The sequence below is a fragment of the Rhinolophus sinicus genome, chromosome 18 (genome assembly GCF_057876585.1).
Source record: "Rhinolophus sinicus isolate RSI-liver-muscle chromosome 18, RSI-T2T, whole genome shotgun sequence".
Lineage (NCBI taxonomy): Eukaryota > Metazoa > Chordata > Mammalia > Chiroptera > Rhinolophidae > Rhinolophus > Rhinolophus sinicus.
The window spans coordinates 37,160,237-37,304,415 of NC_142518.1; the positions used below are offsets into that span (position 1 = coordinate 37,160,237).

Consider the following 144,179-nt stretch of genomic DNA (forward strand, 5'->3'; position numbering starts at 1 on the left):
TTGGTCCATGCCATTGAGTCAGCTCCAACTCGTGGCAACCCTATGAATGAGCGATGTCCACAATGTCCTGTCCTCAAAAGCCTTGCTCAGCTCCTGTGTTTATGGATATTATAGATGAGTAGTATTCTACGGTATGGATGCATCACAGTGCATTTAGTCATTCACCTATTGAGGGACATTTAGGTTGTTTCCAACTTTTGGCTATTACAAACAAGGCTGCTATGAACAATAGTGTACAGGTTTTTGTATGGATTTAAGTTTTCATGTCTCTAGGGTAAATGTCCAGGAGTGTAGTGGTTGGGTTGCATGGTAAGAATATGTTTAATGTCTTTAAGAAACTGTCAAACTATTTTCTAAAGTGGCTGGACCATTTTACATTCCCATCAGCACTGTAGGAGAGATCCAATATCTCCTCATGCTCACTAGCGTTTGGTATTGTCACTCTTTTATTTCAGCTGTTCTAATAGATGTGTAGTGGTATCTCATTGTGGTCTTACTTTGCATTTCCCTAATGGCTGGTGATGTGAAACAAATTTTTATGTGCTTATTTGCCCTTATTTACATTCTCTTTGGTTAAATGCCTCTTCATGTCCTTTGCTCATTAATATGTTTAAATGTAATCATACAATATGTAACCTTTTGGAATTGACTATTTCACTCAGCATAAGCCCCTGGAGGTTCATCCAAGTTGTTGTGTATATCAGTAGTTCAGTCCTCTTTATTGCTGAGTGGTATTCCGTGGTATGGATGACCACGGTTTAACTATTCACCTGTTGAAGGACATCTGCGCTGATTCCGGTTTTGGGTTATGACAAAGTTACTATGAGCATCAGTGGACAGGTTTTTGTGTGGACATAAATTTTCATGTCTCTGGAATAAACTCCCAAGAGTGCAATTGCTGTATCCATGTTCAATTTTACAAGAAACTGCTGAACTGTTTTCCAGAGTGGCTCTACTATTTTACAGTCCCACCAGCAATGTATGAGTGACGGTTTCTCTGCATCATTAACATTTGGTGTTTTCACTATTTAGAAAGTTTTAGCCATTCTGATAGGTGTGTAGTGATATCACATCCTGGCCTTAGTTTGCATTCCCTGATAGCTGATGATGTGGAATGTCTTGTCGTGTGCTTCTGTCATCCATGTATCATCTTTGGTGAGTTGTCTTTTCACACCCTTTGCTCATTTTCTAATTGGATTGTTTTTTTAAAAACTTGCGTTTTGAGAGTGCTTTGTATACTCTAGATACAAGTCCTTTGTCATATATGTGTTTTGTAAATATTTTCTCCCAGTCTGTCTTTTTATCCTCTTAACGGGGTCTTTTGTAGAGGAAAAGGTTTTAATTTTGAAGTCCACTTTGTTATTTTTCTTTTTTGGATCATGCTTTTGATCTCATATCTTCAAAAGCCCTAGCTCCCAAAGATTTTCTCCTACTTTTTATTCTAAAAGTTTTGTAGTTTTGTGTTTTAAATTTAAATTTATGATGTTTTCAAAAACAGCTTTATTGAGATATAATTCACATGCCATAAAACGCACACATTTGAAGTGTACAACTTAATGTTTTTTTAGTATACTCATAGCATTGTGCAAACATCACCACAATCTAATTTTAGAATATTTTCATCACCCCAAATCAAACACATGTGCCCACTCCTTAGTTGACTCCAGCCCGAAGCAACCACAGACTTATTTTCTGTCTTTATAGATATGTATATTCTGGACATTTCATATAAATGAAACTATACAATATGTGACCTTTTGTGTCTGGCTTCTTTCACTTAGCATAATACATATATATATACATATATATATGTATGCATGTATATATATGTATATATATGTATTTTTTTAAAAGGAGGACGCAGCTCACCGTGGCCCATGCGGGGATTGAACCGGCAACCTTGGTGTTATGAGCACCACGCTCTAACCAACTGAGCTAACCAGCCACCCCAGCATAATATTTTTAATGTTCATCCATCCACGTTGTAACATTTATCAGTATTTTATTCCTTTTTATGGCTGAACAATATTCCATTGTGTGTATATAACACATTTTATTTTTCCATTTTGCCAGTAGAATAAAATGCAAAGTCCTTACCTTCCTTTAAGTCCCTTTATCCTCTTCCTTTTATAAAATTAAATATTAACTATTTCTTCTACATACATTGAAAACCACATCAAACAATGTTATAATTTTTACTTCAACTGTGAAACACAATTTAGAAAACTTAAGAGGAGATGTCAAATCTATTTTATTTACCCTGATTTTTACTCCTTCAGGTGCTCTGTCTTCCTTTTGTGCACAGTCTTCCAGACCACTGAGGATAAATAGGATCTCATCAAGATCTTTCCCGTCTCCTTCATTCCCTGGATCTCCCTGTTAAATTTATGACTGACTTGTTGATTTATTGCTTGCCCCAATCAATATTGAGATGCTAGTGATGTTGGCATTTCCTGACTGTTACCCACTGAAATCACTATTGTTTTTGATAATGCCGTTGGGCATGGGATTTTCCTCACTTTGCTCTAAATAAAATCAGCCCCCTTTTGCAGTAAAGCTACTTTGGGTCTGCTCATTCCTGGTGAAACTTCTGTTTCTCAGAGCTGGAGGGGATAGGAAAAGCTCCAGGTTAGAACAAAACAGACTCCCATGGTTCTTACAGAGATTCAGAGGATTTTCTCGAATAAGTACTTCTCAATTTGTTGTATGACTTTGGTCAATTTCCAGAGTCTTTAATTGGTTGTTTTGACAATTTTTCCACTTTTGTAATTGCTTTTTGGGGAGGGGATTTGCCAAGCTCCTCACTTAGCCATTCCAGAAGTCTCTTCCTTCCTGAAACTAGATTTTTGATACTAACATTTAAAAATGTTAGTATGCTTAGTGACATTCATGCCAGTATAAATTAACAGTTTAGATACAAACGACTTATGCGTTTTGTGACTTAGACTCTTGATTTGTTCCAAAAATAGTCACCATGCAGTGTCTGTTTTTTTATATGTGCATTTATATATATGTGATGATTGTAATGCATAAGAGTGAAATGATATTGCATTATTCCCAACAGTGGAAGATAATAGTTTGAAGCTTCAATAAATGAATATCTTACTACTCTCCCTTATTAATGGTGCCTTTACTTCAAGGACTAGTTTCTTTGTCTTTTTTTTTTCACGTTACTTTTGTTTGACATCCTTTCCTCGCTTCTAGGAAAAAAATGTGTTTCTCCTTTAATATCCCTCATAGCAGATGAAATACTGCCTCCTTGCCATGGACAACTGTAGTTACTACATTGACATACTCAATCAGATGATGTTTAAAATATAATCATATTTACATAAAGAAACTAGACATCATAGGGATCTACTGTTTATCAATTTGGTAGCATAACCACAGAGAAAAGAATTCTTTTAAGTGCGTAAAATTTTACTGTACATCCCAGTTAGAGTATATTCTAAACAAACAAACAAACAAACAAACAAAAACCCTGCAAAAATTTAAACTATTTCTAGTAATTGTATTTGTGGCAGTAGTGTTGGTATTGTTATTTTGAGACTGCCCCGTGTATTTTGGCGTACCACTATTCAATCTACTACACAGATATAAGATTGATAAGAATGTGAAAAATATTGACCTAAATTTGAATTAGAAGTATCAACGTGACTCATGATGTCTTTTATGGTTAAAAAATACTTATTTTCCTAGCTCTGTCCACTAAAAAGACTTAGAAATAGTGCAGTGGCAATGACCATTCCTATTGGGTGGGAGTCTATCCATACCATTACCCACTGAAAGCAATTAGGCCTCCTTTGCAAAATGACTGACTTTAGGACTGTAGAAGGAAGGGTATAAAATGATATTGGCACATCTGGTCATTCCAGCTAGCAAGGAAGCTTTCAAAGACTGCTATAGCCATGTTAAAATAACTCAGAAACCAATTGAAGAAGTTTCCACTGATGAAAGATGGGACACTTTGAGCATCAGCAGGGATAACTGCAATGGATTGAAGTGCATGAAATATGTTTAAATTTAGGAGTTCACAGTGATCCAAAAACAATTCATAGGTCACATTTGGAGGTGCTAGTAAACCACTTTGTTAATTTGAAATCTGCTTAAATAAAGGGAAAGAATCAAACATTTTTTTCTGCCTGCTTTATATTACCTTTGACTCAGGATAACCAAATTCTTGATGAAAGGTTTTCTTTATAGAAATGATCTTCTAATAAATGAAGAAGAGGGCATGATAGAATTAGAATATCATTTTTTTGCAAAGCATTTTGAGTGAAAGTACGCAATAACCACCAATTATTGTTAAAATCACACAAAAAAGACAATTTGACATCCCAACCTAATGGAAGCACATTAGTCACACCACCTATGAAGTATTTTTGACAAAACTTTGGATTGGAATCTTATTAATAGATCTAACCACCAATTTACCAGAAATATAGTGAACAGAGGAACATCTAAAATAACACCATGGGGTGCATTTAGAAATTCATTCCAAATACATTAATTTGCAACTTCTTCAAGACTATCTCTTTTCACCAACAAATACATGCAAGGAGGGATAAAAGAGGTGGATGAGAAGCATATAGATTAAGAAATTTAAGAACTATATCAACCAATTTTAATGTATGAGCCTTATGTGCTTCCTGATTCAAGCAAACAATTCAGTAAAAAGTGTATGAGACAACTGGGGAAATTTGAACACTGGATATTTGTGGATAATCTGGAACTGTAACATTTTTAGGTGTGGTAATGATGTTATAGTAATTATTTTCAAAGGTTTTTTTTAATGCATACACATTAAATTTTTTTTTTTTTATTGGGGAATAGTGTGTTTCTCCAGGACCCATCAGCTCCAAGTCGTTGTCCTTCAATCTAGTTGTGGAGGGTGCAGCTCAGCTCAGCTCTAAGTCCAGTCGCCATTTTCAGCCATCCCATGTGGGAATTTTATGCCTCAAACCTTTGGAATGTTGTGGGGACAGAGCCCCACAGAGCAGTTTCCAGAAAGGTGCTGGCTCAGGTAGTAAATGGCCATCAACTGTGAATGGATGGCCGTCAGCTGTGGCTAGTTGGCCGTCAGCTGTAATTAGTGAGCCATTGGCCACTAATATAACTGCCGTAGCTACGCTAGCAAAAAATGGGGGCTAGCAAGAAGATGGTGGCTGAGCTAGCAAGCGGTGGAGTGTGGATTGCAGATTGCAGAGAGGCAGATGCCGCCAGCGAGAGTATAATAATATGACTCCCCTATCTATGGCTCCATGGGTGTTCCTTTTTGGCCTCACAATATCCTGTGTTCTTATGTGGGGAGCGGGAGCTGAGACCCCACAGGTCGCCCTGCACAACATGCATACACATTAAAAGTTTATTTTTATTGGGGAATAGTGTGTTTCTCCAGGGCCCATCAGCTCCAAGTCGTTGTCTTTCAATCTAGTTGTGGAGGGTGCAGCTCAGCTCTAAGTCCAGTCGCCATTTTCAGCCATCCCATGTGGGAATTGAACCAGCAACCTTGTTGTTGAGAGCTCGTGCTCTAACCAACTGAGCCATCCAGCCACCCCATCAAAGGTGTTTTTATTTGGAGGAGTACATTAAATATATTTAAGTGGAAATGATAGGATGCCTGGGAATTGTTTCAAAATAATCCAGGGGGAGAAATATTGGGGTATAGAAGCAGGTTCACACCTTGTATTTGGCTATTATGTCTCGAGTCATAATAGTTGTCACGTGGGGCGTCATGCAGGGTCCTAGTTCCGCTCCCCACATAAGAATGCAGGATATGACGAGGCCATAAAGAACACCCATGGAGCCATAGATACAGGAGTCATACCACTATATTCTCACTGGCAGCTGGGTTGGAGACACAGGAAGCAGGATCCACACGATCTGCAATCCACCGTGCTAACTGCAATCCGCGCTTGCTAGCTCAGCCACCATCTTCATGCTAGCCCTCATTTTTCTGCTAGCATAGCCACGGCAGTTATATTAGTGGCCAATGGCTCACTGGTTACAGCTGACGGTGAACTAGCCACAGCTGATGGCCATCCAATCACAGTTGATGGCCATTTACCACCTGAGCCAGCACCTTTCCACGTGAGGGTGAGAGCCTGGAAACTGCACTCCTGGATCTGTCCCCAAAACAGTCCCCTGACTTTTTCTTTTATTTTACTTTTTAATTAAATTTATTAGGGTGACATTGGTTGATAAAATTATATAGGTTTCAAGTGTACATTTCTACACTACACCATCTATATGTTGCATTGTGTGTTCACCACCCAGAGTCAGGTGTACTATCACCATATATTTGACCCTCTTTACTCTCTTCTACCACTCCCTGCCCCCTTACCCTCTGGTAACCACTAAACTGTTGTCTGTGTCTATGAGTTTTTGTTTCTTTGTTTGTCTTGTTCGTTTGTTGCTTTCAGTTTTATATTCCACATGTGAGTGAAATCATAGTTCTTGACTTTTTCTCTCTGACTTATTTTGTTTAGCATAATAACCTCAAAACATTAGAAAGAACTAGAATGTCATGATCTTGCAAAATATCAGGAGAGATTTCCGATTTTTGTTTAACTCCAATTTACCTAACCAGGAAGTTCTGGATTCAAGTAGTTTTGGCCCTCTCCATCTGCAGAGCAAGCCAGGTCTCAATTTATAGGGCTCAGTTAAATGGTTATTTATCTTTCTGCTCAGAAAGTAATTATGTCTCTTACCTGGCTCAGAATCAGTCCTGCCTCTCAATACAAATACTCTTCGATATGTACAGCCTGCTTCATTTTTCCAACAGAACTTAACACCAAATGATATATAATTTATTAGTTTAATTTCTGCCTTCCACCCATAAAATGTAAGTTCCCCATATGAGCTATGGTTTGTGATTGTTTACTGATGATTCCTCAGTGCCTTTATGTAGCAAGTTCTGATTAAATAGCTGAATGGTTTACTAAATGAATGAGCCAGAGGTAAGGGCCTGAACCCAGGCATTGGTGCCTGAAGCACAGTTGTCCTGCCAGCAGGAGGCGCTCCAGGATATCTGAATGGATTGGAACCGGTTGTTTGCTTTAATACTTTGCGGTGTATCGCAGAGTTCTAGCCCAGTGCTTCTCCAATTTAACCATGCACCCGAAACACCTGGGGATCTCGTTTAGGATAATGCTCATTTTTATTCAGGAGGTCTGGGTTGGGGCTCAAGAGTCTTCATTTCTAACACGTTCCCAGGTCATGCTTCTGGTCTACACACCACACATGAATTAGCAAGATTGTATGACCACCTCCTAGGTATGTTAAGGAAAACATCATCCCCAATAATTCTAACATTTTAAGTTTCTTTCTATAGAAATGTAGTAGTTAGGAGAGTTTAGGCTTTGGACACACACACAGCTGCATTCAAATCCTGACTCTGCCACTTGCCCACTGGGCAAGTTAATAACCATGTCTATCTTAGGTTAATAATCATCTCTGTGCCTAAGTTTCCTCAGCTATTAAATGGTAGGAATAATGTGTACTTGGCAGAATTATTATGAGTTAAATGGGCAAATGCAGGTAAAGTTCTCAGATAATCTCCAGCAAATGGTATTTAAAAATTAATATGAATATAATAGAGCACTTTCCATTTTAAAAGGCTTTCCCATGTGTAGCCTGGTCCACTGCCATTAGCCATGATTTAGGTCACATTATTATTGGTTGATGATTGGTGATGAAACGACTCCAGATTTCACTGGATCAAAGGGGAATGAGGTTGACCTGACTAGCTCTAATCTCAAGCTGTAACTATTCCTCTCTTCCTCATGGATAGCGAGGCCCAGTCTTCTTTTTCTGATGCTGGGTGATACATGACTACCCTGAATTCTTACAACAGCAGCGTGTGAATGTGTAGGGAGAGAGGAGAAGCTCAAAATTAGTGTATGTGGCAGGATCCAGGCTGGTGTCTGAAATGTGGGAAGTCTGGATTCTCTTGGCTCCACTGTCTCAGCCTGCCTGTCTTCTGAAAGAGACACAGGGGAGGAAATAATGGCTTCTGTGTGGATGATAAATTTGTCACAGGTGAGTAGGAATTTGATACTTCTCCAAAAGGTATACATTTTCCCTTTGCCTGGCTAGGAGTTTCCTAAAACAGACTGCAGCAGTCACTACCTGGATTCCTGATCGTGTTTTGTCATGTTTTGGGCTGCTTGTGGGTAGGGAGGCACTATACGGAAATACTCCCAGGCAACCCCTCACCCAGGCTGACTGGCCTCCTCTAGGCATCATGTTCTAGTGCTGTGGTCGACACTACAGAAGGAGATAAAAATGTCTGTTTCAAAAAAATAAATTTTCTTACTGGGGAAATAATTTTTTCAGTTATTCGGTGTTTCACCCATGCCTGCATTGTTTTGGGGACTGTGCTCAATGTTGGAAAAAGAGAAATAAGTCTGGAAGAACTCAGAGTTTAGTATTGGAAATATATGCTAAGGCATGTGTTAGAGGTGCTATTAGAGTTGAGACTGGATATGGTAAGTTGCCTTGGGAATGAGTGTGGACACTGAGCCTTAGAGTAGAAGACCCATCTAAATGTCCTCTGAATCAGATCAGGTCTCCACACCACAAGGCTATCACCTCATTCTCCCTCCTATGAACTTTAGAGGAGATGGCATCTCACGGAGGCAGAATCAGTGTGATTTTACTGGAATCAGTAGCCTTCCGGTACGATATACGGCTAAAACTTCCCCTGGGAAGGAGTAGGGCCTGTTGGATCTCTCAGAGGATCTCATGCAGAGATGTGACACTGAAGAACTACAGCAATCTGGTGACCGTATGCACAAATAGCATCATTCCTTAACTTAGTCATTTATGGGGCAAGTATTTCTTAAGCACCTATTGTGTTCTGGAATGTGGGCTGGGGACTGGTAAAACACCAGTATATGAGTGTTGCGAGCAAAGTCAAGGGGACATTAACCCCTCAGCAGGGCCCTATGTCCCTGTGTGGTATTCATGATGTGAGTGGGGAACAAAGTCCCGGCACACAGGTTCAGATAGAGTGAGCAACACAGCTTTATTTGGGAGCCAATGTCCCTCCAGAGGCACAGAAGTTTATACAGGATATAATAGAATTTAGTAACGAAACAAGTCCCAGAGTCAATCGGGACAGAGAAGGTTTCTGATCCGGGAAAAACGAGTGGGCCCACGACGGGTCTGAGGCAAGCTGGTCTTGCAAGGAAGAACTTCGGAGAGTCCCAGAGTATGGTGGCTTGCACCTTGCAGAGGACTCTGTCAGATCGCCCAGTCAGACTTCTCACAGCATTGTTCTGGAGTTCTGCTTTTATCCTCTTTTCCTTGGACTTGTTTACTTCTTAGGTGATAACCAGTTGTTTGCCAGGAGTTTTTTTACCTCTTAGATGATAACCAGAAGTTGTTTGGTAAATGTGTTTATCAATCAATTTTGTTATGCTCAGTTTCACACAAAAACATGCTTTTTACTTCACTCTTATTAGTCTCACACATGTGCAGCCATAGTTCTGTCCCTACTAGTAAACAACTTATTTTGCAAACCTCAATCCAACATATATAATACATTTTATATGCTCTATACAATGAGACAGAAATGATCCTTAGCATCATGGGGCTTGTCTAACGACTTTACTATGAAAATGAAGACCTGTATGTTTAACTGGTTTTTTGTTTATTGTTGAAAGGTTTATGGTTCCTTAAATGTATATCTAGGGGCGGCCGGATGGCTCAGTTGTTAGAGCGTGAGCTCTTAACAACAAGGTTGCTGATTCAATTCCCACATGGGCCAGTGAACGGTGCCCTCCACAACTAGATTGAAAACAACAACTTGAGCTTGGAGCTGAGCCATGGGTGGGTGGCCAGTTTGCTCAGTGGTTGGAGCGCAGTGCTCATAACACCAAGGTCGCTTGTTTAATTCCCACATGGTCCAGTGAGAAGCAATGTCTCGAGCTTGGAGCTGAGCCACCAGTGGGTGGCTGGTTGGCTCATTGGTTAGAGGGCGGTGCTCATAACACCAAGGTCGCCAGTTTGTGTCCCATATAGGCCAGTGAGCTGCGCCCTCCACAACTAGATTGAAAAAATCAATGACTTGATTTGGAGTTGAGCTGAGCCCCCCACAACTAGATTTAAAAAAAACCAAAAACCAAAAAACAACAACAACTTGACATCCTGGAAAAACACATTGTTCTCCAATAGTCCCCAATAATAAAAATAAATGTGTATCTAAGCTTGGGCATGAGTTTCAGATATTAGAGATCCTCAGTATATTGGGGGTACAGAATGGGTATTTGAGTTTGGGACCCTTTTGAAAGACTTATTGGATTGGTGAGAACTTTAGTAAGCTCATTTGATGCTCTTACAGTCATATTTGTCTGTTTTTAGAACTGCTGAAGGTGAAAATGTTGGCAGCTGTTTCCTGGGAAGTCTTACCATCCTCTGCACAATCGTCCCACATCATGTACTCTTCCCCATGAGCAGGACATGAACCATGAAAACCCAGTGTAATCTCAGAGGAGGACCTATTGATCATGTAAATGTAACATTTTCATATGGACTCAATTTTTCCCCACTGGGGATTTCTGATAATAACTTCTTTTTGTCAACATCAGTTTCAATTGTCATAGAATTATTGTTAGTAAATTTTCTAAAATGTCTACACTTTATCCCTGTAGTTGCCACTGTGCCCATATAACCAAGGTTCTCAAAGTCTGTCTTTGCTCCTAACTGCATTTTACCCCCAATTTAGGGTCTGTACTTTGATTTGGAAGAAAACTATATTGGCCATACTGACTTCTTTTGGTACATTATATCCGCATGATTTATTTATTTTATAAGTGGAAGTTTGTACATTTTGATACCCACGTTGACTTTTTAAACCTTTATTCTGGCATTTCTTACTCCACATTTTTAATATTTGTCAAGTGTGCTCCAGATTAGGGGTTTACTTAAACACCCACGGTCACCCTCTCAGCAGGTCGTATTTGGGGAACAGCTGTGCAATGACCTGAGTTTGGTAAAATTCACAAGGGATGATTCTTTGTCCTTTACATTAAGAGAATATTGGAAAGGCTCTGAATTACAAAAGCCACGTGTGGTAGACTTAAAAATGGCCTCCAAAGATATCCAGGTCCTAATCTTTGGAGCCTGTGAAGGTTCACTTATATGGTGAAAAAGGACTTCGCAGATGTGATTAAGTTAAGGAATTTGAGATGGGGAGATATGCTGGATTATCCAGATGGACCCTAAATGTAATTACAAGTAAGCTTATAAGGGGAAAGCCGAAGGAGATTTGACTGCTGAAGGGGAGAAAGTGATGTGATGGCAGAAGCAGCCTTTGAAGATGGAGGAAGGGCGCACAGCTGCTGCTGCCCACGCAGCCGGGAGGGCTCGGCTTGAGGGGGAAAGGCGAGGAGATCGAGAAAAAGACACAGAGACAGGAAGGCTGGGATCGGGAGGTCCACCGTCCACGGATGGCGGAGCAGTGGTGCAGTCTTTATTTCACACACAGTTTACATACAGTGTTAGAACAGTTGTCTATACAAACAAGTATTAGCAGAACAAGCAGGTATCAGTAGAACATTCTGTTTTGTGTATTGGCAAGTTTGTATGTCTGTGGCTGCATTAGTATTATCTTGTTCTTCCTGGGAAGATGCTGAGGCGAGGCTTCCCATGGGAATGACCTTGCAGGCTGCAAGGCCCTTGTTAGCTTACAGCCCGCTCCCTACACACAGCCAAGGAATACAAGGCATCTACTATAAGCTGAAAAGGTAAGGAAACAGATTCTCCCTTCAGAGCCTCCAGAAAGAACCAGCCCTGCCAACACCTTGACTTTAGCCTAGTGAAACTTATTTCAGACTCCAACCTCCAGAACTTTAAGATAAAACAAAAATTTGTGTTGTTTTAAGCCACTAAATTTGTGGTAACTTGTTAAAGAGGCAACAGGAAACTAATATACCATCTAAGAACTGGGAAAGTCAGGGGTGGCTGGATGGCTCACTTGGTTAGAGCATGAGCCCTGAACAACAGGGTTGCCGGTTCGATTCCCACATGGCCAGTGAGCTGTGCCCTCCACAACTAGAATGAAGGACAATGACTTGGAGCTGATGGGCCCTGGAGAAACACACAGTTCCACAATAAAAAATTAAAAAAACAAAAGAACTGGGAAAGTCATTTAGGTAAGTGGAATTCACTTAGGAGAAAACAGTGTTTCAGAAAAGATACTATGAATATTAAAATAGCTCAAAACATGTCCCCCCACCACTGGGAATTTATATATAAATATTCCCATTAATATATTTCCATTAATTTGAATCAGATATTGAGTGTTTATAAAGCAATTCAGCATTAAAAATTACCAGAAAATCTCTGCATGAAAATAATGAGTATGATAGAGCCCTATGGCAGAAGAATCACCCTTTCAACTTGAAAAAAAACCAAAAATGTAAGGCACAAACCATAGACATGCCCAGAAAAATCATTAAAGAATATAATATCCATCAGACATATAAGGAGAGAATTCCTATGAAGGTAGTGAATAGAAGAATTTATCCAGTCATCACTCATCTCTTCATCAACAGGGGAGGCTGTATACTGGAGAGAAACCCAAAGAATGTAATATTTCTTTTGAAGTTTTCAGCATGAAGGCTAACCTTACTCAGCACAGGAGAATACACACCAGGGTGAAGGCCTACGAATACAATAACTTTGGGAAAGTCTTCAGGGATCTCCCTTGTCTTAGGAATCATGTGATAACTCACACTGGAGGAAATCCTTTGGATGTATTTAATGTGGCGAGACCTTTAGTGTAAGCCTATCCATTAAGGCATACATGAGAATTCACAGTAGAGCAAAATGTTATGAATGAAATCAGTGTGGAAAAGATTCCAGCACAAGCTCTTACCTTAACAAGCAGAAGAGAATATGTAATGGGGGAGAAACTCTATGAAATGTTAGGCTGAAAATGCTGCTAGTCCCGTATCCCTTAGAAGTCATATGAAGATTTGCACTGGAGAAAAACCTTGTGAGTATAATCAACGTGGAAAAAGTACTTCACTCTGAAGGCTCAGAATAATACATTCTGAGGAGAAACCCTATGAATGCAAGGTTTGTGGGAAAGCCTTTGGTGATTCCTGGTCCCTTAAGAAATATGAGAGAATTTATGCTAGAGGGAAACTATGGATGTTTTCACTTACTGTGCACAAGGGAAGTTAAAATGGGAGTGAGATCTTATAAATGTTATAAATATGTAATAGCCTTTGTCAGTGTCTCATGTTCAGAGTGGATCACTGACTATTTTCTAATGGGTTTGATATGGCATGTGAGAGAAAAAAAGAAGTCAAGAATGACACAAAAGAAGGGGCCAAGTGTTTCTGACATAATCACAATATTTTTGTCCATTCTTTTTATTGTGGTAAAATATACATAGCATAAAATTTACCATTTTGACCATGTTTACTTTTTCCATTTTTTTTTCCATTTAATCTTTCTGGGAACTTAGGTTTTTGTTGTGTGTTTTTTTATAAGCAGGTGTATATTTATTTTATTCTATGGGTTATAATCCAACACAATCCTTGTTTATTTTGTTGCTCAAATTTCCAAGAGGAGATCCTCCAGGTTGGCTCCTGTAATCCCTTCTACCTCCTCCTGCCTCATATCCAGGCAACCACTGACTTGCTTTCTGTCCTATGAATTAGTTTGCATTTTATTGAAGTGTCTATAAGTGGAATCCTATAGTATGTAGCCTTTTAAGTCTGACTTGTTTTATTTAGCATATTTTAAGGTTCATCAATATTCTGTATATCAATAATCCATTCCTTTTTATTGCTGAGTAGCATTTGATTATATGGATATATTACAACTTGTTTATCTGTTCACGGGTTGATAGGCATTTGGATTGTTTTCAGTTTTGGGCTATTCCAAATAAAGCTGCTCTGAAATTTGTGTACATTTCTTTGTATGGATATATTTCCTTTGCTCTTGAGTGAATACCTAGGAGTAGAATGGCTAGATGATGTGGTAGGTCTATGTTAAACATTTTAAAAAATTGCCAAACTGTTTTCCAAAGTGTTTGTGCCATTTCGCATTCCCATCAGCAGTGTAGGAGAGTTCTCGTTCCTGTACATCCTTGCCAAACTTGGTGTAGTTGGTCTTTTCAATTTGAGCCATTTGAATAGGTATGCAGAGTTATCTCATTGTGGTTTTAATTTTCATTTCCCTAATGACTAATGATGTTGAGCATCTTTTCATGTGCTTATTTGCCATCTGTATATTTTCTTTGGTGAAATATGTGTTCAAATATTCTACCCATATTTAAGTTGGCGTCACTTCCTGAGAATTGTTGCTTCTATTCCCAGCTCATATCGCCATACATAGGTGTCATGCTTCTTAATCTAGCTATCTGACTCCCTCTACCAGAGGAGGGAGAAGATCACGATCATTTAACTTGAACCAAAGAATTTTTCATGCTTCACTCTGATCTCCTTGAAACTACTCTCCAAGACCCAGACTTAAAATTTTTTGTACATGGGTCATATCTAAGACTGAACAAGAATGTTTTCAAGCTGAGTTTGCTTTCACTACTTTCTAAGATCTTATCAAATCCAATTCTTTTCCTGAAGTCAAGTCAGCAAAACTAATCAAACTTATAGGCATGGCTTAAACCTAGCAGCTTGCTTAAGTCTAAGGGACAAAAGAATTAAGATATATAGACTGCAAATATAGCTATGGTGTGGTCCAAAATTTCCACATGGTATGGACACAACTGAATTTCCTAACTGCTGCTGGTACATTAAGCACAGTGAGTAAATTTGAGCTTTACTAGGTGTCCTGCTCCTCTCCACGGCATTTCTCTCACCCCAAATACAATTAGTACAACAAATTAAAGATAATTTGGTTATTCCAGATCACTTCTGTGAAATCTTGTGCAAACTGAAGTCACAAGCACCAGGTTCTGAACATATTGGGAGAAAGCTGGATGTACTCTTCAGTCAGGTGTGTTGTGAAGACTCCTAGACAGATGCTTGTTTCTCCAAACTCTTTGAAATGGAATTTGGTGAAAAAAGTTTTCACACTATGATTCATCACAGCAAAGAAAACTTAAATTATTCTGAGACAATATTGGTGGAGAAATTTTAATCAGGTAGTAGAGGAGGTTTCCAGTGAATGTTTCACCTGCTAGACTCACAGCCCTAGAAAAGCTATAAAGATGGGACATGGCCAGGAACTATACTCTCAGGGACCCTTAGAACATTTACAAATGGACTTTATATAACTCACAGGTGTTTGAATATATATTTATTGTTTTCTGCCTTTTCTTTGAATGGTCAAAAGTTTCCCCTTGTTGGAAAGCAGTGGCTTTTACTGTGGCTAAGAACAGTAGATTTTTATCTTTGCTACTTGGGAATTCTCTAGTTACCTTTCTACTGACAGAGGTACTCAATTTACTGGGACCGTAATTAAGGAACTTTGTAACGTGTTGCCTGTTAGCCAAAAATCAGTCCCTATCATCCTCAATCCTCAGAAAAAAAATAGAAACAGGTACTTTAAAAATTAAAACTGGGGCCAGCCCGGTGGCTCAGGCGGTTGGAGCTCCATGCTCCTAACTCCGAAGGCTGCCGGTTCGATTCCCACATGGGCCAGTGGGCTCTCAACCACAAGGTTGCCTGTTGGATTCCTCGAGTCCCGCAAGGGATGGTGGGCAGCGCCCCCTGTAACTAAGATTGAACACGGCACCTTGAGCTGAGCTTCTGCTGAGCTCCGAGATGGCTCAGTTGGTAGGAGCGCGTCCTCTCAACCACAAGGTTGCCGGTTCGACTCCCGCAACTAGCAACGGCAACTGGACCTGGAGCTGAGCTGCGCCCTCCACAACTAAGACTGAAAGGACAACTTGAAGCTGAATGGTACCCCCCACAACTAAGATTGAAAGGACAACTTGATTTGGAAAAAAAAATTCCTGGAAGTACACACTGTACCCCAATAAAGTCCTGTTCCCGTTCCCCAATTAAAAAAAATTAAAACTTGCTAAACTTTCTTAAGACTTACAATGAGCTTGGCCTAAGGTTCTCCAATTGGCGCTAATGGCCATCTGGTCTTCTCTGGCAAACAGATTTCCATCTTGTGAATTTGTTACAGCCAGGTTATTTATTTTAGATTCCACTTTGTTGCAAGCAGATGTGGCTTAGTACTGTAAAGGATCAATGGCATATATACTAGGAGTCATCACCAACAGATTAAGCTGCCTTTTCAAAGGAATCACTTTCTGAGCCTCTACATGACTTACAACCAGGAAACCTAGTCTACTAGAAGAAACACCAATGAAAAACAACCCTGGAGTCCCACTGGAAGGGCCTCTACTAGGTTTTCTTGCAATAGCCAAGTTACAAGGAACAGATCATTGGGTCCATGTTTCCTAGACAAAGAGACATTGACCTCTGAATGAACTTCTACTTTAACCAGAAGCCAAGAGTTTCTTCAAACTCTTCTCATGTAGATGATGGCATGAAGGAGACAGCTTTCCCAAAAACATTGGAACAAGCGGACAACCCTGAGTAGTGGACAGCTTCTGCCCAAGATGTGGAAACATGACCCTTGTCTAATCTTTCTTATCTACCATTTCTTCTAAGCCTTGTTTTTTCATTCTTTACATTCTACTTTCTGAATTTGTGCATGTCTATAGAATTATGTCCAAGTGCTGAGCATTGTTATTCCTTCTAGCCTCACTCTGTTCTTTCTATCCCCTTTTCCTATTCTTCTCTTTTTGCCACCTTTCTCCCCTCTCCTTTCCTCCATACCCAAAGTCCTTGGAATTTTTTTGTTTAGACTTATAATTATGAAGTTAATGTAACCCATGATTGTTGCTTTTGCTCACTTTTTCCTGTCAGTTCCATTGCTCCTTTATGAACACTCATTCCCTACCCTGAGAGAAATCTCTCCACCATTACTGCTGCCATTTGGGGCATGGTCTCACCAAAACTGGGTCTCTGACAAAGTCTAAGTTTAACAAACTCTACTCTGAAGAGGTGGGACTTGTTTTTCTTGAAAGGCTGAAGTGGGTAGATAGCATTAGTCCAGCCTCAATGTCAGCTTCACCCAGGAAAGCTACAATGACAAACGTATGACTGTTTTTTCCTGCTGTAGAGCCATGAAGTGAGTCATATTTTGTTTTAGGGCCCAGTGATTATTGATTTTTGCCAGGTAGTTAGACAGAGTCATGCTGTTTTGCCCATCTTGTTCTCCTTTCTGACTATACAATTGGACTGATTTTGAACAATATATTACCTTTTTAGATCAGGACTTAAGTCCTAGTTCCAAACCAGAAGCACCACCCCCTTTGCAAAATGCCCATTCTTAGCAAATGATGAAAAGGGATTGCATGAAGACACTAAAAGACCTGAAATCAATCTGAATGTGACCTACACTGCCAGGGAAGGGTTTTAGGCTCCCAGAATCCCTTGGGTGATTGAAGTTCTGTGGACTATTGAAGTTCTATATAATGTTTGAGTTTTCCATACTTTCATTTGTGAAGTCACCCAAGCCACCTATGATGTCCTAAAAATATCGACATACTTACTCAAGAAATGCAGGAACTCCAGAAGGCTGGTGCTCATAACTGACTGGCATTAGACAGCATCCTGTGCAGTTGTCAATGATGATTGGTATACGTGGATTCCCTAAAACCTTTCTGATGTCTTTTTGGTGAATCAACACATCTGTAAAGCCAACCAAAACATTTATTGAGTAAGAAACATAGTTTTGACTTCTGGGACCTATGAGTTGTCATTAGATTGCTGGGTTGGGATATCTTTTTGCGAATATTAAGAACAGGTATAGGGGCTGGCCCGGTGGCTCAGGCGGTTAGAGCTCTGTGCTCCTAACTCCGAAGGCTGCCGGTTCATTCCCACATGGGCCAGTGGGCTCTCAACCACAAGGTTGCCAGTTCAATTCCTTGAGTCCCGCAAGGGATGGTGGGCAGCGCCCCCTGCAACTAAAATTGAACATGGCACCTTGAGCTGAGCTGCCGCTGAGCTCCCAGATGGCTCAGTTGGTTGGAGCACATCCTCTCAACCACAAGGTTGCTGGTTCGACTCCCGCAAGGGATGGTGGGCTGTGCCCCCTGCAACTAGCAACGGCAACTTGACCTGGAGCTGAGCTGCACCCTCCACAACTAAGACTGAAAGAACAACAACTTGAAGCTGAACAGAACCCTCCACAACTAAGATTGAAAGGACAACAACTTGACTTGGGGAAAAAAAAAAAAAGTCCTGGAAGTACACACTGTTCCCCAATAAAGTCCTGTTCCCCTTAAAACAAAACAAAAAAAGAACAGGTATACCATTCTGAAGATATACTTTTCTTCCAAATGATAGGGAGCTTTTAATTTTTTTCCTGATAGAAGTATCCTTAATCAAATGCATTCTATAATGTCTCATTAAGACCAGAAGTACTGTTCTGTTGAAACAGATGATCCAAGCATGATTAAGGAACAAAATCTCAAACAACAAACTGTCCCTCCAGCTCACTATGGGGGCCTTCTTAACTTGATTTTCAAACCTTATTCATCCATGTACTTTTCTTTTCTCTCTCAATATATTTGGTTAATAAAGAAAGGTGTCCATCTGAGCGAAGAGAAAGGGTTATAAAATAATTAAAACAGACTCTAGTTTTTCTTGTTTCAAGTTTTGCATCCTTTCCCTTTTTTCTTCTCCCTCTGCCTTTTTTACAATCTCCTTTCCTGAACCTTGAAAAACCTTAAGAATTATAAAAACAGCTATCAAAGGACTATTCTGAAAGCTGTAGGCATGAGATTGCACTAATGATCCTGAGAAAATGGCATGAAAAATTGAAATAGTCTCTCAACAGTTCCAACCACAGGTTTTCAGCAGTTACAGATAAGGAAAATTGCAATCTGGGACAGACCACAGTCACATACCGCTTTTCTTGCCCTAAGTAAACTAATCCTGCTTCAGCACAGGGAGTTTATTGTTCTTAAGTTTCTAACTGATGCACATCAGTTGAATAAAATCTTTAAATACTATTTGAGTCACATTTTTTTTTTCTCTTGACAAGGTCATTTTATAATAATAAAGGGGTCAATTCATCAGAATGACATGACAATCTTGAATGTTTAGGGATCTAATAACAGAGCTTAAATAAATGTCAAGAAAAACCTGATAGAATTGCAAGGAGAAATAGATGAATTCACAATTACAATAGAATATTTCAACACCCCTCTTTCAATAATCACTAGAATTAGTAGGCAGAAGTAAGGATATAGAAGACTTAGATAACACTATCAACCAACTTGCCCTCATTGATATTTATAGAACATTCCAATCATCAGCAGAATACATTTCCTTTACAAAGGCACATGTAACCCATTTACCCAGATAGACCATACTCAGGGCCATGAAACCAATCAAATAAATTTAAAAGTATTCACAAAGTATCCTCTGTGACCACAACTGAATTAAATTAGACATCAATAACAGAAAGATCTCTGGAAAATCCCCAAATGTTTTAAAACTAAATTACATACTTCTAAATAATGTCTAGATAAGAAAGAAATAAAAATTGGAATTAGAAGGTATTTTGACCTAAATGACAATGTCAGCAAAACATATAAAAAATTTTGTAGTGCAGTTAAGAAAGTACTTAGAGGTAAATTTATAATACAAAACACGTATTAGAAAATAAGAATGCTCTTAAAGCAATGACATCAGTTTTGTTTTTAAGAAACTAAAGCCATAAGAGCATATTAAACCTAATATAATCACAAGAAAGAAACTAATAAAGATCAGAGCAGAAATCAATGAAATAGAAACAAGAAAACCAATAGAGGAAATCAATGAAACCAGAGGCTGGTTCTTTGAGATCAATAAAAGTACGAAACCTCTAGCCAGAGGGAGTGGAATCAAATATTCAAACTATTGAAAGATAATTTATGAGTCAGGAATAATATATCCAACAAATACATCCTTTAGATATGAAGGGGGAATAAAGACCTTTCCAGACATACAGAAACTGAGGGAATTTTCTAATACACGTATGGCATTACAGGAAATACTGAAGGAGGCTATTTGATCTGAAACAAAAAAATCAAAAGAATACAAAACCATGAGTAGTGTTATGAACAGATAGACAGAAGCAGGCAATGGCAACCCCTACACAAAATAGGACACTATACACTTAAACATAATATAAAGGTGTCATGCGGGAGACCCTGCTTGCTGCGCCATTTATCGTGCAGGGCGGCCTGTGGGGTCTCTGCTCCCGCTCCCCACATAACGCAGGATATGGTGAGGCCAAAAAGGAACACCCACGGAGCCATAGGCAGGGGAGTCATACCACTATATTCTCTCTGGCGGCACTATACTCTCACTGGAGGCTGGATCCACACTGTCCGCAAACCACCATCCACACTTGCCAGCCCAGCCGCCATCTTCTTGCTAGCCCCCATTCTTCCTCTCTCTCCTTCTCTCTGCTAGCGTAGCCACAGCAGTTATATTAGTGGCCAATGGCTCACTGGTTACAGCTGACGGCCAACTAGCCACAGCTGATGGCCATCCAATCACAGTTGTTGGCCATTTACTACCTGAGCCAGCACCTGTCTATGTGAGGCCGAGAGCCTGGAAACTACTTTCTGGGGCTCTGCCCCCACAAAAGGGTAAAGAAGAAAAATCATTTAAAAAAAAGGATAAAAGAAGAAAAAGACAACTTGCTACTGCAATTCAGAAATCAACTCACGGGAGACAACCAAAATGGCCCAGTAGGTAAATGCTGTGCTTACCTTCTCTCACAACCACACCAAAATTACAACTAATCTACAAAACAACCACTATTGAGAATCGCCTAAAACCAAGCTGAACTGAAGCCTTTCAACTAAGGCAGAAGAGGCCACCTGCAGACTGGTAGGAAGATCAGAGATGCGGAACAGGCTGGTCCCACACCCGTGTGACCATTAAACATCAGGAGGGCTATTTCGGCTGTGGGGGTCCCCCCATTCCCTAAAGGAGCAAGAGATCCCAGCCCCACGCCAGCCCAGGGTTCCAGTGCTAGGGAGAGTAGTCCCCATAATTTCTGGCTGAAAACCAGTGGAGATTGTGACTGACTGAGACTGAGTACAGCTGCACTCACAGGTGCTCCTCTTAAAGGGAACGCGTGCGGACTTACCCACCAGTGGAATCACTTGCTCTGAGCTCCAGTGCTGGGGCAGCAGCTGGAAAGGTGGCAGGGACATATGGGGAGGAACTGAGTTGTCTGGCTTGTGACAAGGGCTACAGACGTGGCTTTCTCCTGGACAGGGGAGCTAGCAGAGGCCACTGTTTCTTTGTTGAGCCCTCCCCCTTCCCGGTGTGTGAACACAGGTGGTCACCATTTCTGAGTCTCCACTGTTAGTTCGCCAAACCCTGGCGATTTGAGACCTGGCCCTGCCCAACTTTTGGGCACACCCAGATTGCTTTCAGTGGCTTTTTTGTGCAGACAGCATGCCTTGTCTCAAGCTGCAGACTTTCCTAGGGTCTCTGAAAGGTTTGTGGAACCCAGACAAGCAGCATCTGGCTTGAGTGTGTCCTGTACCTCTGGCTGAGCAGCCCTAAGCGCAGTATTAGTGGCCTTGGTTCATGGCTTGGCATCTCAAGACACTTCCAAGCACAGCACGGGGGACAGCCATTTGCGGATTTCTTTCTGCCTCCTGCTGAGTGGCCCTGGGTGGAACACTGGTTGTGGCTGAAGTATACCTACAGCAGACCCCCTCCAAGGTGGTCCTGGGGCTTGCACCCCCAGTGGCCAGCTTCAAAACAAGCTGGAGCATCACCCAGCTGCCTCTAAGGAAGACACACCCAAGGGGCGGATTGGGCAGGCACTGGAGACCTGCTGAGGCAGATCCTCCTCTGTAGGGTCAGCCCCTGCACAACAACTCTTCCACTGTGGTCAAGGCCAGTCCTCACAACCAGTGAGGCCAAGGATCAGTCCGTCACATTGATGTGCAATTATCAACCAAGGCTCAACTATAAGAGTAGGACTGTGGCGACAGAGCCCCAGGGAGCAGTTTCCAGGCTCTCGGCCTCACATGGAGGGGTGCTGGCTCCAGTGGTGAATGGTCATCAACTGTGATTGGATGGCCACCAGCTGTGGCTAGTTGACCATCAGCTGTAACCAGTGAGCCATTGGCCACTAATATAATAGGCTTGGCTACGCTAGTAGAAAATGGGGGCAAGAAGATGGTGGCTGAGCTAGCAAGCAGCGGAGTGAGGGTTGCGGATCATGTGGCTCCAGTTTCCTGTGTCTCAAACCCAGCCGCCAGTGAGAATATAGTGGTATGACTCCCCTATCTATTGCTCTGTGGGTGTTCCTTTTGGCCTAGCCACATCCTGCATTCTTATGTGGGGAGTGGGAGAAGAGACCCCGCAGGCCACCCCGTACAACAAGGACACACACAACCCACACAAGGGACACAACCAGAGCATGTAGTGCAGGTGAGCAGAAAACCTGTGCCACTGAACCCCACAGCACACCTACTACATAAGGCCACTCTACTAAGACCAGAAGACATAGCAGCCCTACTTAATACATAGCAACAAACACAGGGAGGCAGCCAAAATGGGGCGACAAAGAAACATGTCCCAAATAAAAGAGCAGAACAAAACTCTAGAAAAAGAACTAAGCGAAACAGAGATAAGCAAACTATCAGACGCAGAGTTCCAAACACTGGTTATAAGAATGCTCAATGATCTCAGGGAGAACTTCAACAGAGAGATAGGAAGCATAAAAATGGAGATGGAAACCATAAAAAACAACCAGTCAGAAGTAAAGGATACAATAATGGAAACAAAGAATATATTACAGGGAATCAACAGTAGATTAGATGAAGCAGAGGATCCAACCAGCGATGTAGAAGATAAGGTAGCAGAAAACACCTGACCAGAAAAACAAAAAGAAAAAGGAATCAAAAAAATTGAGGAGAGTTTAAGGGGTCTCCAGGACAATATCAAGCGTACCAACATTTGTATTATAGGGGTACCAGAAGGAGAAGAGAGAGAGCAAGGAATTGAAACCCTATTTGAAGAAATAATGACAGAAAACTTCCTTAACCTGGTGAAGGAAATGGACATACAGGCCCAGGAAGCACAGAGAGTCCCAAACAAGATAAACCCAAAGAGACCAACATCAAGACACATCATAATTAAAATGCCAAAGGTTAAATACAGAGAGAGAATCTTAAAAGCAGCAAGAGAAAAGCAGTTAGTTACCTACAAGGGAGCCCCCATAAGACTGTCAGCTGATTTTTCAAAAGAAACTTTGCAGGCAAGAAGGGAGTGGCAGGAAATATTCCAAGTGATGAAAAGTAACGACATACAACCAAGATTGCTGTACCGGAAAGGCTGTCATTTAGAATTAAAGGACAGATAAGTAGCTTCCCAAACAAGAAAGCACTGAAGGAACTTATCACCACCAAACCAGTATTACAAGGAATCTTAGAGGGACTTCTTTAAAATGGAAGGTGAGTTAAGGATGGGTGAAAGGAGAAGGGATAAAGAAGTACAAGTTGCTTGCTATACAGTAGTTATGGGGATGTAGGGTATAGCATAAAGAATATAGTCAATAATATTGTAATAACTAGGTATGTGCCAGATAGGTATTAGATCTATCAGGGTGATAGATGGGAATGGCGTTAGGGGCAGGGTGAAAAAGGTGAAGGCATTAAGAAATACAAATTGATAGTTAATACAGTATGGGGAAAATAATCAACAATGTTGTAAAGATCACGTAAGGTGCCAGATGGGCACTGGACTTATCAGGGGGATCACGTCATAGACTGTGTAGATGCATGCCCAATGCATTATACACCTGAAGAGCTGAAGTAGAATAATATTGAATGTCAACTATAACTAAATACATAGGTATATATAGTCACTGGAAGACTATACATAGGGAAGATAGTTGATGGTATTGTAACAGCTATATAAGATGTCAGAGGGGTAGTAGCTTGGGGGTGTGTTATCACTTTATGAGGAGTTTAAATGTCTAACTATTACGTTGCTTTGTACACCTGAAACTAATAAAAATTAATTAATTAAAAAAAGAAATCAGCTCACATCATAAGTAGGATAACTTGTGACTACAAAACATAAAAGGGGAGAGAGTAAAGGTCTGAACCTGCAAAGGCGAATGGAGATAAGAAGCATACTGAAGAAAAAGGACACCTGTATATATGAAATGTTATTTTACATAAACTTAATGGTAATCACTCAAAAAAAATAATCCAGAACTGAGATATATAAAATAAAAAATAAAAAAAAACAGAGGGAAAAATCATAGAATACCACCACACTGAAATAACAGACAGCAACAAAAAGGACAAAGAAACAATGGAGACAGAATCCTACCAGAAAACCAAAGATAGAGTGATAGGAAATCCTCATATATCAATAATCACCTTAAATGTAAATGGACTGAACTCGCCAACAAAAAGTCACAGAGTAGCAGAGTGGATCAAAAAACTAAACCCAACCATATGCTGTCAGCAAGAGAAGCATCTTAGCTACAAAGACAAATATAGACTCAAAGGGAAAGGGTGGACATTGATACCCCAAGGAAATGGTAGCCAGAGAAAAACAGCTGTAGCCATACTTATATCAGATGAAATAGACTTTAGGAAAAAAAGGTAACAGGAGACAAAGATGGATATTTCATAATGATAAAGGGGACAATACAACAAAAAGACATAACACTGATCAATATACGAGGTCTGACAATTAAGTTCACGAACTTGTAACGATGTTGGTAATCTTTTTTTTGACGCCAGAGGGTTTATTCATTATGAATTTGTACCAACTGGACGAGCAGTTAACCAAGTTTACTATTTGGAAGTGCTAAAAAGCCTGCGTGAAAAAGTTAGACAAAAATGTCCTGAACTTTTTGCCAACAATTCATGGCTCTGTATCATGACTATGGACCAGCTCACATGGCACTGTCTGTGAGGGAGTTTTTAGCCAGTAAACAAATAACGGCATTGGAACACCCTCCCTACTCACCTGATCTGGCTCCCAATGACTTCTTTCTTTACCTGAAGATAAAAGAAATATTGAAAGAAGACATTTTGATGACATTCAGGACATCAAGGGTAACAACACTACAGATCTGATGGCCATTCAAGAAAAAGAGTTCCAAAATGCTTTGAAGGATGGACTAGGCTCTAGTGTCAGTGCATAGCTTCCCAAGGGGACTACTTCAAAAGTGAACGTAGTGATATTCAGCAGTGAGGTAAGTATCTAGCACTTTTTCTAGGATGAGTTCGCAAACTTAATTGTCCGACATCAGAGAAGTATTTGACAAAAAAACACACACAAAAAAACATTTTACAAGATACAGCATCGATTTATGATTAAAACACTTAATAATATGTTCCCAATTGGGGAGCACCAAAACATACAAAGCAACTACTAACAGAACTACAGGGAGAAACTGACCAAAACACAATGATAGTAGGGAAACTAAATACCCCATTGACAGCTATGGATAGATCATCCAAACAGAAAACCAATAAGGAAATACCCGCCTGAAATGACACATTTGACCAAATGCACATAATTGACATTAGTAGAGCACTTCATCTTTGAACATCAGACTATACATTCTTTTCTAGTGTACATGGGACATTCTCAAAGATAGATCACATATTGGTACATAAAACTAGCCTCAGCAAATTTAAGAAGATTGATTCATCCCAAGCACATTCTCTGATCACAAGGCTTTGAAATTGGATATCAACTGCAAAAAGAAAGCAGGAAAAACCACAAATATGTGGAGATTAAACAACATACGTTTAAAGAACGACTGGGTCAAAGAAGAAATAAGAGGAGAGAGAAAAATTACATAGAAACAAATGAGAATGAAAATACATCGTATCAAAATTATTCGGATGCAGTGAAAGCAGTAATAAGAGGGAAATTCATATCATTACAGGCCTATTTCAAGAAACAAGAAAGGAGCAGCCAGTTGGTTCAGTTGGTTAGAAATCAACGCTCATAACACCAAGGTTGCTGGTTTGATTCCCACATGGGCCAGTGAGCTGCACCCTCCACAACTCCACAGCTAGATTGAAGGCAATGACTTGACTTGGAGCTGATGGGACCTGGAAAAACACACTGTTCCCTAATGAAATTTAAAAAAAAAGAAACAAGAAAAATTCCAGATAAACAACCTAATGTTACACCTTAAAGAACTAGAAAAAGAAGAACAAATGAAACCCAAAGTCAGCAGAATGAAGGAAATAATAAAAATCAGAGCAGAACTAAATGAAATAGAGAACAAAAAGACAATAGAAAAAAATTAGTGCAACAAAGAGCTGCTTCTTTAAAAAGAATAATAAAACTGACAAACCCTTGGCTAGACTCACTAAGATAAAAAGAAAAAAGACACAAATAAATAAAATCAGAAATGAAAGAGGAGAGGAGGTTACCATGGGTATCACAGAAATACAAAGGATCATCCAAGAATACTATGAAGGACTATATGAGACCAAATTCAATAATCTAGAAGACATGGACACGTTCTTAGAAATATATAGCATTCCCAGACTGAATCATGAAGAACTGGAAAATTTAGATAGACCGATCAACAGTAAGGAAATTGAATCAGTCGTCCAAAACCTTCCCAAAAGCAAAAGTCCAGGACCAAATGGCTTCACCAGTGAATTCTACCAAACATTCAAAGAAGATCTAACACCTGTCCTCCTCAAACTCTTCCAAAAAATTGAAGGAGAGGCAATACTTCCTAATTCATTTTATGAGGCCAACTTTACTCTGATACCAAAATCTGGGAAGGATAACACAGAAACCAGAAAATTACACACCAATATCTCTTGTGAATGGAGATGCAAAAATCCTAAATAAAATTCTAGCAAATCAAATGCAACAATGCATTAAAAAGGTCATATATCACGATCAAGTGGGATTCATCCCAGGGGCACAAGGATGGTTCAACATACGAAAACCGATCAATGTGATACACCACATAAACAAAATGAAAGATAAAAATCATATAATTATATCAATAGATGCAGAAAAAAACATTTGACAAGATACTACATCCATTTATGATTAAAACACTTAATAAAATTGGTATAGAAGGCAAATAACAGAATGAAGACCATATGTGACAAACCCTCAGCTAATATCGTAATTAACGGTGAAAAACTCAAGCCTTTTGCTCTACGTTCAGGAACAAGACAGGGTTGCCCCCTAGCACCACTGTTATACAACACAGTATTGAAAGTCCTAGCCAGAGCAATCAGGCAAGAGAAAGAAATAAAAGGCATCTGAATTGGGAATGAAGAAGTTAAATCGTCACATTTTGCAGATGACTTGATTCTTTATATAGAAAACCCTAAAGACTCCACCAAAAAGCTAATAGAAACAATAAATGAGTATAGTAAAGTTGCTGGCTACAAAATCAACATACAAAAACCCATTGTATTCCTATACACTAACAATGAAATTTCAGAAAAAGAAAAAAAAAATTCCTTTTGCAATTGCAACAAAAACAATAAAATACCTAGGAATAAACTTAACCAAGGATGTGAAAGACCTATATGCTGAAAACTATAAGACATTTTAAAAAGAAATTGAAGACACAAAGAAATGGAAAGACATTCTGTGCTCATGGATTGGAAGAAGAATCAACATAGTTAAAATGGCCATATTACCCAAAGCAATATACAGATTCAATGCAATCCCCATCCAAATCCCAATGGCATTTTTTAAAGAAATAGAACAAAGAATGATCATATTTGTTTGGAATCACAAAAGACGCCGAATAGCCAAAGCAATCCTAAGAAAAAAGGATAAGGCTGGAGGTATCACACTCCCTTATTTAGCTTGTACTACAGAGCAACCACAATCAAAACAGTATGGTGCCGGCAGAAAAACAGACACACAGACCAATGGCATAGAATTGAAAACCCAAAAATAAACCTACATAAATATACACAGATAGTTTTCAACAATGAGCCAAATACATACAATGGAGAGATGAAAGCCTCTTCAATAAACGGTGCTGGGAAAATTGAAAAGCCATATGCAAAAGAATCAAACTGGACTGCTATCTGTCACCATGTACCAAAATTAACTCAAAATGAATCAAAGACCTAAACATAAGACCTGAAACGATAAACTGCATTGAAGAAAGCATAGGTACTAAACTTATGGACCTTGGGTTCAAATAAGATTTTCTGAATTTGACCTCAAAGGCAAGGGAAGTAAAAGCAAAAATAAATAAATGGGCTTATATTAAACTAAAAAGCTTCTGCGCAGCAAACATACCATCAACAAAACAAAGAGGCAACAAACTGAATGGGAGAAGATATTTGCAAACAACACCTCTAATAAGGGGCTAATATTCAAAACATTATAAGGCACTCATACAACCCAACAACAAAAAGACAAAGAATCCAATTAAAAAATGGGTAGAGGGGCTGACCTGGTGGCTCAGGTGATTGGAGTGCCGTGCTCCTAACGCCAAAGGCTGCAGGTTTGATTCCCACATAGGCCAGTTCGCTGTGCCTTCTACAGCTAAGATTGTGAACAACATCTTTCCCTGGAGCTGGGCTGCCGTGAGCAGCCAGAGGTTGGCGTGAGCTGCCACGGGGTGCTGTGGGCTACTGTGTGCCACCATAAGCGGTTGTCGGCCAGCGTGAGTGGCCAGCAGCCAGCATGAGCTGCTGTGTGCTGTTGTGGGCTGCTGTGTGCTGCCAAAGGCTACCGTGTGCTGCCATGAGTGGCCGGTGGCCAGTGTGAGTGGCTGTCAGCAGGCGAGAGCTGCTGTGAGCTGCTATGAGTGGCCAATGGATGACTGGCAATCGACTGCCTGAGCGAGGGGGAGAGGGTGGAGAGCTCAAGGCTCATATTACCAGCATGGGCCAGGGAACTGTGCCCTACACAACTAGACTGAGAAAAAATTGCTTTTCCGGAGTGTGGGGGGGGGAGGTGGAACAAAGGGGGTAAAAATGGGCAGAGGATATGAACAGTCACTTCTCCCAGGAAGATATACACATGTATAATTTTCATATACACAGATATATGAAAAAATGCTCAACTTACTAGCTGTTAGGAAAATGCAAATTGAAACCATAATGAGATGTCACCTCACAGCTGTCAGAATGGCTATCATGAACAAGACAAATAATAACAAGCGTTGGAGAGTCTGTGGAGAAAAAGGAACACTCATACACTGTTGGTGGGAATGTAGATTGGTGCAGCCGCTAGGGAAGGCAGTGTGGAGGTTCCTCAAAAAATTAAGAATAGGGCCGGCCAGGTGGCTCAGGTGGTTGGAGCGCTGTGTTCCTAATGCCAAAGTTGCTGGTTCGATTCCCACATGGGCCAGTGAGCTGCACCCTCTATAGCTAAGATTGTGAACAACGGCTCTCCCTGGAGCTGGGGAGGTTACGGCGAGCTGTGGTGAGCTGCCATGGGCTACCGTAGGCTGTCACGGGCTGCTGTGATGACGTGTGCTGTGAGCAGCCGGTGGCCAGCATGAGTGGCCAGCAGCCATTGTGAGCAGCCGGCGAGAGATGCTGTGAGCTGTTGTAAGACCAGGTATTATACTATATCATATCATATCATATCATATCATATCATATCATATCATATCATATCACATTATATTATATAAGACCCCATCTTATATTATAGTAAAATAAGAGGGGGTCTTATATTAATTTTTGCTCCAAAAGACGCATTAGAGGTGATGGTCCAGCTATGTCTTATTTTCAGAGAAACAATGTAGCAAATAGGAGAGGTCCAAGATGGCAGATTAGGTAAACACAATACCTACTGCATCCCAGGATCACACCTAACCTTGTGAAGGAAATAGGCATACAAGGCCAGGAAGGGCAGAGATTACCAAACAAGATGAACACAAACAGGCACACACCAAGACACATCACAATTAAAATGACAAAGGCTAAAGACAAAGAGAGAATCCTAAGATCAGCAAGAGGAAGACAGCTAGTTACTTACAAGGGAGATCCCATAAGACTATCAGCGGATTTCTCAATAGAAACTTGCAGGCCAGAAGGGAGTGGCAGAAAATATTCAAAATCAGGAAAAATAAGGGCCTACAACCAAGACTATTTCACCAAGCACGACTATCACTTAAAACTGAAGGAGAGATAAAAAGCTTCCCAGACAAGAGCTAAACGAATTCATGATCACCAAGCCAGTATTACAATAAATGTTAAAAGGACTTCTTTAAACAGAAGAAAGGAGAAAACAAAGATAAAAGAACATGAATAAAAAATGGCAATAACTATGTACCTATCAATTATCACTTCATATATATATAAATTAAATGCTCCAATCAAAAGGCATGTGGTAGCTGAGTGGACAAGAAATCAATACCCATTCATATGCTGTGTACAAGAGACCCACTTCAAATCAAAAGGCACACACACACTGAAATTAAAGGAACAGAAAAAAATATTTCACGCAAATGGAATGAGAAAAAAGCTGGGGTAGCAATACTTAAATCAGACAAAATAGACTGTGATAAGAGACAAAGAAGAACATTACATGATAATAAACAAGAAGACATCAATAATCCCAACAAGAGGACATAACCCTAGTAAACATTTATGCACCTAACATAAATGCACCTAAATATATAAAGCAAATGTTGACCGACAGAACAATAGAAAATAACAGTAACACAATCATAGTAGGGAACTTTAACACTCCACTGATACCACTGGACAGATGTTCCAGACAGAAAATCTAGACAGAAACAGCAGCCTTTTAAATGACACACCATACCAGATGGATTTAATTGCATTTCACCCCAAAACAGAAGAATATACATTCTTTTCAAGTGCATGTGGATGATTTTCCAAGATAGACCATATGTTAGGCCACAAAACAAGTCCCAATAAATTGAAGAAGATTGAAGTCATGTCAAGCGTTTTCTCTGACCATAGTGGTATGAAACTAGAAATCAAATACAAGAAAATAACTAAAAAACACACAAGGAGGCTAAATAACATGCTGTTACATAGTGAATGGACAAAAAAGATCAAGGAAGAAGTCAAAAGATACCTTGAGATATACAAAAATAAAAACACATTAACCCAATATCTATGGCACACAGTGAAAGCAATCCTAAGAGAAAAATTCATAACAATGCAGGCCTACTTAAAGAAACAAAAACAATCTCAAACCAACTGTCTATCTTTATATCTAAGGTAACTGGAAAAAGAACAGCAATCAAAGCCCAAACTGCGTACAAAGAAGGAAATAATAAAGATCAGGTTGGAAATAAATAAAATAAAGACTAAAAGAACAATAAAAAAGACCAATGAAACCAACAGCTGGTTTCTTGAAAAGATAAAACAAAGTAGACAAACCTTTCACCACAGTCATCAAGAAAAAAAGAAAGAGGACTCAAATAAATAAAATCAGAAACGAAAGAGAAAAAGCAACAACAGATACCACAGAAATGCAAAAACATTTAAGAAAATATCATGAGTAACTATACGCCAACAAATTGGACAAGCTGGTAGAAATGGATAAATTCCTAGAAAAATACAATGTTCCAAAGCTGAATCAAGAAGAATCAGAAAATCTGAGCAGACTGTTTATGACCAATGAAATTGAATTGGGAATCAACAAGCTCCCAACAAACAAAAGTCCTGGACCACATGGCTTCACAGATTAATTTTACCAAACATTCAAAAAAGAATTAACACGTATTCTCCTCAAAGTATTCCAAAACATCCAAGGGAGGGGGGGAAGTCTCCCAAGCTTATTTTACTAGGCAACCATTACCCTGATTCCAAAGCCAGACAAAGACATTACAATGACAACAACAACAAAACTATAGGCTGCTATCCCTAATGAGCAAAGATGCAAAAATTCTCAACAAAACATTAGTAAACCGAATTCAGCAACCCATCAAGAAGCTCATACAACACGATCAAGTGGGGTTCATCCCTGGTATGCAAGGCTGGTTCAACACCTGCAAATCAACATGATACATCACATAAACTAAATGAAAAATAAAAATCATATGATTATATCAATAGATGCAGAAAAAGCATTTGACAAAATGCAGCATCCATTTCTGATAAAAACTCTCAGCAATGTGGGAATAGAGGGAACATATCTCAACATAATAAAGACTATATATGACAAACCCACAGCTAATATACTCAGTGGAGAAAAGCTAAAAGCATTCCCCTTAAGATCAGGAACAAGGCAAGGATGCCTACTTTCACCACTTTTATTCAACATAGTACTGGAAATTCTAGCCACAGCAATCAGACTAGTAAAAGAAACAAAAGGCATCCAAATGGGAAAGGAAGAAGTAAATTTGTCATTATGTGCAGATGACATGCTAGTATATAAAGAACCACAAAGATTCCACCAAAAAACTAATTCATTTAGAACTGATAAATGAAATTAGTAAAGGAGCAAAACAAAATTAATATTCAAAATTGGTTGCATTTTTACACTCCAATAATGAACTATAAGAAAGAGAAATTAAACAAACAATCCCATTAACAATTGTATTTAAAAAATACTTAGGAATAAATTGAACCAAGGAGTAAAAGACCTGTACTCAGAAAATTATAAGACATTGAAGAGAGAAATTAAAGAAGATAGGAATAAGCAGAAATATATACCGTGCTCATGGATAGGAAGAATTAATATAGATAAAACGTCCATACTACCCAGAGCAATCTGTAGATTCAATGCAATCCTTATCAAAATATCAATGGCATTTTTCACAGAACTAGAACAAATAACCCTAAAATTTATATGGAACCATAAAAGACCCCAAACAGTCATGGCAATTCTGAGACAGAAGAAGAAAGCTGGGGGTATCACACTACCTGATAATTTAACTATACTACAAGGCTATAGTAATCAAAACAGCATGGTATTGGCATAAAACCAGACACATAGATCAACGGAATAGAATAGAGATCCCAGAAATAAACTTACACCTATATGGTCATTTACTCTATGACCAAGGAAGCAAGAATTTACATTAGGGTACAGGCAGTCTATTTAATAAATGGTGCTGAGAAAACTGGACAGATATATGCAAAAAATGAAACTGGACCACCTTCTTATGCCATATACAAGAATAAACTCAAAATGGATTAAAGACTTAAAAATGTAAGATCCGAAAGCATAAAACTCCTAGAATAAAATATAGGAAGTAAACTTGCAGACATTATATTTAGTCATATTTTTACTGATATATGTCTTAAGGCACGAGTAACAAAAGAAAAAATAAACAAATGAAAAAGTATTTTTCACAGCAAAGGAAACCATCAACAAAACAAAGAAGACATCCTACTGAATAGAAGATATTTGCGAATGATACATCTGATAAGGGGTTAATATCCAAAATACGTTTTAAAAACTCATACAAATCAACACCAAAAAAGAAAATCCAATTAAAAAATGGGCAACGGACCTGAATAGACATTTTGCCAAAGAGGACATATAGATGGCCAATAGATATATGAAAAGATGCTCAACGTCACTAATCATCAGAGAAATGCGAATAAAAACCACAATGAGATACCACCTGACTGCTTTCAGAATGTCTATCATCAGTAAATCAATAAAAAGCAAGTGCTGTCGAGGATGTGGGGAAAAGGGAACCCTCGTGCACCGGTGGGTTGGCTGGTGGGATTTTGGTGCAGCTACTATGGAAAACAGTGCGGTGGTTCCTCAAAAAATTAAAAATAGAACTACCATATGACCCAGCAATTCCACTCCAGAGAAATCCAAAACACTAATTTGAAAAAATACCGGGGGTGCCAAAAATATGTATACAAGTGGACAGTTTGGTCAACGTTGTTCAAGCAGTAGTTCACAGAATCGGGTGTCTGGACACTGATTGTTACCACTTCGAGCACCTCTTGTAATTGCAGAAGTCAAATGTGACTTGTATTCATCTTTTGTTGTCAGTATATATTGAGTATTATTACAATTTTAATAGTTTTTTTCCTTTCTTAAAATGTGTATGCCTTTTTTTGGCACCCTCCGTATATGCACCTCTATGTTTATTGTAGTGCTATTCACAATAGCCAAGATATGGAAACAACCAAAATGCCCATCGATAGACAACTGGATAAAGAAACTGTGGTACATGTATACAATGGAGTATTACTCTATCATAAAAAAGAATGAAATCTTAGCATTTGCAACAACATGGATGGACCTAGAGGATTTTATGCTAAGTGAAATAAGTCAGACTGAGAAAGACAAACAGCGTATGATCTCACATGTGGAACATAAAGAGCAGAATACGCAAGCAAACAAAACAGAAATAGAGTCAGAGATACAGAGAACAAACTGATGGTTGGTAGATGGGAGGGGTTTGGGGGATGGATGATAAAGTGAATGGGATTAGGAGTTACAAATTGGTAGTCACAAAATAGTCATGGGGATGTGAAATACAGCATAGGGAACATAATTAATAATATTGTAAAGACTATGTGGGGTGTCAGATGGGTACTGGACTTATCAGCGGATTCCCTTCATAGATTATATAGATGCCTAACCAGTGCCCTGTACGCTGGAGAGTAATATAAAATAATATGGAATGTCAACTATGATTAAATACATATACAATTAAATATATTTTATGTGTAATACTAATATATTATATATACTATATATTACTAACATTAATACATAAATTATATATATATATATATATATATATATATATATATATATATATATAGTCAGGGGATGTGAAGTACAGCACAGGTAATATATATTCAATGGCCATCTGACACTAATAGCTATGTACAGTGTCAGATGGGCAGTAAACTTTGTGGAGTTATCACTTTGTGAGGGGTATAACTGTCTCACAATTATGTTGTTTTATACACCTGAAACTAATAAAAAAAAGAAAATGAAAGGACAAAAACATAAAATAATAGCAGATAGTAAAATAGTAATAACATGAAATTATTCAAAATAATTGGAAATGATAACGGGATCAATTTCCTGCCATATACAATAATGCAACGAGGGATCACTCCAATATGTAAAACAGTGAGGTGCTGGCATAACAACAGACAAGTGTTTCCACGTAGACGTGCATGCAGGCACGCACTTAATATATGTGGTTTCTGGGTAACCATGCACTTTGAACTTTGGCGAGGTCATAGCACCGCATGGGGTCTTGCGCATGTGCAAACGCAACAGATTCACGAAGGGGTTAAGACCGGGTTGATGCCGGAGACAAAGTAGTTCTAACAGCGTCGCCAACGCTTTACCACCAGGGTCTCCATAGTTTAGTGCCCGCTGGGCGCTGAGATATTTTTTTGAAGCGTTTTGACAAGAACTATTGGTGAGTGGGGTTTGGGGGTTAGTAATAGGGGTATTTGGAGTCAGTATGGGGATTTGTTCTCATTTGAATCATTCCTTCAGTAATTTCCGTCTTTCTTTTCTCGTAGTCTCACCTCAAAGTTCCATCTGAGACCACAATTGGGTATGCATTTAATTTCAGTTATTTTTCTTTTTATCAAAAGTTATTTAGAAGTGCCTTTCGATTTTCAAAAGTAAGCCTTTTATTAATTTCTAATGTAACTTATCCGCATCCTGTGTGATGCGTATCTATTGGAACGTGTTTAGACTTCCTTCAAGGCTAAGTCCAGGGTCAGATTTTGCATTTCTAGCTCGAAAATAGTATGAGTTTTCCAACTGATATTTCGTATTGAAAAATGTGTATATTCTTTTAGTGTGTGTGCTTGGTCTTTTCGGTACTCGGAGTAGAAATTTGCGTGTGTGCGCATACACACACACATTTTAAAAAATGTGTACATTTGTATATTTTACTTGGTGTTACTGGGTACCGGGAGGAATACGTTTCAGAATAAAGATTGTTAAACTAGGTTAGTGAGTTAGGACAGACGGCACGGCGTGCCATGTGCAAGTGTGGCAGCGGGACAGGGCTTGGCATCGCTCAACACGGGTTAGGTACGGCAGAACCGAGTAGGTGCTGGAATGGGGGAGGGGCATATGAGGTGATGCGAGTCTGGGAAGTGGGCAGGGCCTGGCATGGAGTGGGGCCGGGTATTCCCTGGTGCAGTGTACGGGAGCCACAGGGTTGGGAGCATAAGGCAAGACAGAATGTGTACCAGAGGGCAAGGTCAGGCAGGCAGGGCCCGGAGAGACTAGGCATGCAAGTGGGCAGAGCATGTCTGAGGGGCGGGGCCATGCGTGTTTGGGTGGGCTGGGCAGAGGTGGCTTGTATGGGACCCTGGTGCAGGGCCAGCAGGGTAGCAGGTGTGTTCTGGAGGGTGGGGCTGGGTAGGCTGAACCGAGCAAGTGAAACGGGGTGGAGTCTAGTTTTTCTGGGCAGAGAGGCAGGCCCTTATGCATTCAGGTGGGCAAAGTGGGGCCACATGGACCAGCCAGATGTCTGTGTCTGGATGTGGTGGGAAAGCAACGCCGGATAGTGCCAGTCATTCCCAAGCAGACAAGATCTAGTGGATCCAGGCAGGTGCAGTGGGCCCCTGCCACACTGGCCAGAAGCTGAGGCCACCAGTGTTAGAACAGGGTGAGCCTGTCCCCGTCTACTTAGTGCTGACCCACAGCCCTCCTCCCACCAGCGCAAGAACGCTACTTGTAATCCCCAGTCTCTGGTGAGTCCAGGACACAGGGTGGATGGGGGAGTGGAGCTTGTGTGAGGTTCTGCCCCTCAGCTCTTGCCTATAATACCCTCAGAGACTTTGCTAGGGTCCCACTGGCAAGCAACTGCCACTCAACCACAGCTGCCCCAACTGCAGAGTCCAAGCTCTGTGAGTCTGGGAAGGGGGCAGGGCCTGGCATGGGGTGGGGCTGGGTATGCCCTGGTGCAGTGTATGTGTGCCACAGTGCTGGGAATGTCAGGCAAGACAGAATGTATCCAAGAGGGCAAGGTCAGGCAGGCAGAGCCTGGGGAGACTAGGCATGCAAGCGGGCAGAGCATTTCTGAGGCATGCCCCCCAGCTGATGGCAGCGCCGCTGGCAATAAAGGAGGCACCTCAGACAATAGCCACACTCCAGCTGTTGTCTGAAAAGGACCTGCCTCAGGACTGAAACCTATACCAGGACAGGGGACGTTTTTTTTTCTTTTTAAGGAGGGTGCAGCTCACAGTGGCCCATGCAGAAATCAAACCGGCAACCTTGGTGTTATCAGCACCACGCTTGAACCAACTGAGCTAACCGGCCACCCCCCTCCCCCCGCACCCCTTCCACCCCCGCATAGGGGACTTTTCATAATCAAAGGCTAATGAGTGTATGGCAGGGACCCTGGGTGGAAGGATGGGGACAGTGAAGACAGAGAGGGTCAGCAATGAGGAGAGAGGAGGCAGGGAATGTCCAAAGACCACGTAAGAAACAAGTTGGAAAGACCTGTCAGCATTTTCCTGGCCTGCAGCCCATGATGAGTGACACTGAAGAGTTCCTGCCCCTGGATCCTGCACTGAAGAAGCAGGCAGTGAATGTGAAGAAAATGGAACATATGAAGAAAAAAGTGGAGCAGAAGGTGACAAATGGTGGAATGGGGGGCATGGAGGCAGAGGCCAGGAGCGGAATGCAGGGCAGGGGTACAGGGTTAGGGGGCTAACATCGACTCCCCTACCCATGCCCTGACCACTCTTGTCCCACAGAAGAAGAAACAGCAGAAGCAGAAACTCATGGCAAAACGGAAACAGCCAGAACAGATGGCTGCCAAGGACCGAGCCCCGCTGCAGCAGTGCTTGGGACCTGGCTGCGTGTATCCCACCCGGCCAGGCTCCAAATACTGCTCAGACAACTGTGGCATGAAGCTGGCAGCTGAGTGAGTGCACCTGGAGGTTAAACAACAGGGTATACAGTACGGCACGATCTATGCCATCTGTTAGTCCATCCACCCCTTAACCATTCATCCACCATTCATCTACCCACCCAGTGAACCAACGAACCACATTCCATGGACCAACCCACAACTCATCCGCCCTTACAATCATTTACCCACCCAGCTATCTACTCATCCACCCATCCATCCACCATTCAATCACCCATTCAACAGCACTCACTCATTTACCATTTGTTATCCTATATATTCACCATTTGGTCCCCCATCCATTTCTTCTGCTTTTATTGCCCCCACCTACCCATTCCATTTCTCGCTGTCTCCCCTCCCAGCCGCATTTATGAGATCCTGCCCCAGCGCATCCAGCAGTGGAAGAACAGCCCCTGCATTGCTGAGGAGCATGGCAAGAAAATGCTTGAGCGCATCCACCGTGAGCAACAGGACACCCAAACCTATCTAAAGGACATGGAGCGTCATTTCCATGAACTTGAGGCCATAATTCTACGTGGCAAGCAGCAGGCTGTGTACAACAATGAAGAGGTGAGTGGAATAGGTAGGGTGAAGCAGAAAGGTACCTGGTATCTTGCCCTGCCCATCCCCTCTCTGCACTGCTTCACTGTCCTGTGCAGAAAAGCGAAGATGGCAGGGACAGCAGTCACCTGAAGATCTTCTGTGTCTCCTGTGGGCACCCCACCAGTATGCGTGTCGCCCTGCGTCACATGGAACGCTGCTTTGCCAAGGTAGGGGCATTGGCAGGGGGAAGACGGGGCAAGGGTGTTTTTGGCTGGGTGGGGTTCACGGGGAGGGGGCAGGTTTGGTGCCTGGGTGTTTGTTGTAGAAGGGAATGCAACACACATCCATGGCTCTGCCCATTTGTGCTTTTCTTCCATACCCAGTAGGAGGGCGAAGATTGGGACAGCAGCCGGTGGTGGGGGGCCATTGGCTGGGCAGACAGGAGCACAGGGTCCCCAGGCTGCAAGTGTGTTGCTTGGGACTTGGCCATGGGAGGGCAGGCATGCAGTGTACATTCAGTTCCTCCCATTTGTAATCTTTCTTCCCAGTTTGAGTGCAAATCATCGTTCGGGTCCTTATACCCCACTTGCATTGAGGGGTAAGTGTGGGTGCTCCTCAGGGTCAAAGGCATGGTGTGGACAGGGTCAGGAGCAGGGTGGGCAAGATCAGGGGCAGGACGTGGGTGGGTTAGGGACGGGGTGTGGGCGCGGTTGGGGACTAAGTGTTGGCAGGGTTCAAGGTGGGACCTCTCTCCTCCTAACCCTTAGCACCTCACTTTCAACTTTTCCCCAGGACCAGCAGGCTCTTCTGTGATAGGTATGACCCAAAGAGTAAGAGGTACTGTAAGCGGCTCCAGGTGCTGTGCCCTGAGCACTCGAAGGACCCCAAGGTGAGACTCTTCTTTCCCGACTTCATCACCCTCCATTCCTTCCCTCTTCCCTGCCTGGCCACCCTATTCTTCTCTTCGTCCCTGCTTCGTTACCTCCTTTTCCTTCTTCCTTCTGCCTGGTGGCCTTCATACTTCTTGACCAACCCCTGTGTGTCCCCCCTCCCTTCCTGACCACCCCACCTTCGCCCCTCCTCACTGCCCAATCACCTTCTATTCTTACTTTTCTCTGCCTGAGTGCTGTTTATTCGTACCCTCCTTGCCTGACCCCACCCCCTCAACACACATTTCTCTCTCTCTGCCGGTCCACCCTCCATTCCTCTGCTCCTCCCTGCATAACCATTCCCCATGCTTCTCTTTTCCTTGCTTGACCCTTCTTCATCCCTTTCCTACCTGCGGCCGGACCGCCCCACATTCATCCCTTCCTCTCTGCATGGACACCTTCCAGTCCTCTCTTCCTCGCTTTCTCACTTCCCTCCATTCTGATTCTCCCTGCCTCACTGCCCCCTATCATCTTCTCCCTGCCTGTCATCTCCTAAATCCCGTCCTCCTCCCTGTTTAACCGGCCGGCATGCTTTCCACCCTCTCTGCCTCATTCCTCACCTCCTCCAGGCCTTCCCAGCTCTCATTCATTTACTTTTCCTTGTCAGACCTTCCCTCCACCTTTCCTTTCCTTTCTGTTTGATCACTCTGTTCTTCTGTCCTCCCTGCCCGATCACTTCCATGCCTCCATCCCTGCTTGTTTACCTTCTTCCTCCAGCCTCCATGCTTGACCATATTCTCTTGCCCCCTCTTCTCTACTTAATCACTGAATTCCTCTCTGTCCCCCTGCTGGGTCATTCCCCACTTCTCTCCTTCCTTCCCAACTGCCCTGCATTCCCCTATTCCTGTCATCATGTCTGCCTGGTCACCCTCCATTGCTCTCTTCTTCCATACCTCATTATTCTTCATCCTTCCCCACAGGTACTAGATGATGAGGTGTGTGGTTGCCCGCTAGTGCACAATGTCTTTGAACTCACTGATAATTTCTGTCACCTCCCCAAACGCTTGTGCAACCACCACTATTGCTGGGAGAAACTAAGGCGTGCCGAGGTGGACCTACAGCGCATTCGTGCGGTAGGCTACAATACCCAGTGGGGCTGGCATGCGGGATAGGATCCTGGACTCCCTGTCTCATGCTCTCATCCCACAGTTGCAGAAACTGGAAGAGCTGAGTGTGCAGGAGCACAAGGTGCGCACAGCTATGATGAACCGGGCAGGTCTGGTGGCCCTGATGCTTCATCAGACAGTCCAGCATGACCCGCTCACCTCTGACCTGCGCTCCAAAGTAGACAGCTGAGCCCTGTTCGACTGAGGTCCTGTACCCAACACCCTGTGCAAGGGAGACACTCCATGAATTGTCTACACACCTGTTTCTTTAACCACTTCTTTCTCAGGGCATCTCAGAGTGTTTCTGTGTTTCTCTGTTCACCATTTGGTCTCCTGTCTCTGCCTACCTCTCCTTGGGAGAGGGATCCTCAAAATTCTCCCATTCCTCCCTCCATTCCTCCATCACTCTGTCTCTTCCTTCCCTGAACCTGGGAGGGGCCAACAGATCCGCCTTGTGCTCATCTCCCATTGCCCAGCATTTTGTTAATGAAATTTTGAAAGAACAAGGCCTTTTCCTATCCCCTGATGGCCCCTAAACCTGTCTCTATCTGGCCACAAACCCAATTCTGAACCTCCGATGGTGGTGGGTGACAATGCAACTGTATTTAGGGGCGGGCTCCAGTGCCCATGCAGGGGTGGCTATGAAGTGATGCCCACTCAGTGCTCGGTGGGTCCTCTTTTGTCAGGGGAGATGGCTCTTTATGAAGGGGAGCTGGCAGTCCTGACCCTTGTTCCTTGCAGTCCCCCATCCCAGGCCATCACGTTGGTGCCTGATTAGTGCACAGCCAATTCACCAACTTCTGTGTAAATGTTAATATTCCTCAGGCCAGAGGAGTTGGGAAAATGTTGAGATGGGGGATAGGTGAGTGTGGGACAGTCCTCCCTGATTTTTTGACTTTGGGACACTGAAGACAGTTCAAGATGTCATGGCAATTGTGTCCCGCCGCCACCCACCTTGTTCTATTCCTGACCATTCCATGAGGTCCCAGCTTTTTCTGTCAAACTTGGCCCCTGCCAGTCTAGTCCTGATCTGTCTTCCCTCAGCCCTTCCCATCATATCCTGTCCTCCTCTTCCCAACACCCTGCTCTGGAGATGCTTTCTTGCCTTCCCTGTCCACTGAGTCCCCATCTGGTCATGCCCATTTCACACCTATAGGGTTGCCAGCAGGGGACTGGGACCTCTACCACACCTGCCTTTGCCAGCCCTAGCTAGGCCTTCTGTGCAGTGGAGGTGTGTCTAGTAATGCTGCGTGTAGGTACCGGTATGTGTCAAATGACACACTTGGACTACTTTTCCTACTCATGGGCCCTTTATGAATTTTTCATTAATTTTCACAATTACATTTTCCTCAGGGACTCACATATTTCATCTAAATGTTTAAATATGTTGCTCTACTCTTATACCTCATATTCCACTATAACTAGTTTACATTACTGCCTGTCTAGTGCAACATTTCTTTTTTTATTATGAATATTGTAGTTTTCTTCTTTTAAATTTGATCAGCTTTCTTAGGGGCTGATCCATATAATCAATTATTTGAAAGGATCAGCTTTTGTTTTATTTATACTCCGTAAGTTAATTTTATTTATTTAAGCGTTCATTTTTTGTGAGTTGCCACTTCTTGATTTTTTGTTTTGTTTCGTTTTCATGTGTTTGCTTAAGCTTGTTCTTTTTCTAATTTCTTTTTTTAATTAAATTTGTTTGGGGGGTAATAATATTGGTTAATAACATTAGATGAATTTCTGGTATACATGATAATACCTATAACATACAACATCTGTATACTCTATTGTGTGCTCACCAGTCAAAGTCTAGTCTCCTTCCATCACCGTATATTTGACCCCCTTCACCCTACCTCCACTCTCTGCCCCTCTGGTGACCACCATTCTGTTGTCTCTACTTCTGAGTTTGTTTTCTGTTTGTTTGCTTGTTGCCTTTTGTTTTATATTCCACAGACAAATCCAAATTCCTAACTCGATTATATTTGGTTTTCCTTTTTATATATAGTAATGGATTTGAGGCTATATACTTTCCTCTAAATGTAGCTGTATGTCATGAACTCTGGAATGAAAGGTGCAACTTCAGAACTGATTTCTTAACTTTGATCCTAGCTATTGAGGAAAGTTTCTTAATTTCTAACTGATTAAAGTAATTTGACTGTCTTTTCTTTCTTTTTTTTGAAATATGGTTTTACTATCATCAGAGCATGTAGCCTGTTGAATATGAACTTGTAAACATTATTCAAGATTTTCTTTGTGGTCCGGACACCCAACTGAATTGCGTAAAATTTTCATAGATATAAGAGAAGAAACTGTGTTCTCCGTTAGGTACATATTACACATTAGAACTTTTTCTTTTCCTAATTAAATTTATTAGGGTGACATCAGTTAATAAAATGATAGAGATTTCAAGTGTACAAATCTATAATACATCATTTGTATATTACATTTTGTGTTCATGATCCAAAGTCAAGTTTCCTACCATCACCATATGTTTGACCCCCTTTACTCTTTTCTACCTTCTTCCTCCCCCACTTTCCCTCTGGTAACTACTATACCGTAGACTGTATCTGAGTTTTTGTTTGTTTGTTTGTTCACTAGGATTTTTCAAACTACTTTGATGATTAAGGTTTTTTTACTTTGATTTTTTTCTCTTTTTTTCTACTTCAGCTGTTATATTATCAAAAGATAGAATAAACATTATAATATTTTTAAACAAATTTCTCCTTGTGGTTCTGTGTTTTTTTTGGGGAGTAGGGAGTGGCTGAGAGAATCCTAATGTGTATTATCTCAGGCCATTTTGCACAATGCCGTTAATGGATTTTCCTTGTTTTGTCTGTTGAATGCTTTTGACTTTGAATTTTACTTCGATAAGTACATCACCACTGCTACTTTTATTTTGCTGCCACTTGCCTGGTGTATGTTTGCCTAAAACTTTATTTTGCATTTTTCTTGTTTGTTTAAGATATACTTCTTGTGACTGTATATAAGTATATTTTTGCCCTAATCCCACATTTGTGTCTTGAGATGCAGTCCATTTAAATGTGTGTAATTATGATAATCTTACCTTGTTTGTATTATATCATGCTTATTACCAATTTTATTATTTTCTAAATACAACTTTTATCCTTTTTTTCCTAATAGCTTAATGAAGTTTTTGGTCATTTTTGTCCCTCCTCCGCACTTCATTAGTTTGGAAAATTTTATTTTTATTAATTGTCCAATTATATACATTGTCATTTCTAACAGGCATAATTTATGTTTTCTCTATTATTTGATCAGATTATAATTAGACCTTTGTAGAGAAAGATGCTCTAACCTCCATTATTTGCCTCACCAAGATGAACAGTATTACTTCTGGATTTTTCTACAAAAATTTAAACTGCTTATTTGAAGACCGTTTTTCTTATATTGTCAATTCTGCTTCAGAAAAACTTACTTAACATTTTTATTCAAAATCCTCAGTCACATTATCTATCATAGTTTAACTTTAGCTATAGGAATGTATACCCAATGGTGTGTGTTTTACCAAAATAGTTGTTGCTAACCATTGTTTTGCTCTCTTATTTTTGAGATCTATCTACTGATTTAGTATTCATTTATTTATAATACTTCTTTCAGTATTTTCCTCAAGTAGAGTAAATTGGTGTAATACTCTTCAAACATTTCATATCTGAAACTGTCATTTTTTGCTCTGACTGAAAAATGGTATTTTGGAAAGGGGTATAGGATCTCTGCATCAGAGTCTTTATTTCTCTATGGTCTCTGGAATGTAGCTTCCGAGATGGCCCCCAGTGATCCCTGCCTCTTGGTATTTATGACTTTGTGTAATCCCCTCCACTTGAGTAACTTGCTTCTAACCAATAGTATACTTTAACACTGAAGAGCTACCACCTTCGTGATTAGATTATAAGAGTTGGTAGCTTCTGTCGTGCTAACAGGCTCTCTCCCTTGTTTGTTTTAGTAAAGCAACTTGCCATGTTGGAGAGGCCTGTGTAACAGAGAACTGAGGGTGTTCTCCGGCCATCAGTCAGCAAGAGACTGAGGCTCTTAGCCCGATAGCCCGAATGAACTGAATCCTGAAAACAACCATATAAATGAGCTTGGAAGCAGATCTTTCCTCAGTTGAGCTTTCAGATGAGGCCCCTAGCCTGGCTAACACCTTGTTTGCAACCTCATAAGACTCTGAAACAGAGGACCAAGCTAAGCTGTGCTCAGATTCCTGCCCCACATAAACTATGAGATAATAAGTGTATGTTGTGAGGGACACTGGGTTGCTTTCTGGAACGGGAGCCATAACATCTTTTAGGAATGGTCAGTGGCTGGTCTCTGCATAAGTCAGTTTTAGAAACCATGTGGGTCAGTGATTGGCAGTCTGGGAAGATCTATTATTGGAAACCTATTGCGGGTGTGGCACTGGGCATTATTCAATGTTCCCATGGAAAGCAGCCAAGGGCCCCCTCTGGAATGTAGTAATTCGCCACCACTGTGGATTCATGATATGAAGAGTCCAGGCCATGTCAGTGATTGGAGACTTTGAAGTGTCATCTGGCAGCCCCTGTAGTCCAGTCATGGGTGGCTTCTGCTTGTCAGTGATTGGGAACCAGAGGGATCAGGGGCATGGTCCCAGGGATTTAGGACCTGAGATGACCAAAGATCAACAGTTCTGGGTTGGTCAGTCATTGGGGGGCCTGATGCACACCTGGATTCCAGTGTCTGAGAAGCAGGTGGGAGGGTGAGTTTGAATTTTCATCTGTTTCAGAAGAAGAAGGGCTATGTAGGCCGCTGTAGATGTGCACTGAAATATGCAAAAGCTCAGTTTATGTGCATAAGATATCGTTACCCCTCAACCTGAGCACTTTGAAGACAATGGAGAATAGAAATATCATTTATTGGGAGCCATCCCTGTATGGGGTTCAGTGTCACAGAGTGGCTGAGTGTGGGCACTTTGGAGTCAGCTGACCTGGCTTAAATATTTCCCTTTCCTCCTATTTGCTAGCAGTGTGACCCTGGGACAAATGAGTTAACATTGCTGCACTTTAGTTGCTTCTACTGTCAAATGATAACCATTGTCTTACTCACTGATGGACTCACTCACTCTGGACTCCAGTGCTGGGGCAGCAGCTTGAAAGGTACCAGGGACATATGGGAGGAATTGAGCTGTCTGGCTGCAGGCCGAGGGCTGGACAGGCAGCTTTCTCCCATACAGAGGGCTGGCAGGCACCACTGTTCTTTATGGAGTCCATCCACTCCCAGCATACAGATGCAGGGGAGCACCATATCTGAGTCTCCATCAATCTAGCTAACACCATTCACCCTGTCCTGGTGATTCCCTGAGACCCCATCCCAACCAACTGCTGGGCCCACCCAAGCTGTTTCCAATGGCTTTTCCATATAAATGGCCTTTCTTGTCTCATGCTGTGGAATTTCTTAAAATCTCTCAAATGTTCACAATCCCCCCAAAACAGCATCTCGCCTCAGTATGCCCTGTATCTCTTGCTAAGTAGCCTCAAGCACAGCACTAGCTGCAGCCAGCCTTGGTTTGCAGCTTAGCCTCTCCCAGGCACCTCTAAGCCCAACACAATTCACACACATTTGTAAATCATGTTGTAGCTCATACCATGTGGCCCTGGGAAGGGCAGAGGCAGAGGATGAACCTGGCTGCAATGGAGCCCCTTTCCAGATGCCCCCAAAACAACACACCTAGTGGCCAGCTTTAGACCACATGAGAGTACCACCCAACCACATCCACAAATGACACACCCAAAGGGAAGACTGGGCAGGCACCAGAGCCCTGCTAAAGTGAATCGTGCTCAATAGGGTCAGGGCCTGAACTACAGCTCCTCCACTGTAGTCTTGGCCAGTCCTCACAACCAACCAACCTAAGGGTCAATCCCTCCCATTGCTATGCAAACAGCAATCAAGGCTCAACAAAATAGGAGGGCACACATCACTGACACAAGGAATACATCTGGAGCATCCAGCTCAGGTGACCAGGGAGACTGCACCACTGGGCCCCATAGGACACCTACTACATAAGGCTACTCTACCAAAACTGGGAGACATAGCAGCTCTACCTAATACATAGAAACAAACACAGGGAGGGAGCCAAAATGGGGAGATAAGGAAATACATCCTGAATAAAAGTACAAAACAAAGCACCAGAAAAAGAATGAAATAAATTGGAGACAAGCAATCTGACAGATGCAGAGTTCAAAACACTGGGTATAAGGATGCTCAATGATCTCAATGGGAACTTCAACAAAGAGATAGGAAACACAAAAATGGATAGAAAACACCCCCCCAAAAAAACCAGTCATAAATGAAGAATACAATAACTGAAATGAAAAACACATTAGAGGGAATCAACAGATTAGATGAAGTAGATTAAATTAGTGATTTGGAAGAGAAGGTAGCAGAAAACACATATTAGAACAGCAAAATAGAAAATAATAATAATAATAAAAGAGGATTGTTTAATGTGTTCCTGGGACAACATCAAGCATACCAACATTTGTATCATAGGCATACCAGAAGGAGAAGAGAGAGAGCGAGGAATTAAAAACCCATTTTGAAGAAATAATGACAGAAAACTTCCCTAAGCTGGTGAAGGAAATAGACACACAAGCCCAGAAAGTGCAGAGAATCCCAAACAAGATGAACCCAAAGATGCCCACACCAAGATATATCATAATTAAAATGCCAAAGGTTAAAGACGAAGAGAATCTTAAAAGCAGGAAGAGAAAAGCAGTTATTTATGTACAAGAGAGCTCCCATAGATTGTCAGCTGATTTCTCGAAAGAAACTCTGTAGGCCCGTAGGGATTGGCATGAAATATTCAAAGTGAGGAAAAGCAAGGACCTACAACCAAGATTACTCTACCCAGCAAAGCTATCATTTAGAATCAAAAACAGTAAACAAGCTTCTTAGACAAGAAAAAGCTAAGGAAGTTTACCAACACCAAACCACTATTATAAGACAAGTTAAAGGAAATTTTTTCAAAAGAAGAAGGAGGAGGAAGTGTAGGAGAAGTAGAAGAAAGAGGAGGAGAAGCAGGAGGAGTAGGAGAAAAAGAAGGAAGAGAAGAAGATTTAGAAGAAGAAGAAGACGGAAAATATGAATAATAAAATGTCAATAACTACATGTCTATCAAAAATTACTTTCAATGTAACTGGATTAAATGTTCTAAGCAAAAGACATAGGGTGGCTGAATGGATAAGAAAACAAGACCCTTACATATGTTGCTTACAAGAGACTCACTTCAAACCAAAAGACACTCACAGACTGAAAGTAAAGGGATGGAAAAAGATATTTCATGAAAATGGAAACAAAGATCCAAAAAACTGGAGTAGCAATACGTATAGCAGACAAAATAGACTTTAAAACAAAGGCTATAAAAAGAGACAAATAGGACCCAGTAATCCCACTTCTGGGTATTTATCGAAAGAAACCCAAAACACTACTTTGAGGGGATATGTGCATCCATAGGTTCATTGCATCATTGTTTACAATAGCCAAGATGTGGAGGCAACCTGGGTATGCATACTTTACCAAAGAATATTTATGAAGTGATCACCCTGATAAATCCCCAGGTACCTAGATATTCTTTGGTAAAGTATGCATGCATTTTAAAATTGGGTTCTTAATTTTCTTATTTATTGAGTTTTGAGAGTTTTTCATATGTGTCCTTTATCATAAATGCAATTTACACATAGTTTCTCCCAGTTTGTGCCTTGTCTTTTGAAGAACAAAACTTGTCCATCAGTGGGTGAATGGATAAAGAAGAGGTGGTACATATAGACAATGGAATATTACTCAGCCATAAAAAGGAATGAAATCTTGCCATCTGCAACAACACGGATGGACCTAGAGGATATTGTGCTGAGTGGAGTAAGTCAGAGAGAAAGACAAATGCCATATGATTTCACTTATATGTGGAATCTAAAGAACAAAACAAACAAACAAATGAAACAAACAAACTCATAGATGTTGGAAATATTTTGATGCTTGGAGATGGGAGGGGGTTTGGGGGGATAAAAGAAGGGGGGAATGGGGGATAAAAGAAGGGGGAAAGGGATTAAAAAGTACAAATTGGCAGCTCCAAAATAGTAATGAGGATGTAGAGTAGAGCATAGGGAATATAGTCAATAATATTGTAATAATTATGAATGTTGTCAGATGGGTACTAGATTTATCAGGGTGATCACTTCATAAATTATGTAAATGTCTAATCACTATGTGTACACCTGAAACTAATAAAATACTGTATGTCAACTCTAATTGAAAAATAAGAAAAATGTATTCAAAAAAAGACAATCACATTCCACTGGAATAGAGTAATAATCACAGAGACTGAAGAATCTAGACACATCAAGGATGACACCATCACACAATTGAGATGTCCCAGAGCACTCGGCAGCTGAGAATGGAAATAGCCTCACTGAGGCCCCTGGCAGATGCGTAGGGCAGCTGCGCTTACCGAGGGAGAGCAGGTGGCTGTAGTTCTCCAGTGTCACATCCCGGTACAGGCGTCTCTGAACAGGTTTCAAGTGCTGCCAACTCCTCCCTACTGAAGTTTACAGTCACATCCTCGAGTGACACTGAGACCTGTAACAACATAATCCTGTTCAAGGTGACATGGTCAGCACTGGGGGATGGGGAGAAGAGAGATAGGAAGTTGTTTGTAATGTTTTTCACCATGATATCATATATGGTATGCTTATTAAATACCTAGTTACACCAAACATTGTGCAGGATAAAAATGTCAAATGAAAATTTTTCCTATTCATTGTGTATTAAATTCAATCAGTAAACCATTTTTGCTAATGAGAATAAAATTAGTTTCTCTTTAAATCTTCTACTTCTTTTAGAAAATACCTGGAACTCATCTCTTGAACAATTATATACCAGACATTATGCTAGGTTTGTGGCCACAAAGATGTATTATGTATGCTTCTAGATTTCTAGAAACTTAGAGACTTGGAAGCATACAACTAAATAGATGAGTTCACTAAGATGTTTAAAAAGGAGCATGACTGAAAGATGATCAGAGCATATTCTGGATCCAAAAGGGTAAAATATAAATTCTGCCTGGGAGTGTAAGTTTAAGCTTCACAAAGTTGGACAATGAAAAGCGTGATGCAGGATGAGTGGGGGAAAATGTTTTCCTAAAAAAACAAGAGCATAGGTGTAGAGACAGAAAAATACATGGTGAGTTCAGAGAACAGCTAATTGAGCTGTTCAAAATGGAGCAGTCTGGGTGATACGTCAGGAAGGTGGTTACAAAATATAATTTTGTGAAAGTAGGAGTCTGGAGTCTGATCACGGAATGAGTTATGTCCCGTAAACAATACATTTCCATTGAGCTGTTCTAGATGCAGGAAAGTGATATGATCTGATTTATAAAAACAGCTTTATTAAGTCGTAAATGACATATAATAAACTGAACATATTTAAAATACACAATTTGATAAATTTTAACACGTGTATACACCCACAAAGTGACAAGTGAACATATCCGTCACCTCCCAAGATTTCCTCTGTTCCTTTATAATCCTGCCCAATCCACTCCGCCCTGCCCTAACCACTGATTTACTTTCTGTCATTATAAATTAGCTTTCATTTTCTGAAATTTTCAATAAATGAAGTCATAAAGTATGTATTTTTTTGGTTTGGCTTCTTTCACTCAGCATAATTATTTTGAGATTAAGTCATGTTGTTTGTTGTGTATATCAAGAGTTAATTCCTTTTTATTGTTGAGTAGTATCCATTTGGGTTGTTTCCAGTTTTTGGTTATTGCAAATAAAGCTGCTATGAATATGCATATACAAGTCTTTGTGAGGACATATATTACGTTTCTCTTAGGAATATACCCAAGAGTGGAATGACTGAGTAATATGGTAGGTATATATTTAACTTGCTAAGAAACTGCCAAAAGTGGTTGTATATTTTATATTCCCACCAGCGAAGCATGAGTTTTCCAGTTACTCTACAACATTGCTAACATTTGGTAGGGTTGGTCTTTTTATTTGTATTGAACAGATATAGGGTGGTATCTCCATATGTTTAAAAAAATGTTCCTAATGACTAATGATGTTGAGCACCTTTTCATGTGCTATTTGCTATCTACAGATATTCTTTGGTAAAGTGTGAATACATTTTAAAATTGGGTTCTTAATTTTCTTCTCCCCCTTCTCCCGCCTCCCCCCCACACTCCGGTTCAAGCCGTTATTTCTCAGTCTAGTTGTGTAGGACACAGCTCCCTGGCCCATGCTGGTATTACAGGCCTTCTGCTCCCCCCCCCGCCCCCCCCCCCCAGGCAGTTGGTCACTTCGTTGGTCGGCCGCTTACAGCAGTTCACGGCACCTCTCGCTGGCTGCCAGCTGCTCACACTGGATGCCGGCCACTCACGCTGGCCACACCGGCTGCTCATGGCGGCACACAGTAGCCCACGGCAGCACACAAGCAGCCCATGGCAGAACACAGCAGCCCACACAAAACCCCGGCTGCTCATGGCAGCCCAGCTCCAGGGAGAGCTGTTCTTCACAATCTTAGCTATAGAGGGTGCAGCTCACTAGCCCATGTGGGAATTGAACTGGCGACCTCGGCATTAGGAGCACGGCGCTCCATCCACCTGAGTCACTGGGCAGATCCTTAATTTTTTTTTTTATTGAGTTTTGAGAGTTTTTCATGTGTCCTTTACCATAGATGCAATTTACACATAGTTTCTCCAAGTTTGTGGCTAGTCTTCTGAAGAACAAAGCTTGGTAAATTTAAAATTTTCGTTTTATTAGTTTCAGGTATACAATACAATGTAATCATTAGACACTTATACCCCTCACACAGTGATAACCCCTCTCCCCCAATCTACTACCCCTCTGACATCGTATATAGCTATTACAATACCATTGACTATATTCCCTATGCTGTACTTTAGATACTGTGAAAATAAATAAACACACACACACACACACACACACACACACACACACACACACACGGTGCCAAAAAATTTATACACATTTTAAGAACGGAAAAAAACTATTAAAATTGTAATACTTAATATATACTGATAACAAAAGATGAATACAAGTCACGTCTGACGTCTGCATTTACAAGAGGTGCTCAAAGTGGTTACCATCAGCGTCCAGGCACTTCTGATTATGGCGAACTACTGCTTGAGCAACGCTGACCAAAGTGTCCATTTGTGTCCATTTTTTGGCCCCAGTATATATATATATACACACACACACACATATATGAATATATATATGTGTATGTTTATATATATTCATATATGTGTATGTATATATATGTATATATAAAATTATAGCTAACACTCAATATTTTACTTCAGGTTCAGGTGTACAGCACAGTGTTTATGCATTTACATAATCTACGAAGTGATTCCCCTGATAAGTCCAGTACCCACCTGGTCCAGTACCACACCCTGCATGATCTTTACAGCATTATTGACTATATTCCCCATACTGTATTTCATATCCCCATGACTATACTGTGACTATCAATTTATACTTTCTAATTACTTCACCTTCTCCCCGATCCCCACCCCTCCCATCTAGCAGCCATCAGTTTTTGCTCTGCATCTCTGACTCTATTTCTGTTTTGTTTGCTTGTTTATTCTGTTCTTTATATTCCACATGTAAGATCATATGGTATTAGTTTTTCTCAGTCTGACTTATTTAATTTAGTATAATATTCCTTAGGTCCATCCATGTTATTGCTAATGGTAAGATTTCATTCTTTCTTATGGCCGAGTAATACTCCATAGTATAAATGTACCACAGTTTCTTTATACAATCGTCTATTGATGGGCTTTTTTTTTAAAAAAGATTTTATTGGGGAAGGGGAACAGGACTTTATTGGGGAACAGTGAGTACTTCCAGGCCTTTTTTCCAAGTCAAGTTGTTGTCCTTTCAATCTTAGTTGTGGAGGGTGCCGTTCTGCTTCAAGTTGTTGTTCTTTCAGTCTTAGTTGTGGAGGGTGCAGCTTAGCTCCAGGTCCGTTTTTTCTAGTTGCAGAGGGCACAGCCCAACATCCCTTGCGGGAGTCGAACCGACAACCTTGTGGTTGAGAGGACGCACTCCAACCACCTGAGCCATCCGGGAGCTCAGCTCAAGGTGCCATGTTCAATTTTAGTTGCAGGGGGAGCTGCCCACCATCCCTTGCGGGACTCGAGGAGTTGAACCAGCAACCTTGTGGTTGAGAGCCCACTGGCCCATGTGGGAATCAAACTGGCAGCCTTCGGAGTTAGGAGCATGGAGCTCTAACTGCCTGAGCCACCAGGCCGGCCCTATTGATGGGCATTTTTGTTGTTTGGATATCTTGGCTATGGTGAATAGTGCAGCAATAAACATAGGGGTGCATATATTTTTTTCAAATTAGTGTTTTGGATTTCTTTGGCTAAATATCCAGGAGTGGAATTGCTGGGACATAAGGAAGTTCTATTTTTAATTTTTTGAGGAACCTCTGTACTGTTTCTCATAGTGTCTGCACCAATCTACAATCCCACCAACAGTGCATGAGCGTTCCCTTTTCTCCACATCCTTGCCAAAACTTGTTGTTTGTTGATTTACTGATGATAGCCATTCTGACAGGAGTGAGGTGGTATCTCAGTGTGGTTTTTATTTGCATTTCTCTAATGATTAGTGACACTGAACACATTTTCATGTCTGTTAGCCATCTGTATGTCCTCTTTAGACAAATGCCTCTTCATGACCTCTGCCCATTTTTTCATTGGGTTGTTTGTTTTTTGGTGTTGAGTTAAATGAGTTTCTTTTTTAAATAAATTTTGGATATTAACCCCTTACCAGATGTATCATTGGCAAATATTTTCTCCCATTCAGTAGGATGTCTTTTTATTTTATTGATGGTTTCCTTTGCTATGAAAAATTTTTTAGTTTTTTTCTTAATTAAAGTTTATTGGTGTGACAATTGCTGGTAAAGTTACATAGATTTCAGGTGTATGATTCTGTAATACATCACCTGTATATCACATTGTATGTTCACCACCCAGAGTCAGTTCTCTTTCCATCACCATATATTTGATCCCCTTTACCCTCATCTACCAACCCCCTCCCTTTACCCTCTGGTAACCACTAAACTGTTGTCTGTGTCTATGAGATTTTGTTTTATCATTTGCTTGTCTTGTTCTTTTGTTGTTTTCAGCTTTATATACCATTATATCAGTGAAATCATATGGTTCTCTACTTTTTCTGTCTGACTTATTTCGCTTAGAATTATAATCTCAAGATCCATCCACGTTGTTGCAAATGGTACTATTTCATATTTTCTTATGGCAGAATAGTATTCCATTGTGTATATATACCACAACTTCTTTATCCATTCATCTACTGAAGGACATTTTGGTTGTTTCCATGTGTTGGCCACCAAAAATAAAGCTGCAGTGAACTTTGGATCACATGTCTTTATGGATAAATGTTTTCAGATTTTTTTGGGTAGATACCCAGGAGAGGGATTGCTGGGTCATATGATAATTCGATTCTTAATTTTTTGAGGAACCTCCACACTGCCTTCCATAATGGCTGCACCAGTCTGCATTCCCACCAACAGTGTATGAGGGTTCTTTTTTCTCCACAGCCTCTCCAACACTTGTTACTATTTGTCTTGTTGATGATAGCCATTCTGACTGGGGTGAGGTGATACCTCATTGTGGTTTTGATTTGCATTTCTCTGATTAGTGATGTAGAGCATTTTTTCATATGTCTATTTGCCATTTGTATGTCCTCTTTGGAGAAATGTCTCTTCAGGTCGTCTGCCCATTTTTTAAATTGGATTGTTTGTTTTCTTGTTGTTGTTGAGTTGTATGAGTTCCTTATATATTTTGGATATTAGCCATTTATCGGAGGTGTTATTTGCAAAAATCTTCTCCCATTTGGTTGGTTACCTCTTTATTTTGTCGATGGTTTCTTTTGCTGTGCAGAAGCTTTTAAGTTTCATATAGTCCCCTTCATTTATTTTCGCTTTTACTTCCCTTGCCTTTGGAGTCAAATTCATAAAATGCTCTTTGAACCCAAGGTCCATAAGTTTAGTACCTATGTTTTCTTCTATGCAGTTTATTGTGTCAGGTCTTATGCTTAAGTCTTTGATCCATTTTGAATTAACTTTGGTACATGGTGACAAATAGCAGTCCAGTTTCATTCTTTTGCACGTGGCTATCCAATTCTCCCAGCACCATTTATTGAAGAGGCTATTTTTCTCCATTGTATGTCTTTTGCTTCTTTGTCAAAAATTATCTGTCCATATTTATGTGGGTTTATTTCTGGGTTCTCAATTCTATTCCATTGGTCTATGTGTCTGTTTGTCTGCCAATACCATGCTGTTTTGATTATTGTCGCTTTGTAGTACAAGCTGAAGTCAGGGAGTGTGATACCTTCAGTATTGTTCTTTTTACTTGGGATTGCTTTGGCTATTTGGGGTATTTTGTGGTTCCAAACAAATCTGATGATTTTTTTGTTCTATTTCTTTAAAAAAATGCCACAGGGATTTTTATGGGGATTGCATTAAATCTGTGTATTGCTTTGGGTAATGTGGCCATTTAACTATGGGTATCTACCCCCAAAATCTGAAAACATTTATTTATAAAGATATATGAGGTGTGATCGAAAAATACAGTGAATGTTTAAATTAAAAAATTTATTACAGTAAAAGACACATTGCAATTAATCCCCCTCAAAATACTTCCTTTCTCTTTGAACATACTTATCCCATCATTCTTGACACTTTCTGAAGCAGTTCTGGAAGTCTGCTTTCATGTGTCTTTACTTCATCCTCCATCACGACAATACTCCATGTCACACATTGCTTCTGGTACAGCAATTTCTGTCAATTAAAAACATTACAGTGTATCCTCATCTACCTTACTCACCAGATCTGGCACCGTGCGACTTTTGACTCTTACCCAGAGTCAAAATGACCGTGAAAAGTACATGTTTTGAATCAATTCAGAACATTGAAGCAGCCATGACAGTGCAACTAAAGATACTCATGAAAGAGGACTTCCAGAACTGCTTCAGAAACTGGCAAGAATCATGGGATAAGTGTGTTTGAAGCGAGGGGGAGTTTTTGAGGGGGATTAATTGCAATGTGTCTTTTACTGTAATAAGTTTTCTTAATTTAAACATTCACTGCATTTTTTGATCACACTAATGTACTCCGATGTTCACTGTAGCATTATTTACAGTGGCCAAGACATGGAAACAAACAAAGTTCCTTCAATAGATGACTGGATAAAGATGTGGTATATATACACAATGGAATATTACTCTGCCATAAGAAAAGATTAAATATTGCCATTTGCGACAACATGGATGGATCTTGAGATTATGCTAAGCAAAATAAGTTAGACAGGAAAAGTTGAGAACCAGATGACTTCACTCATATGTGGAATATAAAACTGAAAGCAACAAGACAACCAAAAAAGAAACAAAAACTCATAGGCACAGATAACAGTTTAGTGGTTACCAGAGGGTAAGGGGGTAGAAGGGATGGTAAAATAGGGTAAAGTGGGTCAAATATATAGTGATGGAAGGAGAACTGACTCTGGGTAATGAGCACACAATGTGGTATATAGATGATGTAATACAGAATTGTACACTTGAAACCTATGTAATTTTAATAATCATTGTCACCCTAATAAATTTAATTAAAAATTTTAAAAATGCATACAAAATCCAAAAAAATATCTACTCTGAATAAAAGCAGAATACAATTTTGTACATGCAAAGAAAAAAAAAGAAAATGTTACTGGGAATTTGAAACAAAAATTGCTAAGTATCTTTAGACAGATACCTAAAGAAAATATGTAGGGCCTATAATAAAAAATTTAAATTCTCTTTGAAAAGTTCAAAAGTATAACTATCTTGCTGAAAAAAAATTTAGAAGGTAGGGCATTTCTCTAATGGTGTAATTTTATTTTAGTCAATGAATAGAGAAAATATTGACTTAATCATGCTTGATAAAAATGAGATGTACCCCTGAAGATTTTATGAAACTTAAAATTCCCTGACTTAAAAGGTGAGTCAGTTGGGGAGGGGTTATGAATGGCCATACCGATATTAAGCCATCAAAGTAAGAACAGGAAAAAAAAAGCAGAAAATAACATAAATAGTAAATATAAAATAAGAAACAAGGCACAAAATTAGGTGTGTTATGGTTATGTGAAATTGAATTGGCTGATTCATTCTGTCAAAAGAGAGAAAGAGGGAGGACTGGAATGAAAAAAAGCAAGTACTATGAGACATAGCTATAAGAAACATAAGTAAAACATAGTGACAAACTGCAAAATAAAAGGCTGGGCATAGATATAGTAAGTAAAGTCCAGAAAAATGAAAGCCTGCTTCGTGATAACAATATCAAAGGGAATCTGAAGGTCAAAGACATCCAATTGGCATAAATGGGTTATATATAAAGGCAGAGCTAGTGGACTAAGAAACTTAGTCCTAAATCACTGATCCTCCCCCACATGGTCCTCTCAGCCTCACACGTATCACTTACAACAATGGAAAGCAGAGTTATTTAACTTAGAAGAATGAACTTAGGAACTCTGATTCAAAAAATTAAACCAAACCCCGAATAGCCCAAAAGAATCTTGCAAAAGAAGAATGAAGTTGCAGGTCTCACACTTACTGATTTCCAAACTTATCACAAAGCTACGGTAATCAAAACAGTGTTAAACTGGCATATAGACTAATGGAATAGAATAGAGAGCCCAGAAATAAACTCTCACATACATGGTCAAATGATATTTGACAAAGGTGCCAAAAGTATTCAATGGGGAAAGGATAGTCTCTTCAATAAATGGTGCTGGGAAAATGATGCAAATGATTACCTTATACCATATACAAAAGTGAACTCAAAATAGATCAAAGACCTAAATGTAAGACTTAAAACTATTGGAAGAAAACATAGGGGAAAAGCTTCATGATATTGGATTTGTCTAAGATTTCCTGGGTATGACACCAAAAGCACAGGCAACAAAAGCAAAAGTAGACAAATTGGACACATCAAAAAGAAACTTCTGCATATCAAAGGGCACAATCAACAAAGTGAAAAGGCAATATAGGGGGGCCAGCCTGGTGGCTCAGGCGGTTAGAGCTCCATGCTCCTAACTCCGAAGGCTGCCGGTTCGATTCCCACATGGGCCAGTGGGCTCTCAACCACAAGGTTGCCAGTTCAATTCCTCGAGTCCCACAAGGAATGGTGGGCTCCGCCCCCTGAAACTAAGATTGAACACGGCACCTTGAGCTGAGCTGTCACTGAGCTTCCGGATGGCTCAGTTGGTTGGAGCGCGTCCTCTCAACCACAAGGTTGCTGGTTCGACTCCCACAAGGGATGGTGGGTTGTGCCCCCTGCAACTAGAAAACGGCAACTGGACCTGGACCTGAGCTGCGCCCTCCAAAACTAAGATTGAAAGGACAACAACTTGACTTGGAAAAAAGGCCTGGAAGTACACACTGTTCCCCAATAAAGTCCTGTTCCCAATAAAATCTTTAAAAAAATTTATTCCCCTTCCCCAATAAAATATTTTTTTAAAAAAGGCAATATAGGGAATGGAATATGTGCAAATCATATATCTGATAAGGGGCTAATATACAGAACATATAAAGAACTCCTATAATTCAACAGCAGCAAGATAAACCCAGATAACCCAATTGAAAAACAGCAAAGGACTTGAACAGACATTTCTCCAGAGATGATATACAAATGGCCAGTAAGCACATGAAAAGATGCTCAACGTCACTAATCATTAGGAAAATGCAGATCAAAAGAACAATGAGATAACATCTCACATCCATTAGGATGACTACTATTTAAAAAAGCAGAAAATAATAAGTGCTGGCAAGGATGTGGAGAAATTGGAACCCTTGAGCACTGCTGGTGGGAGTATAAAATGGTGCAGTCACTATGGAAAACAGTATGGCTTTCCACAAAAAAATTAAAAATAGAATATGATCCAGCAATCTTACTTTTGGGTATATATCCAAAAGAATTGAAAGCAGTATTTCAAAGAGATATTTACACATCCATGTTCATAGCAGCATTATTCACAATAGTCAAGAGGTGAAAGCAACCCAAGTGTCCATGAACAGATGGATGGATAAACAAAATGTGCTATATACATGCAATAGAATATTATTAAACATTAAAAAGGAAATTCGGACACATGCTACAACATGGACGGACCTTGAAGACAGTATGCTAAGAGAGGTAAGGCAGTGACAAAAAGACAAGTACTATATGATGTCAGTTATATAAGGTATCTAGAGTAGTCAAATTCATAGAAACAGAAAATAGAATGGTGGTTACCAGGGGCTGGAGTGAGGAGGAGACGAGGAGTTGTTTAACAGGTATAGAGTTTCAGTATTGTAAGATGAAAAAGTTCAGGAGATTAGCTGCAGAACACTGTGCATATACGTACCATTACTGAACTGTACACTTAGAAATGGTTAAGATGGTAAACATTCTGTTATGTGTTTTTTACCACAATAAAAAAAAATTAAAAATAGATAAATAAATAAGAACCAGACTGAAAGTGCACCAACAACACTGAAGTTATATACTTCATACTAGAAGTTATGGACACAGCAAAAGCTATACTTATAAGAAAATATACAGCTCTACATGATTTTGTTATTAAAATGAGAGAAAACATCAAAATAAATAAGCTGAGTACTCAATCTAAGAAATTAGAGAAAAACAGAAATATGCTCATAAAACCCCCAGGAAATAACAGTTAATAAAAATAAAACTTAAATGCAATATAATGTGCATGAATTATATGTACATTGAAGGTACAAATAAAATGAAGAGCTGATTCTATGAAATGACCAGTTACATGAATAGACTCTTGGCAAATCTGACAAAGGAAATAGAAAAATATATAACATTCAGAACAAGGAGATATTACCACTAGAGGAGATATTCCACTAATTATTACTTCTAGTAGAATATTATGTGCAATTCCATAGCAAAATTTAAATATGGAGGTGAAACAGGTGCTTCCCCAATAATATATAAATTAACACAAAGAAAGAAAAAACAAAAGAAACTCAGTGACCAAGGAACAGAAGTCATAAAGTTTGTATGTGTATTGCTTAAAAAGACACCAGTTCGGAATACCAAAATGGCACAGTAGGTAAAAGCTGTGCTTACCTTCCTTCACGACCACATCAAAATTACAACTAAACTACAAAACAACCATCATTGGGAATTGCCTAAAATTTTGCTGAACCAAAGCTCTACAACCAAAGACACGCAGAAGAAGCCACCTCAAGACTGGTAGGAGGGGCTTAGATGTACTATAGGCTGGCCCCACATCCGCATTTGACCGTTAAAGATCAGAAGGGATCTTTCAGCTGTGGAGGTGCTGCCCACCTCCAAGAGGGGTGAGAGGTCCCAGCCCCACCCCAGCCCAGGGTTCCAGTGCCGGGGAGAGAAGTCCCCATAATTTCTGGTTCTGAAAACCAGTGGAGATTGTGACTGAGTGACACTGAGTACAGCTGCACTACCAGGCACTCCTCTTAAAGGGACTGCACACAGACTTACCCACCAATGCAATGCAATCACTCACTCTGAGCTCCAGCACTGAGGCAGCAGCTGGAAAGACGGCAGGGACATATGGTGGGGAACTGAGTTGTCTGGCTTGGGACAGTGGCTGGAGAGTTGGCTTTCTCCTAGAGTGAAGACGTGGCAGAGGCCATTGTTTATTTGTTGAGCCCTCTCCGTTCCCAGTGTGCAGACACAGGTGGCCGCCATATCTGAGTCTCCGCAGTTCACTCACCATGCCCCGGTGATTTGAGACGCTGTCCCACCCAACTTTCAGGCACACCCAGGCTGCTTTCAGTGGCTTTTTCATACAAATTGCCTGCCTTAGAGCATGCTGCAGACTTTCCTAGGGTGCTCTCAAAGGTTCGCTGAATCCAGACAAGCAGCATCTGGCTTGTGCGTGTCCTGTACCTCTGGCTGAGCAGCCCTAAGCTCGGCACTAGCAGCAGCCAGCCTCTCAAGGTACATCCAAGCACGTCAAGGTGAGCAGCCATCTGTGGATTTTTTGTGGCTCCTGCTGGGTGGCCCTGAGTGGGGCACGGGCTTGTGGCTGAACTTGAGCTATAGCAGATACCCTCCAAGGTAGTTCTGGGGCTTGTGCCCCCAGTGGCCAGCTTCAAAACAAGCTGGAGCATCACCCAGGCTCCTTCAAGTATGACACACCCAAGGGGAGGATTGGGCTGGCACCAGAGTCTTGCTGAGTTAGATCCTACTCTGTAGGGTCAGCCCCTGCACAACAACTCTTCCACTGTAGTCAAGGCCAGTCCTCACAATGAGTGAGCCCAAGGATCAGTCCTTCACATTGATGTACAATAATCAACCAAGACTCAGCTACAAGAAGAGGGCACACACAACCCACACAAGGGACACACCTGGAGTGTGTGGCTCAGGTGACCAGAAAGACTGCAACACTGAGCCCCACAGCACACCTACTACATAAGGCCACTCTACTAAGACCAGAAGACATAGCAGCCCTACCTAATACATAGAAACAAACACAGGGAGGCAACCAAAATGGGAAGACAGAGAAACATGTCCCAAATAAAAGAATAGAACAAAGCTCCAGAAAAAACAAAAACTAAACAAAAAGTGGAGACAAGCAATCTACCAGATGCAGAATTAAAAACACTGGTTGTAAGGATGCTCACTGACCTCAGGGAGAACTTTAACAAAGAGATAAGAAGCATAAAAATGGACAGAGAAAACATGAAGAAGAACCAATCAGAAATAAGGAATACAATAACGGAAATGAAGAATATATTACAGGCAATCAACAGATTAGATGAAGCAGAGGATCAGAGCAGCGATGAAGAAAATAAGGTAGCATAAAACACCCAACCAGAACAGCAGAAACAAAAAAGAATCCAAAAAACTGAGGAGAGTTTAAGGGGCCACTGGGACAACATCAAGGGTACAAACATCCAAATTATAGGAGTACCAGAAGGAGGAGAGAGAGAGCAAGGAATTGAAAATCTACTTGAAGAAATAGTGACAGAAAACTTCCCTAACCTGGCAAAGGAAACAGATATATAAGCCCAGGAAGCACATAGAGTCCCAAACAACATGAACCCAAAGAGGCCAACACCAAGACACATCATAATTAAAATGCCAAAGGTTAAAGACAAAGAAAGGGGTGACGTCATAAAATGGCGGCGTGAGGTGAGCCTCTGTAAAGCTCCCCTGGAATTTACAACGAATCGAACAACAAAAACTCCACAAAGGACTCCCTGCACAGCAGACAGGCAAGACGAAGAGGCCCACTACCGAAGTTACCTACAGGTGGGAGATTCGCGCGAGCGGGGGGAGGAGGAAAGGGAGAACTGCGGAGATGGAGCCACGCGGTCGCAGGATGCACCTAGCTCAGTGCTCAGAGCTTGCTGCTTCCCGGAACTACCGCAGCTGCGGGACAGGGAAGAACTCGGACTGCTAGGGCTCCGCTTATGGCCCATAGGGCTGAGGGGGCAGCATATAACACGGCTGAACCCAACGCTCAAGGCAGAGACCTCGGAGAAAAGACTGAGGGAAGAAGGCTGAAAACGGTGGTTTAAGCCCTCACTGCCGAGCAGAGAACAGAAGCCTTAGGCACTGAGACTAGCCGCCCCCTCCCTACCCTCCCAGAGCTCACCCCGCCCCCACCTGCCCGGTGCTAGAAATGGAACAGTAGCAGTGTCAGATCAAAAGAACAGAATATTTGCTGTTCTGAGAACTGGACCGCAGACACAGATTTGCAGCCCAACTAGTTCCGGCAAAGGGGAGGGAGCTGTGGAAGCAGGACCGACTGTGGTGGTGGTCACAGCCATTGCTCTGGGCCACCTCTCACAACTCACCCCGCCCCTGGCCCCACCTATCTGGGCGGATCCCTGCAGGAGTAAACAGAACTGCTGAAACATACAGGCTCTGAATCAGGAGCTGGAAGAGCCTTGGAACATCAAAAGCTCTCTGCATACCCACCAGGACACTGCGCCCTGTGACCTAGACGAACTATTAACAGAGGAGAAGCCCGTCTCCCAGGGAATCCCCTCATTGTGTGAGAAGCTGGAATAGTGCAGAGAAAACATAGCACTACCGTGTGGGAGAACAAAAATAAGCTGCAGTTGGAGAAAAAATAAAACATTCTACCAACAAGTACTGGAAAACAAAAGAAAGACCGGTTCCTATCAACCTGTTGCAGAAGCCACTCCTGTAGATGTCTAGGAAGAGAAATAGTAAACCAGTAATTGCCATGAATAACCAAGGCAACAAGACAGCTCAAAAAGAAAGTGAAAAATCTCCAGAAAAGGCACTTAAAGATACAGAAATATGTGACTTAAATGACAGAGAATTCAAGATTGCAGTTCTGAAAAAACTCAACGAGATGCAAGAAAACACAGATAGACAGTTAAATGAACTCAGAAACACAATCAAAGAACAGCATGAGCATTTTACGAAAGAGATTGAAATTTTAAAAAAGAACCAAATAGAATTTCTGGAGATTAAGAACTCAATAGAAGAAATTAAGAATGAAATAACTAGCTTAGGTAGTAGAGTTGACCAGATGGACGAAAGAGTCAGTGACATCGAAGATAGAAACCTGGAAATGACACGGAGGGAAGAAGAAAGAGACTTGAGACTTAAAAGAAATGAAAGAACTCTACAAGAACTTTCTGACTCCATCAGAAAGAGCAATATAAGAATAACGGGCATACCAGAAGGAGAAGAAAGAGAGAAGGGAACAGAGAATATATTCAAACAAATTATCGATGAGAACTTCCCAAACTTGTGGACAGAACTGGACCCTCGAATCCAAGAAGCAAATAGAACACCTAGTTACCTCAATCACAACAGGCCTTCTCCAAGGCACATTGTATTGAAGCTGTCTAAAATCAACGACAAAGAAAGAATCCTCAAGGCAGCCAGGGAAAAGAAGATGGTAACTTACAAAGGAAAGCCCATTAGATTGTCATCAGATTTTTCAGCAGAAACTCTACAAGCCAGGAGGGAGTGGAACCAAATATTCAAACTATGGAAAGAGAGAAATCATGAGCCAAGAATAATATATCCAGCAAAGATTTCCTTTAGATATGAAGGAGGAATAAAGACCTTTCCAGACATACAGAAGCTGAGGGAATTTTCTAACACACGACCTGCACTACAAGAAATACTAAAGGAGGCTATTCGACCACCATCAACAGGGACAATTTGTGGCAACCGAAACAGAAAAAGGGGGTGAGTAAAGGCCTGAACCAGAGTATGGGAATGGAGAAAGTAAGCGTGCTGAAGAAAATGGAATACTCTAAATATCAAACTTTCTTTTACATAAACTTACGGGTAACCACTCTAAAAAAATCCAGAACTGAAATATATAGTGTAATAAAAGAAGAAACAGAGGGAAACATCATAGAATACCACCACACAGAAATAATAGACAACAACAAAAAGGCAAGGAAACAATGGAGACACAGCCTTACCAGAAAACTAAAGATAGAATGACAGGAAATCCTCACATATCAATAATCACCCTAAATGTAAATGGACTGAACTCACCAATAAAAAGGCACAGAGTAGCAGATTGGATCAAAAAATTAAACCCCACCATATGCTGTCTCCAAGAGACACATCTCAGCTACAAGGACAAGCATAGAGTCAAAGTGAAAGGGTGGAAATTGACACTCCAAGCAAATGGTACCCAGAGAAAATCAGGTGTAGCCATAATGATATCAGATAAAACAGACTTCAAGGTGAAAAAGATAACAAGAGACAAAGATGGACATTTCATAATGGTGAAGGGGACTGTACAACAAGAAGACATAACAGTCATCAATATTTATGCCCCCAATCAGGGAGCAGCGAAATATATTAAGCAACTACTAACAGAACTAAAGGGAGAAATTGACCAAAACACAATTATACTAGGGGACTTAAATACACAATTGACAGCTATGGATAGATCATCCAAACAGAAAATAAATAACGAAATAGCAGCCCTAAATGACACATTAGATGAAATGGACATAATTGACATTTATAGAGCACTTCATCCAAAAACATCAGACTATACATTCTTTTCTAGTGTACATGGAACATTCTCAAGGATAGATCACATATTGGGACATAAAATCAGTCTCAGCAAATTTAAGAAGATTGAAATCATACCAAGCATATTCTCTGATCACAAGGCTTTGAAATTGGATATCAACTGCAAAAAGAAAGCTGGAAAAAACACAAATATATGGAGATTAAACAACATACTTTTAAAGAACGACTGGGTCAAAGAAGAAGTTAGAGGAGAGATCAAAAGATACATAGAAACAAATGACAATGAAAATACATCCTACCAAATTTTTTGGGATGCAGCGAAAGCAGTTTTAAGAGGGAAATTTATCTCATTACAGGCCTATCTCAAGAAACAAGAAAACTCCCAAATAAATAACCTCATGTTACACCTTAAAGAACTAGAAAAAGAAGAACAAGTAAAACCCAAGGTCAGCAGAAGAAAGGAAATAACAAAAATTAGAGCAGAACTAAATGAAATAGAGAACAAAAAGACAATAGAAAAAATTAATGTGACAAAGAGCTGGTTCTTTGAAAAGATTAACAAAATTGACAAACCCTTGGCTAGACTCACTAAGATAAAAAGAGAGAAGACACTAATTAACAAAATCAGAAACGAAAAAGGGGAAGTTATCACGGACACCACAGAAATACAAAGGATCATCCAAGAATACTATGAAGGACTATAGGCCACCAAATTCAATAACCTAGAAGAAATGGACAAGTTCTTAGAAACATATAGCCTTCCAAGGCTGAACCATGAAGAACTGGAAAATCTAAACAGACCGATCACCAGTAACGAAATTGAATCAGTCATCCAAGACCTTCCCAAAAGCAAAAGTCCAGGACCAGATGGATTCACTAGTGAATTCTACCAAACCTTCAAAGAGGATCTAATACCAAGCCTGCTCAAACTCTTCCAAAAAATTGAAGAAGAGACAGGACTCCCTAACTCATTGTATGAGGCCAACATTACCCTTATACCAAATCCTGTTAAGGATAACACAAAAAAAGAAGACCAATATCCCTGAAGATTACAGATGCTAAAATCCTAAACAAAATTCTAGCAAATCGAATGCAACAATGCATTAAAAAGATTATTCATTACAACCAAGTGGGGTTCATCCCTGGGGCACAAGGATGGTTCAACATATGCAAATCCATCAATGTGATACACCACATAAACAAAATAAAGGACAAAAATCATATGATTATATCAATTGATGCAGGAAAAGCACTTGACAAGACACAACATCCATTTATGATTAAAACACTTAATAAAATAGGTATAGAAGGAAAATACCTTAACATAATAAAGGCCATATATGACAAACCCTCTGCTAATCTCATAATTAATGGTGAAAGACTGAAGCCCTTTGCTCTACGTTCAGGAACACGACAGGGCTGTCCCCTATCACCTCTGCTTTTCAACATAGTGTTGGAAGTCCTTGCCAGAGCAATCAGGCAAGAGAAAGAAATAAAAGGCATCCAAATAGGGAATGAAAAAGTTAAATTGTCACTCTTTGCAGATGACATGATGCTATACACAGAAAACCCTAAAGACTCCACCAAAAAGCTATTAGAAACAATCAACGAATACAGTAAAGTTGCCGGCTACAAAATCAACATACGAAAGTCCATTGCATTCCTATATACTAACAATGAAATCTTAAAAAAACAAAAACAAAAAAACAACTCATTTTGCAATTACAGCAAAAAGAATAAAATACCTAGGAATAAACTTAACCAAGGATGTGAAAGACCTATATGCTAAAAACTATAAAACATTTTTAAAAGAAATTGAAGAAGACAGAAAGAAATGGAAAGACATTCAGTGCTCATGGATTGGAAGAATCAACATAGTTAAAATGGCCATATTACCCAAAGCAATAAACAGATTTAATGCGATCCCCATCAAAATCCCAATGGCAGTTTTTAAAGAAATAGACCAAAAAATCATCAGAGTTCACATCCTTGGTTAAGTTTATTTTGGTTAGGTGTATTTTAGTTTTAAAATCTTTAAAAAAAAAGACCCCAGCTCTCTGTACTATTTTTTGCAATGTCCTGTGAATCTATAATTATTTCACAGTAAAAAGTTAAGTACACACACACACACACACACACACACACACACACACACACAAGCCACCAGGAGGAAACTAACTTAATATGGAGTACAATCCAACTTTAAAAAAACAGTATTTCTACACTGTAAAAACATTTCTAGACCAGGGTTTGGTAAACTACAGGCTGCAGGTTCATAGCCTGTTTTGTAAATAAAATTTTATTGGAAAACAACAATTTCTATTCGTTTACATGTTGTCTGTGGCTGCTTTTGCTACAGCAGCAGAGTTGAGCAGTTGTGACAGAGATTGCAGGACTGACAAAGTCTAAAATATTTACTATTTGGCCCTTTACGAAAAAACTTTGCAATCCCTGTCTTAAATAATAGAAAGTTGGAAATCTTCCAAATTAATTTTATGAAGCACTATAACCTTACCTAAAAAATATATAGTTCTAATACAAAGAAGCAGTTATCTGCAGATTATTTTGTCTTATAGATGCAAAGATCTTAAATAAAATATTAGCAATTTGAATCCAGCAAGTGTGAAAATAAATGTTTACCCCAAGGGCAAATTGGGTTTTCCAGTAAGACAAAGATGGTTAACGTTAGTACAATTATCAATTTACGCATTGCATCAACAAATTATGGAGAAAAACAACACAATTTATCGATGGATATAAAACAAAGGTATTTGACACAATTCAGCAGTAATTCTCAAATGAAAACAAGGCTAGAAAGAAACTATGAAAATTCAGCCAAGATTATAGTCTAGAGATAACCAGGAAGTGTAACATTAGAAGGTAAAATGCTGAAGACGTTTCCATTAAAACTAGTAGCAACATTGGGTTGCTCCCCTCACAGCAGTGTTTTCAAAGCTCTAGCTAATGAAATTAAATATGAAGATGAAATAAACTGGCTAAATACTGAGAAGGGAGAGAAAATCATTTTTATTTGCTGGTAATATCATTGTATAGTCAGAAACCTAGCACAGGGAATTTTGATAAGGTGGTAGGGTACAAGAAAATAAATACAGCAGATTGAAACAGAAAAGGAAAAAAATATCCTATTTCCAATAAGGACAACAAACACAGAATACCTAAAAATGAACACAAGAACGACGCTCAACTTAAAATAAGAAAACTAATAGTTATTCTATAATATAATGCAAAATGTAAGTACATGGAGAGACAGACCATATCCCTGGATAGGAATATAGCAAAAATAAAAATATCACTGCTTCGATGTTAACCCTATTGAAGTAATGAAGTGTCCATCAGAATTACAACTCTTTTTCAACTTGGTAAAACAATTTCAAACTCTATATGGAAGTACAAATAGCCAAGAAGATTATGTAAGGGAATACTGAGAGGGTGCTGGGACTAGCAGATATTAAGCTAACAATGAAAACTAATGCAATCAAAACAGGGATAAATAGGCTAGTAAAATATAAGAAAATGTCCAGAAATTGATCTTAATATGTATGGGAATAGATATGACACTAGTAATACTCAATGAGGGAGTCCAGGAAAGTTTATCATGTAAAAGCCAAGAGAGAGAAGAGGAATGGACAAAGGATATGAAAATGCACAGAAGGAATCCAAATGCCCAATTAACTGGAAGAGATGCTCAACCTCACTTAATAGGCGGAAAAAGTAAAACAGAAAAACTATATTTAATTATTCAGCCTTCAGATGATAAAAAATGAAAAAGAACAACATCATCCAGTGCTGGAGAGGATTTGGGAAAATGGGGTATTTATACATTGCTGGTGGAATATTTATTATACATTCATGTATATATACACATACATGTATTATATATATTATATGCATACATGTAATATATATATAACATTTTTGAGAGTCATTGGCAATGTCCATTTAAAAAAATATGCACACTGAGGATTGCTAGATGGGAGAGGGGCTGGGGATAAGAGGGAAGGTGAGCAGATTAGAAAGCACAGTCGGTAATCACAAGATTGCCACGGGGATACGAAAGTCAATTTGGGGAATGTAATCAATAATCTTGTAAATATTTTGTAGAGTGTCTGATGGACATTTGTCTCATTAGGGAGACCACCTCAGGGATGATGTAGATGCCTGATCACTGCACTGTACACCTGAAACTGAAGCTAAACAATAATGAATGTCAACTACAAGTTTATATACATATATATATATATATATATATATATATATATAAATATTTAATATATATATATATATATATATATATATATATATATATATTTACAAGAAGCGGAGTACAGCATTAGGAATAGACACAGTGGAAATGTAATGGCTGTGTGCGATGTCAGAGGGGTAGTGGATGGGGGGAGGGAGGTTGTCACTGTGGGATATAAATGATAAATGTCTAACTAGTACATTGTTTTGTGCACCTGAAACTAATACAAATAAATTAATTAATTAATAATAAAAATATGCACATCTGTACCTAATAATAAGGTTCAAGTACAACAAAAGTTGACACAAGCAAAGAGAAATGCACAAATCACCATCACTCTGCTCTATACAGAACGAGTAAGTGGGAAAAAAAATCAGAGAGCGTATACAAATTTTGAACAACACAATTCACAGTTGGAGAACACATTTTTTTTCTTTCTTTTGAGAACACATTCTTTTGACGCGATAGATGGAGCATTCATGGAAAGATACAAAGGACTTTGCCACTCGGCAAGTCTCCACAGATTTCAAGGAATGTTCATGACACAATCTAATCTGATTTCTCTGACGACTGAGAAATCAGATTAGAAATCAATAACAGTAGTACTGTTTATTGCAAACAGAAATGCGCTTCAAATTAACACGTGTGACTATACACAATAGCCAAGACATGGAAACAACCAAAATGCCCATTGATAGATGACTGGATTAAGAAACTGTGGTACATTTATACAGTGGAGTATTACGCAGCCATAAAGAAGAAAGAAATCTTACCATTTGCAACAACATGGATGGACCTAGAGAACATTATGTTAAGTGAAATAAGTCAGACAGAGAAAGACAAATACCATATGATCTCACTTATATGCGGAATCTAAAGAAAAGAATAAGTGAATGAACTAATCAGAAACAGTTTTGGAAACATGGAGGAAAAACTGAGGGTTGCTAGATGGGTGGGGGGGTGGGGATAAGGGGAAGGTGAGAGGTTTAGAAAATAGTCGGTAACCGCAAGATGGCCACGGGGTTTTGAAAATTAATTTGGGGAACGTAATCAATAATGTAAAGATTTTGTAGGGTATCCGATGGACACGTGTCCCATTTGGGAGACCACCTCAGGGGTGATGTAGATGCCTGATCACTGCACTGTACACGTGAAGCTGAAGCTGAACACTAATGAATGCCAACTATAATTTTATATATGTGTGTGTGTGTGTGTGTGTGTGTGTGTGTGTGTGTGTATGTGTGTGTGTGTATGTATATCGTTACAGGAAGCGGAGTACAGCATTAGGAATAGAGACAGTGGAAATGTAATGGCTCTGTGCGATGTCAGAGGGATAGTGGATGGGGGGAGGGGAGTTCACACAGTGTGCAGGATATAAATGATAAACGTCTAAGTATTGCTTTGTCTTGTGCACCTGAAACTAATAAAATTAAAAAAAAAAATGACACGTGTGAAATGAAAAAATCTTAACTGAAATTTAAAAATACTTAGACATGAGAAATAACGATAATACAATACAACATTATCTTTTGGGTCTTAGATGGAAACGTATGGTCTTAATGCTTTAATTAGAAAAAGAAAGGCTGACTAATAATTAGCTGAGCATTCTCTATAAAAGACCCCATCACTGAATCCACAGAAGTCCCACCATTGACCCAGATCCCAGCCCCCATCACTCAGCCCACAGTACCTGGGCAGCCAACCACTTCAAAATTACGCAGCACGGCTCAGGCGCTAGCCCCTGGGTCCTGAGAAACGCTTCCCTTTCGAGTTCTGACCTCTAACGCCAGGGTGTCTACCTGGCGGGAGACTGGGTGTCTGATGCGCACACTCAAAAGCACCTGCGAAGTTGTGTTGCGCAATCAACAGGGCGCAGTCACCAGCGTCCGCCACAGTTCCCTTGCCATCCGCTGCTTTTTTGAGATCGGAATATGGCCGCACCCAAGCGGCGCTGCTCTGTGGGCACTGCCATCTTGGACAGGTATCTCAGCCGTACAGTGGAAGAAGCCGTTGCCAAAATGAGACGTGTCATTTTGAAGCGCATTTCTGTTTGCAATAAACAGTACTACTGTTATTGATTTCTAATCTGATTTCTCAGTGGTCACATAAGTGAGTTGTGTCAGGAACATTCCTTGAAATCTGTGGAGACTTGCCGAGTGGTAAATTTCCTGGTGGACAGGCATCTTTGGAGTTAGGCTCTGGAACTCAACTTCTAGAGCCTAATTCCAAAAAAATATACACACCTGTACCTAATAACAAGACACAGGGTTGAGGGGGAGCCCTTACTATGAAAAGAGGAAGAGTAGAGTCTGGGAGATACCACTGGAGAAGAGGGGAGAGATGTCACGATGGAACCTCCCCCCCACTTGAGCGATACTACGGAGTGTTCTTGAAGGGATGCTGTAGGAGCGGTAAGGTCCGGGTCCTGGGAGATGATACCATGAGGAGAGAGGGCACAGAAGCAGGAGAGAGGTAGCGTCCAGTCCCACTGAGCTGAGGCAGGGGAATGAGGACCTAAACGTGCCCATAATCTCAATCAGCCCCCACAGTAGCCAGGTCGACCCAACTGAAGTGATAACAGGTATCAATAAAAATAAGGGGGGAGGAGGAGTGGTAGAAGGGAGTAAAGGAGGTCAACTATATGGTGATAGAAGAACTGACTTGGTGGTGAGCACACTGTGATATATAGATGACGTATTATAGAATTGTATACTTGAAACCTATGTAATTTTACTAACCATTGTCAACCAATAAATGTAATTAAAAATAAATTAAGAAATAAAAGTACGTTTTAAATTGATAGGGCCAATGGTTGTTTTCTCTAATGTAACATGTCAATAAAAGCATCTTCTAGGATACTTTATTATTTATAGTTCCTTGTAAAATAAAATCTAAGTAATAATTATGCAAATGCTGCATTAGGACAAATTTCCAACTTTGCCCCACAAAGAGTTTGCTGCTCCTTAGCACCTCAAATATGGAAATTATGGAGATGCCATTGCCCCTCTGGAAGATGTCACAGGGCAGAGGTGAGAAGAATTCAGTGTATCCCTTCAATGGATGAACTGCTACACATTCTTAAAACCCAGCCCACACACCTCCAGTGTGAAGCCCTCCTTGACTGGTAGGAGAGTCCATGCCAGCTGAAGGCCTCTCTGACCCAGCAGGTGACGAAAGATTCTTGAAAGGACCTGGTCCTGAGTTCTGGTGTCCTCTATCTTTGTGCCCTTAGATCAATCACATGCTTTTGGGCCTCAGTTCATATTCTGGACAGTAGAGGGCTGGACTCTGTCCCTCCCACAGCCTTGGTTGGATAATTTTTGGTTGAGTGAACAAATAAAAGAAGAAATTGAATCTGTGGAGGCTTGCTAGCACACATTCATGTCTAAAAACATTTCCAGAATTATCGTTAATTTTGTTGGGTGTGATGATGGTGCTGTGGTTATATTAATAGAAGAAGGAGGAGGAGAGAAAGAAAAAGAAAAGGGAAGAAAAGCACCTTCATATGTTAGAGATTTATACCAAAGTATATGGGTGAAATGATATGAAGACTGTCCAGGATGCAGGACAATCAGTGGTAGAGTTTAAATGGATAACGGGAGACACTGATCTTCCCATTTAAAGTGGCAGTCCCCCAGAATTTCCAATTTATGTCACTGCCCTATCCACCCTCCTTCAGCAGTTATCACCTTTTAATAAACAATGTTTATTAGCTCTCTTCTCCACTAGGGTGCCAGGTCCACGAGCTAGGGGTTTGGGGGCTCTTTTGTTTTACTAAACATTAAGTACCAAGGGCATTGACTGGTGATCAATAAATATTTGATGAAGGAACAAATAGAGTCTTATATACTTATAAGTTCTCCATCTATTTAGTGTTTTCTGAATTACTGATGCCAAATGAATTTTATAATTAGTTGCGTCATCCAGAGATGGATGCCTGCCAAGTCTTTTGGAGGGAATTACTAATCTTTTAGGAAAATGAATCCAGTGTGTGTGTGTGTGTGTGTGTGTGTGTGTGTGTGTGTTTTGATGCTCTCTCTAAGTGTGGTAAAGATACCAAAAACAAAGCAGTTGATTACTCCACATATGTGAGAAGCAGAAATCACTGTATTACCAGCACGAACAAGCAAATGAATAAACAGTAAATAAATAAGATAATTTCTGATAAAAACGAAGGCTATGAAGAAAATTAAGGCATGGTAAGGTGCTACAGTGGTGGGGTAGGTCAGGGAAGAAAGACATGTGAAGAAAAGGCATTTGGACAGACATGTGAGTGGCATGATGGAGTGAGCCATGGAGCCAGAACATATGAGGTGGGATAAAAAGCTATGGTGAATGTTTAAATAAAATTTATTACAGTAAGAGACACATTGCAATTAATCCCCCTCAAAATGTTCCCTCTCACTTCGAACACACTTATCCCATCATTCTTGCCACTTTCTGAAGCAGTTCTGGAAGTCTTTCATGAGTATCTTTAGTTGTGCTGCCGTGGCTGCCTTGATACCCTGAATTGCTTCAAAAACGTTTACCTTTCATGGTCATTTTGACTTTGGGGAAGAGCCAGGTCATGGTCAGTACAACATAACCATAAACTAATTTTAACATTTTGTGTGTTTCTTTAGCACTTTTTTTTGCAGTTTGAAACAAAATTTCATGCGTTGTTCATGATCCATGATTTACGGCACACTTTAAAACACACCTCTCAACCGTAGCTCATACCCCACTGACTGCACCGAACAAGTTGAAACGTTTTTTTGTTTTTTTTTTTACTTGTCACACACTGTTACTAAGGTTTGACGCGCCACTTCCCGTATTGAAGATCGCTGCCTTTCTGATGGATGGCACTTGGCAACAGCATTCACCGTATTGTTTGATCACACCTCGTATATGGCAGGGGCCTCAGTAAACGTCAAGGCCATAAAGCTCTTACATCCCTGCTCATCCTACCACTAGGTGGCAACTCCGGTCCGGGACTAAAGATTTTCTTGCCCCATTCAAGGAAGGGGCAACACTTTTCTCCGTACAGACTTTCTCTTCTTATATTAAGATATTTATGTGACAAACGGTTGAATTTTCCCAATTAATTGAAATATTTAGTTTTAATAATATAATTAGCACGTATGCACCTATCACCTAAAAGAAAAGATAAGGCCTTGACAATAGCCTCCATCTATTCATGTGGTCCCCCAATTCATTGCCCTGCCTCCCCTCAACTGAGGTAAACATCATCCTGAATCCCAAGTTCATTAATTTTTAAATTTCCCTTTTATATAATTTTATTGCATCTACACAAAATACTAAGTAGTACATGTTCTTTATGTTAATAGTGTTTAATTTTATAGAAGTGTGTTATGCTTTATATAATCTTTCAGGAATTACAGGAATTTTCCCCTTAATGTTCATCCATATTGTTCTAGTTCATTCATTTTAACTCCTCTTGATGAGCATACATTTTTGTTCCCAGGTTTTGCTGTTGTGAACAGGATGACATGCATACACTAGGTTTCACGTGCACGTGTTCCTCTTAGATATAGTCCTAAGAGTGGACTGGCCAGATTGTAAGGTATATCAATATTCACTGTATGAGGGAATGCCAAATATTTTCTAAAGTGGTTTCACTGATTTACATTCCTTAAACAGGGCAGAAAGATCCTGTGGGTGCACACCCTCTCCAATATTTGGTATTGTCAGACTTAAATTTTTGCAATTTGAATGGGTGTAAAATGTCACAACATGTCTTGATATGCATGTCTTGGATCACTAATGGCTTTGAACATCTCTTCATATATTTATTGGCTCTGCCTTCCCTTCTTTTCTGAAATGGTCTAAAAGATAGACCTATCTTTTTTTTAAAAAAACACACACATAACCTAGTAGTTTTATGACACTCAACAACAGTAACAATGATTCCAAGCACTCTATTAGAAGTGTATGCATGCCAAGTGTGCTTTCACTGATTCCATTTCTTCTTTCATTTGTTTATTCGACAAACATCCAGAGCAGGGCTATAGGGTTAGAAAGAGAATCTGGGATAATTACAGACCAACACTCTAAGAAAGCAAAAATTAGCTCGGACTGTAAAAACCTGCCCTGCCATTCATCAGGCTGGGAGAACAGATATAAACTCAGATGCAAAATTAACAGGAAACATTATTTCTCCCAAGGACATGCTGCAACTGTAATGCCACAAAGAACTCCTACTATGAGTGACTACGGCTCTCTTAGTTACTGAGAAACTTTGTTCTGTACAATCACAGACTACTACCAGAAACTGCTGTCTGAAATGTACTGATGAGGCATCCCACTGTTGCTGGAGATTCTAAGTCACTTAGTCACAAAGAAGCAGCCATGATTTTCAACACTGGTGCAGAGATAAGGGGTATCAAGATACAACATTCTACATCTATCTTAACTTTATTGTTTCCAAGGAAGCAGGACTCTGGGTTCACTTTGCAGTATACATATAGCCTGGTTTGCTTTTGAGCTTATCAAAACACTGCTTTATTTACATTTCATCTGAACTTCACCATTCCTCAGAATCATATAACTCTATCTTTTCCTTTGTTTACTGAGCCACCCCATGTTCCTCTGGTGTGTGGTCTCCCTTATTGACTGATGGATCTGTCAAACTACAAATTAGTCTCAGATGGTCTTAGGCTGATTGGAGCAGTGAGACAGGTTAGCTAGCATGTCCCTAGGTAGACAGAGAGGTCCCTGGTGGAATAAACAAAGACAGCCATATCCTAAAACTCCAGGTTTTCAAATCACTCCTTCACTCCAGGACAAAATATAACAAGGCCTTGAGGTTAATCATAAAATTCCTTTTGGCCTGACAAATGGAGCAGATCTGATAGATTAGAGTGGGTTATTTTGCTAATTCCTTCAGGATGGACAAGCAGAACAAACCTGGTAGAGGAATTTCATTAGAAGGTGCCAGTTCCTTCTTCAAACAGTTCCCTTCTTCAAACAGCTCCCCTTCACCAAGAAGGCAAGGGAAGGTATAAAAGTAAGAGCTTTTGCCTCAGTCACGGGGCACCCCCATTCAGGACCCCCTCCCACTTGGGAGCTCTGACCCTTTGCTTTCAATAAACTATCCTCTTTTTTAAAAACTCTTTGCCTCTCCTGGGTCCATGTTTCCATTCTTCGGTCTCATGAGACACAATCCCGGCCTACAACCAGAAACTGCCGGCAGATCCAACATCATCTACATCACTTGGGGACTCACAGGAAAAATATTCCTCCATCATTTGGGGGCTCGTCTGGGATTGAAGGATAGGTAAACATTATCTGTGCTTTTCTACTTGCCCTCCCTATGAGCCTTCATAATTTTTGTCTCTTTCTTCTGTCACACAAAGAGTGGGCCTCCATCGGTCACTTAAATGCGAATAGCGTGGCTGCCACTCTTAAGCCTCAGAGGTAGTAAGGCTTTGCAGAAGGCCTGAGATCAATCCCCTCCAGCATTGAGCCAGGGGAATGTTGTCCCCAGTCCGACTGTCTTCACTTGTGAGGAGGAGGCTCCCTCCCCCTCCCTATCACTTTCTCATTTCTCTTTCCATGAGAAGATTAAATACTGGCGCACGGCCAGGACTGTGGGCCTTTGCGGACAACTGAGGGAATTCTGGCCATAGCCACTCTGCGGTGAATCCCCAAAGGTTCCTTTGGTCCCTTTCTAGCCCGACTGCCGGTAAGCGTGCCAGCAAGATGACTCCTTTGTCTTTGCTGTTCTTTCATCCTGTTACTGTCTCTCCTCATCCTTTGAGACTCTGGTCTGAGGTCTCTTTCCTGCAAGACCTCCTCAACACTCCCTGCCGACCTCAAGACATCTTAAGGTAAAAACATGAACCTCTGCCTCTATAGGACATCTTTTGTCCCTCAGGATAAGATTTACTAGCATTTAACATTCCCTCTCAAATCATCCCCTCTGTTCTTCCACGATCTCACTGTACTCTGGGGACCGCACACAGCATCTCTGCTGCCTGGCTCCGCCCCCAGCTCAGCAGGGCTGCAGCAATACCAAGAAGGGGAAGGACCACAAGAGCGCAGCTCCTCCTGTGCAGCACCCACCAGGACACCTCAGCCACCGCCAGGCAAAGTTTTTAAGGAGGACCAACATATTCCAGATTCACTTTACCTTAAGGAAACAGCCTTGTCCAAAGCCTTTTGGGGCTTCAGATGTCTCCTTTGTCCCCCCCTCACATATTGGGCTTCAGGACCTTCTTCCACTCCCTCTTGCCTAGGCCTTATGTCTTCCCTACGAGCTTTAAGTATATACTCCCTCTTTAAACAGCTTTATTTAAAAGGCCACTATTATATTAGTAGTGCCATCAATTTTTTGTGATGCCCCGAGTCGGGGTATACATCCCTCTACCTTAAGGCATCTCATTATCAGCCACAGACTTTATCGGCCTGTGGGCCAGCTCCAAACATTCAGGTGGGACAGGGTAGGCACCCACCTGGAGGCATAGGCTGGGCCGCCCAGGTAAGCAAGACTAATCCTGGCACCCCATCTCTCCCCACTCTCCTCGGAACCGGTTGCACGGTGTCCACGGCCCACACGTCTAGGGGATGCCCTAGAGTCAAGTTGTGGGAGATGAATTGCAAAGAGATACCTTTCTCATCTTCCTCCCTTTCAGATGGGCAATCAGCCCTCACGCACCTACACCACCTGAATGACATCTTAAACATTGGGACAAATTTGACCCTCAGACTTTAAAGAAGCGGCGCCTGGTTTTCTGTTGTTCAGAGTTTGGCCTAAATACACGTTAAAAGATGGGAGACTTGGCCTTCTGAGAGAAGTAATTACAATACTATCATGCGGCTAGACCTGTTTTACAGATAGGAGGGTAAATGGTCAGAAGTTCCATATGTTCAGGCTTTTTTTGCCCTGAGGGACAACCCAGATCTCTATAAGAAATATAGAGTTGGCCCAGCTCTTTTGGCTATGATCTCTTGCCTCCCTTCCCCTAATGAGTCCCTTTTTAAGGGGACTCCTCCTAAGGGGACTCCTTTTAAGGAGACTCTCCCTAAGGAGACCCCTCCGAAAGCGACTCCTCCAAAAGAACCTCCAGGGGGATCCCCCTCTCCTGAGGAGTTCCCTTCAACAACACCCATCTCCTAATCCACCTATAAACAGGAATTGCTGAAGCTGAGGTAACTGAAGGGAAAAAGTGGCAATTTAAAAAACCAAACAGCTAATTCTCAAGCCAGACCGCTTACTCCACTGCTCTAATTCTAAGTCCTGCAGGGACCATTCACAGTGGGATTCATCATAAGGGAAATCGCCTTTAGATTGGAGTCCTAGAGTACTAAAGTCATGTTATCTCTGTTATAGAATTTATCAAGAAAATAGTTTAGATTAAATATCCAGGTATTTCAAAGTAACAAAATGCTGAGGTGTCAATTATTAGGTAGGTCTAAGTACATCTATTTCTAGCTTCTTGTCACCGGAATGTTAAGAAAGAAATTAAGATCTGTTAATAAATATATCTTATATTTTATTACAAAACTCTATGCTTTCAAAGGTTGCCAAATATATTCCTGGGTTTACCAGTGGAAGTGCTAATTGCTTGCTTTTGGTTGTCAGTAAAAATTAAGGTTCCGAAGGTTATGGATTCAACATGGAAAAAATGGTGTGTGTTTTCAAGGAAGATATAAGGTATGGAAATACATTTTTGAAGGTACTGAAAAAAGTTTGCCCTAAAGATGGTTATTTCTGAATGAGTGAAGAGAGACAAGCTAAGAGGGACTGGGAAAGTTGTAGAAGGTTTGTGAGAAGTTTTGAGAGTTTTATATATGGTTAAGCTAAATACAATTAACTAAGTAAATTTAAATCTCAAAAGTAAGCTGATACAAAATAAAAGTTAAGTTTTCCCTCTCTACTAAGATAAAGTTTGTTAGACTATTGTTCTGCTACTGAGATTACGAAAAACTTTTCTACCTAAAAAAACAAAGATTACATATGTCACCAAAATAATTTTCTATGTTTTATATTTTCTCAATCAGGTCCTTGATTACTCAAGAACTAAATCTAAAAACTGAATTTGGCTAATAGTTAAGTCACCTTTTGTATTGTAGAACTGCTAGAGTTGATGTGCTTTCCTCAGTATCAGCTATGGGCCAATATAAGTAGGCTTAGCCTAATATTTCCCCCTAACTGGCAGGGAATTCTAACGGTTCCGGCCCACTGTGACATCCCTGATTAACAGGCTCAGATCCTAGAGAAGGCCAGGAATTTATTTAAATGTCTTTAACAGCCAAGACAGAAAAACAAGGAATAGAGGAACAGAGAGACCACAGGATGAGACCAGAGACAGGCCAGACTTCTGGCCACAGTTAGAGACCACCCAGGGCTGAAGCCACCTCAGGGCACCCCAAAAGCCCCAGAGAGAAAGCGCCAAGATAAAAGAGCCTACTCTGGATATACAAGCCCAGATCACTGGATTCCTAATCCTCCAAAACAGCTGTGCCCCCTACACAGACAGAAGGGCACTACAGGAGAGAGTACCCCTTGTTCTGAAGGGAGGAAGGACCGACTCCCTCCTCCAAAATGGGCGTCATCACTGTTGGGTCTGAAGTTCCCAGCGGATCCAAAGCTATTCTCATCACAGGGGGTAAAATTGCGGGTGATCCTGATGTGACAGGTAAGCCTATTGCTACAGGAGAGCTAGCATGTCCCTAGGTAGACAGGGAGGTCCCTGGTGGAATGAAAAAAAGACAGCCATATCCTAAAACTCCAGGTTTTGAAATCACTCCTTCGCTCCAGGACATAATGTAACAAGGTCTTGAGGTTGATCATAAAATTTCTTTTGGCCTGACAAATGGAGCAGATCTGATAGATAAGAGTGGGTTACTTTGCTAATTCCTTCAGGATGGGCAAGCAGAACAAACCTGGTAGAGGAATTTCATTAGAAGGTGCCAGTTCCTTGTTCAAACAGTTCCCTTCTTCAAACAGCTCCCCTTCCCCAAGCAGGCAAGGGAGGGTATAAAAGTAAGAGCTTTTGCCTCAGTCAAGAGGCACCCCCATTTGGGACCCCCTCCCTCTTGGGAGCTCTGACCCTTTGCTTTCAATAAACTCTCCTCTTTTAAAAAACTCTTTGCCTCTCCTGGGTCCATGTTTCCATTCTTCGGTCTCAAGAGACAAAATCCCGACACTCACTCACTCAATCCAAAGTCCCCTACATCATTTGGGGACTCACAGAGACACATTGCTCCTTCAGCAGGACACTCTCACATTTCAGATTATTAAACTGAGGCCCAGAGGGGATATGCTTGGACTGAGAGCATTTTTATTGACATATTGCACTAGGTTAAGAAAAAATAAAAATTTATTATTGATACTTTTATTTTAGCTCTGATAGCTGTTGTGAGAAATAATGTAGACTATGAGAGCATTCAAACCCCATGGCCAATCTCCACAAGCACAGCCGTGGGGAAGCTAACATTGATTTCTCCCCTTTTTTCTCCAGTGCCATATCCTAGGCGTGCTTGCACATCGCTTATTTCTTCCCCTTCTTCCTTTGTAGTATGTTCCAGGAGAGGCCTATAACCAAGCTGATGTCTCCCCTTTCTCATCCTGTGGTATCTGCCAGGAGATGACAGTCACTGGCACCTCTGTGTCTTTCCAGAGGGCCCCTCAGCTTCTGTGAACATTATTACACAGATTCACAGAGTACAGATTGAAAGACTCGTCCTCCAGAAAGCCCGCTCAGAGAAACGTCCTCAGCCTTGCTCCCTGCCACCTGTGAGACAGCTCCTCTGCTGGGCTCTGTGACTTTAGAGGCTTCCTCATCTTCAGTACGGGGAGGACACTCCTCCAACATGGCGCACCTCGTAGGGAAGCACGAGATGGGTGCGGCCATGTTCCCCGCCTCACCACACTGCTGAGGGGCACGGAATACCACAAAGAACCGACTCCGTACAAGTCCATGTTGACTCTTGGTAGTCAGCGGCTTCAAATGTGGTTTTGCGCATGTTCTAAACCACGCCCCCTTCATGCAAAACCCCAAACCCCGAAAAGGGGCGGTGCTAGGGGTGTTGACCGGAAGCGGCTGAGGTTCTGAACCGCGGTTTAATAGTAGTTGTTGGGAAGGATTTCAGTGTTCTGCTTGAGGCAGGTCGAGGTGATGCAGCCTTGGAAAGGGTGAGAGTTGGGGAATTCTGTGTGGTAAGTGATGGACTCGATTAACTGTCATTGGATGATTCACTCATTATTTTGCAGGCTTTTCTCTTTTCTCATATCAATGTCTTGAAATTCACACTAAGACCCGCAAGGTTGGTGCATTATGTTCTGAGTGTTTTCTAAGAGTTGATAATTTTTCTTTTGCCCATGACTTATTTAGACGTGCGTTTTGAGTTTCCAAAAGTTTATCTTTTTAATGGATTTCTAACCTTAGTTTTCTGTGGTCCGAAGAATGTCTATATGAAGCTCATTCCTTGAAATATGAAGGGATTCATGGCCTAGTATGTGAATTTTTATAAATGTTCCATATGTAACTCGACAATAATACTTAACTATTTAGTTGTCAGTTGTGTCGTACAAGATTTGTACTCTTTTTTTTTTTTTGTCTGCTTCTTCTATTCCTCAGAGAGGAGAGATGAATTTTCTACTGTAATGCTTATTTGTTCATTTTGTATTCCTGCTGTCCATGATCCATTTCAGTTAAGTTTTGTATGAAGTGTGAGACTTAGATTGAGGTTCATTTATTTAAATGTCCAATTACTCAGGCACCATTTGTTGAAAAGACTATCCTTTTCCTGTTGATTTGTTTTGCACCTTTGTCAAAAATAAATTGGCCATTACAACAACTATATATAGTGCCATGTGGGTACTAGACTAATTGGGGGGAAACACTGCATGGATTATATAAATGCCTAACCACTGCGCTGTACACCTGAAACTAATATAAAATAATATTGAATGTCAACTGTAACTGAAAAAAATTTTTTTTAAAAATTGGCTATACTTTGTGGGGCTATATCTGGGTTCTCTATTTTGTTCCATTGATCTGTGTGTCTTTTAATCATGAATGGGTGTTTAATTTTGTCAATACTGTATACATTTATATCATCTTGTGATTTTTCTTCTTTAGCTTGTTATTATGGGGGAATGCACTAAGTGATTTTTGAATTTTGAACCAGCCTTATATTCCTGAAGTAAACCTCACTTGGTTGTGGTATATAATTCTTTTTATATATTGCAGGAATTGATTAGTTAATACTTTTTTTGAGGATTTTATGTCTAGGTTCATGAGAGATGTTGGTCTACAGTTTTACCTTTTTGTTCTGTCTTTGCCTGGTTGTAGTATTAGGGTAATACTGGCATCATAGAATGAGTTGGGAAGTGTTCTCTTCTATTTTCTGGGAGAGATTGTGTAGAATTTTGCTAATTTTTCTTTAACTGTTTGGTAGAATTCTCCAGTGAAACCATCTGGGCCCGGAAATTTCTTTTTGGAAGTTTTTGATTATGTCTTCAATTTCCATAGCAGTTATATGACTATTTAGATAATCTAGTTAATGACTTTTCAGAGTATCTATTTAATAGTGGGTGAGTTGTGGGGGTTTGTGTTTTGTGAGGAATTGGACAATTTCATCCACATTGTTGAATTTATGTGCATAAAGTTGTGTGTGGTATTCCCTTATTTTTCCTTTTAATGACTGCAAGTTCTCTAGTTATATCTCCTGTTTCATTTCTGATATTGGTAATTTGTGTCTTCTCTTTTTATCTTTGTCTTGCTACAGAATTACCAATTTTATCAGTGTTTTCAAAGAACCAACTTTTGGGTTCATTGATTTTCTCTATTGTTTTTCTGTTTTCAATTTCGTTGATTTCTGCTCTTATGTTTATTACTTCCTCCCTTCTGCTTGTTGTGGGTTTACTTTACTCTTCTTTTTCTAGTTTCTTGAGGTGCGAGCTTAGATTATTGACTTAAGACTAATTCTTGTCTAATATAATCATTTAATAATAGAAATTTCCCTTTTATCACTGCTTTATCTATGCCCCACAAATTTCTTTTTTTTAAATTAAAGTTTATTGGGGGTGACAATTGTTAGTAAAGTCACATAAGTTTCAGGTGTACAATTCTGTAATAAATCATCTGTATATTACATTGCATGTTCACCACCCAGAGTCATTTCTCCTTCCATCACCATATATTTGTTCCCTTTTACCCTCATCTACCACCAAGTATGTGAAAAACCTATACACTGAAAACAGTAAGACATTTTTAAAAGAAATTGAAGACACAAAGAAATGGAAAGACATTCCGTGTTCATGGATTGGAAGAATCAACGTAGTTAAAATGGCCATATTACTCAAAGCAATATACAGATTTAATGCAATTCCCATCAAAATCCCAATGGCATTTTTTAAAGAAATAGAACAAAAAATCATCAGATTTATATGGAACCACAAAAGACCCCAAACAGCCAAAGCAATCCTAAGAAAAGAGAATAATGCTGGAGGTATCACACTCCCTGATTTGGGTTATCTATAACAAAAAATTGGTCAACTCAAAGATCCAGCTCTTTGTTTTCTTTAAACTCTCTGTTGTATTTATTTGATTTATTTAAGATTTTATTTTTATTAACTACTTTCTTTTGGGGGGTTACTTAATTTTGTTTTTTCTACTCCTAATGTTTTAGGTTGCATACATAGCTCTTTCAGTTATTTTTAATTAAAAATAAAGCTATTTAAAGTTGTAAATTTTACTCTATATATAACTTTAGTGTGTTCCATGACTTCTGGTGAAAATTGTGTTCTGTATTGATGTCCTACTTTGCTCCTAGATTATTTAGGAAAGTGTTTTCTTTCTTTTAAAAACAGACTTTCTTAAGTATATAAAACAGATTTGTTTAGATATATTCCAAGACCATAACATTTATCCATTTAAAGTATACAATTCAGTTATTTTTAGTACATTCACAGAATTGTGCAATCATCACCACAGTCTAATTTTAGAACATTTTCAATACTCCAGAAAGAAACCTTGTACACGTTAGCAGACCTTCACCATTCATGCCACCTCCACACCCTCAGCCCCAGGAAACTACTAAATTTTCTGTCTCTATGTATTTGTCTGTTCTGGACATCTCACATAAATGGAATCATAAAATATGTGGTCTTCTGTGACTGGCATCTTTCACGTAAGATAATGATTTCAAGGTTCATTAATGTTGTAACTTGTAACTTATATCAGCTCTTCTTTTTTATTGCCAAATAATATTCTGTTGTATGGATATACCAAATTTTGTTTATCCATCAGTTGCTGGATATTTAGGTGGTTTTTACTTTATGGCTACTGTGAATAATACTTCTGTGAATATTTGTGTACAAGTTTTGGAGTAGACATGTGTTTTCATTTTTCTTGGGTAAATAACCAAGACATGGAATTGCTGGATCATATGGTGACTCTATAGGTAACATTTTGAGGAACTGCCAAACTATTTTTCAGAGTGGCTGCATCATTTTATAATTCTACCAGCAATGCATGAGAGCTCCAATTTATTCACATCTTACCAACACTTGTTATTATAATTTTTCTTATTTTAGCTGTCTTAATGAATGGAAAATTTTGATTTTGATTTGCATTTCCTTAATGACTAATGATGTTGATTATCTCGTGCTATGATCAGAGAATGTAGCCTGTTAATTACCGACATTAAAACATCTACCTGATTTTCTTTGTGGACAAGTTATGTGATGGAATTTTGTAAAAGTTCCATGGGCATAAGAAAAGAAAAGAAAACATATTCTCCCTTTTTTTTTTGGTACATCATCTCTATGTTTAAAATTTAACTTGTTCATGCTTTTTATTTTACTCCTTATTTATTTTATTTCTTGATTTCTTTTCATCCCAATGCTTATTTTGTTGTCTTAAATAAGTTCCTCTTCATATTACACAGATATTTTCCCTTTCCCCAAAAGAATGACTAAATCTGTAGTACCTCTATTAGTCAATCAGAATAAAATTGTACCTCTACTTGGACAATTCTCCCTACTTCCCTCAACAGGAGAAACAATTTTACCCCTTGATGTTTTTGAGGTAACTAAAAAAATTCTAGTTCCAGGCTTTTAGTATTTTCTTAATTATATGTCTCTTCTGTTTCAAGAAACTTAACTTTTTAAATTCCAAATCACAGTCACATTTTCAACATGTATGAAACAGAACCACATTTGTTTTGAGCCTACCACATAAAAGGTACCCATGTGGTACAGTGTTGAGATTATGAACGTTGAAGTCAGGTAGACTAGGTTTGACATAACATCACTAAATCTCTGTTTCTGTATGCATAAAATGAAATAATAATTACAGCAACCCATAGATGACAGGATTGTTGTACAAATTAAATGAGGTACCTGCTTCTGCACATTACATGGTTCCTTGTAATAACAATACTTGCTAATATGAATTAAAAGTTTACCTGGGCCAATCTGGTTCTAAATGCCTTACAAACATCATCTCATTTAATTTTCATAATCCCTTGAGATAAATAGTTTTGATGCATTTTGGGAAAAAAAAAAACCTGAAGAAACATTTTCATATTCTCATAGCTAAGAGTTGACAGAGCTAGAGTTTAAGCTTTCATATTAATTTTAGTCTAAATCTATGGTCTCACTCATATTCCATTTTGATGAATAACTAGAATAGGTATTGACTGGACTTTGTCTACCCCACAGTATCCAGTGCTGTGAACTGTACTTTGGTGCCCCCAAGAAGTGTTTGTTGGGTCAATGCTGAATGACTGACCTTGTGGACACTGTCTTTCCAGGTTTCTTGGAGTCTCTGTGGAGCCCTGGGACCACACTCCATAGTGAAGGGTGCAGGACTTTCCTTCCCACCCCAGCTGCTCTGGTTGAGTCTATGGACCTCACCTGGCCTTAGGCTCCTGGGAAGAGCAGAGTTGTGAGCAAGAGAGCCCGAGAGCTCAGGCCCAGCGGGAACATGCCAGCCAACCAGAGCTCTCCCCGGTGGTCTCTGGCCCTGGCTGCAGGAGGAAGACGTGACAACTCCTGTGAGGTGAGGAGCAGGAAGAGGGCAGGAATTCATCCAGAATGAAAGATAGCATCTCATTATATTAATTTGTGTGACTTTTTAAATTTTTTTTTATTTACCAGGCAGCATAGTCAGGGGATTTTTATTGGTCATTCATTTGCCTTGTGTGACTTTCCTTCTCTTGTTCATTGCTGATTTATCTTAGCTTATGGATTTTTAAAGTTTTTGAAACATTAAGGCTAATAACACGTTATCATTTTCATGAATTTTTTGCTACTTTGTAATTTAAAATTAGTTTTTAGTTTTATTTATAAGTGGTAAAAGGTGTCAAATAGTTCTCCAAGTCTTTAAAAAAAAAAGGCTCTTCTGTGCTTTGTCTCTCCCAGATTCCAGCTTTCTAAAGGGAAGCACTCTTCATCTTTTTAGCAGATTTTATTGTTTGTAATTTTTGCTTTTGGACTTTATCTATTGCCTTTCCATCATAGAAGGCAAAGATTTAGCTTTTCCATATACCCCCACTTACATACACATTTGCCTATAAATATCATTGTTTTGATCAGATCCACTGTCAGTGTTTATTACTGTGACTGTTTATAGTTGAGTCATGTGCTATCAATGCCGTGATTACCATTCCTGCACAACTTTTTCTTTTCCCTGGAATTAACAATTTTCTAGTTTAGTCATTTCTTTGCTTTACTATATACATATCAATAATTCAACTCCAAATTCTTCCCAGTTGTTTAAATCTCCTTTCTGTATATTCAAACATATTCGGTAAAAATCAGAGTGACAATGATTATAAATATTTATATAATGTTTACTATATGCCCAGTACTGTTATATGCACACATCATATACTAATTTATCTTCATAACAACCTCAAGAAGTAGGTGCCATTGTTATTCCCATTTTATAGAGGGGGAAACTGGGACATAGAGCAAAACTATTTGGCCCAAGTTCACACAGCTAGTAATAGGCGGGGCTGGTCAGAACTCTCAGCATCAATGTCTTTTCTCTGAAGAAGTCTCTCCTGGAGCTTCTTGACTTGCTGAAGTCTGGTCTGGTTGCCCTCTGAGCTTCACACACAGCTACTGTCTCGGTGTCTTCCCTTCGCCATCCCCCAGGAAATCCTTTTCACCTGTCTTGTGTCAGATACCCTTTCCTGGGGATCCTATGTCTTCCTTCCTGTTTTCTGGATTCTATGTTTTCCTCTTTCTTGGTTTACCTCCACATTTGTGGTCACACATCCTCTAGTCTATTCTTGAGAATAGATGTGTAACAGGTGGATTTTATGAAAACTTACATGTCAGAAAATGTCATGCAAAAATATATTTATTTAATATATATAATTGTAGAAATATATTTATAGAAATAAAAAGTAATAAATGTCATGGAATTGTATTTATTTGTTCCTGACACTAAATTTATCTTTTTGGCTAGATATAGGATTCTAGGCTGGAAATCATTTTTGTGCAGAATTTAAAAAGCTTGATGTCAGGCTAGTCCTTTTCTACTCACACATATATTTTCTCTGCTTTTCAAAAAAATTCTTCTTATTTAGTTGTTGAGCCTCCTTTTAAAAAAATTATTTGTTCTATTGAGTTCTATTTCTTTCTCCTTTTCTCTCCTTTCTAGTAGTTTTTTTTTTTTTGAAAACTTTATCTTCCAAATCTTCTTTTGTGTCTCTCATTAATGCTGTTATATATTTTTATTTTAAATAGCTCTTTTTGTTTGCAGAACATTCCCTTTTAATAGCATGCTATTTTTGTTTGATAGATACAGCATCTTATCACTTTAAGGATATTAGTAATAGTTTTTAATTTAATTTTTGAATAATAATATAGACACATGGTTCAAAAATAAAATATATAAAATTTAAAAATATGAAAAGCTACATAACCAAAATTCTCTTACCCATCTTTCTTTTATCTGCTTACCTGTTCCTAATACATATAACCAGGTTAGTTAGTTTTCTATGCATAATTAGGGTTTCTTCATGCAAATAAAAGCAGCTGAGAACACACTCTTATTTTCTCTCTCTCTTTTTTTAAAATAAATTTTATTGGGAAATATTGGGGGACAGTGTGTTTTCTCCAGGGACCATCAGCTCCAAGTAGTTGTCCTTCAATCTAGTTGTGGAGGGTGCAGCTCAGCTCCAAGTCCAGTCGCCGTTTTCAATCTTAGTTGCAGGAGGCACAGCCGACCATCCCATGTGGGAATTGAACAGGAAACCTTGTTGTTGAGAGCTCGTGCTCTAACCAAATGAGCCATCCGGCCGCCCCTCCGGCAGCTCAGCAGCAGCTTGTCTTCAATCTAGTTGAGGAGGGTGCAGCTCACTGGCCCATGTGGGAATCATCCTGACAACCCTGTTGTTCAGAGCTCGCGCTCTAACCAACTGAGCCATCCGGCCGCCCTCTTCTTTTCTCATTTTTAGTTCACAAAAGGTGGCTTGCTAAATTTTCATCAGTTTTTGTTAATTTTAACTCTTTTGGTGAAATGTAATATGAATTATAAACAATGCTGCCATGAACATTTTTGTTCATTTCTTCTCATGTGCATGTGTATACCCTTCTCTTAAGTATATACATAGGGATGGAGTTAATGGATCATAGGTTAAGCCTATCTTTTTAAAAATGTTTTTTATTGTGAAATATAACATACAGACAGACATTTACAGCTCAGTGACTTTTCACTGTGTAGGTCTAGAATGTGTCCATAGTCAGCATTTCAGAATCTCCATACTCCCAAAGATAGTTACTATCCTTTTATGATAATCACTTCCATTAAGAAGAAAATTACAAGCCACAGAGTGGGAAAAGAGATAGACAGCAGAGGACATACAGACAGAATATATCAAGAACAACAAAACAGTAAGTAAAACAGACTACACAGTAGCCAGAGACGTGTAACAAAAGAAGATTTCCAAATGGCTAACAAACACCTGAGACGGTGCCCAATCTCAATAATTAGCAGGAAAATGCAGAATGTAAACACAATGTAACACTACTACACTCCCACCAGAATGACTAAAATTCAGAAGACTGACAATGACAAATGGTAGGGAGGATGAGGAGCCATGTCAGCAGCTCCTAGGCTCGTATCAGCACATACCATAGCTGCTGATACATTAGCTCATATCAGCAGTTCATATGTTGCTGTTGGGAATGTAAATTGGCACACTCTCTTTGGAAAACATTTTGAGTCCTCATCAAAGCATATGTAGACCATATGAGGAAACAATTCTCTTAGGAAAATACCAACAGAAGTCCTTGGCTGATGTACCAGGACACATGCACAAATGCTCACTATAGGATTACTTATGACAGTCAGAAACTAGACGCAACTTAAAGGTCCATCAATAGTAGAATAGATGAATAAGTTGAACATAATATTGAGTGAAAGAAGCCAGACAAAAGAAATTTGTATTGTTTCAATTTACATAATGTTTTAAGACAGGCAGAACAAAACTGTATTGTACAGGAGTGTATGGTTTCCATCAGAGGCAGGATGGTGGTTTCCTTGATTGAGGGGACCAAGGAAAGAGGCATGAGGAAAGCTGCTGGGGAGGGAGCTGGTGACATTCTGTTTCCAAACGGGGGTGGGAATTAGGTGGGTATTTGCCCTAAATAGTTAAGCCAAATATTTATGTTTCATGTATTTTTGCATGAATACTAAATTCCATAATAAAAATGTTTTGAAAAGGAAAAATATATGTACCCTCCAATTTTGACTCCAGTCTCCCATATACCCTTTCACAGGGTGGCTATAAACACATACACACCCACACTCACAGTCCTATAGCCATTTTTAAACTTCCAACGCTTGCTTTTCTGATTTTGCATTAAATCTTGGTGATCACTCAGTGTTAGTAGGTGTAATGAGTTACCTCATTCTTTTAAAAGAATGAATCTTATTCTAGTATTTGGATATGTCAAAACATAACCAGTCTTATTAGTAGACATTTAAGATATTTCTAATCTTTTGCTATTACAAACAATGCTGCAATGAAAATCTTTATTCATATTTTAGTTAGCACAAGGAGTATGTTCAAAGAGAAATTTCTGCAAATGGAATTCTCAGGACAAACAATATATGCATTTTCATTTTTGATAAGTACAGCAAAATGGACTTCCTTGTCGGTTGTATGAATTGTATGAGTGACTGTTTTTACCGTACCTGAGGCAGTGTCTTGTCATATTTGTTTTTCTTTTTGGCCTATCTGATAGGTTAAAATACGGTATCTTCATACAGATTTAATTTGCATTTCTCTTATGGCTGAGGTTGAATATATGTGATTGTGTTTAAAGAGCCACTTGTATTATTTTTCCTGAGTTGTTTTTAAATTTCCTTTGCCCATTTTTCTATTAGGTTGTTGCTATTTATATACTAAGGGCCATAGCTCTTTATCTTTTATATTAGTCTCATATTTTCCTGCCACTTCTCATTTATCTTTTAAATGAAAAATGTGGCTTTTCTCCATGCATTTCACATGATTGTGTTTGTCAGTCTTTTATGTCCTCCAAGATTTGTGTCATAACTAGAAAGGCTTTCCCCATTGCTCAGCTATATTTGAAAAAAAACTTGTATTTTCTTTTTAGTACTTTCCTGTTTTGGGTTTTTACTTTTAGCTCTGCGACTGTCTGGATTTTTGGTGGTTGTTGTAAAGCCTTAGTTAGGGATCTTCATTTTCTTCAACATGCCTACACATCTGTCCTAACACCACTTATTGAATAACCTCTATTTTCCCCACTAACATGCAATAGTACATTAGCATATATGTGCATTCCAATATATAATTCTGGGTGTATTTATAGACCTAATTCTGTTCCATTGATCTAATTGTCATAATTTTTGATTCTAATTCCTCCGTATTTATAACTTATTCTAATAGATGGTAAGGCTAAGTCTCTGGTTACCCTTCTTTTTCAGAAGTTTGCTGTTTTTTTATTTATTTATTATTAAATTTATTGGGGTGACAATTGTTAGTAAAATTACATAGATTTCAGGTGTACAATTCTGTATTACATCATCTATAAATCCCATTGTGTGTTCATCACCCAGAGTCAGTTCTCCTTCCATCACCATATATTCGATCCTTATTTTCTGTACACAACTTACAAGCAACTTACCAAATTTAAAAATAATCCTCTTGCTGTTGTCAATGAGCTTGCATTAAATTTCTGTTTTGAGGTGGAGTCATTTGTCTCTTTATGATAATTCAGATTCCTACTAAAGAAGAGGGTATGCCTGCATTTTTCAAGTAATCTTTGCATTTTCCATTAGTGTGTTAATATTTTCTTCAAATATATTTTTGACATCAGTTTTTGTTTCTATTCTTTAAATGAAAAAATTTGCAAATATATATTAGTGTATAACATTACTAATTGGAGCTATAATTATAATTGTACTCATGCAAGATGTAGTTGAGGGAGAGTGACTGAAAGGAAAAGCAAAGAATCTTATTCTTTCATTCTTGTTTAGGAGAAGGAGACATAGGTATATACAGAGGGTGCCAAAAAATGTATACACATTTTAAGAAAGGAAAAAACTGTATTAAAATTGTAATACTCAATATATACCAATAACAAAAGATGACTACAAGTCACGTTTGACGTCTGCAATTACAAGAGGTGCTCAAAGTGGTTACCATCAGTGTAATTTTAATACAGGCCTGTACTTCAGTATGTTTGGGTCAGTTTTTTAGGAACACAAATTATATGTATATTGAATTTCCTCTCTTCCATATTTCTGTAATTTTTTCTCTATTATATTTTAAAGTCTTTGTTCATTTCCACTTCTCTTTGTTTACTGCTCGTAATCATCTCCCTGTCCCCTGCTATTTTGGCAGGAACTGTTAAAGACCTTTATTTCTCTATTGTTTGTTCACTTTTATTGAGGTCTGCTAACACATTACAAATTTTTTAAAGATAGCTCAAGCAAGTATCTTTTCAAAGCTGGTTACTTCAAATCAGAATTCAAATGTGGTCCACACATTGCAGTTTGCTTGTATGTCAAGAACTGGGAAGGGTCTGAGATTTTATCTTACTTGCAAGCTAACAAGTTAACCTGCCAGCGTCCTGGATGCTGGCAGAACATAGACTTCTGGGCTAGAAAAAGGGCTTTAGGGCTGACCCAGTGGCTCAGGTGGTTGGAGCGCCGTGCTCCTAATGCCGAGGTCGCTGGTTCAATTCCCACATGGGCCAGTGAGCTGCACCCTTTACAGTTAAGATTGTGAACAACGGCTCTCCCTGGAACTGGGCTTCTGTGGGCTGCTGTGGGCTGATGTGAGCGGCCAGAGGTTGGCGTGAGTGGCCAGCAGCCAGTGTGAGCGGCCGGCAGCCGGCGAGAGCTGCCATGAGCTGCTGTGAGTGGCTGACCAACGACTGGTGACAGACTGCATCAGCCGGGGGGAGCGCAAGGCTCATAATACCAGCATGGGCCAGGGAGCTGTGTCCTACACAACTAGACGGAGAAACAACGGCTTGAACCAGAGTGTGTGGGGGGAGGTGGAGGAAGGGGGGAAAAAAGAAAAAGGGCTTTAGTACTCATGGTGGTAGTAGCTAGAGTCTTAGCATTTGTTCCAGTTCCCTGAATCCCAGTTCCTACAGGGTGACGTGAAGAGGGCCAGGTGATGCCTGCACACACAGTGTGTTGCTTAGATTACCTGGCTTTTATCACGGGCACTAAGAAAACTTGTCCTTTGCACTGGAGGGAGGCACAATACATTCTAAGGCTGTTTGCTATGCAGACATCCTTGAAAAGATAGCCTGGAACAAACGGCAGTCAGTGCCCGTGCTTAAAAGATGTGTGGAAACATAAGAGACCTGTGGAGAATCGTCTCCCAACAATATCCACCCGTCATTTCTGCATCGTCTTGCCTTTTGCAAAATTTCCCAGGAGTACATAACTCTGTCAGCTACTCTGATTAATCTGACTGACAGAGATGAGGGCCAAATCTGTTCAATTTGTCTCATGCAACACTTAATTAAGATTATTATCAACAGGCCTCCAGGCAGCAAAATGAAATCAATCTGCAGTATTTTGCTCAACCATGACCTCTAGGGCTCCAGACTCAATCAGTTAAACAAATCCCATAAGCCATCAGCGTTTACCTTACAAAGACAGGTGCATTTCTCCTTCAATTTCTATATTGCACTTGGCGTGCGACACTAATCCAGGTATAGCAGGATATATTAGAAATTGCACAGATTCAGCTTTGGCATAAGAGGGCAATTTTATCATCCATAACAACCTTGGACAGTAAGCTGAGCCTGACCCAGAATGCCTTCCAGGACCAAGGTAGTTAGTATGTTGATAACCTCAGGTAAAATCAGGGACAAATGTTGTACTACTTTTTCTAATTGGATGCTTCCTATCATAGGAATAACTGCCCTCAGGGTGCCCGTAAATGCCAAGTCATTTACCCTTCTAGGAAGCTCCTTCCAGCAACCAAGTACATAGCCTCCTTTTGCAGAGGTCCTCAGAGTCATTTAAGGGTTACCTGAACCACTGGTCACCACCTTAAATACTTGCAATGTCGTGCAGGGTATCATGCGGGGTCTCTGCTCCCGTTCCCCACATAGGAACACAGGATAGGGTGAGGCCAAAAAGGAACACCCACGGAGCCATAGGTAGGGGAGTCATACCAGTATAGTCTCGCTTGCAGCTGGATTCACACGACTAGCGACCTGTTGTCCGCTTTTCTGCGAACCGACCGACTCCCCATTTGCTAGCTGCAATCCGCCTCTTGCTAGCTCAGCCACCATCTTCTTGCTAGCCCCCATTTTCTGCTAGCAGCAGTTATACTAGTGGCCAATGGCTTACTGGTTACAGCTGACGGCCGAATACATAGCTGATGGCCATCCATTCACAGTTGATGGCCATTTACTACCTGAGTGAGCACCTTTCCACATGAGGCCGAGAGCCTGGAAACTGCACTCCTGGCTCTGTCCCCACATGCAGTTAACTTATTACCACCCCTAAGGTACAGATCACAATGTTTTAGGGTGGGAGGCAAGTTAATGCTTTTCTTCTGCACAAGAAGTACAATCCCATCGTACCCCACACTCAGAAAAAAAGTATTGTTTACAATTGGTGGGGCCCTCTGAGTAGGAACCCCAACATTCAGGGGACGTAGTTGAGAGTGCCTCCAACGTGGCCTGTCTGCCTGCTGCTAGTCTCTAACAGTTAAAGACAAAACCCAGCAAGAAAGAAAATTGCTTTTATTCAGGCTATTTGCAATCGGGAGAGCACCCCAAATGTGAAGATTGGAGTGTCTCAGCAGGGTGCTTTTGCCTTTTACTTTCACAGGGAGGAATAGACAAGTTCTTGGTGGGGGGAGATTTATAGTTGGGAGTGCTTCTTCATTCGGGGGACGTCTCAGTCAGCTGAAAAGGAAATGTTTATCTCTGCATCTAGCTAGTTTCAGGGGGACAAACATCTAATCTCAGTTAATCCTTCGTGAGACAGTGGGGAGTTAGAGGGTCTGTGTCTGGCCTTTCAGCAGCTTCAACAAGAGGAGAAAGGTCTGTGTTTGCCCTTGTCACAGGGAAACCCTGGAAGTCTTATGGGGGTCATGAGAAAGAGGAGAGAGCAAATCTTATCTAAGACATTTGGAGGTGTTGACAGGTGTTTTGTGGGTGAGACACAGGACTTGGGGCCCTCCCTGCTGTTTCTGATAGACTTCTCAGCAAGCTTAAGGGGAATGGTGATCACATTGAGGCTGCAGGCTGGTATTGGCAGACCTGACAGGTAAATTTAAGGCCCTTGCAGCAGTTTGGGGGAGATGTACCAGGGCATTTTCCTTTGTGAGAAAGGCTCCAGGAGTGGTTCTGAAAGACAAAGATCGTTAATGACTCTCCCTTTCCTGTACCTCCTGGGATCTGAGGTATTTCCTTTACAGTTTCTGTGGTGTTGCTCACCCTTTACTGACACAAGATCATTGCGGTTCATTCTGGTAGTTATAAATTCACTCCTCACCCCCAATCATCTCCTACTAGTTCCCAGACTCTTCATCTCAATGAGTCAGGTGTAAGAGGGTGAAGGACATTTTTATAGATTTATAGAGATCTGTTATGTTCTGCACTTTTGGCCCATGTGAGTCATTGTTGGGAGACACAGTAAGCAGTGTACTGAACGAACCAAGTGGTAATTGTCCTTATGATCTCGGACAGTATCAATCCACGCAGAGAATCCAGGTGATTGAACCAGAATTAAAGTTAAATCTGTTTGGCTTCCTCCCTTTTGGCTGGGCTGCCATGCAGAGGGTTAGCAACCAGGCTAGGCTGGGGTTGCTATTACATGAAAGGAAGAAGATTCAACCCCAGAATGTTCAAGACAGGATCCCAAATTGTCAAAATATGTCCATATAACCCCTAACACCTTTTGTTCTGATCATTACCCAGGCAGTGGCTGAGAAACGATGATTCTTTCCTGGGGACAGTCATATTCATTGACTAAACTGCCTTACTAGAGTGTATGGAGCCCAAGGAGGTGAGGGAGGTAGAGTGTGAAATCCTTTCAAGTCCGTTTTGGAGGAGACCATTCCAATGCTCAACAATACCAGGTGCCGGTGGATGGTAGGGTGTGTCGAAGTCCATCGAATACCATGAGTAACAGCCTATTGTTACATGGCTTTTGCGATAAAAGGTGTACCATTTTCAGGCTTCAAATAGTCCAGAAAGCTGAAAACCTGACACAGATGAATTTTAAGAGTCACAATTGTATGGTTGGAGTGAGCTGAGCAGACTGAAACAGCAACACTTTAATATGAAAAAAATGTCAGCCATGGTGTAACAACAGAGAAAGCTCCGAGGGGGGATTGAGGTGTGATGCATTCAGTTGGCCAGGAGCCGGCTGGCCACACTTCATGTGATGTGCCCTTCCTCATCAAAACCGGTCACCTTTTGGAAGGAGTTGCAAGTTTGACATGCACTGGTAGCTTCTGGATCAAAAAGGTAGTCTTGTCACGTGTGCTCAGTCTGTGATGATGGATGCATTGCCACATCCAATGTGATGATGCATCCAGGTAGCAATGGCAGTAATCTGGGCCGTGAAGGCTCCCTCAGCAGCTTGATTCCAGTCAGTATCATCAGAGATTGGACCCTCACTGTCAGCATCAACAGAGATTGGACATGGCCATCTACATGGGAGACCCAGACCGTTCAATTAGTAGCTACAGTTTGTTTCCACAGTCCGTGATACCAAAGAGGGCTGTCCAACCTCTCAGTCTACAGCCTTCCAAGTGGGTGACTGAACAGCTGGACATTAGCAATCGCTCAAGAATAAATAAATATCAAAGGGAATATTGGCCAGAGTTAGGAGAATGGTCTTGAGTTCTGTCTGCTGAGTGAATTGGATACATCCATTCTCAGTTCTGCTGAGGTGGAACAGTCACACAGCCCAGTGGAAACCATTAGATTCCAGCTTAGCCAAACCATTAGTGGCTCAGGTCCAGGAATTGAGGGAGCCTCTGTGAATCAAGGGCTCCATTTAGCCCAGCAGCCTTGCTAAATAATTTTTCTCCCCAAGAGATAGCAGTCCCATTTTCACGTAAAGCCAAGATGCTGCTGGGACCAGGCCAGCTGTGGTCTTGAATATACTCTTTCCTTTTGACAAGTGAGGCTTATTGGGCCCTTCCCACCTTGTTAGTCATTGAATCTGAATTGACCTGCCCCAAAATGGTACCTTAGGCTAGCGAGGTGCAAGGCTGTTATGGGTCGGGTGTTCCGTTTTGACAGGGGACCAGTAGCCAGCTATTGCTGCTTTTTATAAGGATATAGCTGATAGCTGTGTAAGGAAGATGACAAGGCCAAAACCCCAAGGGGCTTTTCTGAGTGGAGACTGCGTCTCTCTGCTAGGACCCCAATAGGCAAAATAATCAGTTACAAAGACTGGTAGCTCAACAGGGTCATTGAGGCTTTGGGGACCCTGAAGGCGGGGAGCCAAGAATGTGCCACAGCTTGCCAGAGAGCATCCTATACTGTCTGTTGGTTTGGGCTTCACTCAAAGGACATTGGATTGCAGTTTAGCCAACATAAAGGATCGAGTAGAATGTCCGGGTGACGCACACACTGTCCCTTATACCCAGAGGGGTCAGTAGGGTGCTGGGCTCCCTTTTTGGTGTGGGCTTCAAAGAGGTAGAAGTTTTTTCTTGACTGCAAAAAGGATAGGATGTTGTGAGTCCATTCAGATATCCCAGGCACTTTACTTGGTGAGCAGGCCCCTACTCACCAGCCACCTCTGATGGCAAAGTCGTGATAATACAGCAGGCAGAACCATTGAGACTGAAGGTTCTGACCGGCTGACGAGCAGGACTTCATCTATACAGTGAAAAGTTTGGAAAGCAGAGGGGAGGGGCTGTTACCCTTAAGCCTGACCCACTCACCCTTGCGAGAGCACTGTGAACGTGTATCAAAGGTCTTGCCACGTGAATGCAGATTGGGGTCTGTCCTCGGTGTCAAGAACTATGAAGGGTCTGAGATTTTAGCCTGCTTTTATGCTAACAAGTGAGCTTGCCACAGTTCCAAGTATGTTGGCAGAAGTCATGAGACTCCTAAGTCAGTGATGACTTGATTACAGAAAAAGCAGTAGGTAGTTAGCTTGGTTGCGTGTTAGGGAAAAAAATTAAACATAAATTCTCCTGGCAACCCAGGAAGTCCTCTCCATAAATGTAGACTAGAAAGAAAACCATTTTATTATTGAATAAGCATTAAACCAGACTGTAGTGTACATCACAAGCAATTAGCTAACGAGACTGCAAAGATGGAAAGAAATCTCACCCTTCCATGTAGCTGAGCAGATACCGTCCATCACATACACATTCTCAAGATAAAGGATAACTTGTCCTCATGTGGGAGGATTGACAGCACCGTTTTCTCTGCATTCTTTCATAGTTCATCCCAAGTTCACCTGGTAATTGGAGTGGCCATCTGTACTACTTCATTGCCTTTGTCCACAGGCAAAATCAAACTTCTCCTTGTCTCTATGACAACCAGATGGTTACAGCTTAGAGCCAGGGGCCTAGACTAAGCTCCCAGGGTGACAGGTAGATAGGGGCTATGTCTTCCTTGATGTTTGTTTGTATTTCAGAGAGATGGCTCCCAGGCCCTTAGGAAAAACATTCTGGGTTGTAATGCTGACAAAAGGTTTATTTAGCTTTTCAAAAGATTTATATATATATCAAAAGGGCAGAGGACCGATTTACAAATACTGTGGTACCTCACTTTTCGAACGTAATCCATGAGCTCTGAAACATTTGAAAACAGCCAACAGCTAGGCCTCAGGATCTTGCACTCAGGGGAAGCTGTGTGACATATTCGACTTCTGAGTCGTGTTTGAAAACCGAAGCATTTACTTCTGGTTTACGGCATTCATAAACCAAAATGTTCGTCAACAGAGATGTTCGAAAACCGAGGTACTACTGTACCAGTTTTCTCAAGGAAATGCTCTAAGAAAAGGGATGATGGAAGGAGGTCTTTTCTCCTTTGGCTACAGGGAAAATTCCCACCACCCCCCCTTTAAACCTTATTGGCTGTGGTTTCCCTAAGCCCTAGTTCCCACAGGGGAGGCTCAGATTGTCCTTGACAGCTGCCTGCTCTTGCTGTTAGTTGCATTATGGGAAATAAACACTTAGCCTGGGGAACCTGCTGCTTAATGACAGCCTGGAAGCCAGCCTCAAAGTTGCTTGCTGCCAGCACAAACCTGAGAAATGCCAGGGAAAGGGTATTCAAGGCCTTGTTTTTTGGTCATACCCAGCAACATGTGTAGGAGCAAAAGAGACCCATGGAAGCGTCTTCCAACTCCACTGGATTAGAAAAGAAAATCCAGGCAGTGTGCAACCCAGCATCCTAAGTGCCATTGGTCTATGCATTGTATTCAAATACAGTTACGATGTCTGGAACAGCCAGGGCCATGGGAGTGACAGCTGAATTTCATTGGCAGCAATCCCCAGGGAGCCTGCAGTCCTGCTAGTCTATTTCACTGGCCATATGGGGCTGTTCTATTGACATGTTACATATCTTACCGTGTTTCCCCGAAAATAAGACCCAGCTGGACATTCAACTCTAACGCGTCTTTTGGAGCAAAAATTAATATAAGACCTGGTCTTATTTTGTTATAATAAAAGACCGGGTCTTCAATATAATAATATAATATAAATAACAAATATAATATAAATAACAAATATATATATATATAATACAATATAATGTAAGACTGGGTTTTATATAATGTAATGTAATGTAATGTAATGTAATGTAAGACTGGGTCTTATATTAATTTTTGCTCCAAAAGATGCATTGGAGCTGATGGTCTGGGTAGGTCTTATTTTCGGGGAAACATGGTAATATGCCTGCTGCCTTTTAGTCTTAATCAAGGCTGTGACTTCCCTTTGTCCTCCAGGGATTCTATTTTGTTCCCGTTGGACCACCTGGGAGAGGACAGGGAGATGGGTTGGGGGTGATTTGCATGTCCCACTGTCATGTCTCTACATATGTCAGTCCAAGAAGAGGAGAACCACTTTCGGAGTTTATGAGCATTCATACAACAAGGATGTAAAACACCATACCAGTGACACGTTCAGCTGTGGAAGCTGCAATGACTGGACATTGAATTGGCCCAAAAGGCTGCCCCCCACTCACCCACAACGTCACTTTAGCTTCCTTTCCTCACTAATCTATGCCGAAACCCCACTAGTTGAATTTGGGTGTTCCCTCACCATCTTGATATCAGATAGGATGGTCCCTTGAGTGCCTGTATCCAACAGAGCCTTAAAAGTCTGAGTTGCTCCCTTCCCTGAAGTTCTCCAGCATACTCAGAGGATGTGTGTATGGCCTTTTAGTCCCTCTTGGGATCAGGGAGCCCTCTGTCCCACCCCTAATCATTTCTTCAAAGCAGCTGATTTCAGGGTAGGAGGGGAGGGAGGTGTGAGACATGGCGTGCGAGGGTGGCTCCATGCCAGCAAACAAGTCTACGTTGATTCTTGGTTTTGAACAATGCAGCCAGCTGCTCAGGCTGATGAACGTCGCGTGTTTTCAGTATGCCCAGAGCTCTGTATCAGGTGGGAGCATCCTCATGACTGATGCCATCTATTTCACCTTTAAGTGTGCCCCAATTCTGCAGCCACAGCCACATTGCTCCCCAGTCGTGCCCGTTGGCTAAACAACGCAGGCTTTACAGCACATAGCAACTTTTTCTCTTTAGGATGTTTGCTTTAATCTGGGGCATTTGCTGCCCATTTTCATGGTAGTATAGGGGAGGAAAAAGTTTTCCTGGACCTTCTTAGAATCCCTGGCTGGGTCCAAAAATAAGCTGACAAAAAGGTTAACAGGAGAAAAGCATACAAATTTAACCTTAAGTTTTGTGTGACAAAGGAGCCTTCATAAGGAAATGAAGACCTGAAGAAACAGACCTGAGTAGTTTTATGCTAGGTTTGATGAAGAGTGGACAGTCGTGGAAGAATATAATGGGTCAGAGAGTGTAAGGTAAGTGTAGTACACTGCGGGACACTTCACAAGGATTTAGGATTCTTCCCCGAGTCCCCTTTTCTTTGGAGGTAAGGAAGCACCTTTCCTCTGGTAATAGGGACGGCACCTCTCACATGAGGGTCTTAGAAGGGGAGAAGGGCAGGAGGAAGATCAGAGTGACCTTCCTGCTTCTACTGATTTCTCAAACTCCTTTAGCTTAAAATATTCAATGTGACAAGGTGCCATATTTTGGGGTAGCGTGTCCTGAACTCCATCTATAATAGCATATCTTAAGTTTTTGCTTAGTTTTAAGGTAAAGGCTAGGGAAATTTCTCAGGGCAGTGGGCTGACTTCAAAAATTTATCTAGAATTCTTTGGGTCAGTGTCTCATTTCCCAGTAGGTCATCTTCACCAGCATTATAGATCCAATAGGGGGCAGTTAGAGCCCAGGTGCTAGTCAGTGCCTCATCTGTGGTTTCCCACAGGAGTTTGCTCAGGTAAATCTCACTGAGACGGCTAAATCATAGCTGGCAGGTTCTACTGCAAAAAACCTCTGTGACCTTTTGCTGTTGTTTCTGAATGGATATAAGGTTGGCGTGGTAGACTGTAGGAAGGGCCAAGCCATAAGACAGTCCAGCTGTCGCCATTCTTCCCTTAACAAGCTATACATGACCTCCAGCTCGTGATTCAACCAACCAGCCAAACTTCTAACTATTTGCCTGGTTTCTGCCCATACCAGTCATGAATTTCTCTCCTTTCTCCCTGAGTATAGATGCTCATCTCTGTAACTATCATCTCAAAAGGGTTGGGAACCAGCCCTGCTGCCCACCGTATCTTAGTGCCAGTTGTTACAGTGGGGTGGACTTGAGGCTCATCACCAGACTGGTAAGGAAATCCCCCACGTGGATGAGAGTTAGGACCAATGAGGACCCTGTTCAGGCAGCTGTCTTTAAGCCTGCTTCCTGGTACTTGACATACAATAACTTACCCAGTTCCTTCCCGTTGACAGGCAGTAAAGTGGAGGACCATTTATTACAGTTAACTACGTGATTTGGTTAACACATTCACTACTGAGTCCCATGGACTTCCCTTAAATCCCTTTAATTGGCCCATGTGTTAGTTTTCTATCGCTGCTGTAACAAATTGCCACAAATTTAGTGGCTTACAACAGAAATTTATTATCTTATAGTTCTGTATTTCAGATGTCTAAAATAGCTCTCACTAGACTAAAACCAAGATGCTGATAGGGCTGCTTTTCTTTTGGAAGGTTCCAGGGAAGAATCCACTTCTTTGCCCTTTGCAGCTTCTACAGGCTGCCTATATTCTTTGGCTCATGGACCCTCTTCTTCCATCATTAAATCCAGAAGCAGCAGATTCGTTCTTCTCACAATGTATTACTCTAACTTCTTCTACCTCACTCTTAAACTTTGTGAGGACCCTTGGGATTACATTGGCCCCCACCTGGATAATCCAGTTTACTTTAGGCTCAGCCAAAGAGCAACCTTAATTCCATCTGCAACCTTAATTCATGTAATATAACGTAATCACAAATTCCAGGGTTTAGGATGTGGACATCATTGGCAGGGGAGGGGGCATTATTCTGCCTCTCAGAGGGCTACGGGGCCCTCATTCTTCCTTTTCCAGAAAAACACATCTGTGTGCAGCTCATCCTAATCACCGAAACTTCCAAGAACTGGGAACAGTCTGAGATTTTACCCTACTTGCAAGCTAACATGTTAGCCTGCCACAGTTTCATAGATGCTGGCAGAAGACATGAGACTCCTGGCAATAGTGGTAGCCAGAGTGTGAACATTTGTGCCACGTCTCTAAGCTTCATTTTTTTAAGGGTGATACAAAAAGGGTCGGATGATACCTACACATGCAGTGGGTCCCATTATAGGAGAGGAGCCCAAGTTTATGGGCCCCTATTCTTTCATAATGGGTAGTAAACCTGCCTGATATTTACCTGGAGGGAGAAAATATCTTGAATTCATTTCTAGTATAGCCTGCCCTTTGCTCTGGACTCTATCTTTTAAGGCTGTTTGCTATATAAACATCCTTGAAAAGATAGTTTGGTAAAAAGGCAGTCAGTGAGTCTCCTTGCAAGATGTGTAGTAATGTGAGAGACCCATGGAGAATTGTCTCCCAATAGGCTATCAGTCCGTTTTAATCTGTAAGAGAGCCAAGAGATTCTCTTCTCTCTTGTTCTTCCTGTTACTATTTATTTGTTGAAGAAACTGGCCCATTTGCCCTGAACTATGTCTTATGTCCCACATTTTTGAGTTTGCTAATTGTGTGGTGTTATTTAAAAGTTGCTACATTTCCATTTGAATGTGAACTGATAAATCTAGAGGCTTGATCAATTCAGATGCATTTTCTTTTTTGACAAGAATACTTCACAGGTGGTGTTGAATGCTTGCCAGTTCATCCCTCCAGGAGGCACATAATGCCTGGTTATCACTCGTGTGTTCAGGGGTTGTCAACCTGATCCATAGATTAGAAAATCCCTTCAGTCTTTCACATCATGGTTTTGGAAGCCATTGGTGATCCTTGCTTTTATTAGCATTTATTAGCTGAAATACTTCTGCAAATAATACATTTCCATAATCAACTATTTGTTTATTCTGAAATGCAGTACTTAGAGGAAGGATAATCATTTTGGTATAAAACTCAAGTAACATCTTTCCTGATATGTAAAATACTTCAAGGTGATCTAGTACTAAAAGAATTCATGCTATTTCCATGACCAGACTCTGCCATACTTCCTTAGACTTTTTTCTCATAATCACCTCCCAGAGGTATTACATAGTCTCCTCTCTCTCTTTTTTTCTTTAAAGTTGATTGGGGTGACAATTGTTAGTAAAGTTACATAGGTTTCAGGTGTACAATTCTGTATTACATCCTCTATATCTCACATTGTGTGTTCACCACCCAGAGTCAGTTCTCTTTCCATCACCGAATGGATAAAGAAGTTGTATATATACACAATGGAATATTATTCAGCAGTAAGAAAAGATGAAATAGGACCATTTGTGACAACATGGATGGATCTTGAGATTATAATGCTGAGCGAAATAAGTCTTCTCTCTTTTTTACAGACTTATTTGCTCTTTTCTTAATTACCACATATTTTCCTATTCCTACCCCATTCTCTTTGTCTTTTCTGGAGAATATTTTCCCCACTTATCTCCATCACACTTATTTTTTTCCAAGATTCAATTTACACTGTACCAACCCATGGAACCTAAACCAACACTTCCAGTAGAATTTTCTATTTTCTATTTGGGGCCTACAGTGCACCCTGGATATATTTCTAATATCCACTTTTGTTTTTTTTTGTTTCTTTGAAACTGAGCTATATTTGAAATACATTGAATTGCCCAGATCTTAAATGAATAGTTGGATGAGTTTTGACAAATACATAATTATCACTCAAATAAAAATAAAAATATAGTACATGTCCATGTCCATCACCCTTGAAAGTACACTCTTGATCAGTCAATATCCTCCCCCTGAGGCAACCATTTTTAAGATTTTTAATCCCTATAGATTAGCCCTACCTGTTCTTCATTGTTATATAAATAGAATCATACATCTGTGTTTGGCTTTTTGTAAAGTAACAAAATATTTTTGAGAGTCATCCAGGTTATTGTGTCTATCGGTAGCTGTTTTTTTTTTTTGTTTGTTTGTTTGTTTTTAAACTTTTATTGTTAGTTTCAGGTGTACAAACCAACATAATGATTAGACATTTATACCCCTCACAAGCTGATAACCCCCCCAATCTACTACCCTCTGACATCGTACACAGCTGTTACAAGTCCATTGACTCTATTCCCTATGCTGTACTTTACATCCTGTTATTGTATATACTGGGGATGCCAGAAAAATGTATACAAGTGGACACTTTGGTTAACATTGCTCAAGTAGTTTGCTGTAATCAGAAGTGTCTGGATGCTAATGGTAACCACTTTGAGCACCTCTTGTAATTGCAGAAGTCAAACGTGACTTGTATTCATCTTTTGTTATTGGTATATATGGAGTATTAGAATTTTAATACAGTTTTACTTTCTTAAAATGTGTATACATTTTTGGCACCCTCTGTATATGTTTAATTATAGTTGACATTCAGCATTATTTTACATTAGTTTCAGGTGTACAGTGCAGTGATTAGGCATTTATATAATCTATGAAGTGATCCCCCCGATAAGTCCAGTGCCCTTCTGACACCCTACATAGTCTTCACAACATTATTGACTATATTCCCCACACTGTATTTCACATCCCTGTGACTATTTTATAACTACCCATTTGTACTTCCTAATCCCTTCACCTTCTTACTTATCCTCCAAGCCCCCTCCCATCTAGCAACCATCAGATTCTTCCTCTGTATCTATGAGTCTATTACTGTTTTGTTTGCTTGTTTATTCTGTTCTTTATATTCCACATATAAGTTAAATCATATGGTATTTGTCTTTCTCAATCTGACTTATTTCACTTAAGTAGCTGTTTCTTTTTATTGCTGAATATTCCACTGTATTATGTACCACAATTTATTTATGCATTCACCTGCTGATGAACATTTGGAATGTTTCTAGTTTTTGGTTATCATGAATAAAGCCTGCTATAATTATTGTACAAGTTTCCTGAGGGTATATGTTTCCTTCCTTCCCTCCCTTTCTCTCTCTCTCTCTTTCCCTCCCTTCCTCCCTCCCTTCCTTCCTCCCTCCCTCCCTTCCACCCTCCTCTTTCTTTCTTTCTTTCTTTCTTTCTTTCTTTCTTTCTTTCTTTCTTTCTTTCTTTCTTTCTTTCTTTCTTTCTTTCTTTCTTTCCCTCCCTCCCTCCCTCCCTCCCTCCCTCCCTCCCTCCCTCTCTCTCTCTCTCTCCTTTTTTCCTTCCTTCCTACTACCAAGGAATGGAATTGGTACATTATAGGGTGGGGTTATGTTGAACTTCATTAGAAAGTTCCAAACAGTTTTCCAAAGTGATGGTTCAGTTTTACATTCCTACTAGCAATTTGTTCTTAAATTTTAGTTTTTCTAGTGTATTGCATCTTTTTTTGTGTGTTCAAGTATTATGTCTATTTTTAAAATTTGGGTTATGTGTCTTTTTCTTATTACTTTATAGGAGTTCTTTCTACATTCTGAATATGCATGTTTTGTATATGTATTATAGATATTTTTTCCCAGCCTGTGGCTTGACTTTTCATTTTCTTTCCTTTTTTTAAAGATTTTATTTGGGAAGGGGAATGGGACTTTATTGGGGGAATAGTGTGTACTTCCAGGATTTTTTCCAAGTCAAGTTGTTGTCCTTTCAATCTTCGTTGTGGAGGGCCCAGCTCAGCTCCAGGTCCAGTTGCCGTTGTTAGTTGCAGGGGGCACAGCCCACCATCCCTTGTGGGAGTCGAACCGGCAACCTTGTGGTTGAGAGAATGCACTCCAACCAACTGAGCCATCCGGGAGCTCAGCAGCAGCTCAACTGAAGGTGCCGTGTTCAATCTTAGTTGCAGGGTGCGCTGCCCACCATCCCTTGTGGGAGTCGAGGAATGGAACCTGCAACCTTGTGGTTGAGAGCCCACTGGCCCATGTGGGAATCGAACTGGCAGCCTTCGGTGTTAGGAGCATGGAGCTCCAACCACCTGAGCCACTGGGCCGGCCCGACTTTTCATTTTCTTAATGGCATCTTTTGGTGAGCAGAAGTTTTGATTTTGATAAAGTCCTATTTATCAAACTTTTCTTTTATGGTTGGTGCTTTTTGTACCATGTCAAGAAATCCTTGCTTACCCAAGGTTGCAAAGATGTTCTCTTATGTTTTCTTCTAGGGCATTTTTAGTTTCAGTTTTTATGTTTAGGTCTATAATCCAGCTCGAATTAATTTTTTTTGTTGACTTTTTGTGTTGTTTCTTTTCTATTTCATTCATATTTGGTCTTTGCTAGTTTTTTCTTTTACTTTCTTTGGGTTTACGTGGTGTTTTATTTTCTAGCTTCTTGAGGTTAAATTTTAGGTCATTTAAAGCTATAAATTTCCTTCTAAATTTGTCTATCTGTTTTGCATAAATTTCGATATGTTGTTATAGGAAGCAGCCTTCTAAGGTGGCTCTCAATGATCCCTACTTCTTGATATTCATACCCTTGTGTAATCCACTGTCTTCTGTGTGTGGGCTGGACCTAGTGACTTGGTTCTAATAAATAGTGATGCGATGTCACTTACAAGATTAGGTTATAAAAGACTGGCGCTTTCTGGTTCTTCTTGCTTGCTCTGATGAAGCCAACTGCCATGCTGTGAACTGCCCTATGTTGAGATCTACATGGCAAGGAACTGAAGGCAGCCTCTGGCCAACAGCCAGTGAGGAACTGAGTTACTTAGTGCAACAGCTCACAAGAAACTGAATCTTGTCAATAAGCACTTGTCTGAGTTTAGAAGTGGATCTTTCCCCAGTCTGTCTTCAACATGAATGTAGCCCCCACCAACACCCTGTCGGAGACCTTGAGTGAGAGAACACAGCTAAGCCACATCTGGACTCCTGATCCATGGAAACTGTGAGACAATAGCTATTGTTGTAACTCACTAAGTTTTAGAGTAGTTGGCTATGCATCAAACAGAAAACTAACACAGATTTTGGTGCTGGGAGTAGGGTGGTGCCATATAAAATACCTAAGAATGCGGGACTGTTTCAAATGTGGGTAGAGGCTGGAAGGACTTTAAAGAGCATATTAGAGAAATCCTAAATTGCTTGCACAGACTATTAATAGAAATTTGGATTTTAAGGATGTTGCTGCTAAGGGCTCAAAAGCACATGAAGAACATGTTTGAGAGACTGGACTATCCTTGTTATGGAGTAATACGTATAAACTAACACTGTTATGTGGAAAGTAGAACATGTGCTTAATGAACTTAGTGATCCATCTGATATTTCCAAGCAAAGTGTTGAAAGCACCTAGTTTCCTCTTTCTGCTTGTAGCAAAATATAAAAGGAGATACATAAATTGAGGGAAAAACTGTTAAATACAAAGGAAACAGCACTTGATGGTTTGGAAAATTATTAGCTTCTGCAGATAGCACAAGATACCGAAATTAAGAAGTGGCTTTGAAGCACTGTCGGGACAATGTGGTCTAGAAATAAAGCAAAAGATGTGCTGTACAACCTTTTGTTAAGACCTCAGAAAGATCAGAGGATTAGAGTATTCAGCCACACAAAACTCGTTGAAGCGTACCTCATAGATCTTCTCAGTAGAAAAGAGGGCTTCTAGGAAGCTAAAGAGTGTTCTCCCTTATTCCTCTCAGCAGGAGTCCAAGGTAGAGAATGGCTTATCTCAAAGAGATCTGTGGGTGCAGCTTTTGTCTAGTGGAGTGAATCCAATGAGAGCCATAGATGACCCATACAATTTTAGAGCAAACTATATTAGCAGAAACGCTACCACCTTAGACTGAAAGGGACAGAGACTATACAAAATGCAAAGAAGACCTTGGGCCCCAAAATTTTACTGGCAGGAAGCGGGCTGAGAAACCTGTTCTGCCAGCTTTCATGAAAAAAGAAGATGACTTAGAGGGTGGGACCAAGAAACCAGAGGGTGCAGCCAAAAGCCTTGAATTATTCTTAGGCCTTGAGACCTAATCATGGGACTCCTAACTTTGCCCAGCTAGATAACACATTTCCTCCAGTGGTATAGAAGTATCATTCAACTGTATTTTGACCTCCATTTCTTCTGTTGAGCTGCAAGTGGTCATTTAAGTCACTTTCTCTGTATATGTCATATGTCATTTTGGTTTCTTTTTCCTGGTAGTTTCAAAACCTTTTCTTCTTTGATTTTCAGTAGTTTGACCACAGTGTGCCTAGATATGGTTTTCTGTGGATTTATTCTGCTTGGGGTTTGCCAAATTTCTTGAATTTGTACATTTATGTCGGGTACCAGATTGGGGAAGTTCCTGCCCTGTATTTATTTATTTATTTATTTTGGAGTGTGGGACAGAGTTTATTCAAATCCATACAGACTGGCCACTGCTTACTACATCATGAACAGAAGAATGCCTGTGGGAAAGGCCATTGTTGCAAAATGGTTTTAATTCTGTTCTCTGCATTACAAGTCATTACAAGCCATGGGGCGGGCAATGGAATGTGCCTTGCTCATTACCACACTGAGCTTGTAATTACTGGTATGAAAATATACATCTGTGTCACCATAGAAAACGGCATTTGCTGCCCCTCGTGTCTTACAACAAGTAAAAAAAAATTGTAAATATTTACACCCTTGGCCCACCCAACATCGAAACTCAGGGGTCCAAACCGAGGGAGGGGCCGGCCAGCATGGGGTCTGTGCACAGGGATGGAGCAGGGGGTGCAGGGCGATGTGAGGAAAAGGAGGCAGTTAAGACTTGAGGGCCATTGTCCCACCTTCTGGGGTCCCAGCATTAGAGGCAAAGAACAGAAACAAAATTTTGGTCCAAAATTTGCAGGAAAAATAAACCCTGAAAGCCTAAGAGCCCTTGTCCTCCGAAACAGGGGGCAGGTTAGGTGTAAGGCATCTGGAGGTGTCAGATGGAGGCCTGGGGCTTCTAGAAGGACCTGGGCTCCCCAGCCCTTCCCCGTACCTTGGCATCTGCCCTGGAAACTAGGTTCTGCCCTGCGACTTACAAGGAATAAATTAAAAAGCACAGTATACAGTCATACAAGGAAGAAATTTAGATTACACTCATACCATTTTTATCTTGCTATGTAAACAGTTACCTAAAACTATTTCTGTTGCATATAAATGAAGAAAGATTAGGATATTTGGTCAACTGGAGACGTTGCTAGGCACAGGTGTGCGCACTGTCAAAGCACAACAGAGCATGACGAGCTCCAAGCCAAAGCGCCGGGGTGGGGAGGATCGCGCGCTTGATTAGATGAGGGTTGGGGTGTGGGCAGCCCCTGAACGGTGGCCTCCCACCACACCAGGCACATGATCCCTGCAGGAGGCTGTCCCCTCAGCCCCCAAACCCCTACCTGTTTGCTACTGCAAAAAGGCCCTGTGGGAGCAGCGGGTTTAAGGCACAAGAACGCCGAGTGGAGGTTTGGGAGCGCTCGCCTGCAGGCGGCAGAAAACACAGGCAAGGGGCCCGGGGAGCGGGCACTTTGCACAGCCACCAAGAGCCGGCAGCCAGCACCCCATCTCCCCAAGGTGAGCAAGGTGAATTAGATTTAATTTTTTAAAAATCAGGTAAACTGATTTTTCTTTAAAAATATAACATCGCTGGTCTTTTAAGGTCACTTCAGCTGCTTTTAAAGTGGCTTTTTGTGGAATGATGGAAGTTGTCGCCTGGCCGGCCAGTGCTGGGGGTAGGGCCCAGATGGTGGACTTGGAGGATACCCGCAGGTGGTGAGTCTTGCCCAGGTCATGGTGTGCAGCTCAGTGAGCATCTGGATGGCCTCCTCCGCTGAGCCCATCTCCATCTGTCCCATCTTGCGGTCCTTCTGGAAGCACTTCAACCCTTTGATGATGCCACCGTTGCTGGAGAAGAGCATCTTGAGGTCACCTTGGATATAGAAGGAGGGATGTTGGACAGGTGCAGGGTGGCCGAGGGCAGGAAGATGTTCTGGAAGTTCTTGGAACCCAGCTTCTTGAAGCAGTGCAGGAGTGAGTTCCCGTAGTCTTTGGTCAGGGCCTAGTCCTCCTGGCCCTTGTGGGGCAGCTGCACGTTCTGGTGCTTGGACAGCGTGATGTGCACCTGCTTTCCGTGCATCTTGTGCCTGTTCAAACAGCTCACGGCCAGTTGGGCCTGGCTCCTGTCTGCCATTTGCACTGGGGCGTTCTCCTTATTGAACAAAATCTTCACTTGCTGCCCATCACCGTACATGTTGAAAAGAATAAAGAGGCTTTGGGGTGTGACTCTCTCGGGATTGAGGTTGCTGACCAGCAGGATGGAATTGCCGGTGCCCCCCAGGCCAGCAATGGTGATCTGGCCCCCGGCAGCTGTAGCCGCCACTGATGACAGGATGTTCAGAGGGGCCAGGGCCCCATGTTTGGGACAGAGAGGCTTGCAGCCTGAGGAATGGCAAAGGTGGGTGGGAAACCAGCTCCTGTAGACATGGTCTGGTCCGGTGAGGACTGGCTGTCACCAGAGGGCAGGTCGGGGCAGCTGTAGTTTCGGCTGTTGTCGTTGTTGTACTTGATGTTGAAGCTGGTGAGCTTGGAGAAGTCAATACAGAATGAGCAGCAGGTGTTGTAGATATTCTGCCTGTCCAGGGACAGCTTGGCGTGCTGGGTGCTCACAGGCTCAGTGCACTACAGCAGTGCCTGCAACTGCTTGCTCTTGGTGAAGGTGATGATCTTCAGGACTGTGCTGAACCTGGAGAAGGCCTGGTGGAGCACATCCAAGGTGATCGGGTGGAAGAGGTTCTTCATGATGATCCTGAGCACCGGGCTTTGGATCGCCATCCCAGCATCCTCTTCAGCGACCAAGGCAACCAGAGCCAGGTTCCCCAACTAGATGGAGTTCACGGCCTGCAGGGAGCCTGGGCACGTGCCTGGTTGAGCAAGCTGTCTGTCTTCAGCTCCTTGTGGTTGGAGAACTGGATGTAGATGGGCTGGCTGTGCAGCACCGGCATCATCGACGTGTAGTAGTTAGTTGACCATGGTATTGGCAGTTTCCTCCATGTTCATCTCCATGAAGGCCTGGTTCTTCCCTTTCAGCATCAGGAGGTTGGTGACTTCCCCAAAGGGCAACCCCAAGGAGATGACCTCTCCCTCAGTGACATCACTGGGGAGCTTGTGGATATGGATCACTCTGGAAGGCATACCTGCACTTCTGTTGTCGCCTTGAACTTCTTGCTGTCACTTCCATTTGCTGCAGAGGCCGAATTGCTGCTCTTGATAAAGGATCCATTAGTGACCCAGGCAGAGAAGAGCTCATCTGATCCCCGCTTTGTGCCAACTGCTAGGTCTGGGACAATGCCATCCATTGCACACAGAGTGGAGGCACCAGAATGGCCATTATTTTTTCAAACATATTTTCTGCCCCTTTCCTCCTTAACCTTCTGGGCCTGAAGTTACATGTATGTCAGATCTTTTGATTTTGTCTTACCCATCCCTAAGTCTCTATTGTTTTGTTTTTTTCAAAAATTGTATCTCTACTTTTCAGATTGGATAATTTCTATTGGTCTGTCTTTACATTCATTAACTCTTTCTTCTGTTATTTCCATTCTGCCGTTAAGCCCATCCGGTGAATTTTTTTAGTTGCAGATTGTATTTTTCAGTTCTAGACTTTTCAGTTGGTTGTTTTTTATAGTTTCTATTTCTCAGTGGAGCTATCCTATTATTCACTCATTATGAACACATTTTTTTTTATGTTCTTGAGCATACTTACATGTAACTTACTGAGTCCTTTTCTGCTAATTTCAGCATTTGGATCATCTCAGGGTCAATCTCTGCATTTACTCCTAAACCTCTTTATCTTGACACCTTTCTGTCTCTTTCTATGTTGAGTTGTTTTGGATTCTATTTTGGTTGTTGTAAGTCATATATTGCACTGACTGGACCTATTCACAAACTAAAAGCTTAAAAAAGGTAAACACATCCAGAGCTATCCCCTCTTCTAAGCATCAACTCTCTTTAGTACATGCCTGATTTGGGTTGCTCCTCAGTATCTTCAGATAATAGTTTTTTACATTTTGTTCAGAGTTTATAGTTGTTATTTGTATGAGAGTTGGTCTGATAAAAGCAATTCAGTCATACTAGAACTTAATTTTTGTTAATTTAGGAGTTATTTTTTTTGTAGGATATGAGGTATGGATCAAGGTTTTGTATTTCCTCCAATACTGATATCTGTTTGTTCCAGCAAAATTTTTTTTTAAAGATTTTTTTTATTAGGGGAAGGGAGCAGGACTTTTTTGGGGAACCATGTGTACTTCCAGGACTTTTTCTTTTTCCAAGCGCTGAGCTGCGCCCTCCACAACTAAGATTGGACAAGTCAAGTTGTTGTCCTTTCAATCTTAGTTGTGGAGGGTGCCGTTCAGCTTCAAGTTGTCCTTTCAGTCTTAGTTGTGGAGGGCGCAGCTCAGCTCCAGGTCCAGTTGCCGTTGCTAGTTGCAGGGGGCACAGCCCACCATCCCTTGCGGGAGTCGAACCAGCCACCTTGTGGTTGAGAGGACGCACTCCAACCAACTGAGCCATTAGGGAGGCAGCTCAGCTCAAGGTGCCGTGTTCAATCTTAGTTGCAGGGGGCGCTGCCCACTATCCCTTGCGGAACTCGAGGAATTGAACCAGCAACCTTGTGGTTGAGAACCCACTGGCCCATGTGGGAATCGAACTGGCAGCCTTCGGAGTTAGCATAGAGCTCTAACTGCCTGAGCCACCGGGCCGGCCCCTTCAGCAAAATTTTTTGAAAAGACTTTCCTTTCTCCCATAAAATCACATTGGCACCTTTGTCAAAAAAATGATTGTCCATATACGTGTGTACCTGTTTCTGGACTCTGTTCTGTTCCACTGATATACCATCTACCTGTACTTACATCAGCACCACCCTGTCTGAATTATTGTAGCTTTATAGTAAGTCTTAACATTACATAGTATAAATCCAACATACTATGACTTGCGTTGGCTATTCTAGGTCCTTTGCACAGCCATACAGACTTTACCATCTCCTTGTCAGTTTTTTTACCAGAAAGTTAACAAATAATTGTTTGGACAAATACATGACAAAGAAGTAGAGTGTTTGAAAATTTCAGTAGCATTTAACCACCTTGATTTATATGTCATACGACACCTGTCAACAGCTGAATACACATTCTTTTCCAGGGACATGTGAAACATTCTCCTAGATAGACCATATGTTGAATCATACAGAATATATTATATTTTCTGACCACTATGGAATTAAATTAGAATGAGCAATAAAAAGACATCAAAAGAAAATGGCCATATTTTTTAAAGTAAATGAAAGCAACAGGAGAGGAAGCTATGTGAAGCTTTGCAAAATATATATATGCTTCCTTCTAAAAAATATAGAACCTAAATTTCCCCTTAAAAAGAACAACAAAATAGTATCAAGGTCAAATCCTGTACAAAATTATTATTTTTTAAAATGAAAAAGTAAATATTGTACACAATTAATAGCAAAAATTCATGATTTGATATTTGTAGTCTAGACAACATTATGTATAACTAGGTATTTAATAGGCATACCGTATGGCATATTATGGTGAAAAAAATCCTTACAAACAACTTCCTGTCTATCTTTTCCCCATTCCCCAGTGCTGACCATGTCACCTTGAACAGGCTTCTGTTGTTACAGGTCTCACTGTCATTCGAGGATGTGACTGTGGACTTCAGCAGGGAGGAGTGGCAGCAACTGAACTCTAATCAGAGACGCCTGTACCAGGAGGTGACGCTGGAAAACTACAGCCACCTGCTCTCCGTGGGTAAGCACAGCCACCCTGTGCATCTGCCAGGGGCCTGTCATGGGTAAAATTATGTCCCCCCAATAAAATATGTTGAAGTCCTAACCCCCGGTACCTAAGAATGTGACCTTATTTGGAAATAGGGTCTTTGCAGAAATAATCAAGCTAAAATGAGGTTGTTAGGGTGGGTCCTAATCCAGTATAACTGGTGTCTTTATAAAAAAGGGAAATCTAGACACAGAGACAGGCACACACAGAGGAAAGACAGTGTGCAGACACAGAAGGAAAAGATGTCATGTGACTGGAGTGATGCATCTATAAGCCAAGCAATGCCTGAGGCCACCAGAAACTAGGAAGAGGCATGCAGTTCCTTCCCAAATACCTTCAGAAAGAGCACGGTCCTGCTGACACCTTGATTTTGGACTCCTGGTCTCCAGAACTGTGAAGCAACACATTTGTGTTGTTTTGAGCCAGTCAGTTTGTGATACTTTGTTACAGCCACCCTAGGAAACAAATACAGATTTTTGTACTGGGAAGTGGGGTGCTGATGTAACAAATACCTGAAAAAAAACATGGAAGTGGCTTTGGAATTGGGCAGTAAGTAGAGGCTGGGAAGGTTTTGAGATAATTGACAGAAAAAGCCTAGATTGCCTTGAAGAGACTGTTGGTAGAAATATGAATGTTAAAGATGCTTTTGGTGAAGGGATTCAGAAATACAAATAAGATAAAATACAATAAAGTAAAAAAGATAAAATACATAGAAAAAAAGATGTTTTGATGTTTTTGGTAAGGTCTCAGATGGAACTGAGGAACATGTTATTAAGAACTGGAGGAAAGGGAATCCTGGTTGTAAAGTGGCAGAGAATTTGACTGAATTGTGTTTTCTAGGGTTGAAAGTAGAACTTGTAAGTGATGAACTTGGATATTTAGCTGAGGAGATAGTTCTGAGCAATATTAAAGGCGTGGCCTGGTTTCTCCCTGTGACTTAGAGTAAAATGCTAGAGGAAAGAGAGAAATTGAAGAAGGAATTGTTAGTAGAGAGGAACCAGAACGTGAATATTTGAAAAATTCTCAGTCTATCCACATTGTACAAAATGGAAAAGTGTGCCCTGGAAAGAACACCAAGAATGTGGCTAGACAAACATTTACTGAAGAGATTAGGTGTATGGATCTAATCAACCATCTCAGTAGAAATGCTGCCAGCTTGCGCTGAAGAGAACAGAGATAGGAAAAACTGAAAGAAGGCTGTTAGATTTCTGGGATGCTACAGACAAGAAACAGGCTGGTAAAGCTATTTGGCTGTGAACACGTGTTAGAAACATCAAGAAAAGAGATGAATGACCCCAGAAATGGTTCAGAAGTCAGTAGGGCTATCACTGCCACCATGGGCCCAGAGAGCATAGGCAAGGAAGGTGCGGGGTGACAGGCTGTCCCCTGTTTGGTTCCAAAGGGTGAGTCTCCTACTTGGTTTCAGGGCTGAGGGGGCAGGACCGCGGCCCAGGGCTGAAAGTGTAAGGTTGCCACGTCTGATTTGAAGTCATATCTCTCAACAGTTACACACTCTCTTCAAAGTTCTTTTAAACTTTCCCTTATGGTACTTGTTAACTATTGATTTCATGCAGGTATTTAGCCTTAGATGGAGTTTACCACTCTCTTTGGGCTGCATTCTCAAGCAACAGAAATCTGGGAAGACCCAGGCTCCGTGCTCCAGGGGCTGCTACTGGCCTCACACCATCCACAGGCTAGGTCTCAATCAGAAGGACTTGGGTCCCCTACGAGTGGCACAGGGAAGAGGGTCTTCCATATGCCACATTTCCTATGTCCCACCTCAAGGCAAGGATTCAGTACTGGGCTCTTCCATGTTCACTCACTGTTACTGAGGGAATCCTTGCTAAGTTTCTTTTCCTCCACTGACTGACTAATTCAGTCAGCTTAAATTCAGTGAGCAAGTAAATTGAGATTAGTAGCAAACCAAAAGCTGTTTCTTAAAAGAAGAGCAGTTATCCACAGAGGATGGCAGGACCCTGCTCCCAAATCCTAGGATCTATGCTGTGATTCACCTATAGGGCCCTGCCAAAGGCTCCATCTCTATTTGTCACTGACACTTCAAGCACCACTAGATCTGCTGGATCTCATGGCCCAAGTGACAAAGCAGATTGCACGGCAGCCTGGACCAGTTGCACAGCCTTCTGTTGTCCTAGGCCCCACTCCAAACTAGCAGCCTTTTGGGTCGTTTTATAAATGGGCCGACGTGACACACATGAGCAATATGCTGCCTCTGACGTCCAAACAGGCTCAGTAGGCATTGTCCCTCTCTCATGGTTGTACGATGGACCAGGTGCGACAATTATTCTTCACCTTGGAAGGGATGTCTTGACCTACAAATGGACCTCTAGAAATTTCACTGAGGTGGAAGGCCCCTAAAGTTTTGTCAAATTTATTTCCCACCCTCACACACAGATCTCTTACCCCTAAGTTTAGAGTGGTTGCTGCTTCTTGTTCACTAGGCCCAATCAGCCTGTTATCAATATAATGGACCAGTGTGATACGGACGGTAAAGGTGACCAAGATCCCTGCAAACCAAATTATGACCTAGCACTGGAGATTTGAGATACCTCTGAGGTAGGACCTGAAGGTACATAGCTGAACTGGCCTTATATTTACCTGTTTATAGCATAGTCAACTTGGTAAAGGGCAAACTGCTTCTAGTGGTCTTTACTAACAGGTATTGCCAAAAAAGAAGTTGCCAGATCAATAGCTGCATACTGGGTAGCAGGGGATGTGTTAATTTGCTCAAGCAATGAAAACATATCTGGTACAGCAGCTGATATTGGAGCCACCACTATCCCACACTCTTTAAAAATTTTTTTAAAAAAATTTTTTCTTATTACAGTTGATATTCAATATTATATTACTTTCAGGAATACAACATAGTGGTTAGACATTTATATAATTTATGAAGTCATCTCCCTGATTAGTACCCACTTAGCACTACACATAGTTGTTACAATATTACGATTTTATTCCCTATGCTATACTTTATTAATATCCCCATGACTGTTTTGTAACTGACAATTTGTACTTCTTAATCCATACACCTTTTAAACCCAGCCCCCAACCCCCTCCCATCTTATCCCATACTCTTAATATCCATTTCTATACATATTTCCCAGGTTTCTGTCTGTATAAATTGGACAAATCATGCAGTTCTTTTGGTGTGTAGTGCATCTTCTCATGGGTCACACTCTGCACCTCACCCTTTGGGGCCTGCTGGTACTTGAGTCTAGTTATAGGTCTAGAAACAAAGAAGTGTGATGGAGTGGGTCCTGAAGGGAACCATCAGTGTCTTGCCAGGCAAGTACCTCAGGGGAAGTCATTGCAGGCTCCTCAGGCAAAGTAGGGGTGGGTAACCTTCTCAATTGGGGGTAGAAGGTCTGCTTCTACTGGCAATGAAGGCTCATCCGAATTTAGAGGTTCAGTGTCCTCATATGTCCCCATTCCAGTTTTCAGGATCCCATTCCTTCCTAATCAGTGGCCTCATTGTAACAGCAGACATCCTCCAAAGTTGGGAATTCAATTTGGGTTGTAATTTAGCTATTCACAGGATGAAACTCTGGGTTTGGTTTTCAGCAATCTCAGCTATAGGAGCTAAAGTTTTCTTCCAGGACAGACATAGAAATTTTCACGTCATTTATGTGGTGCTTGAGCTGGGAAATCAAATCGCTGAGCTCATGCTTTTCTTTCCCCACTTTGTCCAGTGCAATTAGGAGCAACCAGCCAATCTTATTATATTTGTAAGTTTCATACAAATTTGTAGGGTATCAAATATATGATCACCCAGAACCTTGCCTCTTACAAGCATTTGAGTAAGAGTATCCAATGGTGATATTTTGCATATCCCTATTGCTGTATATAGGCTGCTAGGCGGGAATTCCTGCCCGTTGTCAGGCATTTTTTTCGCTTTCCTATTCCCGAATTCTGAGATATAAACTGTTTTCTGTTCTCCACAATGAATCGTTTCCACAAAGTGACGGCCGATACTACCAACCACCTGGGTTCAAGGAGCCAATTTTCCAAATTTCCGACCAACTTTTCTTGTGATTCGGGAAAGGGAAAGCGAAAAAAATTCCCGAGAACGGGCAGGAATTCCTGCCTGGAAACCCGAGCTGTATCATGCCATAGACTATCAATGCCCTCTTTACAACTGGAAGTAGAATCATTAATGCCTTTAAATCTAATCAGAATAGGGAACCAATTCCAGAAACCCTGTAACCAGTTCAGAAAATGCATCCTTAAGATTCAAGATTCTGTTCCTCTACAACTGCTCTCAGTACCAAAATTGTATCAGGGTTCTCCAGAGAAATGAAACCAACAGTATATATATATATATATATATATATATGGTGTGATCAAACGATACAGTGAATGTTTAAATAAAATACTTTATTACAGTAAAAGACACATTGCCATGAATTCCACTCAAAAAACCTCCCCCTCGCTTCGAACACACTTATCCCATCATTCTTGCCACTTTCTGAAGCTGGTCTGGAAGTCCCCTTTTGTGATTGTCTTTAGTTGCCCTTTGTGGCTGCCTCGATGTCCTGAACCATTTTGACCTCGGGGAAGAGCCAGAACTCGTACGGTGCCAGATCCAGTGAATAAGGTGGATGAGGACACACTGTAATGTTTTTATTTGATAGAAATTGCCATATACCAGAAGCGATGTGTGACATGGAATGTTGTCATGATGGAGGATGATTTACGGCACACTTTAAAACACACCTTCTCTCAACAGTAGCTCACACCCGACCCACTGCACCGAACAAGTTGAAACTTGTCACACACTGTTACTAAGGTTCGATGTGCCACTTCCCATATTGAAGATCCCTGCCTTTCTGTTGGATGGCACTTGGCAGCAGCATTCTCTGTATTTTGTGATCACAACAGAAAGGCTCCGTGTCACACATCACTTCTGGTACGGCAATTTCTGTCAAATAAAAACATTACAGTGTGTCCTCATCCACCTTATTCACTAGATCTGACACTGGGACTTCTGGCTCTTCCCTTAAGTCAAAATGAAAGGTAAACATTTTGAATTGATTCAGGACATTGAGGCAGCCACGACAGCGTAACTAAAGACACTCATGCAAGAGGACTTCCAGAACTGCTTCAGAAAGTGGCAAGAATGATGGGATAAGTGTGTTCGAAATGAGGGGGACTAATGACAATGTGTCTTTTACTGTAATAATTTTTTTAAATTTAAACATTCACCGTATTTTTTAATCACACCTCATGTGCATATATACAGAGTACACACACACACACACACACACACATTCATATATGTGGGGTGGAGATTTATTTTAAGGACTTGGCTCACCTGATTGTGGGGACTGTAAGTCTGAAATATATAGGGCAGGCCAGCAGGCTGGAAATTCAGGTAAGAGTAGATTGCAATCTTGAGTTTGAAATCTAGAGGGCAGGCCAGCTAACTGCAAACTGAGGCCAGATTTCTATGTTGCGATACTGAGGCAGAATTCCTTCTTCCATTACCGGCTGGGCACAGAAATAGACATGCCTAAAGGGAAGGTGATGAGGAGAAGATGGTCATGTGACTGGAATGATGCATTTACAAGCCAAGGAATGCCAAAGATTGCTGGCAAACACCAGAAGCCAGAAGATGCAAGGACGGAGTCTCCCCTGTATGCTCCAGAGATAGCATGGCCCTGCTAGCCTCTGGAAATATGAGGCAATAGATTTCTGTGGTTTTAAGTCACCCAGTTATTGGCACTTCGTTAGAGCAGACCTAGGAAACTGAGACAGAACCTCAGTGAGGGTATTTCCATTCTCAGCTGCTGAGTACTCTGGGATATCTTAAGTGTGTGATGCTATCATCCTTGATTTGTCTGGATTCTTCAGTCCCTTTCACCTCTGTGATTGTTATTCTTTTCCCAGTGAAATGTGGTTACTTTCCCAAAGAATAAATGGAAAGCTGGACTGAATTCTCTATCATGTCCTCTTAACAGGGTATGAAGTTCCCAAACCAGAGTTCATCTTCAAGTTGGAGCAAGGAGAGGAGCCATGGCTATTGGAAGGAGAAACCCCACATCAAAGCTGTTTGGGTGAGTGTGACCCGAAAAGAAGGGATACATGGAAATACTTTTTTTTTCTCTAAGAGAGGCCGATGCCTTTAAAATGCTATTATTACTGCTTTTCTTGAAGGTTTAAACTTCAGAAACTGCTGGTGAATAAATAACATTGTCCTCTCAGATACCAAATTGCTCTCTCCCTTTTTTTCCTTACTGTTATCAACTATCTTCTTTGCTTGAGTTTCCTCCAGGAGAATTGCTGCAGTTCCTATACTCTGGATCATATGCCCGCCTTCCTCACTATGGTTCTTGCTTTCTTGGATATTCTCCCCTTCCATTACATTTTTATGCTTCATTACTTAAATCCCAACCCCATGGTCTTAGATTCTTATCATATACGTTCAGGTTTGAATGGATTTGCCTTCTTTGAAAACAAGTTGGTTGCCCCACTCCTGTTGCTCTTAGTACTCTTTTACTTTATTCTTCCCTTCACTTTCATCTTTTCACTTTAAGGTACCAATAAACTCACCTGCAACCAGCCTCACCTCCTCTCTTTGTACTTATCACCTTCAGATTCCTCATTCCTCTACACCTCCCCTATCTCCGTGTCTCTCTCCCATCTTCTAACTTTATGATCACTGCCATGTAGCATTTTTTCCTTTTTTATTTTTTAAATTAAATTAAATTTTATTGTTAGCTTCAGGTGTACAGAACAACATGATTAGACATTTACACCCCTCACGACGTGATAACCCCTCCAAGTCTACTACCCATCTGACACTGCACATAGTTATTTCAATACCTCTGACTATATTCCCTATGCTATACTTTACATCTCGTGAATACACACACACACACACACACACACACACACACACGTACACACACACACACACACACACACACACAGTGCCAAAAAATGTATATACTTTTTAAGAAAGGAAAACTGTATTAAAATTGTAATAATATTAACTCATAACAAAAGATGAATACAAGTCAGGTTTGTCTTCTGTAATTACAAGAGGTGCTCAAAGTGGTTATCATCAGTGTCCAGACACTTCTGATTATGGCGAACTACTGCTTGAGCAACGTTGACTAAAGTGTCCACTTGTATACATTTTTGGCATATACATATGTATAATATATATATATATATATATATGTATATATTATATATATGACATTCAGTATTATTTTATATTAGTTTCAGTTGTACAGCACAGTGGTTAGGCATTTATATAATCTATGAAGTCATCTCCCTGATAAGTCCAGTGCCCATCTGATACCCTACATAGTCTTTACAACATTACTGACTATATTCCCCACACTGTATTTCACATCCCTGTGACTATTTTATAACTACCAGTTTGTACTTCCTAATCCCTTTACCTTCTCACCCTTCCCCCAAATCCCCTCCCATCTAGCAACCATCAGTTTTTTCTCTGTATCTATGAGTTTATTTTTTTCTTTTGAAATCAATGTTATTAAGGTATAATTTACATACAATAAAATATCTACATATCAAGTGTACAGTTTGATGAGTTTTGATAAGGTACACACTAGTACAACCACCTCCCCGATCATGATATATAGTATTCGATCACGCAAAAATGCTCCCTCATGCCCTTGTAGTCAGTGCCCACCACGGTCACTTGGGCCCCAGACAATCATTGACATGCTTTTTGTCACTATAGATTAGATTTGTCTTTATTAATGGTTTACATCAATGAATCATACTGTCTGTACTCTTTTCATTCAGTATAATGATTCTGTGACTTATCCATGTTGTTGAGTATATCACTTGTTTATTCTTTTTAGATGCTGAATACTATTCCATGGTATGAATATATTGTAATTTTTTAAATCTATACACCTGTTGATGACAGGTGGTTATTATTTGATTATTATGAATAAAGCTGCAGTGAATATTTTTCTTTTAAGATTTTTATTGGGGAAGGGGAACAGGACTTTATTGGGGAACAGTGTGTACTTTCAGGACTTTTTTCCAAGTCAAGTTGTTGTCCTTCAATCTTAGCTGTGGAGGGTGCCATTCAGCTTCAAGTTGTTGTCCTTTCTGTCTTAGTTGTGGAGGGTGCAGCTCAGCTCCAGGTCCAGTTGCCGTTGTTAGTGGACCTGGAGGGGGCGCAGCCCACCATCCCTTGTGGGACTCGAGGAGTTGAACCGGCAACCTTGTGGTTCAGAGCCCACTGGCCCATGTGGGAATTGAACCGGCAGCCTTTGGAGTTAGGAGCATGGAGCTCTAACCGCCTGAGCCACCGGGCCAGCCCCAACATTTTGGTTTTTGTGTGAACATATGTTTATGTTTCTTTTGGGTAAATACCTAGGAGTGGAATTGCTGAGTCATATAATAAGTTTATGCTTAGCTTTATAAGAAATTGCTAAACTGTCTTCCAAAGTGGCTGTGTCATTTCATATTCCCAGCAGCAACACATGAGAATTCCTGTTGCTCCATATCCTCACCAACACTTGCTATCATCAGTCTCTTTAATTTTTGCTATTGTAGTGGATGTATAATGGTATCTCATTACTACTTTAAGTTGCATTCCTTTGATGAGTAATGATGTTAAGTAATGATCTTTTCATGTGCTTATTGACCATTTGTACATTTTTTGTGAAGTGTCTATTCAAATATCTTTCTCATTTTTTATTGGGCGGTTTGTCTTTTTATTATTGAGTTGTAAGAGTGTTTTATATTTGCTAGATACAACTCCTTTGCCAGATATATGTATTGCCCATATTTAGTTTCAATCTGTGGCTTGCAATTTTATGTTCTTACTGGGCCTATCAAAGACCAAAAATTTTAATGGAGTCTAATTTATCATCTTTAAAAAAAATTAGTACTTTTTTTGATCTGTTTAAGAAATGTTTGCCTATCACAAGATCACAAAGATTTTCTCATATTTTGTTCTGTAAGTTTTATCATTTTAGCTTTTTCAGTTTAGGTCTATGATCCATTTTGTGAGTTTGATGTAAGGATTGGTGTTCATTTTTTTCAATACAATATCCAGTTCTAGAACCATTTGTTGAAGAGACTTTCTTTTTCCCACTGAATTTTCTAGGCATGTTTATCAAGACCAATTGACTTTATATTAGGTTGGTGCAAAAGTAATTGCGGTTTTTGCAATTGTTTTTAACCTTTTAAACCGCAATTACTTTTGCACCCACCTAATGTATGTGAAACTATTTCTGGACTCTTTGTTCTGTTCAATTGATCTCTGTGTCTTCCTGTTTTAAAATGTAGGTTTTTTTATTGTTCAGGTATGGTGAGGCCAACAGATCCAGAGGTGACTGCCATTTAAAAGACAGTGTGTAACTCACAGTTCCCAGTGGGGGGGCGTGCCACACCGCGCAAGGCCACAAGGGAAAGCACTAGGGTGAGTCAGTCAGGAGGAGTTGTGAGGGGAAAGCATGGGCAAGAGGCTTTATTGTGATTTTCATGGGAAAGAATGGGTGAGGCAGAATAAGCAAGCTGGAAAGGTTTAGGATTGGCTAGTTTGAGTAATTTCACCCGGGGGCTCCCGGGTGTAGGGACTGTCCCTAGTTGTCTGGTACCTGGTCCTGAGGTGATTAGGGCAGGGAGATAGTGGTTCACCCTGTGAGAGCTTGATAAAGGAGATAGTTGGTGGATTTGGGCTCTCTGTTGGTTGGTTTGCATATGAAAGTTGTGCTCCCAGGAAAGTCATCTGCTATCTCTAGGAATTAACTAGCTCTTGGAGGGGCACTCTCCAGGATTAGCAAAGCATCAGACGCACAAGCATCAAGAATACAGAAAATAAGAAAATATAGTTAATACACAGTCCTTTGGACAAAGCCATGCTTTCTCTATTCCTGTAGCTTTTATAATGAGTCTTGAAATCAGGTAGGGTAAGTTCTCCAACTTTGCTTTTTTAAATTACTTTGGCTCTTCGAGGCTATTTGCATTTCCATATAAACTTGATAGTCAGTTCATAGGTTTTGTGTTTTTTTCAAAAAGCCTGCTGGGATTTTGTTTGGAGTCGAGTTAACTGTAGATCAATTTTGGGAGAATTGATATCTTAACAATATTGAGCCTTCTAATCCATGAACATGGATATTTCTGCATTTATTTAGATCTTTGATTTCTTTCACCAGTATTTCATAGTTTCAGTATAGAAGTCATATGCATTCTTCATTGAATTTATCCCTACGTATTTAATGTGTTTTGATACTATTATAAATGGTATTGTTTTTATTTTATTTTATTTTCAGATTGTTCATTGCTAGTACAGATTGCTAGTGATTAATTTTTGTACATTGACTTTGTATCCTGAGGCATTCCTAAATCCGCCTATTAGTTTTCTTGTAGGTTCCTTGAGGTTTTTCATGTTAGTCATTATCATGTTAAGCATACTTACTTTTTCCCTTCCAATCTCATCCTTTTTATTTCTTTTCCTTAACTTATTTCACTAAGACCTTCAGTTTGATGTTGAATAGAAGTGGTGAGTGTAGGCATGCTTTCCTTGTTCCCAAAATTAGGGGCAAAATTTTCATATTATTAAGTATGATGTTAGCTGCAGGTTTTCTGAAGCTGTACTTTATCAGGTTATATAAGTTCCTTTCCAATCTTAGCTTGTTAAAGAGTGTTTTTAAAAAAATCATAGTTAAGTGTTGAATTTTGCCAAATGCTTGTTCTTCATCTTATCAGAGAGATCATATGAGTTATTGCTTTTATTTTGTTAATATGTGAATTGATTGATTTTCAAATGTTAAATTAACCTTGTAATTCTGAGATAAATAAATACTAGGCAATTGTGATATACTACTCTTATTACATATCATTGGATTCTATATTTATATTTTGTTTAAAAATATTTGCATTTTTCATGAGTGATATTGGTTTGTAGTTATGTTTTGTTTTTGTTTTTTGTGTTTTGCATTCCCTTCCATCGTGTTTTGGTATTAGGGTTATGTTTGGCCACATAATATGAGTTGTGAATGAATCCCTTATCTATTTTCTGAAACAATTTGTGTAAGATTGTTATTTCTTCTTATGCTGTTTGACAGACTTCTCCAGGGAAACTGTCTGGGCCTGGAGTTTTCTTGATGGGAAAGTTTTAATAACAAATTCAATTTCTTTAATAGACTTAGGGCTCTTCAGATTTTGTGTTTCATCTTTTGCCAGACATAATAAGTTGTATTTTTCAAGGAATTTGTCTATTACCTTTATGTTCTCTAATTCTGTAGTTATCTAAGACTATAGTCTGTATGATTTCAACAAATGTTCTATTTAGGAGAATGTCCCATGTATGTCTGATTCGGCTCTTGATGGGTGTTGTGTTCTTTAATATATAAATCAATTTGGTTGTCCGTTGTTGAAATCGATTGCTTTACTGAATTGTATTCTTGTTCAATCAATTACTTGTTTTGGGGGTTAAAAACTGACAAGGTGATTTTAAAAATTATGGATATGCAAAGGATCTAAAATAACCAACAGTCTTGAGAAAGAAATATGTGAAAGATTTCCACTACATAATGTTAAGATTTACTATAAAGCTACAATAATCCTGATAATATTGTATTGATGTAAGGACGAACAGATATATAAATGGAACAGGAGAAAGGGTCCAAAAATAGACCCACACATATATAGATAACCGAGTTTTGACAAAGGTCCAAATATGATTCACTGGAGGAAAAGAAAGTGTTTTTTGAACACATTGTACTGGAACAAATGGATATCAGTATTGGAGGGGAAAAAAACAGCAACAAACAAACCTTGGCCTATACCTCACACTGTATAAAAAAATTAACTTGAGTTCTGGTATGACTGAATTGTTTCTACTGTACCAACCCATCTAACAGAAACTGTTAACTCTGGAAAAACTACTGAAGACCCTGGAGAGTGACTAAAAACGTTTTTCTGGGTCATCATGTGTTGAGTAATTTTGGATTGTATCCTGAACATTATCAGTGTTACGTTATAGGAACACTGTATTCTGTTATATTGTTCTGTGGTTTTGTCATTGTAGGCAGTTAACTAGGTTAGATTGAAACTAGAGACGCTGTCTCACCCAAGGTGGATAGAAACTTAGATCTATTCAGACTTCCTCTAACTTCTGACTCTTCCAAAATCTACCTGCTTTTATTCACTCTACTAGTACATGTTTTGTTTTTCTAGAGATTATAGTTACTGTCTACAGAAGGAGTTTTAGGAGTTTACTTTTCCATCTTAGAAGTAGAACTGTTACAATTGATTTTGTACATTGACCCTGTATTCTGAGATCTTGCTAATTTCACTTATTAAATTCACTTTTTTTGTAAATTTCTTTAAAATTTCTGCACCCATTGTTATGTCTTTATAATTTCCTTTTTAGTCTGCCTGCCCTTTATTTTTTATTTTATCTTGTTCCCAGTCTGAGGATAAAAGTTTTCAATCTTTAAGCATTAAGTATATTTGTTATGGTTTTCCTTAGATGCCCTTTATTAATCTGTGGCAATTTTTTTCTATTCCTAGTTTGATGAGAGCCTTTAACATGAATGGATGTTGGATTTTCCAAAAGCTTTTTCTGCATTTATTGAGATGAGCATTTTATTCTGCTAATATGGTGAATTTCACTGATTTTCGAATGTTGAACTGACTTTGCATTCCTGGGATAAATGTTACTTGATCATGATGTATTATCTTTTTTTATGTATTTCTTGATTCATTTTGTTAATATTTGGCAAGGATTTTTATCTCTATGTTTATAAAAGATATTCATCTTTAGTTTTGGGTATACTTTTTGTTTGTAACGTCTTTGATTTTAGGATTAATATTAATGCTACCCTTATAAAATGAGTTGGGAAATTTCATGCCTGTCCTGTCTTCTGAAATAATTTGTATAAAATTGCTATATTTTCTAGGATTTTTCAATGTTTACGCCTCTGTTTTGTGATTTTGTATAATATTGCTTTAAATTTTATATTTTTTTCCTTAAGTATATATGGTAAAATTCACCAGTGAACTCATCTTGGTCTGAAGTTTTATTTGTCGGACTATCTTTAATTTCAAATTCAGTTTATTTAATATTTTTGGGATAGTCATGTTTTCCGTTTCTTCTTGTTTTGATAATTTATTCTTTCAAGGAGTTTGTGCATTTTATTTATGTTGTCATTTTTGGGGAGCGGGGCATACGGTTGTTTCGTAACACTCCTGTATTATTTTGATACCTGTTGTCTCTTCAGAGACATGCCCTCTTTCTCTGAAATTGATAAAATTTCAGTTCAACAGGACTATATAAAAATCTAAATTCGGGTGCACTTAATAACAGTCTCAAATATATATAAAGTAAGCATTGACAGTACTAAAAGGAGAGATAGACAAAATGCACAATCATAGTTGGATATTTTAATGTACCCATGTAAATGACTTTTGTCTGTTTACAGACAAGAGAATCTGTAAAGATGTAGAAGATTTGAACATGATAAACCAATATGACCTAATTGACATACATGGGTCACTGCATTCCACAACTTTGGAATATATATTCTTCTCAAGTTCATATGGAACACTGACCAAAATAGACCCTATTTTGGAACATAAAGCTAATTGCAAGAAGTTTAAAAGGATTGAAATCATACATTATAGTTCTCTACTGTTGAAATAAATTAAAGCTCTAAACTGAAATACAGCTAGAAAATATCCAAATGTTTGGAAAATAAGCAACACGCATCCAAATAGCCCATAGGTCAAAGAAGAAACCACAATGGAATTAGAAAATATTTTGAGCAGAATGATAATGAAAATATAGACATATCAGAACTTGTGAGATGAAGCTGAAGAACTACTCAGATGTAAATTTATTCACACACACACACACACACACACACACACACACACTTGTAGATATGGATAATAGCTGATGGTTGCCAAATGGGAAGATAAGAATTTTTAAAAATGGTGGCATGACAAAAAATAAAACAAAACCCTCAACCGTAAAAAAAAAAAAAAGGGCAAATTTAAAGTGTTAAAACTCCTAAGTTATATGGTACTAAAACAATGTGATATTTCCCATGTGTGAAAAAATCTGTGCATGCTATTGTATTATGCAAAGAAGCTAACCCTCAAATTATTAGTTTGATGATAATGAAAGCAAAACAAAAAGAATAGGAGGATGAGGTTTTTAGATGGGACATGTGCCTGGAGTATAACACTAAACTGAATAGCAGGGGGAAACTGGATTTCATGACTCAGCATGCTCAGTATCTAAAATCTCTTACTGACGAGATAATGTATAATTTTTCCATTTTAAAATTATTATGAAGAATCTAATATGTCTTGTGTACTGTGCTGGTAATGGAAACATCTGTGATTCCCACTCTGGGCAAGAACAGTGTATTATGTTAAAGCTAATTCTCAGTAATAAAGACATTATAAGATATAGTGACTTAAATGATGAAGAATTTTATTTCTCTGGTATAAAGTTTCTGATATCACAGGCCATTGGAAAACCTCATTGCTTATGTTTATTCAGGAATTCAGGATTCTTCCATTACATAATTCCACCATCTCTTGAGTTTTTTTTGGCGTCTGCATGTATGATCTATGTTGCTGTCAAGTCCAGATTTCAGTAAGCAAGAAGGTCAAAAAGTGTGCACAGAAAACATACCTCCTGTCCCAAAGCTCTAATTTGAATGTGGCACCCATCATTGTTTCCCACATCCTGTTGTCATATGGCCGCATTAGTTTTCAAAGAAGGCTAAGAAGCGCTGTAAGACTGGGCAGCCATATGTCAGACTACTATTCTGTTAATGCAAAAAAATGGTAAAATAGATTCCAGTGGACAGCTTTCAATTTACCACAGATGGCTTGTCCTTTCTCTGATTTTATACTTCTTATTATATGTATATTTAATGTATAAAAATAATTTTAGGTCCAAGAAAACAATTACACCTGATAGAGAGTTGTAGTATAGGCACCAATTTATTGTTTGTAGAGGTCAAGATGACTATGACCACAATATTTTTCCCGCAGGCATGAATAAATTTTTTTCAGTTTTCTTTTAGATAGAATTGACATACAGCACTGTATAAGTTTAAGGTGTACCACATAATGAATTACATACATTGTGAAATGATTACCACAATAAGTTTTGTTAACGTCCATCTCACATAGATACAAAAAAAAAAAAAATTTTCCCTTGTGATAAGAACTTTTAGGATCTACTCTCTCAGCAAATTAAAAAAAATTTTTTAAAGATTTTATTGGGGAAGGGGAACAGGATTTTATTGGGGAACAGTGTGTACTTCCAGGACTTTTTTCCAAGTCAAGTTGTTGTCCTTCTAATCTTAGTTGTGGAGGGTGCCATTCAGCTTCAAGTTGTTGTCCTTTCAGTTTTAGTTGTGGAGGGCACAGCTCAGCTCCATGTCCAGTTGCTGTTGCTAGTTGCAGGGGGCACAGCCCACCATCCCTTGCGGGAGTCGAAACCGGCAACCTTGTGATTGAGAGGATGCACTCCAACAAACTGAGCCATCTGGGAGCTCAGCGGCAGCTCAGCTCAAGGTGCCGTGTTCAATTTTAGTTGCAGGCGGCGCTGCCCACCATCCCTTGTGGGAGTCGAGGAATCGAATTGGCAACCTTGTGGTTGAGCGTCCACTGGCCCATGTGGGAATCGAACCGGCAGGCTTCGGAGTTAGGAGCATGGAGCTCTAACCACCTGAGCCACCAGGCCAGCCAAAAAAATTATTTTTTTGATCACGTGAATTTGGTATTGTTGTTAATAAGAAGCACTGAGATGAGTGAGGATTTAGAATCGAAAAACTAATGAGGACTTAGATTCTGAGTCACCTCCTCCAGTCGTAGGCTCTCCATGGGTATTTCCCCTTAAAACCTTTGTCTTTTTAATCTTTAGTCCATCCTACTTGCTTTCAAGCCTCCTACCAAAATTGAACTAGATCGCTTATGTTGAACTCTAATCTCTAACACTTAATGGCTATGTCTTAGGGCAAATTATATATGTAATCACTCTGAGCTTTACTTTCCTTATCTACAATAGGTGGATAATATTAGAAAATACCTCTCCGGGCCGTGGAAAGGATTAAATCACTTCATATGTATACATTTCTTAGAACCATGCCTGGAACATCATAAGTGTCATGTAAGAGCTTAGCACATAATAAGTGTTTTACATGTGTTTCCTGTCACCGTCGTCATTGTCATCGTCGTCGTCGTCGTCGTCGTCGTCATCATCATCATCATCATCAGATTTGCTGATTTCCCTCTGTTCAATTTGGATTAGCTTATGTGTACCTTTTAGTCTTTTGCTGTCTAGTCTTTGTGTCAATTTTACTTTTTCTTTCTCTTTCTAGATGGGAAGTTTGGGATTAAGATCTCACAAAAAAGAATATCTGGGAAAGCTTCATTTCATAGCGAAATACAGGTTGAAGATACAAGAGATGATTCGTTGTATTCCATTTTAGAAGAACTGTGGCAAGATGCCGAACAGATAAAAAGATATCAGGCAAAACAGAACAAACCTCTAAGTCATGCTGCATTCGTCAATAAGAAATTACTGAGTATGGAGTGGGATTATGACTATAAAGACAATGGAAAATTTGTTCAGCCAAGCCCGAATTATATTATTCCTTCACAGAGAAGACCCCGTAAGTGTGACTCCTTTGGAAAGAATTTTAAGCATGATTTAGGCTTACATATTCATAGTAAAAATAATGAAACAAAGAACTTTGATAAAATTATTCGACACAGTCAAGTTTTCACCCCACGTTCTTATACTAACCATGAAAATACGCATATAGGAGTGAAATTCTGTGAAAGTAATCAGTGTGGAAAAGTCCTCAGCCTCAGTCACAATATGAAATTTCCTGTTGGGGAGAAAGCAAATATGTGTACTGAATTTGGGAAGATTTTCACACAGAAGTCACACCTCTTTGCATCTCAAAGAATTCATACTATGGAAAAACCTCATGAACCTAGCAAATGTGTAAATGTTTCTACACAGAAGCCACTCCTTAGTATATATCTGAGAGTTCATAGAGATGAAAAACTATATATATGTACTGAATGTGGGAAGGTGTTCATCCAGAATTCAGATTTAATTATGCATGAGAAAACTCATACTAGAGAAAAACCCTATAAATGCAGTGAATGTGGAAAATCATTTCTCCAGGTGTCATCTCTACTTAGGCATCAGACAACTCATAGTGGAGAAAAACTCTATGAATGCAGTGAATGTGGGAAAGGCTTCTCCCTGAACTCAGCCCTCAATGTACATCAGAAAATCCATACTGGAGAGAGACACCACAAATGCAATGAGTGTGGGAAAGCCTTTACCCAAAAATCAACACTCAGGATGCATCAGAGAATTCATACAGGAGAGAGATCCTATATATGTACTGAATGTGGGCAGGCCTTCATCCAGAAGGCACACTTGATAGCACATCAAAGAATTCATACTGGAGAGAAGCCTTATGAATGCAGTGACTGTGGGAAATCATTCCCTTCTAAGTCACAACTCCAGATGCATAAGCGAATTCACACAGGAGAAAAACCCTATATATGCACTGAATGTGGGAAGGCCTTTACCAACAGGTCAAATCTCAATACTCACCAGAAATCTCATACTGGAGAGAAGTCTTATATATGTGCAGAATGTGGAAAAGCCTTCACCGACAGGTCCAATTTCAATAAGCACCAGACAATTCATACTGGAGAGAAACCCTATGTTTGTGCCGATTGCGGGAGGGCCTTCATCCAGAAGTCAGAGTTAATTACACATCAGAGAATTCATACTACAGAGAAGCCTTACAAATGTCCTGACTGTGAGAAATCCTTCTCCAAGAAACCACATCTCAAAGTACATCAACGAATTCACACAGGAGAGAAACCATATATATGTGCAGAATGTGGGAAAGCCTTCACTGACAGGTCAAATTTCAATAAACACCAGACAATTCATACTGGAGATAAACCCTATAAATGCTGTGACTGTGGAAAGGGCTTTACTCAGAAATCAGTTCTAAGTATGCATCGCAATATTCATACATGAAAGTAACCCTGTTTCTTGAAAGTGAGAAAGCCGTGTAACAGAAGTCAGGTCTAAGTGTAGATCATAAAATTCATCCAAGCCAGATCCCATCTGAGTACATTGCATAATAAAAGCATTTATCAGGGTCTCTCAGCTGAGATGAGAAAAATTATTTAGAAGAGACCCTCTAAGAATGCATTGAATTAAGGAGAATTTCCTTATTTGCATAGCTTCACAAGAATTCATACTAGGAAAAATCCTGTCAGTTTGCTGCATTAAGAAAAAAGCCTTCCTGTTATAAAGAAAGTATTACAAGGCAAATTGTTACCAAATTCTTTATAGATGGAGTATGCAAAATTACGTAATGACAGTCATGTTTACCGTGTTATATTAAACAATTTAAAGTGACAACACAATGAAAGGTAGGACAACAAAATAATATATTTAATGTGTAAAACTCCCCTAAGTTCTGTAGCGTTTTTGTAGCAGAACACTTTGTACAACAGGAGGAATAATTGAAGTTCGTTTATTGAATTTAATATAATTGTGTCTATCAAATATGTTTCCTATTGAACATTTCTTTCACATGAACCCACAGTATTAAAGTCATTATGGTTTTATATATACACACATCTTCAGATATAATTTTACATGAACACATAAATATAATCCTATCATTCATACTGATTTCCATGACATCGTATTTTTGTCTTCTTTCATTGTGGTACAATGCAGAATAGCCATAGACCTCTTTTGTCCTTTTATGTGTGCTCCTTTGTAATGTTACTCTGTTGTTTCTCTTGTTGTGAGGTAGAGCCCTCTCTCTACTCCTTGACTCTGAACCTGGCCATGTGACTTACTTTGGCCACTGTACATTAACAAAGAGATTCAAGAAGAGGCTGGAGAAGTGTGAAAAGCCTACCTTGAGGCTTATCCTCTCTTGCTGCTGAGATCTTCATGTGAAGAAGCTCAGATTACTCTACTGGGGGATGAGACACCAGATGGAGCAGAGATGAGCCAGCCCACCTAAGGCCCCCTTAGGCCAACTGCCAGACCTGGGAGTGAGGCCTTTATTGACCTCCAGCCCCAGCCAAGCCAGCTTATACCAGAAGAGCCATAACAGTTATCCCAACCAACCTGGAGAATTGTGAGATAAATAAAATAATTATTGTTTTAAAATGCTAAGTTTTGGGGTACTTTGTTGCACAGCAAATGCTAATAATACCTAAACGTGTATATGGGAGCGGGTATTGTAACAAAACATAAGACATGGCATTGGCTTTGGGCTCGGGCTGCAGGTGGTGGAGACTGGAAAACCAGTGTGAAAAACTTAAGAAAGGCTGGAAAAGATGGCACCCCATGTTAATTTAGTAAGGAAAAAAATAGCAAAACAATCACCACGCTCTGTAGGAAGATGGAGAATGTACCAAATGAACTTGTGGATTTATCTAAGGAGATTTCCAACAGAGTGTCGGAAGTATCAGTGTGCTTCTATTATCTGCATATGATAAGGTACAGAAAGAGAGATATGACCTATGAGAATAACTGTCCCATTTCCAAGCAGAATTCAGAGGAAATACAAAAAAGCCAGGACTTGGCTGTGTTGGAAAATAATTGTTTCACATCTCCATTCTCTTCAGCCATCAAAATATTCTCAAGGTGAAAAATGGCCTCAGGGTAGATATCGAGTTGTGAATGTGGCTGTAAGAACCCTTTGTTAAAATGTTGCAATATTTCAGCTGGCATTTGGGAGACCCTCTCAGCTAAGCTAAATGGCTTCTAAAAACGTCATGACATTGTCCCTACTGGCCTGACACACTGATCAAAGTAGAGAGGGGCCTATCTTAAGAATTGTCAATGTGGCATTTGAGGCATGGAGTAAATACAAACCAGATTAATAGAAAACCTATAAAGTTTTTAATAGAGTTTTACTAGTGAAACTACCTCTTGGTTGGACTTCAAGTGACTGAAACAGTCCAGAATGAAAAGAGGCCTCTGGATTCCCCTCTCTAACTACTGTGAACAGGAAGCAAGCTGAGAAAGTTACTCAGCTGCAAACATGGGCCATTTCTTATGGGAAACGAAGAACATCTCAGAGAGAAGACCCAAGAACAAAATATTAAAATGGACTGGGGAGCCATTCCCAGGTAGAAATGTGACCTAATCAAGAAACATAATCTGCCCCTGGAGCAGGGAGACCTGACAACATTTGTTCTGTGGGATTTCAGAATTACTATGGAACAGTAACTGATATGTGCTTCTTCTTTCTCCCCCTTTTGAATTGGAGTATCTATTGTTATCCTGTCCCTATGTCACCATTGTGTGTGTGTGTGTGTGTGTGTGTGTTGGTAGGTAGGTGGGGTCATATAACTTGTCGTTTAGCTCGCAGGTCTCTGGATGAAGAAACTGAGAAGCTGCACCCAAGGAGCCTCAGCCACATCTGAACCCGATACAGAAGACTTAATATCCTGGTTCTTGGGTTTTGTGACAAGGAGGTCATTGTTGCCTTTGGCAAGTGTTATTTCAGAAATGAACTTAACTAAAGAAAACAACTGAGCAACCCTGAAGGGATTTCTGAACTCAGGTAATGTTACTTCACCATGAAACTTTTCCGATAGAAAAAACTATTATGTCATTGGGCTGTATTGCTCTATTGTTGTCTGGGTTATACTGAGAAATGCGTTTTCAATAATCCTGTTTGACTCCGGGTTAGAGTTGGCCAAAAGTAGGAATTGCATGAGATTTAGGAGGTGACAGTGAAAGAGCAACCATTATTTTAAAAGTTTGAGATTAGATTCAGTGGAGAACAGGCACAGAGGTACCCAGAAGGTTTTAATTCTTCCTCACTCTCTTCCACTCGATAGTCAGCCTTTCTTCACATCTCTCAGCCCTGATGACCAACAGCGCAGGCCCAGCACCAGATGCTTGGCTGGAGGCGCACAAAGGCAACTGCTTTTCATAGACGTCTGCATCAGCTCCCCCTTCACAATCTCACTTCAGCAGCTGGATGTGCCTGGCTTCTCAAATTTTCCTGCAAGCTGTGACTTATCCACCCATGACAGGGTTTCAGAAGGTCTGGTTTAGTGATTTCTCTAATCTCCCAACTCCCACTTCCATCCCTTTACTTCCTCAGCTACTCACACAATTGCGCGTGGTCTAATTCATATTAAAAATTCCTTATTCCGTAGTATGCATAGTGAATCTGCTCCCCTGATTAAACCCTGATTGTTGAAGTTCCACTTTCTTCTCGAGAACTTAGTAAACAATGATCTTCTAAAACTGAGTGATGCCATCAGTGAAGTCTTAGACTAACTTGCTCTCTCTTTTTTCTCTTGTTCCTTTCTGCCACATGATTTTTTTTTTTTTAATGCTTGAAGTTTAGGAGCTTTAGAAAGCATATTCCTTTGTCTTGATTTTAGTGAATTTATTTTACTTGAGTTATAGTAAGCTGTTCCAATCATGATTCAAGCCTTCTATTTCAGGGAAGTTTTATTTTGCTTAACATTTTTTTCTGATGCATTTATTTTCCTCTTCAGGGACATAAATTATGCATATGTAATGTATCTTTGTCATCTTTTCCATCCATTTCATACCACTCGACATTTATTTCATATCATTATTCCTTTTGGTTGTGTGTGAGTGAATCTAGCCTCCTGTTCAGAGAAAATTCTCCACAAATCTCTCATGTTTCTTATTGTCTAGACATTAACAGCCAATGTGCTCAGATTTATTTACATTCCAGAACAATAAAGATAGAAAATATCTCCTTCCCTGGAGACATTCCCAGAGATTTCCTTACATTCTCGGACAATAAAGATAATGTCTCTTTCTCTGAAGATGGGATGGGCAATAAAACAATGTAACAATACTGCATTTTCCCCACATTTTAATTATGTATATTTTCAATCATGTAGAAATACTGAAAGAACAGTACAATGAACACATATAACTTCATCTAGATTCAACAATGTAATTTTTTTCCTGAAAAATTCATGGTAAGTTATAGACATTGTGACATTACACTGAGTATTCATCTCCTAAAAGTAAGGACGTTCCCCCACATAGCTGGGTTATCATTATCAAACTAATTCTATGATATCTCATATCCAGCCCATTTTCTTCCTTTCTTTATTGATTATATTTCCCTTTACCTTTTTCACCCATCCCCTACCTCCTCCAGTCCATTTTCAAATTTCTCCCATCTTCCCCAAAATATAGTTTACAGCTTTATTGAGGTATAATTAGCAGATAGTCAAAAGAACTTGTTTAAAGTGTACAATTTGATGAGTTTTGACATAAGTGTGCACCTTTAAGACCATCACTACAAAAATATAATGAACTTTTAAAACATTTATCTGTTACCCTGAAAAGTTTCCTTATGCCCCTTTGTCATCCAGCCCTCAGTCCCCACACCCTTCCCCCCCCCCATCTACAGGAAACCACTGATCTGCTTTGTGTAGTTTGCATTTTCTACAATTTTATATAAATGGAATCATACCATAGGTATTCTTGTTTTGTTGGGGTTCTGTCATTCAGCATAGTCATTTTGTGATTCATTTGTGTTGTTACATGTATCTATATTCCTTTTTATTGCTAGGTGGTATTTCATTGTATAGATATACCAAATTTGTTGATCTATTCATGTGTTGATAAAAATCTGTGTTGTTTCTACTTTTTGGCTGTTACAAATAAAACTGATATGAACATTTGTATACAAGTCTTTGTGTGGATGTAGTTTTCATTTATCTTGCATAAATACCTAGGAATGAATGGTGTGGTCATATGGTGAGTGTATAGTTAACTATTTAAGAAACTGCCAGACAGTTTTCCAAAGTGTACCATTTTACATACCCACCAGCAGTAATAAGTGTTGCTTCATATCTTTGCCCTTTTAAGTTTAACCATTTTAGTGGGAGTGAAGTGGTATCCCACTGTGGTTTTAATTTACACTTTTCTAATAACTAATACTGTAGAGCACCTTGTGCTTATCTGTCATCAGTATATCATCTTGGTTGATGTATCTTTTCAAATATTTTGAATATTTTTAAACTGGCCTGTTTGTCTTATATTTGCGTTGTAAGAGTTCTGTATATATTCTAGATATAAGTCCTTTGTTGGATATATAGTTTGTAAACATTTTCTCCCAGATTTGCCTTTTCATTTGAATAACAGAGGAGCAAAAGTTTTTTAATTTTAATAAGTCCAGTTCATTTATACTTTCTTTTATAGTTCACGCTTTTTGAGTCATGGTTAAGAAATTTTTGTAAAACTCAAGGTCACTAAGATTTTATCCTATGCCTTCTTCTAGATGTTTTATAATATTGGCTCTTACATTTATTTATGTGGTCCATTTTGATTTAATTTTGTATATGGCCTTAGGAAAGGGTTTAGGTTCATTTTTGTTTGCATATGGCTGTCCAGTTGTTCCAGAATCATTTGTTGAAAAAGATTATACTTTCTTCATTTAATTGCCTTGTCATCTCTGTAAAAAATCAGTTGGTTGAGTTATTTCTGGAAGTACTTCAGTTTTATTTTTCTGTTTGTCTATCTTAATTCCAGTACCTTAATGCCAGAAGCTATAGCTTCTGTATTATTACTGATTACTGTAACTTTGTAAGTCTTGAAGTCAGATAGTATAAGTCCTCCAATGGAACTAATTTCCACAGCTGTTTTGTCTATTCTAGGTCTTTTGAATTTCCATATGAATTTTAGAATTAGCTTGCTGGTTACTGTAAAAAGCCTGTTTGTGTTTTGATTGGGATTGAATTGAATCTATAGGTCTATTTAGAAAGCATTAACATTTTAACAATATTGAGTTTTCAGATCCATGAACAGGGTACTTCTTTCCACGTGTTTAGATCTTCTTTAATTTATCTCAAAAGTGTTTTTTATGGTCTTCTAGTGTACACATTGTACACATATTTTGCCAAATTTATCCCTAAATATTTTGCATGTCTATATTATTTTAAATAGTATTAGTTATTTAAACATTTTAATTTCCAATAGTTATTTGCTGGATCCAGTATGTCCTGGCCAGTATGTTCCAGCTTCACAGCTGAACACTGAGACAGACACTTTGTGCTTACCCCTGGGACATGGCCTTTGTTTCCTTCAAGCTCTTTGAGGAATGGGGCCCCACTTCCTTTCTATTATCCTTTTTGTTATCCTAAATTTGATTTGGAAATACCAATATGAGTTAAACAATATGCCTTTTCTTAAAATGTGTATTTCCTCACTGTGTTCCACTGAGTAGAACTCAAAATTATAACCAATTCAGAGCCACGAGCACTGTTAGCACCCAAATTGTGGTCTCAAATACCATTTCTGACTAAAAGGAACAAGTGCTCCTTGGAGAAATATCTGATTCCAGGTCTGGGGCAGCAAAGATATATGATAAACCTAGAACATCAGAAAGCAACAAAGCTAAAGAGTACTAAATTCATGTCAAACAGACTCAAAATCCAATCCAAATAGGCTTTTATTGGCCAGAGATAGGACACTTATGCAAAAATAAGATAAATAACTGCAATGGATTGAAATACATCAAATATGTTTAAATTCATGAGTTCACAATGATACTTAAGAATATTGGTCACCTTTGGAGGATACTAGAGAATCATCTCATTTGATAATTGACTGAAAAAAATCAAGCATTTATCCTGAAATTAAGTGAACTGTACTTCAGTGTAACCAGGTAGTTAAAGAAGGAATGACAGAATTGGAATTCACCATAACCCCTAATGAATTAGTGGGTTTAGGAAGTGATTATCAACAGGTAATACTATTACAACAAGAGAAATGACCAGTCAATATCGGGTTTCCCCGGAAATAAGACCTAGCCGGACAATCAGCTCTAATGCATCTTTTGGAGCAAAAATTAATATAAGACCCAGTATTATGTTATATTATATTATATTATATTATATTATATTATATTTATTATACTGTGTCTTATAGTAAAATAAGACCCGGTATTATATTATACCTGGCCTTATAGTAAAATAAGACTGGGTCTTATATTAATTTTTGCTCCAAAAGACACATTAGAGCTGATTGTCCAGCTAGGTCTTATTTTCGGGGAAACAGGGTATGTGCCTCCTGAAATGGTCTGTGTAGTGGTCTTGCTAAAATAAAGATAAGTAGAATTTGCATGTCATCAACCCCTAAATATAACAATTCATAGGAAATGCAAAGTGTAAAAGAACATGTTTGACAATACCACAGGGATGTAATCAGCAAAATTCAGACTGTGGGAAACTGCACAGGACAAATGGCCTGGGTTTTACCAAAACAACAACAAATAAAATGCAAGAAAAAAACATAGAGGAGAATCTATAGATTAAATACACATAAAGAATTATCAGCTGTTTACAATGTATGAGTATACACTTGTGGTGTATAGACTCTACAGTGACCTCATCATTCCTGCCGCCTGGTTTGTGGCTCATGCCAGGTGGTCCTGGGCAGGGCATAGGCTGTGGCTGAACTTGGCTTGCAGCGGCTCCCCTCCCAGGAGGCCCCAGGACTGGCATGCCCAGTGGCAAGCTTTGGACAGCCAGAGCATCACCTGACTGCCTCCAAGAATGACACACCCAAAGAACAGACTGGGCAAGCACCAGAGCCCTGCTAAAGTGAATCCTGCTCTATAGGATCAGCCCCTGCACCATAATTCCACTGTAGGTCCTGGCTAGTCCTCAAAACCAATCAACCCAAGGGTCAGTCCCTCTCACTGATGTGCAAACAGCAACCAAGGCTCAATTACAACAGAAGGGCACACAACCCACACAAGGGACACACCTGGAGCAACCAGCTCTGGTGACCAGGGAGACTGCACCACTGGGCCTCACAGCACACCTACTAAATAAAACCACTCTACTAAGACCAGGAGTCATAACAGCCCTACCAAATATATAGAAACAAACACAGGGAGGCAGCCAAAATGGGGAGACAAAGAAACGTCCCAAATAAAAGAGCAGAACAAAGTTCCAGAAAAAGAACTAAACAAAATGGAGACAAGCAATCTACCAGACACAGAATTCAAAACACTAGTTATAAGGATCCTCAGTGATCTCAGGGAGAACTTCAACAAAGAGATAAGAAACATAAAAATAGAAAGCATAAAAAGAACCAGTCAGAAATAAAGAATACAATAACTGAAGTGACAAATACATTAGAGGGAATCAACAGTAGATTAGATGAAACAGGATCGAATCAGCGCTTTAGAAGATAAGGTAACAGAAAACACCCAATCAGAACAGCAAAAAGAAAAAAGAATCCAAGAAAATGAGGACAGTTTAAGGGGCTTTTGGGACAATATGTGTACTAACATTTGCATCATTGAGGTACCAGAAGGAGAAGAGAGAGAGCAGGACTTGAAAAGCTATTTGAAGAAATAATGACAGAAAATTTCCCTAACCTGGTGAAGGAAATGGATACTTAAGCCTAGGAAGTGCAGAGAGTCCCAAACAAGATGAACCCAAAGACTCCCACACCAAGACACATCATAATTAAAATGTCAAAATTTAAAGAAAAAGACTCCTAAAAGCAGCAAGAGAAAAGCAGTTAGTTACATACAAGGGAGTCCCCATAAGACTCTTCAGCTGATTTCTCAAAAGAAACTTTGCAGCCAGAAGGGATTGGCACAAAACATTCAAAGTGATGAAAAGCAAGGACCTACAACCAAGATTACTCTACCCAGCAAAGCTATCATTTAGAATTGAAGGACAGATACAGAGCTTTCCAGAAGAAGCTAAAGGAATTCATCACCACCAAACCAGTATTACAAGGAATATTAGAGGGACTTCTTTGAGATGAAAAATAAAAGGTAAAAAATATGAATAATAAAATGTCAATAACTACGTATCTATCAACAATTTAAATGTAAGTGGATTAAATTCTCCAATCAAAAGATAGGGTGGCTGAACAGATAAGAAAACAAGACCCTTACATATGCTGCCTACAAGAGACTCACTTGAGATCAAAAGGCACAGACTGAAAGTAAAGGGATAGAAAAAGTTATTTCATGAAAATGAAAAAAAAAAAAGCTGGGGTAGCATACTTATATCAGACAAAATAGACTTTAAAACAAAGGATATAATGAGAGACAAAGAAGGACCCAGTAATCTCACTTCTGGGTATTTATCTGAAAAAACCCAAAATGCTACTTTGAGGGGACATGTGCATCTATATGATCATTGCAGCAGCATTTACAATGGCCAAGACATGAAGACAAGCTGGGTGTCCCTAAATGGATGAATGGACAAAGAAGAGGTGGTACTTATGTACAACGGAATACTACTCAACCATAAAAGAAGAATGAAATCTTGCCATCTGCAACAACAAAAATGGACCCGTTGTGCTGAGTATTGGGGGGGATTGTGCTGAGTGTAAGTCAGACAGAGAAAGACAAATGTATAATTTCACTTATAAGTGGATCTAAAAAACAAAATAAGCAAACAAATGAAACAAACTAACTGATAGATACCGAGAACATTTTGATGGTTGCCAGATGGGAGAGGGTGGGTGATAAGGGGGAAAGGATTCAGAAGTACAAATTGGTTGTTACACAGTAGTCATGGGGATGTAGGGTATAGCATAAGGAATATAGTAAATAATATTGTAATAAGTATGAATGGTTTTAGATGGGTAGTAGATTTATTAGGGTGATAGATGGGAGTGTGGTGGAGGCAGGGTGAAAAAGGTGAAGGGATTAAGAAATACAAATTGGTATTTACAAATTAGTCATGGGCATATAAAGGAAAGCATAGGGAATATTGTCAATAATATGGTAATAACTATGTATAATGCCAGGTGGGTACTAGACTAGTCAGGGGGGTCACTTCTTAAATTACATAAATGTCTAAGCACTATGTTGTACACCTGAAATTAATATAAAATAATATTGAATATCAACTATAATTGAATAATTAAAAAGGTGGGAATATGAAGGGGAATAAGAGGTTCAAATTTCCAGGTATAAAACATAAATCTTGAGGATGTTATATACAGCATAGGAAATTTAGTCAATAATATTGTGATAGTGTGATATGGTTGATAGACTTATGATGATCACTGCTTTAGGTATATAAATGTTGAATAGCTATGGTGTACACATGAAACTAATCTAATATTGTACATTAGCTATATTTTAATAAAAATGTTTAAAAAAGAATTTTGGGAATTAAATATATATGCAAAAGCAAATATAAAATTATTCAGTAGAATGACTGAAATAAGTTCTCTGAGAACTTAGGGCAAAAATTCAAAGAAAGAGATAATGCAAAAGAAAAGAAAATTAGAGTAGTTATCCATATATTTAATTTCTGAAGGTCCAGAAAGTGGAAACAAAAATTGGGGGGAAATATTAAAAAGTTTTTTAAATTTTCCATAAATTTTCAATGCATGAAAAATAAGAGCATATAGACTGCAATTTCAGAATGAGGCCATGTCCTAACCCCGGGCTGCTGCTTTGCTGATACCTGAGGTCTTGGAAGTTATTTTCTAGGGCTTACTGTTTACCCTTCAACAACACGAGGATTAGGCGTGCTGATTCCCTGCACAGTTGAAAATCCATGTAACCGTCCCTCGGTATCTGCAGGGGATTGGTTCCAGGACATCCCACAAATACCAAAAATCTGCAGATGCTCAATCAAGTCCCTTATATAAGATAGTGTAGAACAATGTGTACAGTTGGCCCTCCACATCCATGGATTCCAAACTGCAGATGGAAAATACTGTTTTCGATTCATGGTTCATTGAATCTGCAAATATTAAACCTGGAGATATGGAGGGCCAACTATATATTTATTGGGGAAAAAATCTATGTATAAGTGGACCCAAACAGTTAAAAACCTGTGTTGCTCAAGCATCAACTGTACACTCCTTGCTCTTTCATGTAGACAGGTCCCCTCAATAGTAAGAGACTAATCTCAGTCTTAAGTGCAGCATAATGATTTGAAATGTTATGAGATATGAGTTATGTACCGGCAGATAGTTACAGATACTGAAGATAGTTTAAAAGAATCTGGGCACATATTAAAATATAAAATGTACTTAGTTCATGGCTCTCTTTTTCTACTCACTGGTAGGGCCAACATATACAGCTCTGCAGGTTGCATACTGCAGAACTCCAGGGAGTGCCATTCACCTAGAGAAAAATGTGAATAGTTTCCCTGGAGTTGTACAGTGAGATGGCCCTTCTCATTGGAGTTCCATCCCATGACTAACTTAAGTTCTTTTTATCCACTCAGGCTTCAAATTTTTATCTTGCAAGAGGTGGGGGTGGGGCTAGATTATATGACTATCCCATTTCAGCCCTAACCCTCACTGCATATAAATTAAATTCTACTGGAAGAGTATTAGCTGCACTCATGTCCAGAAGTCCTCTGCCCAGGGCAGTTGGTTAGGTTCCCACAGGACTTACAATCTTAGGACTCACAGACAACGTGGTATTTCAGGTTGTACTCTAAGGATTCTCTCCTCGTGGTCCATGGGACGCTGGAATTTGCAGCAAGCACAATGAGTCAGGCCAATTAATATTTCCTTCAATTATGTCTTCACTACTGATTTTGAATAAATCCATAGGAAAGAAGTAATCATAAGACTTCACTGGTCACTTCTAGAATTGTCCAGGTGCTTATTTTTGCTCCATCCATCTATAAAAATTTCTAAGATTCTCTTTGAGAGGTGGCTAAGGAGCCTTTATCCACTTGTCATCAATATGAAGGACAGTTTTTCATACTACAGCTAAAAGAAGGTCTAGGCTCTGAAAGATACGTACGTTTTAGATTGCCCTTAAACTCTAGCTCAAGTCCTCTCGGTCTCCATATTTCAAGTGAGTCTCTTGGAGCCCAGTTATCTAAAAGCAGTGTCCTACATGTGTCCCATTTGGGAGACCACCTCAGGGATGATGTAGATGCCTGATCTCTGCACTGTACACCTGAAACTGAACAATAGTGAATGACAACTATAATTTTATATATATATATATATTTATGTGTGTGTGTATGTATATATATTTATGTATATTGTTACAGGAAGCGGAGTGCAGCATTAGGAATAGAGACAGTGGAAATGTAATGGCTCTGTGCGATGTCAGAGGGATAGTGGATGGCGGGGGGGGGTTCACACAGTGTGAGGGATATAAATGATAAACATCTAAGTTTTGCTTTGTCTTGTGCACCTGAAACTAATAAAATTTAAAAAAAAGTCAAAAAATAAATAAATAAAAGCAATGTCCTAGCTGGCAATCAAAATCAGTGATTTTCACCTTTCTGTACTATGAGAACCAGGCCTCCTGCAACCAGATTTGCTACATCTAGTGTGGCCCACAGACCAGCATTAGCATCGCCTAGGATATTAATTCTTAGAAATGCAGAATCTCAGGCCCATTCCACACCGTCTGAATCATTTGTTTTGGGTGTATTGTAATTGCCTACTGAAGCATTTTTATGATGGCTGCTTTAAAATCCTCGTCAGATAATTGCAACATGTATGTCATACTGA

The 144,179-nt window shown here is 40.0% G+C and overlaps 2 protein-coding genes, 1 long non-coding RNA gene, 1 other non-coding gene and 1 pseudogene across 5 annotated transcripts; 2 read left to right on the top strand and 3 right to left on the bottom strand.

Moving 5' to 3' along the window:
- Positions 1 to 1,871: 1,871 nt before the first annotated feature.
- TRNAM-CAU (transfer RNA methionine (anticodon CAU)) lies at positions 1,872 to 1,945 on the bottom strand. The gene has a single exon. It is a non-coding gene; the product is annotated as a tRNA-Met (tRNA).
- Positions 1,946 to 9,009: 7,064 nt separating this feature from the next.
- Positions 9,010 to 71,024, bottom strand: LOC141569710 (uncharacterized). Of its 2 annotated transcripts, XR_012493473.2 has the most exons (4): positions 70,447 to 71,024; positions 48,870 to 48,997; positions 17,552 to 17,690; positions 9,010 to 15,695 (listed from the first exon to the last, which is right to left on the bottom strand). It is a non-coding gene; the product is annotated as an uncharacterized LOC141569710 (long non-coding RNA). The 2 variants fall into 2 exon arrangements; XR_016019947.1 differs by having other exon boundaries at positions 9,010 to 17,690.
- On the top strand, positions 37,342 to 40,580 carry LOC109439035 (CXXC-type zinc finger protein 1-like). The gene is made up of 8 exons (XM_019719228.3): positions 37,342 to 37,533; positions 37,658 to 37,827; positions 38,175 to 38,382; positions 38,472 to 38,582; positions 38,904 to 38,953; positions 39,148 to 39,244; positions 40,205 to 40,357; positions 40,434 to 40,580. Exons 1-8 carry the CDS (start codon positions 37,342 to 37,344, stop codon positions 40,578 to 40,580), a joined length of 1,128 nt encoding a protein of 375 aa, XP_019574787.3.
- Positions 71,025 to 80,763: 9,739 nt separating the features above from the next.
- Positions 80,764 to 136,392, top strand: ZNF81 (zinc finger protein 81). The gene is made up of 5 exons (XM_074324014.2): positions 80,764 to 80,919; positions 85,524 to 85,771; positions 113,479 to 113,605; positions 119,611 to 119,706; positions 130,000 to 136,392. The coding sequence occupies exons 2-5, from the start codon at positions 85,697 to 85,699 to the stop codon at positions 131,694 to 131,696; spliced, it is 1,995 nt and encodes a 664-aa protein (XP_074180115.1). The 5' UTR covers positions 80,764 to 80,919; positions 85,524 to 85,696; the 3' UTR covers positions 131,697 to 136,392.
- LOC109439039 (polypyrimidine tract-binding protein 1 pseudogene) lies at positions 108,984 to 111,148 on the bottom strand (annotated as a pseudogene).
- Positions 136,393 to 144,179: the final 7,787 nt, after the last annotated feature.

Excerpts from the sequence above, each read along its gene's own strand:
- LOC109439035 (XM_019719228.3), top strand. The coding sequence starts at position 37,342 with ATGAGGAGAGAGGAGGCAGGGAATGTCCAAAGACCACGTAAGAAACAA. Across the intron at positions 37,534-37,657 it reads AGAAAAAAGTGGAGCAGAAG|AAGAAGAAACAGCAGAAGCA; the intron begins GTGACAAATGGT and ends CTTGTCCCACAG. Across the intron at positions 38,583-38,903 it reads TGGAACGCTGCTTTGCCAAG|TTTGAGTGCAAATCATCGTT; the intron begins GTAGGGGCATTG and ends CTTTCTTCCCAG.
- ZNF81 (XM_074324014.2), top strand. The coding sequence starts at position 85,697 with ATGCCAGCCAACCAGAGCTCTCCCCGGTGGTCTCTGGCCCTGGCTGCA. Across the intron at positions 113,606-119,610 it reads CAGCCACCTGCTCTCCGTGG|GGTATGAAGTTCCCAAACCA; the intron begins GTAAGCACAGCC and ends TCCTCTTAACAG. Across the intron at positions 119,707-129,999 it reads CCCACATCAAAGCTGTTTGG|ATGGGAAGTTTGGGATTAAG; the intron begins GTGAGTGTGACC and ends TTCTCTTTCTAG.